We start from the raw sequence: 144179 nt of genomic DNA, 5'->3' as shown, positions 1-144179 counted from the left end.
AGACACACAGTCACAAATAGACACAAACACACAGTCACACAGACACACAGTCACAGAGACAAACACACAGTCACACAGACACACAGTCACAGAGACAAACACACAGTCACACAGACACACAGTCACAAATAGACACACACACACAGTCACAGAGACAAACACACAGTCACACAGACACAGAGACAAACACACAGTCACACAGACACACAGTCACAAATAGATACACAGAGACACAAACACACAAACACACAGACACAGAGACACACAAACACACACACACAGACACACACACACACACACACACACACACACACACACACAGAGACACAGACACACACAGACAGAGACACAGACACACACACACAGACACACACACACACACACACACACACACACACACACACACACAGAGACACAGACACACACAGACAGAGACACAGACACACACACAGAGACACAAACACAGAGACACAAACACACAGACACAGAGACACACAGACACACACACACACACAGAGACACAAACACAGAGACACAAACACACAGACACAGAGACACACAGTCACACACACACACACACACACACACAGTCACACACACACACACACAGCACACCACACACACACACACACACACACACACACACACACACACACACACACACACACACAGTCAGTCAGTGCTCAATCTCAAAGGCTATGAAATAAGATTTGAGAAGTTCATCAATGTATCCAAAATACAACATGGGTCTTCGCCATAGCGACTGTGCTGTTTCAGAAACTTGACTTTTCAAAAGAACACCATGCTCCATGCTCAAATAGTTGTTTCCTTCTGTCTTTGGGTTAACCGTACGTCATGTTCTTGCTGTTTATTGCTTGTACTTACCTTTGTTGCATTAGGGAACAAAACAGGGACCAGTCTGAAGTTCAGGCAGCCTTGTTGGATGAACTCATTCTGGATCTGTGCCAACAGGAACAAATGCTTATAGTTCTCCATACACTTATACAAGTGATACTTTGACATGTTTACTGTAGGTTGAATTGGAGCGAGCAATACACTGCAGGCTGGATTTCATTTGAAATGTTCCATGTAGTCTGAAAAGGAAATGAATACTGGAGAGATTTCTCAACTCAAATGTGGGTGAACTCATTTGTTGCATTACTTTACAATAGTGAAAGAGATACCCTTACTTTAAGTCGCAGGAGGATGCTAACAAGCGACTGAATGAGACATATTGTCGAACGTTAGCCAAGCGGAGGATGATATCCTAATTTGTTTTATTTGATTCAATAGTTTATTTATCAGGGACAATGCACAGTGATGAACACTTAAAACATTACAATGTGTCAAGCGTAACAGTGCCAGATTTAGCGTTGAGCTCATTTCCATCCGCAGTCCCTCACATAAAACATTTAAGAAAATTGCATTTTACAAACATAGCAAAAACTAAATACATGATATGCAAAAGGTGCAAAAGAGCAAGAGCAGCATACACAAGTATTTATTTATTATGCAAGTTGAATTTAATAGTATTTGATACTTTCTTAATATGTTTCTTGAAAGTCAAGTTCGAGTCCAGTATGACTCCAAGATACTTGAAGTGGGAGACTAGTTCTATTTTTGCTCCGTTTAAAAACACGTTGGATCCTTCGATTTTGACTGGTCGTTTACTGAACATCGTGCATACTGGTTTCTTTACGTTTAACTGTTAGCAAATGTTGTTCAGCCAGTGTTGAACCTTGTCCAAAGCTTTTGAGAGACAGGATGAGATCATTTCAGTGTTTTCCCCGTGTACACAGATGACCGCATCATCGGCACATTCAACTCAGGACATACATTAGGCAAGTCATTTATGTACAGTGAATACAGCAGTGCTCGAATTGGAATAAAGAAGGTGCCAGTACTCTAAATCAGCAACTGTTTCAAATCAATTTTATTGAGAGAGGGAATCAATGGAGCTGCCAGGGAGGACACAGGGGAATCATACAACAAATAGGCGTACCTAGATGCGTCATGATGTGCCGGTACGCAGATGGGTAAAAATCAGAAGTCCCGGTACTGCGTACAATTCAAGCACTGGAAAACAGTAATGGTCCAAGAATGGAACCTTGTGGAACCCCAACAGGGTTGACAAGGTAGGGGGATTTGGCACCGTTGACCAAAACACACTGTTTTCTGTTCAATAAGTAAGACTTAAACCAATGTATTGAATCTGCCGAAAAGGCTTTTTACTTCTTGCTGTTGCTTTTACACTTCACAAATCATTATGTGGTGTTTATATGTGGAGATTAACAGTCAACGTGTCACTGTGTGGTTGACAGCTGTCTTTATAGGAGTCCTCACCTGGTTGTGGATGTACTTGGTGTGCAGGCCGTGCTCGTCGTCCCCATCTCCCTCCACGTCCTCCTTATACTTGGGACTGATGACCACGATGATGAGTACTGATTTCTGTAATGATACATCTCACTGTCAGCTTTTGCTGAAGACAGCATTACAATTTGGATTCATACTCTGCTCAATGGAAAGACTTACGTCATTCAAAAATCTGTCCATCCATTTGGTGATGTCCATTCTTCGGATTGGATTGTCAAATATATCAATCTGTAGACAACAGGTAGAATTTGAATGTTTGAATACAAAATCAGTGGGAATCAAAGGTGTGGGAGACATGGTATAACTTACTGCTGGTTTGAACCCTTGATCTGTCAGAAATGTGGTGAAAGGTATGATTTCTCTGGCGGTGTCCACTGAATATGTGATGAAAACATTCCCTGTCAACAAGAAGTCAGCGAAACATTCTTATCTTTGGGTATTAGTCCACCGCTGGCAAGTAACTTGCAAATGTTGGGCAATTTGTACAACTAGCAATTGTCGCATTAATTAGCAGTAATTATCCTAAGAAGACAATAGCTTAAAAATGGCTTGGCCGATTCAGAAAGGACCATGTACATATGTGACTTACTGCACTCCTCAGGCAGGCTGATGGTCCTCCTCATCTCCTGGGTGGCTGGCCCTGGATCAGGCTGGAGGGAGCGATGCACACTGACCTCACGCATCACATCCCAGGCAGGGGCTGCCCGCTGAGCCACAGATCCATGGGGGGTGTTTGGATCATCTTTAAGTTGTAGTCTATTATGGGGGGAATTCCTGTAGAGGAGTTCATTGCATGTATTACGTCTGTGAAGAATCATATGAATCGATGTTAAGAATATCAGATCATTATGACAAACAGGCCATACCTTGACTGTTGGGGGTGTTGATGCTCCCCGCATGGATCTGCTGGGTAATCATACTTATAAAGATGATTATTGTGAGTGTGATGGTGCAGTTGTGCTGGAGGGCAGCATGCACGCTGTCTGCCATGACGCCACAGACATTGATTTTGGCCTGCAGAGAGATATAAAGGAGCTGACATTAAACAGGTTCCCAAATCAGCAGTGAGGTCATGCAGAAACACAATGAGGAGCCAAATGATTCCTCACAGGGTTACAGCAGACAAAAACTAAATCCATCCCAGATGTAGTGATTACTGCATATAAACAAATGATCTCATTTTAGCTTGTAAAAGTATTTTTCTCAACATTTTAAACACTGATTTAAATGGCATATTTAGGTTTGTACTGTAGGCTGTAGTCTAATAATATTCAAAAATATTCAATTACTGTGATATATATCTTATATATATATCTCCTAAAATCCCAACATGACTGCACTGAAGAAACTGAAACGTTGACTTTAATGAAATGTATTATGTCATCAGATTTCACATAACTGTATTAGGTTAGTTGAAAGCAAAAGCTTTATAAACAACTTCATATTATTGCTTTCAACTAACTAACCTAGTACAGTTATGTCATTTTGTTGACATAATACATTGAAATAAAGTAAATGTTTCAGTTTTCCAGGTATAATGACCAATATTTCTAATGACTAAGTACCATGGGACTCAACATCTCCATTTATAAGGATTGTTTCTCTTTGTATTTATTGAGATACACCATACTTTTATTAATATTATTATGTTCATCATTATAGTTATTATGTTCCTACTTGTTTATTTGTGATTCTCACTTTAAAACTCACATTATTTTCTTTTTTAACATATCGTTACATAAAATATTCATCAACTCGTCATACCAAGCCAAGACAATCTGCCTCGTACTCCGGAGTTGGGAAGAGAGCGCTCATGAGTTCACTCTTTCTTTAACCTGATTCAGGCTGTGCAGATCCTGTTGTTACTGCACCCATACTAACACAGTACAATTGAATTCAACCCAATTTGTGATGTTCACAATAACATTTAAGAAAATAATAATCCATAGACCTTGAACACTACTTTTTATCATCAAACATGTCGTCCACAGAAACGTCCTGTAAATCTCAGGACCACTGACAGTAACAGAATGTAAAATGTTCCATGTGTCACTGACCAGGCATACAGGCAGGGTGTGGTGGAGGGACGTAGTCGGTGAAGTTATCTCCAGACCTGAGTGTGAGGGGGGGGTCCAAGCGTTCATCCTCCTCCACAGAGTAATGCTGGGGCCAGTCTGAATTACCCACAAAGCCTCTGGCGTGGTTAACCAGCAAGTCCCGCCCATACAGTGGAGACTGCTCTCTGAGGCCATGCAGCCTAACATCTGCATGGTGGGGAGGCATTAGATGAAGGGGGGGCTCTGCTCTGGGTTGAAGCCGCAGCTGTTTCTCAGGGAGTCTCCATGGGCCCTCAGTGTGTGCCGCCCCCCCCCGCCTGCTCATGGCTGGCTTGTATCTGAGACCTTGTGATCACTGTATGTCCACTGCACTGTCTGCAGGGGGGGGGGCAGGCCAACTCCAGACTGGAGGGTGTCATGCTCTCGTCCATCTCTACAGGAACACTCTGGTGAGGGCAGCCCCCTGACAACAAGAGCCAACAGAAAAACCTGTTCACACTTCCCAGCAGACAGTGAATACTGCTGACTCATCACGTTTGGTTTCCTACCTTTCAAAGAGTCCATTTAGCCTAACAGTGTGACGCCTCTGCTGAAGTGAACACTAAGATAACAGTACAGGACATGAATAGAGCAGGACAGGTTAAAGACACAGACTGCACAGCTCCTTACATTCACACAGCTGGCACGTAAACAAATGAAGTCTCAACTGAGGGATTCAAAGTCCGTTTTACAGTCACGATCAAGTAAAAACCGAAAATAGAAGTGTTATGTATGTGCAGGGTGAATAGACAAATATAAACATGAGTACATAACATATACAAAACCGCATTCTCACATTCTTGGTTCCTCCTCACTGAATAGGTGTGACACATTACACGTAACTTTAGAGGAGCGGCAGAGTTTAGCACATTCACTGCAAACTAGTACAAAGGTCAAAATCACAGAACTAAAGGTATGCTAGGTATGGCTTCTTAGATCACAAATCGAAACAATTTGTAAAGTTTTAGTATGTTTTCCCTTATAAATGTACATCCAGAGAATAAAGTGTACTCCTACGCCTACCTTTTCTTAGACCTGCTTCTCTGCCACCCACAGCACAGACCTGTTCTGAAGCAAACAGGAAGTATTCCCACTATGCAAAGCAGGGAAGTGTCGTGACCCATTTATGCAAATAATGCGGGGCATTAAGACTGCAACCGCCTGATGGGTTCTTCAGCAAGGTGAGCCTCCTGTGGCTATTCAGCTTTCACTCGTTCTATTTGATCCCACCCTTAGTAAAGAGCACGTATAAGTCTTGAAGTAGTACATTACAATGTGTCAACAAATAAGCAGTTGACTTGACAGGTAGATGAATAGCACTGCAGCAATATTAATATTTCATGAGATGTGACTGTTTGTGATGAGCGAACATTTTGAGGTTTCAAAGCAGATGTCCTTTTACAACTACCTATGACCTGGACCACTCAGAATCTACAATCACCTGCAGAATAACCCTATGGCAACTTATTCACATACATTGTTACAATAGTTCATCCACATTCATCATTAGTTTATTTCATATGTTTGACAAGACAAATCTACCGTGAGGTGGTAGTTAGTGTTTCATGCTAATGTTATAATGCTAACATACTCAAAATGTCAATACAAACATCCCGATGTTTAGCAGGTCAAATGTTTACCAATGTTGCTAGCATTTATTAACACGCAATACAAAGTACAGCTGAGGCTGATGGGACGATCAATAGTTGAAAAGGTATTTAATCACATACCATCACTTTTCAGTATTAGTATCATCACAGCTTTTGTGGGGATAGCTTAACATCGAAAGGTCATATACATTTAGTTGGAATCCCTGAACAATTTTGGTAAGTGGGCTTTTGTGAGATTTTTTTTGTCAAATTTCTATTTAAAAAGTCATGAAGGAACATTAATGTTTAAAGGATTACATTTTTGAAAGTCTTATTCTTGTCCAATCTTCCAGATGGGTTCTACTCCGTCAGTTTGAGATTGGTCAGCACCACAGTCACAGGGTCAGCGGATGGCAAGGCCTTATGATTGGCCACAGAGAAGACCCTCATGGTGGTGTGGGTGAGAACAGAGCCCAGATCACGGGCCTTAGCCTTACAGCTGGCCACTTGGAGCAGCTCCCGGCGGAAGCAGCGGCTCACCATGCAGTAGAGCAGGAAGTTGGTGGTGGAGTTAAGGTTCTGCAGCATGTTGGCCAGGTCTCCGGCCACATTGATGGGGATGTTGTAGTCGTTCCTGTTGAAGTTCTCATTGTTGTACTTGGTCCTCAGGATGCAGTATGTGACAAAGCGGGGCAGGCTGAGGACGACAAAGGTGACGGAGACGGTGCCCAGGAGCAGGATGGTCCTCCTCAACATGCCCCTGGTGCTCCGCCCATGCATCACACGACGCTCCTCCTTGGTGAAGAGGTTGCTGGCGCGGCACAGATGGTAGCCGATGAGGTAGTTAAAGATGATGACCAACACGATGGGGATTCCCCCTGAGAGGAAGGTAGTTATCCACACTATATACGTAGAGTAGGCCTGGTCGCGGTAGCGACACCGGGGCAGTGTCACATTGTGTCCGTCCACAGTAATGTTGACAGGTGAGACGATGTTGATCCAGCCCAGCGGCACAGACACAACATGGGACACCAGGACGATCGCCACACATGTGAGTTTAGTGACCTGGGCCTGGGAGAAGTGCTGCTTGGCCGCTGTGCTGCGGAGAACAAGGTAGCGCTCGATGGTGAACACCACCACGATCCAGGAGGAGCTGTAGAGGGATCCATATTGCAGCACTCCCAGGATGGAACACCAGGGATTGGAGTTCCAGAAGGGCTGCAGCAGCCAGAAGGTGAGGGTCAGGTCTACAAGGATCACCCACACCAGGTAGAAGGTGTCCATGATGGCCAGGCAGCTCAGATAAATGATGGCCGTGTCTGACATCCCGCACTTACGGAAGCAGATCATGTAGAATGTGAAGAGGTTTGCTGGGAGACACAAAGATTATTATATTTTCCTGGCTGGTCCAACTTTTAAGTTACAACCAATGTATGCTTAATAATTCAGTAATAATCAATGTTGGTACATATTGGGGCTTGTCAGAACTTTTATCCTGGTTCAGCGAACATTTTTCTAAAAACTCAGAAGCTGTCAAATATGTGTGTAGCATGCTGGTCACCCATACACCCAAGTCGCCAATATGTTGTGACCATTGTTTGCAAGCCTATCACTAGTCTTTCAAAAAAGCCATAAGGTCATATTTTGAGCTTATATTTCTAAGTTTGACATGTTGTATACATATTATAAAATGTGTAACTTTTGTAAACTGCATGTTTATTTTGTAACCCTTTCCCCCTTATTCCAGTCTTTGAGCTAAGCTAGGCTACACATTCCCTAGGCCTACCTGTATTTGAACACACAGAAGTGAACCTTATCTGACTGTGGTGTTGAATGCCAATGTGTATCCCAAATCACAGGACTATTCTTTAACAGACTGTAGATTTTGCAGTTATGTTAGTAACCAGAGGTGGGAGGTGTACTTATATAAAGTACCAGAGTGTAGGAATACTCTGTCACAGTAAAAGTCCTGCATTCAAAATGTTCCTCAAGTAAAAGTAGGAAAGTATTCTCATCAAAATATAGTGAAAGTAGCGACAGTGAAAAGTAGTCGTTGTGCAGATTGGACCATTTCAGAATAATATATATGATATGTTTTATAATGATTGATCATGAAAGTGTTCTCAAAGCTGGTAAAGGTGCAGCTAGTTTGAATGACTTTGTATACTGCAGGGTAGCTTGTGGATTTACTCCAGGTGGAACTACAGTCTGATTTAACACTTGGTTATATTTCACATCATTCATCCAGATTTGTAAAGTACATGTACATAAAGTACACGATGTAACTCTGAATTGTAGTAGAGTAGAAGTGCGAAGTAGCAAAACATATAAATACTCAAGGAAAGTACAAAAACTCCAAATGGAGTAAATACTTAGTTACTTGTCATCACTGTTAGTCACTTATAGAATAAGATGTGGATGCTGTGAGGGCAGTGGGTCAATGTGCCTGGTTACTGCCTGCAGGACACAGTGAGCTAAAGTGATTGATTCACTTGTGCCTGGAACAAGAAGAAGATAGAGACCTGGGATGCCCACGACGCAGAGCAGAGGGTAGTAGACCCTCTGGAAGGTGACGAGCACAGTGGAGCCGGCCCCCTCCATGCTGCATTCAGCGCCGCTCAATAGCTCACATACTAATACCTGCAATAAAGCCATTAGAGAGGTGAGGACAAACACTGTTGAAGCAGAGTACAGCTGTTACCTCTTTAGAACATTGGAGCCATTAAGCCTTTATAAGGTTATTATGAACTACTTGGAGACACTTTGGTGAAAGTATCACCAAAATGACTACATTTAAAAAGTCAAGACAGTATACAAAAACATTACAGATGAAAATGATTTTTTAATGTTCACTGAAAAAAGTGAAATGTACTGTATATGTGAAATCTGTTAACATGATACATTTAATTAAAGTCAACATTATTTCAGTGTGGATATTTATTTTGTATTTTATTTACTAATGGTTGTAAATCAGAGGTCATCGAACCAACCGTTTAGCCGCTTGGTTCGTACAACTAATGTGTCATCACTTTCAGAGCGTTTTTGTTCAACTATGTTTAAGCTCGAACTTTATTTAGCTCCAAAGTGAAAGTGAGACATTCAGCTGACGGCTGACCTGAAGAGATGGAGATATGTCCTGTGAAACACAATAACACTAAACTGATAGATCACACAGAAGTCCTACAGCTCTCTGGACAATGGATGTTTTATTGAAGCCTTCACCCTTCCACAGTGCATTATAAATCATCTGGATTATTAATGCCGATGAATAATGTTCATCTGGATAGTCAATACTACAATAGTTGAAATAAAACCTACCTGCTCTCTATAGATCCTCCGAGCTGTTCTCTATAGGTGACACACAGGAGTGACTTCCTCAAAGTGATAGAGCTGGTGATGTCTGGAGACCACGAGACCATCCATAATGTGAGGAGGGAAGGCTTCAGGAGGAGGGAGCTAACTCACTGGGAAATAACTGATGGCACACAATAAAACGCACAAGTATTAATATGTATCCTATTGTGTTTTTATGAATACAAATTAAACTTGTGATTTGTTTCCAAATCATCCGTTTGAATAGCAAGCTTGATCAATCATTTCTCAAGGACACAGAATGCATATCTTTTTCCACTGCAACAAAAACAAAGTTATAGGATAAATAAATATTTCTAGAAAGATACAAATGTTTGTGTTATGGAAGAAAAAGATAGTCCAGAGTGCCTGTAATGATGTAAATACTACAATCTTCTGACAGCAAGTGCCTCTGACCCCGCTGGCTCATGTCACTGGGTTACGGTATTTTCTTTTTTAAATTGCCAAGACATTTGTGCAACTACAGTAGACCTGAAGGATCAACTAAGGTGGGCCTGTCTGATGGGATACCAGGGGCTAATCGTGTGCCCTGGTATCACCATATCCAACAGGAACATCGGCACAATAAAGTAGACACATTGTCACCTGCTTCTGGAGGGGGGGACCATACATATCTAAAAACAAATGTCAAGGCTAGATGTGAAATAGTTGCTTTTTCTTGACATTCACAGTCACTGATGTCCTCTGGGAAATATTCTGTATCAAATGGATCTGCCAACCAAAAAAGGAACATCACCTTTGATATACTAAATCAAATCAAGTTTTATTTATATGGCACATTTATAAACGATTTTTGGTCGAGCCAAAGTGCTGTACATAAAATAAACATAGCTTACAGTAGAGACACTTTACAGCAAATACAACAGCACAGATTGTTCAGAATATCAGTATGAGAAAAACGACACCCTCTATCCTTAGACCCTCACATCGTACAAGGAAACACTTCCAGAGAAAACCCACAGTTTAAGGCCCTGTCACACTGTCCCGATGGACACACGCATATGGAATTGTGAATTTCGCACGAAGATGGCCCCGAACCACACACAAAGGCAACATTTACATTACATTTAAGACATACAACTGCAATGAAAGTACCAAAAACAATTATGTTACAGTACTATGATACTGTACTGATATCTTCAGACTTTGTTCTTTACTTTATCTGTTGTTATATGTAGAAAATATTACGTTTTCTCCGTAATGTTGTTTCCATAACAACAACAACTTCCTGTCAACTGTCCTTCAAAATAATATATTATATCCTTTTTAGTTTCACAGAACACAAATTGGGTTATTTACATAATATATTTACATGATTTTGTTGTGCAATAAAACAACCCGATGGACACACGATAAAGGAAATGTTCAAATTCGGCTGTGATCGTAACAACATCGGGCCATTCGTGAGGGCATCTTAAGCCTTCGTATGACCGCTGGTGGAGTTTCTCAGGCTCCGGCAGCAACTTCGAGCGGTGGCAAAATCTTTGGCATGCCAAAAAATTGCCGAAGGACCTTGCGAAGGTTTCATTTTCGTGTTGAATTCGTGTGTCAATTTTGCCCCTTCGTAAGGCCATCGTGAGGGCATCTTGTTATCATCGGTGCCATCGGGCATTCGCCCCGATCAGAGTGAGGGTGAATGCACCGATGATAACACGAAGATGACACGATTTGACAAGATGCCCTCACGAGTGCCTTACGAAGTTGCCGCTCACGAAGTTGCTGCCGGAGCCTGAGAAACTCCACCGGCGGTCATACGATGGCTTAGATGCCCTCACGAATGGCCCGATGTTGCTACGATCACAGCCGAATTTGAACATTTCCTTTATCGTGTGTCCATCGGGTGTCAATTTCGGGACAGTGTGACAGGGCCTTTAAGGGGAACATGGGAGAAACCTCAGGGAGAGCAACAGAGGAGGGATCCCTGTCCCAGGACGGACAGACGTGCAATAGATGCCGTGTGTAAATCCAAGAGATAATACATTTTACAGCATATAGACCGAATGTTAGGAAATGCATGTGTCTGTAATAAGAAGATTTATCCACGAGGATGTCAGCTACAATCCTGTGGAAGCCATCACGGAAGCAGCATGGCGAGACCCAAGGCAGGACCGCAGAGACAGGTTCAGCCACGACCCGAAGTCCAAGACTTAATCCAGAACTCAGGATAGAGGATCCAAGACACAGGACTACAGCAAGAGGATCAGCCTCGACTCCGGATCCCGGCGTAGATATAGATACAAAACAAGAACAAAGATTTGGCTGGGTTAATCGGAACAAGAGAATACACAGACAGACAGAGAGGGAAAAGGTCATTGGATAAAAGTTATTCTTGATAACCCTCTAGAAAGATCTCATGAACTTCCCCACTCAATCTATCAAGACCTGAGCAGTTCTATTAGAAGTCCAAGGTAAAGGCACAGGCCGGCGCATATCGCTCATGGAATCCCTCACCATATGAACTCTGACCCCTCAAGTGTACAAGTGAAGAGACACCATGTGTCAGCTCCTTTTAGAATATAATTTCTTCTCTTCTCAGAGAAACAAGGGTATGAAAAGAACAGCCAGAAACAGAGGAAGAGAGGCACAACGTGACTACGTAAATGCACTCTCCTAAATATTAAACGAGTAAGAGTTGAAGAAACACAAAGCCAGAAATTGAAATGAAAAGGCACCATCATGCTTCCCCTTAGAATAGGGTGGAAATTATGAAGACCCAAATTATAAAGAGGGGACATGGGATTCTAGTGAAGAGGGACAACAGTGAAAAAGCCCAACGTATCCAACGTACTAGCACTCTCCAAAGAGACAGAAAGTCAAAGTATACGCAGAGAGGCACAACGTGACTACGTAAATGCACTCTCCCGTATAAATTAGTTCAAGGGAAAGAGGGTGAAAAACTAAACTAGTCCAAAGTTACTAGTTTCAGCACTCAGATTTGTTTTGAAATTTAAAATACTAATGATGTCAAAATGCATTGACAGAAAGGAGCCTGACCCCCAAAACACACCAGGAGCGTCTGCGTCGCGTTACGGCGGCGCCCGTAAGGATCGCGGCCACTCTAGTCAATGGGTGCTATTACACCACACGCGCCGCGTTACGGCTCAGACGTGTCCCAGAAGCGGCTCGGCGCAGCGCTTCTCTAAAATTAGGATGAATCCTATTTTTGCCGCGGCGCAGCCGTAAGGTAAACTCCTCCCCCCATCCCCCCGTAGTCTTTCAAGTAGGAGAATACATGCCAGCGTTCTCCTCCGGTTTACAGGCACTGTAAATTATATATATTGTGGTGACACGTTATTGGACATAATTCACCTTGCTTATTGTGTTGCCACACGGACCCTTTAGTGGGGAACACCTGTAGCTTTAGCTGCCATTCCTGCTAGCTCATCAGGCAGAGCAGTGCATGTGTTAACCTCTCTGAAAGTAATGGATAATAAAGATTGGAACTCCATTCTTAATACACCGCCTCCGACTCTCTTTTCACGGCACTACAGTGGTGACCCTGACTTTTCCGAGAAAGTTTCCGGAAAATTAACGAACATGGCTGAGCGCGATGTTTTCATAAAGCTGCCGGAATTCTGGGAGCACACCGCGGAGGCATGGTTCGCACACGTGGAGGCACATTTCGCCTGCCGACAGGTCCATGACGGGGACCTAAAATACTACCATGTGGTAGCAGCGCTGGGGAGCTCCACGTCGTCCAGGTTGGTGGGATTCATCGCAGCCCCCCCACATCATGGCAAATATGAGGCGATTAAGGCCCTTCTCCTTAAGACATTTAGCTTATCTGCTAAGGAGAGGGCCCGCCAGATACTTGACATTCAAGGCCTAGGAGACAGCAAGCCATCCCAGCTAATGGAGAAAATGCTAAATCTGCTAGGGGGGGAAGATCCCCGTATTTTATTCACGGAGATTTTCCTGCGTCACTTGCCTCCCCGGGTACAGACGGCGCTGGCCAACACGCCTGTCACGGAGCCCCGTGCTTTGGCTGAGGAAGCGGATCGTTTTTTCCTGGCTACGCAACAGCCCGGGGCAGAGACGTTAGCCGCGACGCTCAGCGGCCCACCGGCAGTCAAGAAAGCGTGGCGGAGGCCGGACACGGCTGTGGCTAGCCGGCGTGGAGACGCCGGAGAGTGCGTTTACCACGCACGTTTCGGGACAAGGGCGAAGAGATGCATCGCTCCGTGCAGCTACAAACCCCCGGGAAACGGAGGGGCCGGCGCTCAGTAGTGGCTCTGAGCGTCGGCGGCACGTGCAGGCTCCTCTTCGTCAGCGACAGCGTTTCGGGGAGCCTGTTTCTGTGTGACACGGGCGCTCAACGGAGCGTAGTTCCAGCGTCGAGTGAAGACGTCGCCCGTGGGGGGCACGGACCGCGATTGACGACGGCTAACGGCAGTCCCATTCGCACGTACGGCGTGAGGCCTATGTGTTTGTGCATCGGAGGACAGCGTTTCAGCTGGGATTTTGTGACAGCGGACATTACTTTTCCCCTCCTCGGAGCGGATTTTTTGTGTGCTCATGGACTCTTAGTGGACGTTAAGAATAGGCGTTTGGTTGATGCCTTAACGTTTTCTTCCCTCGTGTGCACACTTGGCAGCGCAGCGTACGACGGGCTGTCAGGCTCGCTGTCAGGTGCAGACACGTTTCTCAGACTGTTGGCCGAGTTTCCAGACCTGTCGCTACCCACCTTCTCTGCGCTTACCACTAAGCATGGCGTGGAACACCACGTCACTACCGGAGGGCCTCCTGTCTACGCCAGGGCCCGGCGGTTGAACCCTTCTAAGCTGGCTGTAGCGAGGGCGGAGTTTGCAACCATGGAGCGCCTGGGCATTGTCCGCCGCTCCGACAGTCCTTGGGCTTCCCCCCTGCACGTCATTCCCAAATCGAACAGGCGGGTTCCGCCCGTGCGGGGATTACCGCCGACTCAACGACGCCACTACGCCTGACCGCTATCCGGTGCCGCACATTCAGGACTTTTCGGCGCATCTGGCCGGTACGGGGGTGTTTTCCAAGGTGGACCTGGTGCGTGGATACCACCAGGTGCCCATGCACCCCCTGGACATTCCCAAGACAGCAGTGATAACGCCTTTTGGACTTTTTGAGTTCCTGCGGATGCCTTTTGGACTCAAGAATGCCGCTCAGACGTTCCAGCGCCTGATGGATTCGGTGCTGCGGGACCTGCCGTTTGTGTTTGTTTACCTCGACGACATACTCGTCGCCAGCGCTTCAGTGCAGGAGCACCTGTCCCACCTCCGAGCCCTTTTCACACGGCTCAACGAACACGGATTAATCATCAATCCTGCAAAGTGCCAGTTCGGGGTGTCGGACATCGATTTCCTGGGGCACCGCGTCACCAAGGGCGGTGCGACACCTCTGCCAGCGAAGGTGGAGGCTGTTGCGGCGTTTCCTCGCCCGCTCACAGCCCGGTCGCTCCGTGAGTTTCTGGGGATGGTGACTTTCTACCACCGTTTCATCGCCCGGGCCGCACACATCATGCGGCCCGCTGTATGAAGCGTTGAAAGGCAAGACCCCCGTCCAGGAGATCGACTGGACAGCAGAGGCGGACGGCGCTTTTGCTGAGGTCAAGACCCGCGTTGGCTCAGGCGGCTTTGCTGGCACACCCATCATCTACGGCTCCCATCTCCATCACCACGGACGCGTCAGACTACGCGGTCGGCGCAGTGCACGAGCAGTGGGTGGAGGGCGCTTGGCAGCCGCTCGCCTTTTTCAGCCGCCAGCTGACGCCTAGAGAACGCAAATACAGCGCCTTTGACCGGGAGCTCCTCGGACTTTATTTGGCCGTGCGGCACTTCCGTTTCATGCTGGAAGGCCGTGAATTTACGGCGTTTGTCGACCACAAGCCGCTCACCTTTGCCATGTCAAAAGTGGCGGAGCCTTGGTCGGCACGTCAGCAGCGGCAGCTGTCCTACATATCGGAGTTCACTACGGACATTAAGCACGTGGCTGGCAAGTCGAACCTGGTTGCTAATTGCCTCTCCAGGGTCGTCATCGGTGCCGTCCAGTTGGGCCTGGACTATACTCGCATGGCGGCAGACCAGGTCACAGATCCCGGCGTCCAGGCCCTGAAGGTGGAGAGCGCGGGGCTGCGCTTGGAGGACGTGGTGTTCGGCGACGCGGGCATTACTCTCCTGTGTGACGTCTCTACGGGCCTGGCGCGGCCTGTCGTCCCTGCCAGCTGGAGGCGTCCTGTGTTCGAGGCTGTGCACGGCCTGTCACACCCCGGCGTTAAACCTTCGGTCCGTTTGGTAGCGGCGAAGTTCGTTTGGCAAGGACTGAAAAGGGACGTGAGGACTTGGGCCAGGGAGTGCGTGGCTTGTCAACGCGCTAAGGTGCACCGCCACACGAAGGCCCCGTTGGAGCGTTTCCTGGTGCCTGAGAGGAGGTTTGATCACGTCAACATTGACCTGGTTGGTCCGTTGCCTTCCTCTCAGGGGTTTTCCTACCTCCTCACCATGGTGGACAGGACGACCCGTTGGCCGGAGGCGGTTCCGCTCGTTTCGACATCAGCCGCAGACGTTGCCCGGGCCTTCATTGCAACGTGGGTGTGTCGTTTTGGCACCCCGTCAGACATTTCCTCAGACAGGGGCTCTCAGTTCACGTCCGAGCTCTGGAACGCTGTGGCAGGCGGTTTGGGGGTTAAGCTGCACAGGACTACCGCTTACCACCCTCAGGCTAACGGTCTCTGCGAGCGCTTTCATCGCTCCATGAAGGCGGCCCTCAAGGCCGGCCTTACGGACGGTAACTGGGTCGACAAGCTGCCCTGGGTGATGCTGGGCCTGAGGACCGCACCTAAGGAAGATCTGCAGTGTTCTACAGCGGAGATGGTCTACGGTCAGCCGCTGAGAGTTCCGGGGGATTTCCTCCCAAATGCATCGGCTCCCTGGTCGGCGTCGGCCCAGCGGGCTTTCCTGCGTGACGCCGCTGAGGCCTTTGTTCCGATCCCTACTACTCAGCACGGTACTCAGGTGTCCCAGGTTCCCGCAGAGCTCCGCTTGGCGGAGCACGTGTTCATCCGGCACGATGCGCACAGAGGCCCCCTGCAGCCCCCTTATGATGGGCCTTTCCGGGTCTTGGAGCACGGGGACAAGCACCTGGTGGTCGACCTGGGTGGCAAGGCCGAGCACGTCTCGGTGGACCGGGTGAAGGCTGCTCACCTGGACTTGGACCAGCCTGTGGTGCTGGCTCGACCTCCGCGACGGGGCCGCCCCCCGGCCTCGTCCCCTGTCACGGATTTAAGACCTGTTGTTCCGGTCCCTCCCCTTCCGGGGGCCGCACAGGCGGGAATCACTTTTCCGACTCCCGTGCTCAGGAGTCGTGGGGGTCGGCGTGTCGTTCCTCCCCGCCATGCTGATTTTGTTTATGTGTGAATTCTGGGGGGGCTTGTGTGGTGACACGTTATTGGACATAATTCACCTTGCTTATTGTGTTGCCACACGGACCCTTTAGTGGGGAACACCTGTAGCTTTAGCTGCCATTCCTGCTAGCTCATCAGGCAGAGCAGTGCATGTGTTAACCTCTCTGAAAGTAATGGATAATAAAGATTGGAACTCCATTCTTAATACACCGCCTCCGACTCTCTTTTCACGGCACTACAATATATAGAATAATTATGATGATGAATGCATATTTTTTTACCACTAAAATATAGCAACACATCTTTGATTCATGTCGTTTATAACTGGAGTATTACAATTATTATTAACTGTGTCTGTAGTCTACAACACAACAAAATAGGAAATAACAACAATAAACACGATTTAAACAGACACAAACATAAACCATTTAACTACGTATAGCCTACTTACTTGTAGAAGTACAAATGTCCAGGAAATATTCCAAAATCAACAACAACTGCGAGGCTGCACACACGACGCTCCGCTTCCGCAACGTTTTGAAACACGTCTGGTGTGTGTTGTCGCAGGAGGAGGTCGCAGCGTGGCGCAGCCGCAACGTAACGCGGCGCAGACGCTCCTGGTGTGTTTTGGGGGTTAACCAGGGTATAATGGCGCGTTTCCACTGCAGGCCTCGCTCGGTTTGGTTAGGCCTTATTAGGCCCGGCTCACTTTAATGCTGCGTTTCCATTACAGTTTAGGAACTGGGGCAGTTACTATAGTAACACAGTGTAGGCGGAGCCGTGACGTCATCTTCAATGAGAGCCCCAGAAAAACAACACAGCCGTTAGCTCTTAGCACTCAGAGCTCACAGCTCCTCATATCTGTTCAGAAACTAGACACAAGTTAAACAAGTACAAACCACAGACTGTCTGTGTCATGGCGAATACAGTCGCTGGTTTATTTACGTCTGTATAGGCCGTTGTTGTGAGTGTGGACGGTCGGAGCATATATAACGTTAGCTTAGCCAAGCTACATTTAGAAAACACGCATTTTAAAAGGGTTTTTCGCCTGCCGTCTGTCTGCAGACTTGTCAAAGCATTAATTCATGGTTTTTACTAACCGGTATCAGCATGTTGTTACTTCGGCATCATTTTGAAACGTGTATTACAATTAAATCACGGTCAAATATGTTCACCTTGTTGTAGTTGTAGCCCCCTTGCCAGCGATTCTCTTTCTAGTTTAACATACTCAGCCTGGTTGTTCCTGGCCCTAGAACCACGATTTAGTCGGGCCAGAAAAAAGGTGAAAAAGTAGCCCCGGGCCAAAACTAGGCCAAGTGGAAACGCAACCAAAAACGGGCCCCGCACGGCTCTGCACGCTTAATACGAGCTACCCGCTGCAGTGGAAACGCGCCATAAGATTGTGAAGGACCAGGGTAGGCAAAAACTAGGCGTGCAGGTAAAGGTGGACATTTATTTGATTTACCCAAAATATATATATACAGTTTTTAGGATGGGTAACAAAATCAATTAGAATGAAAACAAAAAAGGTGAATTCTTTATTATCTAAACAGACACAATCTAGAATCCAAGCATTAATTAATAAACAAAAGTTGAACATGACATTCTGAGTGCTCTTCTTCCCAAGAGCCAGCCTGCAGGAATGACCCAATGCGGGCCAGTCCATTGTTGAGTGCAGGGGAGAGAAGACTCTAAACATGGGTGGCTGAAATAAAGTTAAACACAGTTATGAAAAAGTTTGAGAAACACTGCTTTAGATGAAAATAAGGAGCCCCTCCCCACGCTCGCCACACTCCCCAGAGAGATTTGGTTAAAAATAACTCAATGGTGCTCTAGGAGGAGTGTGGCGGCTCAATCCCCAGTTACGTTTGAGTCGCCGAGAGGCTAAACTTGGCTATAAACCAGTGACGTGCAGTGAGGTTCATGGCTGGTGAGGCACTGACTCTTTCAGAGTCAGATTTACAAATATTATATTTTGACCGTAATCGAAATATTCGGTTATTTTCAAAAGCTTTTTTAGTCTGATGCTTCGATTCATTTTAAACACACCGTTCAACAAAAGGATACCCAAAATCTAAATATTGGATTGTTCTTTCTTAGTAAGATCCCATGTTCATTACAATTGGGGTCTTACCTTGACTTGAAGATGAAGTCCATGCTATCCTTCTGGACAACAATCTCTATTACTTTTTTGTAAAAGTCCTCCTTATCTTCCTCTAGTTTCAAAAGTCTAGTTTGTTGTTTGCGTGAATTGCGTCTACCGTCTCTGCGTAGAATAACAGTAGCAACAAGAACCTGTGGGCTCACTTGCGCCCCCTTCAGTGCGGCAGAGGTTATGGCTGCCTCCCCTGGTGCTTTTTTCATTGCCGTTGTATTCTTTCACACACACATACGGGTATTGGGCCGAGGGCGACACCGTACTTCCGGTATCTGCCATTTCACACGAGGTGCAAGCAGAATATCATAGTCTATTGCCTTAATCAATATCTAGTCAACTCTAAAATACCACATATATGCAATGGCATGATAATATCATTGTGACAAGTGGGGTATTCACCTGGTGTTTCCAGAAATTAGACGTAGATGCAGCCAAAATCGACCGAAGGCCACTTTCGAGGGTCGTTTTTCCATACATCTGCAGGCAGTCTGTAAGGGCAATCCGACAACCCACACAGCTCTAGTTTACGCTGGTAACGACCTAGAGCACACCCCTCAAGTCCAGAGATGTAATCCGAAGACATGCAGCGATTTCTTCGGTCGTTAATTCAGAAAAAAAACCTAGTGCGCTCTGCCTGGCTACGTTAGCTAGCTGTTTATATTAGCACCTCCAGGATATTAGCACCTCCAGGAAAATGGCGTATTTATATATATATATGGCGCGCGTTGCATTGTGGGTAGCTCGTGACGTCACTGTGTGTGAAAGAATGATGAGACCAGCGAGCCTAAATATCATATATACGTGAAATAAGTTATTTAGAGACTATGGATGGTGAGGATAAATGTAATAAAGGGATCTACAAACATTACATTGGTGACATACAGTGAGATGGTGCAGGCATGCGCTTAGGGCCCGCTTTCCAGCCAGTTTCTGTGGGGTGACGCATTTTGAGGTGAGGCAGAGCTCATCTGTGCCTCACCTCACCCCAGAGTAACTGGCTTGAGCGCGCTCACAAAATAAGTGCCCGCGCTAAATCAATGCCCGCGCTCCAGCAAGTTACTGTGGGCTTACGAGAGGCAGAGCTCGTCCCTGCCTCACTTCTCATCGCTTCCCGTAGTTGTAGCGGAGCTCGGCAAATTAGCTGATTTTGACTATAAAAAGCGATTGGAATCAAACAGAAATAATAATAATAATACATTGCATTTCAAAGCGCTTTTCCAGGTGCTCAAAGACGCTTTACAGTGGTGATAAAACATGATAAAATAGAATTTAAAAGTTATTAAAACAAGATAAAATAACACTTAAAAGTTATTAAAACAGCAATACAGCATAATTCACAGATTAAAAGCCAGTCTGAAGAGGTGTGTTTTGGTCAGTGTTTTGAAAGTGGGGGGGTCAGTGCAGTCTCTGATGTGTTGTGGGAGGGAGTTCCAGAGGGTAGGGGCAGCGATGGAGAAGGCTCTATCCCCCCAGGTTCGGAGCTTGGTTTTCTTGGGGATAGAGAGGAGGTTCGCTTCTGATGAGCGAAGGCTGCGGGAAGGGGTGTAGTGGTGGATCAGGTCGGAGAGGTAGGGGGGAGCCTGGTTATTGAGAAATCACACTTACAACACAGATCAGTGGAGACATTTTATTATTATTATTATTTAGTTTTTCTTTAGTTGTTTTTCCGTTACATTGGAGTATGACAGGTGAGGCTCTGCCTCCCCTGACTGCACGTCGCTGCTATAAACTGTGACGCGTTTTCGAAGAGAAAGTCCATAGTGAAGCAAGATAGTTTTAAGGATATTTAATAAACAAAATCATAACATAGTAACCAGTGGCGGCCGGCCCATAGGGGCGCCGCCCCACCTCTTCCCACATACAAATAAAAAATATATTTAAAAATTATTTTATTTTTATTTTGAATAAACAAGGTAAATATTATATAATTGGTATCAGTAAAATGTATAATCTAGAATAAAATCTCGTTTAAAATTGTGTTACGACGATGTCTAAAGTTACTGATAAGCCACATGTTTCCTGCCTGGCCTTGCCCATGTGTCATTACCTTTATATATACAGTCTATGGTCATTACCCTCTCTCGTCTGGGCGCTAAGAAAGGAGCCCTCAACCAGTGCAGCAGCAGCCACTAGCAGCTGACTGTTGCTATCTGTAAACTATGATGCCGAAACAAAATTTCAGCCAATCAGCGTCGTCAAATCTGATGATCACCGGGTGCCAATGTCAGCGCCCGGTCCAGTCTGTGAGTAGTTTGGACACTCGTGACTCGTATCCGGTGGGGTGACGCAGTACGGCAGTAGTTGATGAGGATGGCTTCATGTGCAGGTGGAGTCCCCGCCCAATTCCGTTCAAGAGCTATCTCCAATCCTTTCGAAAGGAGAAGTTTGGGAGATAAACTGTTGCTTAAAGACCTTGGACCGGACCAACCAGATTTGTATATGTCGCAGCAAGCTCGTGAAAAAGACAAAACGTATCAACGAGGCTTCTCGCGTAGCTGGTACACCAGAAAGGCATGGCTAGCTGGATGCAAACAGGTAAATGCTGTCTTTTGTTTCCCATGCTTGCTCTTCAAACAGCCGGGGACAGATACGATCTGTTCAGAAACTAGACAAAAGTTAAACAAGTACAAACCACAGACTGTGTCATGGAGAATACAGTCGCTGGTTTATTTATGTCTGTATAGGCCGTTGTTGTGAGTGTGGATGGTCGGAGCATATATAACGTTAGCTTAGCCAAGCTCCATTTAGAAAACACGCATTTTAAAAGGGTTTTTCGCCTGCCGTCTGTCTCCAGACTTGTCAAAGCGTTAATTCATGGTTTTTACTAACCGGTATCAGTATGTTGTTACTTCGGCATCATTTTGAAACGTGTATTACAATTAAATCACGGTCAAATATGTTCATCTTGTTGTAGTTGTAGCCCCCTTGCCAGCGATTCTCTTTCTAGTTTAGCATACTCAGCCCGACTCAGCCTGGTTGTTCCTGGCCCTAGAACCATGATTTTATGGGGTCAGAAAAACTGTGAATTAGGACCCGCTAGCCGGTACTAGGCCAAGTGGAAACGCAACCAAAAACGGGCCCCGCACGGCTCGGCACGCTTAAAGCGAGCTCCGCGCTGCACTGGAAACGCGCCATCACATCACCAGAAGTCCTAATTTAAGGGGTCATTTCTCCCAAAAAAAAATGTTTTACTCACAACAGCCCCACCAAAAATATTTTCCACCAGCCGCCACTGATGGTAACTATGGACGAAACGATCAACAGAAAAAATGACAGCACAAGCTCACCCTCTGTCATCCGCCCTCGACATGAAACAGGTGACTTAAATAGACAAACCACACCCATGTGACAATTACCGGAAGTGCTCAACAAACAAATAAAAGTGACGTAAACAAATAATAATAATACAAATAATGAACTTGGGCTAAGTAGCATTATGGCACCTACAAGGAGATTCAGGTGATAAGGTGGTGGGGGGGGGGGTGGGGTAATGGTTACACAAGCCAAAACATCGTTATGACATCATCAAGTGGCCAAAATCTGTGCAGCACATGTGCAGCCTCGAAATTTCCCACAACGAAGGACGCCGGGCTCGGTAGAATTCCAAGTATCCTGGACATTGGAACAGTCCTTCGGCGCCACTCGATGACGTAGCATCCTTGAAATAGTGGCTCTAGAGCATCCTTACTCGACATTGAGAAACAGTGAACACCCAAAGTGGATTTTGCATAATAGGTGACCTTTAAGGGAATGGCAGAGTCCAATTAGCAGAGTCCAATTAGCCATGCTACATAAACAGTTGCTGTTCATCAGCTCAGCTTTTGCCAGTATCAAGGCGGGCTGCAAGACACTGACAATAGGATTAACAACACACAACTGACAATCACTCATTTGACTAGATTATATTATATATTAATAATTATTATATATAATTATAGATTATATATAAAGCTGAAGTTCTGACCTTTTGGCTCATCTTCATCTTCTGATGTCAAACCTAATGGTTTTCAGTGTACAGCAAACATAAAGCAATTGGCCTCGCTGTTCCAGTAGCTTTGGAGGGGACTGTATAAACACACACCTCACTATCAGCTCTGAATAAGAGTGTTCTGATTAGTTCTGAGTAACATGAATTGTTGCTCTTTTTTAAATAAATCCATAAGTGCATGTTCATTTTGGATGTATCATTTGTCTTGTGTCACATTTGTTTTTGAACTCCTCCAGTGCAGCTGTCTTTCAGAGACAGGGATCATGTTAGTGTGAACAGATCAGAGACTGCACGGACCCCCCCCCCACCTTCAACACACAGACCAAAACTCCCTTTCTGAGCTCATTCCTGTATTCAAACATTAGATGTGATGCTTTTTTGTATTAGAAAGTATTGTTCATGTTATGAATCATTAGGGGAGGTCTGTGGTCACTGCTGTCCTCCATCTGCAGGAGGGTGCACGTGCAGTTGAATATGCTGAAGAAACAGTCAGCATATCAGACAATTCAAGTCTGTATGTATCTGGCTAATCTCCTGACTTTATGGAAGTGCAATATGAAAGCAGCAGTTCCTCATTATCCTGGGTTTCTCCTCAGCATGTCACGGTTTAAAGAAGTGTGTTGGAAACAGTGTAAAAGGTTTATTGTTCTTTTCTGAAATTCAAATGCCAAATCACTGAATGAACAAAACAAGTTATGTTAAAAATGGAAATGAAAAAGTATAAAGAAAGGAAAGTAAGCGACACTTAAAACCATTTAGCTGTAAAACTGAACAAATAAGGGGTTTCCATGGCAACAAAACCATGTGCATTGAGACCTGATCAGCTCATCTTCATTCAGTGGCTTCAGATCCTGACTTCTGTTCTGAAGTGTTGAAGCCTCCTCTGAACATACAGTACAAGTGACTTTCATATGAAAGGGTTATAAAGTCCAATAGTCCAAATGAAAGAAGGAATCAGTGAGGAGGAGGAGGAGGAGGAGGAGGAGGAGGAGGAGGAGGAGGAGGAGGAGGAGGAGGAGGAGGAGGAGGAGGAGGAGGAGGAGGAGGAGGAGGAGGAGGAGGAGGAGAGCGGTCCAGGTCCAGCTGCAGCACTCTACACCACCTGACAAACATTCTCTGCTCTCAAGATAACCCAAGCTATCAGAAACAACACTTGTAGTAGAACCAAGAAATATCTTTCATCCAACTGTTTTCAAAGTGATGACGGAGGTCTGCTCGTCTGAGAAGCCTCTGCAGTTGAGAAGAAGTTAAGATTAAAGAAATAATCTGGGGCTGAATTATTTACACAATTTGAAAATTAGAAAAAAATATATGTTGGCATCCAATGGAACCTCTGGAGAAGGCTACAGTCTGATCCAGGGTCAGGTCACACGCCTCCTTCATCGCTGTGTGCAGGAGAAAATACAATCTTAAAGCAAACACACAAAGTAAAACCAGCTTTCTTATTTACATGGAATACATTGCATTATCAGTTAACTCCGTCCATCATCCACCCCCCCAACTTCCCTGCTTATAGCATTTGCAGAGTTCAGACACGGGGGGGGGGAGTTTGTGGGTGGAACTGAGGAAGCTGGCTGGGAAGGCTCCAGAGTTTCTACCAGTTTCCGACCCGGATCTGGAGGTTGTTCCCCGGGTCTGGAGGTTGTCCCCGGGTCTGGAGGTTGTCCCCGGGTCTGGAGGTTGTCCCCGGGTCTGGAGGTTGTCCCCGGGTCTAGAGGTTGTCCCCGGGCTGGTACTGAGGCTCCGTGGCTGTGAAGTAGTCCTCCAGGAAGGCCTGCAGGTACTCGAAGGTGGGCCGCTCCTCGGCATCCTTCTTCCAGCACTGCAGCATGAGCTCGTGCAGGGAGACGGGGCAGTCCTGGGGGATCGGCATCCTGTAGCCCCGCTCCACCTGCTCCAGAACCTCCCGGTTATTCATGCCTGAGGAGAAAACACACAGGTGAGAGAGTGCACTCAAATACATCAGTATATCCCACCTCTACATATGAAACACACCCTCTGAACCAATTATGAGTTACATTTACGCCTTGACACACAGAAAAAACGGAAACGTTGACTTTAATGAAATGTATAGGTCTACAGATTTCACATAACTGTATTACGTTAGTTGACAGCAATTATATCAAGCTTAGATAACAAATATTAGGTCCAACTGTCAATTTGTTGACATAATACATTTAATTTAAATTATTGAGAAAAATGAATTATTTAAACTATGATTTGCATTAGTCCGTGTATTTTAAATTCAACTGTATTTTCTTTCTTCAACCAGTAAATAAAACATTTAAAATGTATGCTGTTTCTGGATGTGGTGGAAAGGGTTCAAAGGGGCTTTCCTGTTGTCTCAGTCTTTATTGATGAGACCTTGTGTGGAGAGAGGGGACAAGGAGGAATGAGACCTTCCTCTGCAGCGTGATCTACGTCTGCTCTGCCAGTCGCTTAAACAGAGTGTCTGTGGACATGTGTTCTGTGTTAATACCAGCTAAAGTCACACGTATCACCAGAGCAGCCTTTACCTGTTTAACAAATACCCTGCCTCTGTATTTCTGCTGTGTCCTGCTTAGCGTCACACGGCCAGAAGGAAATCAGCCGACTAGCCCTTTATTTCAGATGCTCTCATTGTTCTCATGTTAGCTCACATTCTGTCAGCAGCAGGGGTTTCTGTTTTCATAGCTGTGTGTGTTTTCTTTTTATAAGGCCACTTTATGTAGATGTCCAAAGTGTGAAGCCCCCCCCCTCACCTGGGTAAGGCACCCGACCCTTGGTGGCCAGCTCCGTCAGCAGGATGCCGAAGGACCACACGTCAGACTTGATGGTGAACTTCCCGTAGAGCGCTGCCTCGGGGGCCGTCCACTTGATGGGGAACTTGGCCCCTGAAGGAGAGCACACATCAGATGAGCTTCAGTGACCTCTTGACCTCTCAGATACACAGCAGTACTCTGTCACATCCAGAGTATTTACATGTATGTCTACACGGATGCACTCTGGCAGTCCTTCCTAACAGGGGCGGACTGGCCATCTGTAGAATCTGGAGAACCACAGAACGGCCGGTCGTCAAGGGCCGTTGACGGCCGGCCGGCCCTTTAAAAAAAATAGTTTAACGTCATCATTTAAGTTGCGCTGACGGCCGACAGAGGGCAACAGCGGCCGCTAATGCAGTTGTGTGGTTCTTATCTGTCAAATAATAACACACGAAGAAGAAAAAAGACCGGCCACACGAAGAGAAGGGATTAGACGCCACGGCAGACAGGGAGAATGAAAACACATGGATACAAATCAAAGAAAACGAAAAGAAGAAGGTGGGGCCGAGAAGGCAAGAGAAAAAAAGGTGACGTCACTCGCAGGTGAAGCATATCAATGTCGCAAATTGACAGACCTTGTTGGCAGCAGCGCTGCTACAAGCACTATCAGCAGCAGCTTAGAACAAGTGCAAGATGATGAAGAGAATGATGAGGGCGCGAGTTCAGATATACAGCCAGCCTCCTGCGTTCATGATGAGGGACAGAGTTGAGCTGGTGGAAGAACCAGCTCAACTGGCACATACAAGTGCAGGGCAAGAGGTGGGTGAGAATTATCCCTTGAACTCAGTGGCGTTTTCTCCTGGAGGCCAAGGGAAGCCAGGCTTCCCCTGAATTTAGGATTGTAGTTATCATTTTAATAAATAAATAAAAACACTTAGTTTAGTTTCGGTAATTATTCTGCCGGCCCGTATCTCCCCCATTCTCATTGAGTATTTTACAAAGAGTGAAACAGCGCCCCTCTAGATGTCATGGTGAAACAGTAGATTGCACTCTCTGTTGCGAGAGGAGGCTAGCCGAAATGTTCTTCCCTTGGTGAAAAAAAATGGAGGGATTGACCAATCAGATGAGGCTCACGTCATGCCTCACAATCCAATCAAATCGCATCAACTTCAGTTCGTACTGTATCACCGCCCTTAAAAAGTAGCAAGCAACTGAAGCAAGTGCAATTATGGAGGGTAGAGATTTGGAGTATTTCATCAAAAATAATTGTACTAAACTTCCGCTACAGCAGCAACTAAAAATGAAATCTGATGACAGGCCAATGCCCAAACTGGAGCTGTGTACAGCGAGGAACAAAGGAGCAAATCAGACGTAAAACTTTAAATAATAAACAGCGGATTTCTAACATTTGACATTTCATGTGGCCGGACTGGGTCAGTTTCCAGGGCTGAATTTTAGTCCCAGTCCGCCCCTGCTTCCTAATATAGTCACACCACCAACAGTCCTGTGTCCTGTACACTATTATTCTAGTCCGCAAACACACAGGAGCGTTCTTCATCAGTCATTCATAGCTCATAGTTAGAGTGATGTGTGCATCGTTGTGGACGGTAGCTGCTATTTGTCAGAGCGTGTTTTCATTATGGTGCTCCCTGGGTCTGTGAATGTGTGTGTGAGCATGAACACTGTGTGTGTGTGAGACGAGCCCCACCTTGCCGGGCGGTGTATTCGTTGTCCTCGATGAGTCGGGCCAGGCCAAAGTCAGCGATCTTGCACACCAGGTTGTCTCCCACCAGGATGTTGGCGGAGCGCAGGTCTCTGTGGATGTAGTTCATCCTCTCGATGTAGGCCATGCCGGCGGCCACCTGTGGAGCACACTCTACTTTATTCTTTTACTCCACTACATGTATTCTACGTTTTTAGCTACTAGCTACTTTAGATTTAGATTATTAATACAGAATATAACTCAACTAATACATTATCATATATTATGAAAGGTTAAGCCACACAGTAGATAGTAAAGTCAAGTGAACCCCACTTTTACCAAGTGCAACATTGAAGTACTGAACACATTAATGCATCAATAATTATAATACAATAATGTCAAATATAAGCTGTTTAAATAAGGAGTACTTAACTTTGATGCTAGTACTTTTACTTGAGTACAATTTACACCGTCGTTTTGCTACCATTACTTAAAGTGGACCTATCATGCTATATTTGAAATATATATTGTAGGGCCATACCTATATAAAACATGTCTGTGACGTTCTTTTTTCAAAATACCAAACAGATCATGCATTTTAGCCATGCCTCATTTCGCTCTATTTGCTCTTTTCCAGCCCTGTCTTTGCAGGGGCTGATTCTGTGACTACAGCGCCACTTACAGGCCTGGCATATGAACTACAGCGTCTCCAGTGCTTTCGAGCGGTCTCTCATTCCCCTGATAGGTGGAGAGTTGGCCATATAGGCGGAGCTCCTCGTCACTGACGTCAGACTATTTTCAAATCTGGATCAGTCTGTATCAGATCCGTTTTTAGAGATTTGGGTACGGAGGAAAAGAGAGGGTTGTGTTTGCTGACACTTGGTGAGTTCCCTGACACACCGGGGACACATATTCATGTATACAAGACGTACAAAGGTGCATTTTGCATGATAGGTCCCCTTTAAATAAACAACCTGATCCTTTCTTCCACTTCTTGCTTTTTCTGAATATGGAATACTTTGTTTATAACTTCCAGAAGGTTCAAGAATGGATATATATATATATATAAACTGGCAGGGAAGCAGGTCAATTCAACATCTGTGTGAAGGTGAGTGTGCAGAGCAGGTGTGTTAGGGATAAGCCTCCTCTACCCAGTGTTTCATGGTAGCTCATTGGGACATTTGAGGGAAACAGAACATCTGGGAGAGGGACATTTAAGTCAAAAGTAGATTGACTACCTACTCAAAATCTAGGTCTATCATTAAGGGAGGGATTAATGCAGATATAAAAGATTAAGGATATGTCACGTTTAGTTTTAGAAAGTATTGGAATCATTATCAATAATTGTCACCATGTAAAAAACATATAATACACCTGATCATTCTGTTTCTGATAGGAAATGATAGCACTACTCCAGCTCCACGCAGCAGAGCGGTGTGACGGAGCTGTACCTGAGCGGCCATGTCCACCAGGTTGGGCAGCTTCAGCCCCCGGCCTTCTCCGTCCTTCAGGAACTCCAGCAGGCTTCCTACAGCACACAGAGACACAACACACACACACACACACACACACACACACACACACACACACACACACACACACACACACACACACACACACACACACACACACACACACACACACACACACACACACACACACACACACTGTGTGTCAGAGAGCCATCCACCAATCAGTGCAGCCCAATGGACCCCGCCCTCCACAGGAATGACCAACCACATGCAATTATCTCCAGCTGAATGTGGGACAGGAGCTTTGTAATTTGCCTGTTCACTTCATCACCAGTAATTAGTCAGAGTTAGCGGCTGAACGCAGGATGGCGGATATGAGAAACACTTGGACATTCATCAGATTTCACAGGGGCTCTGCTGTTTGAAACACATCCTCGTCTCCAGTCAATGAGCGGACCCAGACGTGCCTCAAGGTCCCTGTGTGTGTTCTCCCATGTTTCATGCGTGTCTGCAGCTCTTCGTTGTGTGCTTTCTAAATGCCACTGTTTTGGAGGATTGTTGAGAAGGCCTTAATGGTTTTCAGTCTCTTTGAAACAAAGGCTTTGGAATTACTATATTCAGTCAGAAAAAAGGTTCGTTGAAATTGAAGTGAAATGTAGCAAAGCACAATCGGTCCCTGATCAGATCCTCTACCAGTCCCACAAACTGCTGGCTCTAGAGATGGATTTACGCCTTTTTGTTGCATAGAGCTGCAGGTGTCTCTCCGTCTGTGTCCATGAGCTGCGAGTAGATACCCAACTGGCAAATATGGAATGAGACCGAGTGTAGCTAAAGTGTTGTATTGGCCTGGAACCTTCATGTCAACAGAGCAAGACAAAGAGCTAGGGTGTCAACCAGTTTTGGTCCCGAGCTGAGCAGTACGAGTTGGGATCAAAGAGTTGTGTCTTGAAGGTGCTGATGCAGCTGGAGACGTCTGCTGCTACTTAGAAATAATTTATTATTTATCTAACATATCATATTCCAATAACTGCCATTCAGACTCTTATTGCACTATTTCACTTTTTCACTATTTTAAACCATTTTTCTTTTTGTATTTAATATTTACCTGCACTATATTTGTCTGTCTATCAGTTGTATTGTGTTGCTCTGTTGGAGGAGCCTGTGACCTAAGATTTCCATCGTCATAACTACACTGTAGCTATGTTCGTATGACAAATAAAAACCTTGAACAAACTTTAATACGACTTTCACAAGTTCTGTTGGATCAAATGTAGGATTTTACATTTAACTTCATTCATGAATCATTTATCATTTATGAGCAAATAACTGTAGTCATGGCTGTGTGTGTGTGTGTGTGTGTGTGTGTGTGTGTGTGTGTACCTTGGCCCATGTACTCTGTGACGATGTAGATGGGTTCCTCGGACACCACGGCGTAGAGCTGCACCAGCTTGTCGTGGCGCAGCTTCTTCATGATCTGAGCCTCCTCCAGGAAGGACTCGGGGGACATGGTGCCGGGCTTCAGGGTCTTCACCGCCACTTTAGTGGTGCCGTTCCACGTTCCTGCACACCACACATGCTGCCATCAGTACAGGGGGACACATTCAACTCACACCAAGTCAGTCAGACAGAACCTTCTATTGAGAGGTGACTGTAGGCTCATACAGGGAAAGGACGCGAGGTGAACGTGCTGTGCAGAATGAGATCAGGAGACGGCACGAGAAGCAGCTCCTCGCTCATCCAGTGATGTAAAGTAACTGAGGACAGCTACTTTAGAACCGTACTTAAGTAACATTTGGATGGACTTGTACTTTACTCAAGTATTTACATGTTTTGCTACTTTGTACTTCTTCTCCTCTACAGGTCAGAGGTACATGGTGTACTTTTCCTCCACTACATGTATTTAATCCCTTTAGTTACTTCACAGATGTGGATGAATGATGTGAAATATAATCAAGTGTTAAATCAGACTGTAGTTCCACCTGGAGTAAATCCACCAGCTACCCTGCAGTATACAAAGTCATTCAAACTAGCTGCACCTTTACCAGCTTTGAGAACACTTTCATGATCAATCATTATAAAACATATCATATATATTATTCTGAAATGGACCAATCTGCACAATGACTACTTTCACTGTCGCTACTTTCACTATATTTTGATGATAATACTTTTCTACTTTCACTTGAGGAACATTTTTAATGCAGGACTTTTACTGTAACAGAATATTCCTACACTCTGGTACTTCTACTTTTACTCAAGTACAAGATCTGAGTACTTACTTTTACTCAAGTACAAGATCTGAGTACTTCTACTTTTACTAAGTACAAGATCTGAGTACTTCTACTTTTACTAAGTACAAGATCTGAGTACTTCTACTTTTACTGAAGTACAAGTCCTGAGTACTTCTACTTTTACTCAAGTACAAGATCTGAGTACTTCTACTTTTACTAAGTACACGATCTGAGTACTTCTACTTTTACTAAGTACAAGATCTGAGTACTTCTACTTTTACTCAAGAACAAGATCTGAGTACTTCTAATTTTACTAAGTACACGATCTGAGTACTTCTACTTTTACTAAGTACAAGATCTGAGTACTTCTACTTTTACTAAGTACACGATCTGAGTACTTCTGCTTTTACTAAGTACACGATCTGAGTACTTCTGCCACAGAGTTTGTTTCTGAAGGATAATCAAATGGATACGAGACTAGGAGTGGACATTGATTTGTGATTTTGGAAACTTGCACAATGTAAATGTATTCTAGTAGACCTAAACAATGGATTTATGATCCGTAGAAATGGCCATGACATGGGAGCTTTAAGGTGGCTTTTAAAGCCAGGAGAGGGTACAGATAACCCTTCGTAGGACGATTGACAGAGGCCAGCCTGTCAGCCTCTCAGGCCGGTGGCTGGCCTCTGCTGTGTCAGGGCATGCAGTCACTCAGTGATCCCTCCATTCCTCTCATTCTGCAAGACGACAGCATGTTAGAGTGACCCCAAGGGAAGACATTCACTCTACGGAAAGTGTGCATGCTTTGATGTACAATGAAGTCCATAAATCATATATGGGGGGGGTATCACCTTCTGTGAGGAGCCCTACACTGCTGAGCCGGAGTATGATAAGAATGCACAGCCTTGTGTTCTGACAATGGCCAATACTAGACTTCCTTACCTAAGCACGAGTAAATGATTTACATTTGAGGTAAATAAGTAAATAAATAGTGAGATTATTTGGTGCATTTTAAAAACCTTTGCATTCAAAAACAATGACTGTGAATTAGTAGTTTATTACTGAACAGTTTCAAACTGCACACTGCTCCTGTCCCTTCAGATACAGAGAGCCAGCTGACGGCTAGTTTAGAGTTTGACTCACGATCAATGTAAGGAGCTCATTCCTGCAGGTGGCCCGATCATTTATTTAGCTACTCCCAAAGTCTTTTTATATTCCTTTCTTTCCTTGATGTTATTATTTTTTTAATCTATAATAATTGTAAACCTTTATTTAAACTTGGCCATTTTGGAGTGTGGTACTGCACGTAAGGCTGTACTCGATTCATTACTAGTGTATCTCCAAAGTCTTAGTTTTACAAGAGACACTGAAACCTTGCAGGGTGCTGGAGAGGAATGAGATCACTGTCCCTTTCACTCCCAGGAGCAAACTCAATTGCAATTCTTGGCATATTACAGAGTGCAGGTAAAAGGATAAAAGAAAATCTTCAAATGTATTCCCAGGGTGGCCCGGGGGGTACTTTCTTACCGTAAAACACATCAGCAAAACATCCCGTGCCCAGCTTTATTTCCATCACAAGAGTGTCTCTGCTGATCTCCCAGGCATCATGACTCAAGCCCACAGTGTCAGGGATGTGGTTCACACACACGGCCGTTAAATTAAAGCACAAACCATCCGCACTCTCTACATGGGGAGGGAAGGGAAGGCACACAGGGTTAACTACTGGGGAGGGGGGCATGCAGAGAGGGACATGGAAGGGAGCCATCTTCAGACTGTGAAGCAGAGCCTCCTGACACACTGGATGTTGTTCATTTTGGAAGGGAGGGGTCAGAAACAGAAGAATGTTCCTGGAAAAAGCCCCAAACAGAGAATGGTCTAAATGTCCTGCCTCCCTTAGCGGCCAGATTGTTGGCTTGTGTCTGGTGTCTCTGCTGGCTCAGTGTGGCCCCCTCCATGTGGCCTCTTCTTCCAGAGGCGATCCGTACCCATCCAGACCTCCCCAAACTGCCCGTTCCCAAGACGCTTGATGAGCTGCAGCGACTCGCGCGGGATCTCCCACACGTCCTTAGTTTTAACGGACAGGTCTGCGAGGCGGGGCATCCCCTTGTGGCAGGGGACCACCAAGCGGCAGCAGAGCCCGGCGGCCCGGTCTGCACGGAGCACAGCGAGGCAACAGGAGGACAGAAAGACACGTACAGAGTTAGCAGAGAGGGGGGGGGGGCTCAAACCAACACACTAGGGTCAGGGCTCCAGCAGGCATCAGTCTGACGTTTCAACACCTCAAAACTACACTAACAGGAGCTTATCACCAGGCGTCAGGGGGCTGTGTGTGTGCCCAGATGATGTTTTCATGACCTTGTGGACTTTGGGCTTGGACATGGACAAATGTCTGATGGGAAGCCTGCGGTACAAACTGGGAGCATGGACATCTGAAGTGAGCTAAGCATCCTTGAGTTGCATTTACAGGAACTAGGATCAGGCACTTTTGGATCGTTTGGATAATTTACTTTTGGACACTTATCTTACTTATAATATAGTCTTCTATTAGACTAATGTATGAAGGAGATCAATCTGTATCCTTGTGTTTATCCTTCTCTCTTTGTGTCTGTGGATATGTACATATCTGCTTCACATATTTACACACGGCATCTATTGCACGTCTGTCCGTCCTGGGAGAGGGATCCCTCCTCTGTTGCTCTCCCTGAGGTTTCTCCCATTTTTCCCTTTAAACTCTGGGTTTTCTTCGGAAGTTTTTCCTTGTATGATGTGAGGGTCTAAGGACAGAGGGTCTAAGGACAGAGGGTCTAAGGACAGAGGGTCTAAGGACAGAGGGTGTCGTATTGTCATACTGATATTCTGTACACATTGTGAAGACCACTGAGACAAATGTAACATTTGTGATATTGGGCTATATAAATAAACATTGGTTGATTGAATGAATGAATGTATATCATGGTATGCCTCACTTTGGTTCTTGTTCTGTCTAGCATCTGTAATGCCAGACAGAACAGGGTTAGGGGATATGTGTGGCCACTTCAATAAACCAATAAAGCCAGATGGAGCTTTGCTATTGTGTTTTATTGATAACTGGAAGTAAACAAATGTAACTGTTCTCCCTTGAACTTGGTCTTGAAGTAGTCTGAATGAATATACAGTAAACTGCAGATGAAGCTGGAGGACTGAGCAGCAGTCTGGGTGTTGGTCACATGCCATGTACGCCTCGCGTACACACTTTACGATAATGGCAGTCATTTCTATAAAGGGAGAGTTTGAAATGTGCATGTAGAGTTGTGGTTAAACAAAAGGTGGAGCACGTGGGAGGCATTACGCAGCGGCTTGTTGGCAGAGTGCTGCTCCAGATGCTCCATGTTGATCCTCGGCTGTGTGCTCCTCACTTTATCTGATCTGAAACAGCTTTTACTGTGGAGGAAGCGCTCATGTTTGCTTGTGATTGATTAAGCCAGTGGATTAGGGGAGAGTTTCCGTTTGTGCCTTCATGCTGATATCTAGTGAGACCACCCTCCCCTTTAATACTGCAGGGACAAAGTGACCCCCCCCCTCCAGTGATAAGCCCCCGGGTTGTTTGCACGAGGCAGTAAAGACCAGATAAAGGCTGTGGGGGGGGTTCAACCTGCAGCTCCACCATCAGAGCCCATCTGGCTGCTCACTGAGCTGACTGTTCATTCTGTTGTCACTATGTGGACCCTCTCCTCACACCACAAATCAAAACAGCAGCTTTTTCATAGAAAGGCGTGGCAGCTTCAAATAAGAATTCTGTGCCCTCAGTTTTGACCTCATCCATTATTGGATTTGAAAGCTCTTTGTGAGGGAGCGATTCATTAACTTGCTAAACAAGATGTTGTCTTGTATTCATTTAGTAGCCACGAGCAGCAGCAACACGTCTCCTAAGTGTGCTCCACAGGAAGCCACGGTGCCTTTCACAATAGAACACTCATGGTAAGCCAAATCATTACTTTATACAAAAATGAGATATGCTATCTTGATTCTGAAAACATCTTCATTTCACATTTTATAATGGGGTTTTTAACGTTGCTATCTCAAAATAAGAACAAACTGGGGGGGACTGTTTTTCTCTTCTCAAATGTTACGTACTCTCCCTTTAAATGTGATGTGCATCCAGATGGGCAGTGATCAGCTGATGTCTTTACACACATGAGGACAGAGGAAAGCACAAAGCAACACAAGCACAAGCCCTGAAAAGAGTCACGGTTAGTTGACGACATGTCGTCAGCTCCATATGTCGTCTATAAAGGCGATTCATGCACCGTAGTGTAGAAGGTTAGGGATAATGTGACATGTGACAAACACACAGAGAATCCATGGTGTTGACTTTAGGGTGTAAATATCAATATGTCAACGTGCCAATTAGAGCATGACAGGAAACATATCCTTTCTCAGTGAGAAGACACAGAGGAAGAGGAAGAGGGGGTACACAGAGGAAGAGGGGGAACACAGAGGGAGAGGAAGAGGGGGTACACAGAGGAAGAGGAAGAGGGGGTACACAGAGGAAGAGGGGGAACACAGAGGAAGAGGGGGTACACAGAGGAAGAGGAAGAGGGGGTACACAGAGGAAGAGGGGGAACACAGAGGGAGAGGAAGAGGGGGTACACAGAGGAAGAGGAAGAGGGGGTACACAGAGGAAGAGGGGGAACACAGAGGGAGAGGAAGAGGGGGTACACAGAGGAAGAGGAAGAGGTGGTACACAGAGGAAGAGGGGGAACACAGAGGGAGAGGAAGAAGGGGTACACAGAGGAAGAGGAAGAGGGGGTACACAGAGGAAGAGGAAGAGGGGGTACACAGAGGAAGAGGGGGAACACAGAGGGAGAGGAAGAGGGGTACACAGAGGAAGAGGAAGAGGGGTACACAGAGGAAGAGGAAGAGGGGGTACACAGAGGAAGAGGGGGATACACAGAGGAAGAGGAAGAGGGGGTACACAGAGGAAGAGGGGGTACACAGAGGAAGAGGAAGAGGGGGTACACAGAGGAAGAGGGGGAACACAGAGGGAGAGGAAGAGGGGTACACAGAGGAAGAGGAAGAGGGGGTACACAGAGGAAGAGGGGGATACACAGAGGGGGAACACTGAGGGAGAGGGGGAACACTGATAACATGAGGACAACTGAAGACCCTAACCCTAAGTCTCACCCTGTAAACACACATATGGCGTCAGGAGTCCCAGTTTGCACCGAGAGGAGCAGATGCAAACTGGGACGCCTTTGCTTCAGAAGAGTTGCCTTTCCGGTGGAACAAAGCAGTCGTTATGTTTCTTCTTCACTGCTCTAAGAACTGAGGCAACACATGACTTTGGTTCATAATGAATAAAGAAGCGTGCACGGTAGAAGGTGGACATAATGTGACATATCTTAGGTTTGCATTTTTTTCTGGTGCCTCATGGTAACAGCCATCTGTCATGGCTGCATGTGATCATGTGATCAGATGCAGCGGCACGGTGTCTGCTTAATGCTCTGGATCAATTCAAGGAGAAGGACAGCGGACTTTGACGTTGCTGTATGGACTGATACAAACGGGGCTGCTGTGCCAATGCTCCATCATAACTTAGGTCTCCATGGCAACATCTGTCTGTTTCCTCTCTTAAATGGAGTGTGCTTTAGGTTAGAAGCTCCACAAGGCAATAACAAATATAGGCTTTGTGCTCAAAGGTAGGTTCTTGAAGTAAGTCAAATACATGAACCGGAATGTGTCCTTGCAATAACCAGAATAAATACATTTATCAGAAAATATCCTTAAATAAAAAGGTAACGCACTGAAATGAATCTTGATTACATGAATACTGGTACTGTATTATGTGGTGTTGCTTAGTGAGAAGTGGTCAGATCAACACGGGGTTAGTGGCAGTGTGGATGTCTGACAGTGATGTACCTGAGTAGTGCTGCACCAGCTGCTGCAGAGTGTCAAACTGAGCCCTGGTGGTGATGTAGTAACCGCCACTGTCCAGCTTTCGGATCTTATAATGCTTGACATGGTCCCCTTTCACATCGTCCCAGTCCCGTATGGACAGAGAGAAGGCACCTGGGGGACACACAGTTCATAGACTCAACATCAGGAACCTGACTCTGATTGCAATCAGGGAATGTCTGAGTGACGCAGGTTGATAGTGTCAGTGGGCTCACCCTTTGTGGTTTCACTCTCCCGGATCAGATAGGTTCCTCGAGGATTGCCAGTGGACAGCAGCTGCCTCTCTGCATCTTTACGGCCCAATTTACCAAAGTACCAGCTGCAATGAGAGGAGAAACCATGGTAACCCAACAGCAGATTGGTAAGAAGTAGAATTGACTGCAGGAACGTCCTCTTGCTCCAGTCTTAGTTTTGTTTATTTCTCACATAAGGCAAGTTTAAGACTTTCATTGGGTCATTGTGAGATCCAGATAATCGTAGGAGATGTTTCCTGAGAACTCATTAACAAACCCTGAATAAGGCCCCCACTGATCCAGGCACAATGTCAAACATCACAGCCCCCTTTAGTCATGTCAAGTTACATTGTCTCTTTCATTCAAAGAGCTCTGACAAGTTTTGGATTTTGAGTGCAATACAAAGTGATCCTGAACACGGGAAATGTTATTGTGAATCACCCCAAGCAGAGTGTCTTCTCCTTTGTAATCTTTCAAGCCAATATTTAGCATTTTGGCTGATACAAATGCTGATTACAATAGATCAGTGAAAGTGAATTGTCATTGATATGCTTGTATTTCACCACTACATCTCAGCTGTAAATATTGCACTTTTCACTACACACACACACACACACACACACACACACACACACACACACACACACACACACACACACACACACACACACACACACACACACACACACACACACACACACACACACACACACACACACACGTGTATATAATATATATGCACTACATATGTCTGACTTACTTTAGATTTGTTTTACCTTCAGCTTTAATGATAGAATACAAAGAGGGAACATTCTACTGCAGCTTATGTTCGCTGATAATACTGTTACATAAGAAATGTTTTGAATTGTGGATTTTGACTTGTAGTAGAGTATTTATTATTACTGAACTATGGGAAGTTAATAATACAACATAAAGTATGTGCTCTTTTTGTTTCAGTTGCTACAGCTGTTACATGCTGCTCTCATTTTCTCATTTTGCTTATGTCTGTTCTGGTACAGAAGAACGACTGCCTTCCAAAATGTCTTTCAGAGGATTCCTCTGACATAATCAGGATGTGTGATGTCACTATATTAACATATTCTAGTCTTTCACTTTTCTTTCGCTTAATTTGAAGTTTTGCCACACTCAATGTTATGCTCATTGTTACAGAACTTGTATTGTGTAAGTTTTATTTTGGGTTAAGTTGACAAAGGCAATAATGGCTACATATAATGCTGACTGTGCTCTTTGTCCTGTATTTATTTCAATTGTACTTTGAGAGATTTCACTTGTAAAAATACATTTAAAAATGTGAAAGAGACTACTAGAAAATGAGGAGTCCTAATGGCAGTGATGTTTAACATTTGGAAATGTAAGTTAAGATGTGCATATCTTTGTCATTAGGCCCATGGAGAAACCCTTGTGTGATGCAGAAGGAATGCAGACTGTTGATTGGACAGGAAGGCCCTCTGCCTCATGTGGCTGTGGTGTGGGACACCATCGTCCTACATGACCTCCAAGATGTGAGCAATGGGGGCAATCTACAGCCTCAATCTCGAATACCCCAGCAATATGACGTACTCTTTAAAATCTTCAGAGAGTCAGCATCAAACCGGACCAGTGCTGAGCAAGAATCCATAGGCTCAGAAACACACAGCTGAGATATCAGCTGTTTGCAGCAGTGTAGTTGGTACAGGGCAGGTCTTATCTGAATGCAGCTACTGACATCCTCAACACAAATGAATGCACATTTCAAGCCCTTACTGAGAGGAAGCTGTTTGTTTGGAGTCTCCTGCTCTTAATTATTTATATGTCTTATTGTCAGTTACAGTTTTGGAAGTATTGAAGTATTAAAATAACATGTTTAATGTTTAACAGTTTAATACAGCATATTTCTGGTATATTCATTTTTAATGTCACCTGATATATAAGAAGTGTGTTGAATTGTGTTGTCACTAATATATGTGTGTTTTTATATATTCATATGTGTTAAACTTGAATGGACGAGTACATTTTTTGGACGAGAGGTTTTTTATAATAATATTCCTATAATGATGTCCCATCTTTAGTAGAAGTAGATTAGCGCAAATGGTCTTTTCTTCCACTTTTGTGTTATAATCAAAAGGTGTTTTTTTGGCTATTTGTGAGTAGGTGAGGTACAGTACAACCTGTGATTTCTGCCTTGAGTAAAATGATTACCCGTGGATGAGTATTTTTCAGAAAGTCATTAGAAGAGGCCCATGAGTCTCTTTGCTAATTATCAATGGTCTTTGCAAATTAACAGCAGATGTACCCATGTTAATTTAATTGGTAAGAGGTCAGAGGAACTCCAAGAGAGGGGCTTCCTCAGACCTAATACAATTAAAGTCTTGTTTGTTAGTGGTTCATATCCAGCATGCATTAGCTAAGAAACGATAAAAATGTTGGTGCGTAAGTTGCATAGGGGAAAATGTATGTTACATTACATTACATTGCATTTAGCTGACGCTTTTATCCAAAGCGACTTACAATAAGTACATTCGACCAGGAAGACACAACCTTGAAGAAAACAGAATCATAAAGTACATCAGGTTTCATAGAGCCAAACATTTCAAGTGCTACTCAACTGGCTTTAGATAAGCCAGTCCTTTATTAGTATAAAAGTGCTTCGTTAATAGTTCTAACGCTCGAAGTGGAGTCGAAAGAGATGAGTTTTCAGTTTGCGCCGGAAGATGTGCAAGCTATCTGCCGTCCTGATGTCAATGGGGAGCTCATTCCACCATCTTGGAGCCAGGACAGCAAACCCACGTGTTTTCGCCGATGGGAACTTGGGTCCCCCTCGCAGCGAGGGCGCAACGAGTCGTTTGGCTGATGCAGAGCGTAGTGCACGCGCTGGGGTGTACGGTTTAACCATGTCCTGGATGTACGAAGGGCCAGATCCATTCGCAGCATGGTAAGCAAGTACCAGTGTCTTGAAGTGGATTCTAGCAGTTACCGGAAGCCAGTGAAGGGAGCGGAGGAGCGGAGTGGTGTGGGAACATTTAGGAAGGTTGAAGACCAGACGAGCCGCTGCATTCTGGATGAGCTGCAGAGGTCGGATGGCACATGCAGGTAGACCAGCCAGGAGGGAGTTGCAGTAGTCTAGGCGTGAGATGACGAGAGCCTGGACCAGAACCTGAGTCGCTTTCTGAGTCAGCTGGGGACGTATCTTCCTGATGTTGTAAAGCGTGTATCTGCAGCAGCGGGTTGTAGCAGCGATGTTTGCAGTGAAGGACAGGCTGTTATCTAGGGTCACACCCAGATTCCTTGCAGTCTGAGTCGGGGAAACAACTGAGGTGCCGATGTTGATTGTTAGGTCAAGAGTGGGACAATCTTTTCCCGGGAGGAAGAGCAGCTCAGTCTTGTCAAGGTTGAGCTTGAGGTGGTGAGCAGACATCCACTGAGAGATGTCAGCTAGACAAGCAGAGATGCGTGCGACGACCTGGGTCTCTGAGCGGGGAAAGGACAGAATTAATTGGGTGTCATCAGCGTAGCAGTGGTAAGAAAAACCATGCGGGCTAATGACTGATCCGAGCGAGTTTGTGTACACGGAGAAGAGGAGGGGACCAAGAACAGAGCCCTGTGTGTGTATGTGCGCTCGTGGGCAGACGTTAGTTAATTGGATAATTCATATCCTGCAAGACTCCTAGAGAGGCCATGGGATAATGGTCGTTCTGAATTTATCAATAGATGTATTCCTGTTAAGTGAGCTGACTTCGAGGTTAGAGGAAGTTCAGAGGAGGCTTTAGGATATAAGAACAGTTAACCTTTGTTAAGTTAACTAATCCTAAAGATGTCATGAGACGCAGAGAGAAAAACATGTGACATTTGTGTGGTAGGCTGCATAGGGAAAATGTGGGTGTTCATTGCAGTGGCTATACCAAGCCCCCAGGAAGTGCGCCGGAGTCTGATGAGAATATTCGTTGTGGCCAAACGGCGGTACTACACTTCCTTTTGGTTGCCAGGCCCGGAAACACTTTTTCCCATTGACTTACATGGGGAAAGAGTGGTCTGTAACTAGTTGGATATTTTTTTTTAAACTAAATAAACTACCCAGTATGAACGTTTGTATAGCCCTTATTAAAAACATTTGTTCCTCAAGTTGTAAAAATGTGCTAATAACGTTATTCTGAGAGTTATTTCCATCTGCATTATGAACGCGCATCTAACCCACAGGACCGTGCCGCCTGGCACGTTCATGTTAAGTACTACATGAGTTTCTCTTTACCCATGGATGCACAATAACAACGGACCATATTGCCTTACTGCCAGCCCACGGAGCTGTAATAATATATATATATATATATATATTAGGGCTGTCAGTCGATTAAAATATTTAATCGCGATTAATCGCAAATTAATCGCACATTTTTTATCTGTTCTAAATGTACCTTAGAGGAATATTTTTCAAGTTTTTAATACTCTTATCAACATATGAGTGGACAAATATGCTTTATGCTAATGTTTATTATCATTTGAACATTACAAATATTCGCCTCAATTCAACCTGGAACCTCTCTCATACAATAATACAATACAAATGGTGTGTGTGTGTGTGTGAGAGAGAGAGAGAGAGAGAGAGAGAGAGAGAGAGAGAGTGTGTGTGTGTGTGTGTGTGTGTGTGTGTGTGTGTGTGTGTGTGTGTGTGTGTGTGTGTGTGTGTGTGTGTGTGTGTGTGTGTGTGTGTGTGTGTGTGATGGATCGTTGGAGCTATGTGCAACTCAAGGCATATGCTCGAACGGGAGCTGCTTGGACGCTGCAATCATGTTGCGCACTATCCGTGATGAGTGTGCTGACTTCTCGTACAATGTCCCACTGTCTGGCTTCCTGCATAAAGTCAAGTGCTCGGCGCAGTTGTGGCGAAATGTCGCTCCTCTGTTTTCATTTAAACAGCTCCTTATATCCATTAGCGCAGCTAGCTAGCACCAGATGCTAACAACAACAATACACGTAAGGTCTCTCTCTCGCTCGCTCGGGCCACACATACACACACCCTCCCGGTCCTCCCGATGGCCAGTCGGTGCCTGCCGGTGAGCGTGGAAGTGTGGTCTGCCGCAAGCGGGCAGCAGGAGCGGGGCTGTCAGTATCAGCTTGTAGATGGTATTTTAAACTCGATGCGCTCTGAAACTACGGGGCAGCCGAGGACAAAAAATACACATGCGTTAATCGCGTTAAAATAATTAGTGGCGTTAATTTTTGTTTGCGTTAGCGCGTTATTAACGCGTTAACTTGACAGCCCTAATATATATATATATATATATATATATATGGAAATAGGCTATTGTTATTTTAACTCCACCACAGTAATCCATCATCAGCTTTACTTTTTAGATAAAGTTTTAACTCACAATTGATCATAACAGGCTTCAACATATACATGTTTGATCTATTACCAAGTGGTTTCATGTACAACCCACACAAGTATCATGCTAAATGAAGCTCTGTTGCTTGGATATCACTAGATCCTGATGTCAGCGTAATATAAAAGTACATAACGATTGATGTGTAACTTAGCATCATTTACTAGCTAGCCGCTAACTGCCGCCTCGTTAATATAAATCCAGTACCATGCTGTCATGAACGTGTGGTGCTGTAACGTGTACGCAAATTGACGTGCTTAATGTGAACGAGCCTTTTGGGCGGCGTGGTTAAAGTTGCGCATGCTCTATGAGTGCACATACGGGTACTTCTCAGGCATGCCGGGTAATCTGTGACGTTTCGCTCTCTCAAAAGTTGGGCCATTTTTCATCATGCGCCAATGAGCAACTCTCATAGGAATGAATGAGGCCCCGCCTCCCACGCTGTATCCAGTTCTTATCCATGGGCTATACATGCTGTGTGATTATTGAGCAACTGTACCTGTGTTTGTGTTTTATTTGATTCCTCTGTTTTATTCTTTCATGTCGTGCGTGCTAAATTGCCACAACATTTTGGAGTAGTTGGGTTAAATATATGTGTGTGCTTAATTACTCTGTATGAAGTAGGAGCAGTTTGCATGGCAGGAAACATCCTTATTTAGACACACACACACTGTAAGGAGAGGGAGCGAATCAGACGGAGTCAACAACTGCCGACTCATTGCCTAAGGTCCTGCCCAGAAGTGAAACCGGCCAATGGAGAACTACCAGCTCACGGTCTAGGGCTCGCCCAGAAGTGAAATCGCCAATAACAAATAGCTAGGGAGGAGCAACCAACACAACCCCTCCCCACTTGTGTGTATAAATATTATGATATTCTCATGCTCGGGGCTCTTTGTCTGACTGGCTGTCGTGGTACGTATATCACACGGTGGTAGGAATTGAGCCCGGAGTACTCTGTATTTTGTACTATTGCAGAGTGCTCTGTATTGTGTATTGTTGCTTTTACTAGACCCTCCAGAAAAACGCGATTCTGCGATCGCAGAATTTACCGCATAATCAGCAAAATGGCGCAGATTTTTAAAAGGCCGCATATTTATCAAAAGGCCGCATAATCCCCGCATTTTTCCACACAAAGTAGAGAAAAAAAAAAGTTAACTCGTCTTGACGTGAAGTAGTGATGATGATGACGCGACGTCATCAGTTCACGCATCACAGAAGGTAAACAACACCGTAGAGTGAACGTGTGGAACTCACACGAGAGAGAAAACACCAAGATGAAAAAATCTAATCCATCTCATTTACCGACGAACATTTCTGCTAAAGACCGGGCAAAGCAGTACCCCGATGTCTTGCACGAAAGTGGGGGGAAACTATTCTGCACCCCGTGCAACTGTGTGTTGGAGCCATAGGTTGGAGCATAAGAGAAAATCCACGGTGACGACCCACTTTGATTCATTCAAACATTCGAAAATGCTTTCTGCTGCTGCGGACAAGAAATCCAAACAACTCACGTTCACCGAGGCATCAACCTCCAAAACCCTTTCGAGGGCTACAAGAAACGAAGTGAGAAGCCAACAAGATTGAAGCTGGTCAGATAACGAACGAGTAAATGAAAACAGAATGAGGCGGAGAAGTGTGTGTGTGTGTGTGTGTGTGTGTGTGTGTGTGTGTGTGTGTGTGTGTGTGATTATAATAGCCCAATTGCTTTTACAATAAATAAACATTGAATGTGTTTAATTGAATAGGAAAGGGGTTTAACGTTAGTGGCAGGTTGTGTGTGAGAGAGAATAAATAAGACAGCCCAAAATTTAAAAAAAAATCTATTCTTTTTCGCAACTTCCCGCAATTTCACCGCATAAAATCACATAAAAACCCTGCATGTTTAATTGCATAATCAAGGGTTTTTGCCCGCGTTTTTCTGGAGGGTCTATTTTACCATTAAAACAGATTATTGTTTAACCTTTATTCTGGTGCCTTGAGTTCCTTCTTTTATAAATTTGACCAGCTCATCAGTCATCAAGGGATGCGCGGAGCAGAGGTGAACCTTCCACCACCGCCATTGGGTGGTGCTCCAACAGTATGTGGTAACTAGGGATGCTCCGATCAATCGGTCACCGATCGAGATCGGCCGATACTCACTCTCTACCGATCGATCGGTGCTCTCTAAACATGCCGATCGCGAGAGCCGATCGCATGACGTAAAATACATGACACTTTTCTCTGTGTTCGGCAAAACAAGCTCGCCAACATGGCTTCACCGGTCTGGCATTATTTTAAGGTGTCCGAAAAAGACAGTAAAATAGCGGTATGCAACGTGTGTGTGAAGCAGAAATCCTGCAGCTCCGCCCGCCGGACCGGTGAGCGGAACGAAACACACAAGAGTTAGACCTAACACACTTAGCTATTTTATCTACCTCTGGAACAAGCTAAACTAGTTATACATATATTTATTCTTCACTGTCGGGTCACTCATCATTACTGGATCAGTGAGCTGCATGAGATACTGACAGGCTGTCAGGAGAGAGAGAGAGGGGGAGAGAGGGGGGAGAGAGAGAGGGAGAGAGGAAAAGAGAGCGCTTCCGCTCATTTCTCCCGTGTTATTATCCAAAGTGAATGTAAACTTGAATAATGTACATCATTTGAATGTAATAATTAAGTTGATTGTTGTTTGTGGAAGCTCCAGTGACTGAGTTTTAAACATCACTTTAAATGGAAGATTTAAAGTGATGTTTAAATCTTCCATTTAGGCCCCGCCCACTCGATCGGATCGGCGATCGGCCGATACTGATTCCGGCGATCGGCCCCAAAATTGGCGATCGGAGCATCCCTAGTGGTAACCATGTTACAATCTTCCCTTTTCTTCCTATTCAGTAAATAGATTTGTATGAAACTTTTAGAAAACTGGAACCAATGTGTGAACACTCAAATGTATTAATTTGAAGGCATTTGTAAGAATGTGCAACATTGCTATTGTTGATCTTATGATATTATCTGTGTTGTGAAGACATGATTCATGTATAACATTGTTTGTATTAAATAAATGTTATATTTCTCAACATATGGCTGCAAGAATGTATTATAAATTACAAGTCAATATAACTAATACATCTGACTAGAAACACATTTAAAGTTAAAATCCTCTTCAATTGAACTGGCAAGTTTTTTCATGCAGAACTTGAAAATGTAAGTTATAATAATAACAAAACGTGAGTAATAATGATAACAACATGTAAGTTATAATAATAACAAAATGTGAGTTTGTTTGACTAGGAAAATAAGGTTTACTTGCACTGATAACGTTAGATTAGTCTTTGTTTTAACTTTAGAGTTCAATCAACTTAGACAACTTAAAAAACAATGTTGACACAACTAGAACTTTGAAGTATATCAACTTGATGAACTTGAATCAATGAGTTAAAACAAAGAACAAGCTAATTAAATCAAATTGAAGACAATCTTTGTTTTAACTTCAAGTTGACAGTTGGCAGCAGGTCTGAGTGTGGTGCACTGTGACTAGTTCATGTCCTGCTGCCTTGTCCCTGCAGATCTGTGCTCACGTAATTGTTTATTCATAGTTTCATGAGGAGTAAAAATCTTCAACTACCATTATTATAGCAGACATGTTTCTCAAGAAGCTGCGACTGAAAATACTGATAAGAGAGAGAGAGATCATAAAGAAGTGAACCTTAACCTTCAAAGTTTCCCTCATGCGCTGAGACTACATTGAGAGAAGAAAAGAACACAGGAAACGTGAGCAGTGTGACACCAAGGTGTATTTCACAGAGGAAGCTCTGTGTCGATAAGCTGCACCCACACCTTCACACTGCCTCAGTCAACTGAAGGAATCCTCATTCAAGACATTATAAAAAAAACATCATCATATGTGAGAGTGAAACTTAATGAAGGAGCATACGCATCTTAAAAAGTGACCCCAATAAAAACATCCCACACCAAATTGGATGTAGGGACATCCCAGCCAAAGTCTGTCTAAAAACTCCAGAAATGCCTTTTCATCAGGCCAGGATGAGCGCCCCCTGCAGGCAGAGGGGAACCTCCTGGATGACTGTCCCTCCTGAACCTGTTTCTGCACGGGAGCTGAGATGGCCGTCTGCAGCACATTCTACATGAAGTCCTGGATCAGGGTACTGTGGCTCTCTGAGGAGCGTTCCAACACACACACACACACACACACACACACACACACACACACACACACACACACACACACACACACACACACACACACACACACACACACACACACACACACACACACACACACACACACACACACACACACACACACACACACAACACACACACAACACACACCACACACACACGGTGTCACACACACAGTCACACACACACACACACACACACACACACACACCACACACACACACACACACGGTGTCCACACACAGTCCCACACACACACACACCACACACAACACACACACACACACACAGACACACGTCACACACACACAGACACACACACACACACACACACACACACACACACACACACCACAGACACACGTCACACACACACACACACACACACACACAGGACAGACACACGTCACACACACACACACACACACACAGACAGACACACGTCACACACACACACACACACACACACACACACACACACACACACACACAACTCACTCCTCAGCCTGGATGGAGTCCACTGGAGCCACGTAGTTACTGGGAATGTAGCCACTGCCCCCGCTGGTGAGCGAGCGAGCATCCCACCAGTCCCCTTCACTGAGAGAGAGAGAGAGAGGAAGAGAGAGAGAGAGAGAGAGAGAGAGATCGGAGAGAGAGAGAGAGAGAGAGAGAGAGAGAGAGGAAAGAGAGAATTAACAGAAGAACAATAATACACTTCATTTTATCAGCAGACAAGATCAATGCTATTCAACCAATCAAATTCAAGTCTTCAATTGACTTTCTCCCTGCTGCTGTGTAAAACAGAAAGAAAGAGCAGCTACCATCATGAACTGTAACTCCACATCTGAGCCGGCTCCATTTCCTTTATTTTAAAAGCTGGACAGATGGTAGTAGAAGTTCTATGCTGTGACTGTTTCTAAACAGCTGGTCACAGAATTCTGCTTTAACAAGAGATATCTTACTTGCGTTTAAATCAACCAGGAACGTGAGAAGTAATCAGGTGTTGTATCACTTTGGAGCGAGCCATGCTTCCAGTCTTTATGCTAAGCTAAAGCTGTCCTGACTGCAGCTCTGTGCTACATCAGCTCTCACACAAAGCACAGAAATATTTTCCAGTAAATGGTCAGATCTATAAATACTATGGGAGTTGAACGTTTTAGCGAACAGATGAATGGACAATACGAACTTAACACGTGCTATTTAAGTTCAGTGGACTATTTCTATCTTTTTTGAATATTTAATTTGGCCAAAGGCTCGCTGTCCACATGCTAGGCTCGGTTAACCACATCCTGAATCCTAACAAAATGTGTTCTCCTATCACTATTGTTACAAAATACAGCTTAAGTGAAACACACAATGTTTAATATTGTTGATAATGTTGTTTTAGCCTCTGCACTGCAGTGCTAATGTGTAAGGGTTGTGATGCATGCACTGAAGTTGAGCTGCTTTTAAAAATGGGTGACAGCTTAATGTCTCAAAGGTGAAACAGGGTAGACCTCACAGCCGTGAGTGTCTCTCTGATGTCCCCGGTGTGTCTCTTCCTCACTAACCAGCAGCTCTCTGTGGAACCATCCAGACCTCACATTGCCTGACTCTCTCAAATACTCATCTTCCATCCATCCCACATTTCTCACTGTTCCTCCTTTTCATCCTTTCATATTTTCAAACTGCATTCCAAAAGACCTTCACACCTCATTTTAAAAGCAAACATTCAGTCTGTCAGCCTCACACACACATCAGATATATATGGAAGTACATCCATTATCTGCCACAATATGGATGATTGAGTTATTTAAAACAGGAAAAGGGTGTTCCATGTGTCATCCATGTGTTATCACAGTGCTACAAACATGTCTTTATTTGCCCCCTCTCTTCTTCACATGCCTCAGTATCCAGCTGCCCCGAGGGACAGCTAGCAGTCTTGGTTACAACACTTTACCAATGTTTACACATTAACGCACAATTACATCCCTGCTCTGACGTTTCTCTGTGACTCATTGTACCACCCTATGCTGGTTTCTATCACATCCCTGAGGCTCCAGGAGGGGGGGGGGTCTTTGGGTGTGTGACAGGGATGCTAAAAACAGAGGAGGATCCCTCAGGAGGGACCCATACCAACTGGCTTTCTTGACGAGAGAAAAGTATGCAGGAGTGAGAGAATGTGTTTGTTGAGTGAGATGTGTTGGTGGAGCCGAGACATAAACACAGGGGCGGGGCGGCCTCCGTCTGTCCCGCTGCCTCTTTGGTCTCCTCCTAAAAACAACTCTGCTCTGCCACAAAAACACAGAGAGAAACAACCAGGGTAAACAGAGAGCCTGTCTCCTCTCCCCCCACTGAATGCTGGGTAGAGAATAATTAAACACAGGACTGGGATGACTGACAGGAGGCACACTGTGTTTATTCACAGCCTGCAATCCCAACAATGACAATTTCATTTACAAACAGCACAGACTAAAACTCAGGAGCTGTTTCCTGATTATGTCGGACAAAGCTTCACAATACATGCGTGCAGCAGCTTATCATAGCCTGAGCTGAATTCAGGGCATTTCAAACATTAGGGATGGAGACCTGTTTCCTGGAGGGACCGCAGGCTCGTGGCTCTCTAGTGGCCCTGCATCACTCACTTCCTGCCAGCTCTGATGGGCTCTACCACCTGTGTCCAGCAGGGGGCAGTGTGGCCGGCTGGAAGAGGCAGTGAGGCCTGGGCAGGAGGTGGAAGTGAGAGAGGCTGCGTTTCACTTCGGTTAAATGTGTCACTGACAGATGTCACTAGCCTCATCCCAATACCCCTCCTCGACTCCTCCTTTCCCTCACTCGCCTCCCTTCCTTGCGTCTTAGCTCCGCCTCCGTAAGATGCGAGCTAGAGACACAAGGAGGAAACGCGAGGACAGAGGAGTCCTCAGGTATTAATTGGGACGTCCTCGTTCACTCAAACGTCACTCTTAAACGACGTCTGTTAATGATGACATGTGCACAGCTGTATCTCCTCTCATCGGGCTGAACTGAATAACCCTTTAGAACCGGCCCATTTGTTGTTAAATATTTATTTAAATGAATGAATCTTTCTCTTGTTAGTCAAGGAATTCAATGTATGATGGTTGGTCCTGCTTTTGTGTTCCGTTTTGGTGTAAAATGTAGCCTACATTTAAATAAAAATAGAATTATAGTAATGTGAAAGCCTTACTCTGAAAATGTGTGTCCTGTAGATCCCCACATTCACCACAAACCCACATTCAGGACTGCATTTTAAATAATTTAACTCCTGAATATCTTAACACAAAACAATACAAATAATTGTTATTTATCTAGATCTAGTCATTTATGAAATAGCTTTCTTAATAGCTATGTTTTAGTGACGTTCAAGATCATTAAACATGACTTAAATTGTTAGTATAACCTTAAGAAATGAATTGCACATAATAATTCCCACGGAGCTGTGAGCACTTATACATTTATGTGACGCTTTTCCACTCATCTTCCAGTTGTCGGTTTTCCTGTTGAAATGGACCAGCTGTGAAGGTGGGGGCGGGGCTTTTATACGCGAGTAGTGAAAACACTTCCGCATAGTCTGCTCGCATGTATCCTCCCTTTCGTCTCCTCCCGCCCCCCTCCTCCCTCACCGCTCCTCCCTCACCCCTCCTCGACTCCTCCATGTGCATTTCAGCTATTGGGACGTCCTTCAAAATGGCGTGTCTTGATCGATTTCCGGGTCAAGTCCCGGAGGAGGAGAAGAGAGGAGTCGAGGAGGGGTATTGGGATGAGGCTGTCACTACCCGATCTGCCACCCTTCCCGATCTGTATGCATGTGCGAGATGGTCCACCATATTTGACAACTACATACGGCAACTCTAATAGGACACTTGACACAGTGGCGTTTGGCAAAGCAGAAAAAGAACACTCAAAAAACCCGACAATATTAATCTGAACGAGAGAGATGAGTTATTGTTATTACAACGTGACTTCACCATTATTTAACAACTCCTTTTATTGGGTCATTTTATTGGGTTAAGTCAGTGGTTTTCAAACTGTGGGGCGCGACCCCTGGTGGGTCGCGGAGATACTGCAGGGGGGTCGCAGGAAGATTTTTTAATTTTATTATTTTCTCCTTTTAGCTTTGTGAAGCACCTTGAGATGACGTTGTTTTTAAAGTGCACCTATATAAATCAAATGTATTGTTATTATTATTCAATTATAAACAAACACTGCTCGAAAATATCTCATTGGTCAGAGAGCTGTGGGCATAATGCTGCCTTTTGCAACATCCTACTTGTGTGAGATAGGCTTTTTCTGCTGTTGCTGCCATCAAAACCAAATACAGATCAAAGCTGAACATTGAGAATGAACTGAGAGGCAGTCTCAAAACAACAGCCCCGCTTTGAGAAGATCTGCGAGGGAAAGCAAGCACACACAAGTCATTGATAGGCTATGTGTGGAATAGGAATGGTAACGTGATGTGATCGTTTGCAACCTGCAGTAGAAATAGTAGTTCATTCATATATTTTCGTTAAAGAAATTTGAATTTAAAAATCTACTACTCAGGGAAGAAGGCCAACCAGTTTTAATTAGGCCAAATTAATTCACAGTATCTATTACAAGCACTTTTGTTCATGTGTAATCCATAATAAAATATAAAATGATAGTTGGATCTTTGTATCTTCTTATTATTAGCAGAGAAAATGTAATGTTTTTACAACAATATACAATTAATCCTACCAATATAGATGGGAACCGGGTTGGGGGGGGTCCCGACAATATTTCCAATTACCCAAGGGGGTCCCGACTGAAAAAGTTTGGGAACCACTGGGTTAAGTACATTGTCAGAATAAGTGAGAAATGGATTTAACTTCTGTTAGATAGCTATCATACACACTGAATAAATATTGACTGTGAATGTATGCAATATGTATGGCATTCATAATTTATATCTAATTACATTAACTGTGAATGTCCTTCATTTTATTTCAAATAAAATAAAATAACAAAAGATTTTTGTATAGATATTTGAAACGTTTATGACTCGCGCATGCACATCGGAGCCGTCTAGACGTCAAATGTGCCGTATGGAGTTGTCCAATATGGCGGACCATGTCGCACATGCGCAGTGCAGATCGGGCAGGGGTGCAGATCGGGTAGTGATCGGGTAGTGACTGTCACTACCCGATCTGCCGAAATGACAATAAATGAAAATGTAAAACGAAAAAAGCGATCATGAAAATGTTTCCAATAAATGAATAAAATGATTTTTGACCCCTTTGTTGGGGGTTGGCAGGGAAACGGGGTTCAGGGGGAGTGGCTGTACGGCTGTACCCTTAGGATAGAAAAGGAGGAAGTGACGTCTGACTCAGAGGTCGCGCGGCTGTGGCGAAGAACGTGTTGCCCACATTCTGTTACTGAGTTTAGGCTAGTTAGCTAGCAGGTTTATTGTTTTGGGTGCAGTCACTTTTGCCTCCACTTGCTGTTCAAATAAATGTTGAAAGAAAAAGTAAATCTGTTTACAGTTCTGTTTCATATGGGTGTTGAGAGATGTATCCATAGATTTAGCCCCTAATTTTGCTCTTGAAGTGCACCAGATTTATGCATTTAACTTCAACATTTAAAAAAAAATCTCACCCACATTGAGGATGCTTCCTACGCCCATGTTTTATTCCATGCGTCAAGTCAGGCAAATCGGGTCCAAATGTTATTCCATCAATGATCTGTTAACATTAAAATCACTAAATATATGCTGTAACTATTTTGCTCTAGGCAACTCAAGGGCTCAGGTAATGTGATTACTATATGAATAATGGTCCAAAATAACATCAAATGCTTAGGGTTTATTGTTAAGTGACATACTTTCGTCGCCGGCCGGCCGATACATGCCGCGCATTAAGTGGGCCTGTTTGTAACTAAATGATACATGAATTGAAACAAAACACGGTATAAACTGAGGAGTGACTCCCGTGAGGTTCATGGGTTTTCTTCACTCCGCTGGGAAACTGCTCTCATGTCAAGAAGCATCAGATCAGTGCATGCGCTGCATCGTCCAATCAGTGAGCGATACACAGTAAGGGGGCGGGGCGAGTGTCTGAGGATTTCATCGGAGGATGGTCTGGTGGTTTCTCCATTATCGCTCCTCGGTCCTCGGTCCTCGCTCCTCGCTTCTCGCTCCTCCGGCAGAAATAAGCGCCATGGGACGGTACGCAAGATGGCGCAGACAAATCAACTTCCGGTGATACCGAGACCGAGGAAATGAAAAATAAGAGAAGTGAAACGCAGCCAGAGAGAGGAGGGGAGAAGATGCAGCTATTTCTGAGCTGGAGGAGGAGGAGGAGGAGGAGGAGGAGGAGGAGGAGGAGGAGGAGGAGGAGGAGGAGGAGGAGGAGGAGGAGGAGGAGGAGGAGGAGGAGGAGGAGGAGGAGGAGGAGGAGGAGGAGGAGGAGGAGGAGGAGGAAGTCTCTCTGCTGTAATGACAGTGTGTTCCTAATGTGGCTGAGGCCCAGCGGTGGCTGAGGTGTGTGGAGGAATGTGCCGCTGGCTGGGACAGGAAGTAGACGGGTGTGGTGAGGAGGAAGACAGCCTGGCTGTGCCAAAGGTGATCGTGCAGTAGGGGTGTCGGGGTCATTTGAATTAAGCATGAACCTTTTTTATCTGAGACTCTGTACATTTGTGTGAAAGCACAGTTTGTTTCATCCATAGATGAACTAGAATCGACCCCAGCACCTTTCGTGCAGCATTCATTGCATTATTTGGACTAATATTAGAGCTGCATGCATCAATACAGCCAGCGGAGTATGTGCCCTTCATGTCTTTAGTCCTCTGGATTCCTCCTCTCAGGCTGCATGGCTAACCTCATGTTTAGAAATACCTGACTCAATATTCCAAATAAATAAAAATAGAATAAAGACAGAAAATGAAAGAAAGTTGTGTTTTCTGTCTAATTTCTGATGAAGGTTTCCTGGATATAACGCATGCAAGAATTTCCTAGAATAAATATTGGCATTAGCTACAATTTATTGCGAGCAAACCATCAACTTACTTTCAGATGTTTTCATATGATTTAAAATCACATTTTTGTTCTGAATTATTTGTGAAAATCAAAATATATATTTTGACATTTCATGTATGCAGTTTACTTTTCAGTGCTATTTACTTTAAATATTATTTCCTAAAAATGCTGTTTTGTAACCTGATAGCCTTCTCCACAAACATAGCGTCCTACTTTTTTTTTTGCATACTTATTTTTTTGTTTACATAATAAATCTGAAAATACTGAAATCAATACACCACTTTGAAATTGTAGGACGTAATTCCAGGTTGCTAAAAAGTTTGGCCTCTATCATTCTCCCGATAATGAAACTGAAACACTTCATTTCCTCTGCTGGAAAGCGATTAGCTCTCTCTCCTCCCCCCCCCCCCCAGCAGCACCTCCCGTGCAGCAGAGAGATGAGCAGCTGCAGAGACTTACGTGCTGTTGATGATCTGGAAGCGTTCTCCTTTCCTGAAGCTGAGGTCGTCTTCTGACCGCGCCTCGTAGTCATAAAGTGCCACAAAGAGGGTGACTCCTGCAGGGGGGAGGAACACAGGGTCAGCACTCTGCACTTTAGCAGGAGGAGGAAAAGCTCACAAAACGTGGACCTGAGTGTGCATGGCTGCAGTCTGAGGACATGTGGAGCAGTCTGAGGACATGTGCTGCAGTCTGAGGACATGTGGAGCAGTCTGAGGACATGTGGAGCAGTCTGAGGACATGTGCTGCAGTCTGAGGACATTTGGAGCAGTCTGAGGACATGTGGAGCAGTCTGAGGACATGTGGACATATCTGAGGACATGTGGAGCAATCTGAGGACATGTGGAACAATCTGAGGACATGTGGAGCAGTCTGAGGACATGTGGACATGTGGACATGTGGAACAATCTGAGGACATGTGGAGCAGTCTGAGGACATGTGGAGCAGTCTGAGGACATGTGGAACAATCTGAGGACATGTGGAGCAGTCTGAGGACATGTGGAGCAGTCTGAGGATATGTGGAGCAGTCTGAGGACATGTGGAGCAGTCTGAGGACATGTGGAGCAGTCTGAGGATATGTGGAGCAGTCTGAGGATATGTGGAGCAGTCTGAGGACATGTGGAGCAGTCTGAGGATATGTGGAGCAGTCTGAGGATATGTGGAGCAGTCTGAGGATATGTGGAGCAGTCTGAGGACATGTGGAGCAGTCTGAGGACATGTGGAGCAGTCTGAGGATATGTGGAGCAGTCTGAGGATATGTGGAGCAGTCTGAGGATATGTGGAGCAGTCTGAGGATATGTGGAGCAGTCTGAGGATATGTGGAGCAGTCTGAGGACATGTGGAGCAGTCTGAGGACATGTGGAACAATCTGAGGACATGTGGAACAATCTGAGGACATGTGGAGCAGTCTGAGGACATGTGGAGCAGTCTGAGGACATGTGGAACAATCTGAGGACATGTGGAGCAGTCTGAGGACATGTGGAACAATCTGAGGATATGTGGAGCAGTCTGAGGACATGTGGAGCAGTCTGAGGACATGTGGAACAATCTGAGGATATGTGGAGCAGTCTGAGGACATGTGGAGCAGTCTGAGGACATGTGGAACAGTCTGAGGACATGTGGAGCAGTCTGAGGACATGTGGAGCAGTCTGAGGACATGTGGAACAGTCTGAGGACATGTGGAGCAGTCTGAGGACATGTGGAGCAGTCTGAGGACATGTGGAGCAGTCTGAGGACATGTGGAGCAGTCTGAGGATATGTGGAGCAGTCTGAGGACATGTGGAGCAGTCTGAGGATATGTGGAGCAGTCTGAGGACATGTGGACTTCAGAGGGAACTCATCAGATTTGACAAGTGATAATAAACCAATGGAATGGAAGCTGGCCACATAGAAAGGGTTTCATAACGATTCAACTCTAGTGCGTTCAACTACTCTTGTTTCTGCATGAAACAATGGCCAAGCTAGCAGCAGGGCTTTATGGAGAGCAATGTGGGTCAATCCATCACTGTATCTCAACTCTATAGTGTAGTCTCCTGCTCATAGAGTCCTTTAGTGAATCCAGAAATGTTGAGTTCCCCAAAGTGTTATGTTAGAAATGTATAGTAGTAGTACTTGTGTTATTGTCAGACAATACATTTTACAAACAAGTTACATTAAATCCCACTAAAGTCCTCAGTCTTGTAGCGCTCTAAACCTTTGCCACTGCAGCGGTCCTGTGCCTTTCCTCAGCCTTACACTCCTCAGGCTCACTGTACATCTTTACAGGCGACAGCAGGAGGTTCACAATACAAATACAATGCTGAGTTGAATACAAAGTGTTCAACTATCCTCTCTGATGAGGTGCGTAAAACATAGACAACAGAGGAAACACTTGAGGAACATATTATAAGCAAACTCATAGGATCCTCAGGGCCAAACTCAAAGGATCCTCAGGGCCAAACTCAAAGGATCCTCAGGGCCAAACTCAAAGGATCCTCAGGGCCAAACTCAAAGGATCCTCAGGGCCAAACTCAAAGGATCCTCAGGGCCAAACTCATAGGATCCTCAGGGCCAAACTCAAAGGATCCTCAGGGCCAAACTCATAGGATCCTCAGGGCCAAACTCATAGGATCCTCAGGGCCAAACTCAAAGGATCCTCAGGGCCAAACTCATAGGATCCTCAGGGCCAAACTCATAGGATCCTCAGGGCCAAACTCATAGGATCCTCAGGGCCAAACTCAAAGGATCCTCAGGGCCAAACTCAAAGGATCCTCAGGGCCAAACTCATAGGATCCTCAGGGCCAAACTCAAAGGATCCTCAGGGCCAAACTCAAAGGATCCTCAGGGCCAAACTCAAAGGATCCTCAGGGCCAAACTCAAAGGATCCTCAGGGCCAAACTCATAGGATCCTCAGGGCCAAACTCAAAGGATCCTCAGGGCCAAACTCAAAGGATCCTCAGGGCCAAACTCAAAGGATCCTCAGGGCCAAACTCATAGGATCCTCAGGGCCAAACTCAAAGGATCCTCAGGGCCAAACTCATAGGATCCTCAGGGCCAAACTCAAAGGATCCTCAGGGCCAAACTCATAGGATCCTCAGGGCCAAACTCAAAGGATCCTCAGGGCCAAACTCATAGGATCCTCAGGGCCAAACTCAAAGGATCCTCAGGGCCAAACTCATAGGATCCTCAGGGCCAAACTCAAAGGATCCTCAGGGCCAAACTCAAAGGATCCTCAGGGCCAAACTCAAAGGATCCTCAGGGCCAAACTCATAGGATCCTCAGGGCCAAACTCAAAGGATCCTCAGGGCCAAACTCAAAGGATCCTCAGGGCCAAACTCAAAGGATCCTCAGGGCCAAACTCAAAGGATCCTCAGGGCCAAACTCATAGGATCCTCAGGGCCAAACTCAAAGGATCCTCAGGGCCAAACTCAAAGGATCCTCAGGGCCAAACTCAAAGGATCCTCAGGGCCAAACTCATAGGATCCTCAGGGCCAAACTCATAGGATCCTCAGGGCCAAACTCATAGGATCCTCAGGGCCAAACTCATAGGATCCTCAGGGCCAAACTCAAAGGATCCTCAGGGCCAAACTCAAAGGATCCTCAGGGCCAAACTCATAGGATCCTCAGGGCCAAACTCATAGGATCCTCAGGGCCAAACTCATAGGATCCTCAGGGCCAAACTCATAGGATCCTCAGGGCCAAACTCAAAGGATCCTCAGGGCCAAACTCATAGGATCCTCAGGGCCAAACTCATAGGATCCTCAGGGCCAAACTCAAAGGATCCTCAGGGCCAAACTCATAGGATCCTCAGGGCCAAACTCATAGGATCCTCAGGGCCAAACTCAGGGCCAAACTCAAAGGATCCTCAGGGCCAAACTCATAGGATCCTCAGGGCCAAACACATAGGATCCTCAGGGCCAAACTCATAGGATCCTCAGGGCCAAACTCATAGGATCCTCAGGGCCAAACTCAAAGGATCCTCAGGGCCAAACTCATAGGATCCTCAGGGCCAAACTCATAGGATCCTCAGGGCCAAACTCATAGGATCCTCAGGGCCAAACTGAAAGGATCCTCAGGGCCAAACTCAAAGGATCCTCAGGGCCAAACTCATAGGATCCTCAGGGCCAAACTCAGGGCCAAACTCAAAGGATCCTCAGGGCCAAACTCAAAGGATCCTCAGGGCCAAACTCATAGGATCCTCAGGGCCAAACTCATAGGATCCTCAGGGCCAAACTCATAGGATCCTCAGGGCCAAACTCATAGGATCCTCAGGGCCAAACTCATAGGATCCTCAGGGCCAAACTGATAAAAAGATTAATCATTTCAATCAATCAATCAAAGTTTATTTATATAGCCCAATATCACAATTATTGCCTCAGTGGATTTACAGTTTGTAAAGAATATGAATACGACACCCTCTATCCTTGGACACTCACATCGGACAAGGAAACACTCCCAAATAAACTTCCCAGTTATTGAGAGAAACCCCCCAGTTAATGAGAGAAACCCCTCAGTTAATGAGAGAAACCCCCCAGTTAATGAGAGAAACCCCTCAGTTAATGAGAGAAACCCCCCAGTTAATGAGAGAAACCCCTCAGTTAATGAGAGAGACCCCTCAGTTAATGAGAGAGACACCTCAGTTAATGAGAGAAACCCCCAGTTAATGAGAGAGACCCCCCAGTTAATGAGAGAGACACCTCAGTTAATGAGAGAGACACCTCAGTTAATGAGAGAAACCCCCAGTTAATGAGAGAAACCCCCAGTTAATGAGAGAGACCCCCCAGTTAATGAGAGAGACACCCCAGTTAATGAGAGAGACCCCTCAGTTAATGAGAGAAACCCCCAGTTAATGAGAGAAAACCCCCCAGTTAATGAGAGAGACCCCCCAGTTAATGAGAGAAACCCCCAGTTAATGAGAGAAACCCCCAGTTAATGAGAGAGACACCTCTGTTAATGAGAGAAACCCCTCAGTTAATGAGAGAGACCCCTCAGTTAATGAGAGAAACCCCCAGTTAATGAGAGAAACCCCTCAGTTAATGAGAGAGACCCCCCAGTTAATGAGAGAAACCCCTCAGTTAATGAGAGAGACCCCTCAGTTAATGAGAGAGACCCCTCAGTTAATGAGAGAAACCCCTCAGTTAATGAGAGAAACCCCTCAGTTAATGAGAGAGACCCCCCAGTTAATGAGAGAAACCCCTCAGTTAATGAGAGAGACCCCCCAGTTAATGAGAAACCCCTCAGTTGACGAGAGAAACCTCTCAGTTAATGAGAGAAACCCCTCAGTTAATGAGAGAGACCCCTCAGTTAATGAGAGAGACACCTCAGTTAATGAGAGAAACCCCCAGTTAATGAGAGAGACCCCCCAGTTAATGAGAGAGACACCTCAGTTAATGAGAGAAACCCCCAGTTAATGAGAGAAACCCCTCAGTTAATGAGAGAGACCCCTCAGTTAATGAGAGAGACACCTCAGTTAATGAGAGAAACCCCCAGTTAATGAGAGAAACCCCTCAGTTAATGAGAGAGACCCCCCAGTTAATGAGAGAAACCCCTCAGTTAATGAGAGAGACCCCCCAGTTAATGAGAGAGACCCCCAGTTAATGAGAGAAACCCCCAGTTAATGAGAGAAACCCCCAGTTAATGAGAGAGACCCCCCAGTTAATGAGAGAAACCCCCAGTTAATGAGAGAGACCCCCAGTTAATGAGAGAAACCCCCCAGTTAATGAGAGAAACCCCCCAGTTAATGAGAGAAACCCCCAGTTAATGAGAGAAACCCCACAGTTAATGAGAGAGACCCCCCAGTTAATGAGAGAAACCCCCCAGTTAATGAGAGAAACCCCCCAGTTAATGAGAGAAACCCCCAGTTAATGAGAGAGACACCTCAGTTAATGAGAGACACCTCAGTTAATGAGAGAGACCCCTCAGTTAATGAGAGAGACACCTCAGTTAATGAGAGAGACACCTCAGTTAATGAGAGAAACCCCTCAGTTAATGAGAGAGACACCTCAGTTAATGAGAGAGACACCTCAGTTAATGAGAGAGACCCCTCAGTTAATGAGAGAGACCCCTCAGTTAATGAGAGAAACCCCTCAGTTAATGAGAGAAACCCCTCAGTTAATGAGAGAAACCCCTCAGTTAATGAGAGAAACCCCTCAGTTAATGAGAGAGACCCCTCAGTTAATGAGAGAGACACCTCAGTTAATGAGAGAAACCCCCAGTTAATGAGAGAGACCCCCCAGTTAATGAGAGAGACACCTCAGTTAATGAGAGAAACCCCCAGTTAATGAGAGAAACCCCCAGTTAATGAGAGAGACCCCTCAGTTAATGAGAGAAACCCCCAGTTAATGAGAGAAACCCCTCAGTTAATGAGAGAGACCCCCCAGTTAATGAGAGAAACCCCTCAGTTAATGAGAGAGACCCCTCAGTTAATGAGAGAGACCCCTCAGTTAATGAGAGAAACCCCTCAGTTAATGAGAGAAACCCCCAGTTAATGAGAGAAACCCCTCAGTTAATGAGAGAGACCCCCCAGTTAATGAGAGAAACCCCTCAGTTAATGAGAGAGACCCCTCAGTTAATGAGAGAGACACCTCAGTTAATGAGAGAAACCCCCAGTTAATGAGAGAGACACCTCAGTTAATGAGAGAGACACCTCAGTTAATGAGAGAGACCCCTCAGTTAATGAGAGAGACACCTCAGTTAATGAGAGAAACCCCTCAGTTAATGAGAGAGACACCTCAGTTAATGAGAGAGACACCTCAGTTAATGAGAGAGACCCCTCAGTTAATGAGAGAGACACCTCAGTTAATGAGAGAGACCCCTCAGTTAATGAGAGAGACCCCTCAGTTAATGAGAGAGACACCTCAGTTAATGAGAGAAACCCCCAGTTAATGAGAGGAAACCCCTCAGTTAATGAGAGAGACCCCCCAGTTAATGAGAGAAACCCCTCAGTTAATGAGAGAGACCCCCCAGTTAATGAGAGAAACCCCTCAGTTAATGAGAGAGACCCCTCAGTTAATGAGAGAGACACCTCAGTTAATGAGAGAAACCCCAAGTTAATGAGAGAACTCCCCCAGTTAATGAGAGAACTCCCCCAGTTAATGAGAGAAACCCCCCAGTTAATGAGAAACCCCTCAGTTGACGAGAGAAACCTCTCAGTTAATGAGAGAAACCCCCCAGTTAATGAGAGAAACCCCTCAGTTAATGAGAGAGACCCCTCAGTTAATGAGAGAGACACCTCAGTTAATGAGAGAAACCCCCAGTTAATGAGAGAAACCCCTCAGTTAATGAGAGAGACCCCCCAGTTAATGAGAGAAACCCCTCAGTTAATGAGAGAGACCCCTCAGTTAATGAGAGAGACACCTCAGTTAATGAGAGAAACCCCCAGTTAATGAGAGAAACCCCCCAGTTAATGAGAAACCCCCCAGTTGACGAGAGAAACCCCCCAGTTAATGAGAGAAATCCCCCAGTTAATGAGAGAACTCCCCCAGTTAATGAGAGAAATCCCCCAGTTAATGAGAGAAACCGCTCAGTTAATGAGAGAAACCCCCCAGTTAATGAGAGAACTCCCCCAGTTAATGAGAGAAACCGCTCAGTTAATGAGAGAAACCCCCCAGTTAATGAGAAACCCCCCAGTTAATGAGAGAAACCCCCCAGTTAATGAGAGAAATCCCCCAGTTAATGAGAGAAACCCCTCAGTTAATGAGAGAACTCCCCCAGTTAATGAGAGAAACCGCTCAGTTAATGAGAGAAACCCCCCAGTTAATGAGAGAACTCCCCCAGTTAATGAGAGAAACCGCTCAGTTAATGAGAGAAACCCCCCAGTTGATGAGAGAAACCCCCCAGTTAATGAGAAACCCCCCAGTTAATGAGAGAAAACCCCTCAGGCGATGAGAGAAACCCCCCAGTTGATGAGAGAAGGGGTACAGTGCTATTTTTTATAAGTGGGGGGTGGACCGAACATCCTTTAGGGGGGTCGTCGCCTCCTCTCGGGGGGTCCGGGGGCATGCTCCCCCGGGAAGATTTTTTTTTAAATATTGAAGTTGAAAGCATCAATCTGGTGCACTTTGGGAGCAACATTAACCCTACCTTAATAACACCTTAAAGCGGACAAAAGGCACTGGAGAACACTCATTAACACCCTTTAATGAAGCAAACTAATGCCTTAACTCACTCAAATAGTCGTTTACTTATTAAGGTGAAATGAATGTGCGTAGAGTTTTAAAGGATGCGGATAGTAGTATTAATTTCGTCAGCTATTTTTTTATTTAGTTTTAGTCTTAGTCCTTTGTTAAATTTCCTTTTTAGTTTTAGTCATATTTAGTCACCTTCATCCTGTTTTTATTTAGTCAAGTTTTAGTCGACTAAAAGTCTGAGCATTTTAGTCTGATTTTAGTCGACTAAAACAGTAACTATTTTAGTCAAGATTTAGTCGACTAAAAGTCTGAGCATTTTAGTCTTATTTTAGTCAAAGAAAACTAATTATTATAATTATAGTCTACTTTTTGTCAATGAAAACTGTTGATTCTTTTTTAGTCATCAGATTATATAGAAAATGTCAGTCAAACTAGTCTAGCCAAAACCAATAATTTGTCATTTTAGCATATATAAATAAATATTGATTATATCTTGTCCTTATTTGATGAAAAACACAGGTTGAATGATTAAGAATGCAGCTTTGCAGAGAGGATCTGCTCAGGTTTGTGGTGTTTTTACCTGTGTTATGGCCACATTGCTTCCCTTCTGATAAAACAATGCATTCGCTTTTTTTCTCCGCCTCATTGTAGCAAAAATGGGCCCAAATATCACATTGTTTCTTTCTCCCAAGCTGTGGTGGCTTTAGACTTTTTCGTTGTCAGACATTTTGACGGACAGGACATAATCCATTATTACCCGTCAAGTACACAATTTATCAATCACTCGCGCTGACGGGTGGGATTCGGTTAACGCGAGTGCGACCACTGCTCCCAAGCCCTATTGTTGGCATTTTATTTTATGTTGAATAAGGTTAGTTAGACCATGAGTTAGACCCGAGTCTTCCTGACAGTTCACAGTGTGCCGCTGCCCGGTGTAATTCAAATGTACCGCCACGCGCAGCACAGACACACAGCTGCTGCCCAGCCGCAGCACCGGAAATGGAACTGCTGGGAGAAAAACTGACTGATCAGAAATGTAACGTTATCTTTGATAATATTTCGTCTCCTCATTTTTCGTCAACGAAAGTAAAGAGAGATTTTGGCATAGTTTTTATTTAGTAAACTACATTTTCGTCTTGTCACTTTTCGTCAACGATATTGCATGATGATTTCGTTGCAGTTATTGTTTACTGCCGTCGGTACCGTCTCGTCATCGTCTCGTTTTCGTCATGGAAAAAAAGGTCGTTGACGAACATATTTCGTCATTGTTTTAGTCAACGAAATGAACACTAGCAGATAGTCTCACCTTGATTCTGGCGCATTGCTTATCGTTTTATAGATCTATTCTCATCCACCATCTTTGTTTGTGACGTAAAGAGTGTAAGAGTCACGTTTCTGAATCAGACACTCTGAGTGGATGCAGTCACAGCCAATCGGAGTCTGATTCAGAGGGTTGCCTGTCATTTCTGTTGTTATGTGTACTGAAACGAGAGCTGGTATAATTCCATGCGCGAAAACAAAATACAAATTGGAATACGTTATTTTAGTGTCTTAAAAGTAGACTGAGGTATGAAGGGTTAACGTTACATCTTAGGATAATTTTTAGTCATGTTCTGTATACATATTACATACTAACTAATGCTGTCAAAATTATCGCGTTAACGGCGGTAATTAATTAACCGTTAACGTTAATTTTTTTAATTAATTGCGTTAAAATATTTAACGCATTTAACGCATGTGCAGAATGGCCCGCCCCATACGTCCCACCAGTGGCAGCGCCAGGGTATGGCTGGGGTAGGCTACACCCATACCAAGAAATGGCTTAGCCCCACCATGAAAAATGATGTTAAAGTAAGCAAAATAAAGTCAGCCAACTCGCGCGGAGTAAATTGCACAGACAGCAGTTAGTAAGATTGATTTCAGTAGCCACTTGTCTGGAAATACCAAAGACCAGAAACGGTTTTGAAAACTTTTGTCACGTAGTGATCGTCTTCTCAATAGAACATCTTTGATAATGTCTTCTGGCCAATCAGAATCAAGATAACGGCGTGGTGTTGTTGCAGGAAGTCCCGACGGAGAATACTTTTGCAAAACCTAGACCTAGATCTAGAGCTGTTTGTTGAGAGCTTTGATTTGCATTATCAATATTTTCTGGTGGTCTTGGTTGTTGGTGTAGAAGCCTTTGAAGTGGTGTCTTGGGAATGGCTCCGAACTCAGCAAAGGAAATTGGAGACGGCTCTGCATCCATTGACATATGTGTTTTTAATCTGTAGTCCTTTAAATAATCATTCATGCCATCATATTTGCCTTGTGTTGGATTTTGTGAACCAGTCTCAAAGTGCTCCAGGACTTTCATTTTTGCATCAGATTCAGCTAGGCTGGCTTCCATTTCTATCCGTTCGGATCTAGCTTGCTGTTGAGCTTGCAGTTGAGCCTTTTCCATTTCAAGTGCATGCTTTTCTTTTAATCCTGCATGCTGCCCGGGCAAGGAGGGCAGCTCTTTCTGTGGCCATTTTGAGGTGGATTGAGGAAGCAGAAGAAGTTGTTGATCCTGCTTTTGAGCTCCTCCTGGCTGATGCATTGGAAACACTGTCATGGGGTTCAATCAGTATCTGAGGATCCATTTGAGAGCTTTTTCACATTTCCACATCCTTAAGGAAATTCGTGAATGCAGACATTTTTGGTTCATACCAATCTATTCTCTCAGTTTCCCTTATTTCCTCAGATAAAAGCATTTGAACAATTCCATGACATTCCATAAATTCATTGAGTAACATCTTGAACGTTGCAACAGCTTCATCCACCTTTTCCATATTTCCACCTCGCACCAGTAATGGGTTAATTTCATTCATTCTGCGGGTGCATGCTCCAAGTTTTCCTCTTCGCGATTGGCTGAGAGTTTTAAATCTCTCCTCTGCCGCGGCAACATCAGCTGGATCAGGATCCATTGTTTATTTTATTTTTTCTTCACTTAATCCACATGAAATAAAGTCATTAATATTTCCAAGAACAGCTCTTCGCGAATCCTGTTTTTGTGCCAAATATTCCTTTAACGTCCGCTTCCTTAACTGCGTGATAGTTCGTTAATGCATTTCATTGTTTAAGCATTCCAACAGCAATTGCGGATTATCTTCAGTAAGCATCAGGATATCACTGGATGGATTTCCCGTTTCGTTTTGTCAAACATCCGTAACTATGCACACATCAGTCCTTGCATTGTTTGACGAAGCGATCCCGTTGTAAACAGCGTCTCTTTCATAAGTTCCGGGCCGGCATGGTTTACTCACGGCCTCCTCCTCGGCACTTTAGAACGTCCGTTCGCTGTTTCCAAAGCAGAGCTGAAATCCACACGAATCCTGTGCTTGTCATTCAAAGTCTTTATCCACAGCTTACGGAGTCTTTTGACTAATGTGGTGGCGTCTTGATCCTTGTCTACCATTTAATAGCCACCTCTATCGGGGTTGTGGGTTTTGACGCGCCTCTCTTTGTTTCCAAACATTTCAGCGGAGATCGTAGTTGAATCAGATGAGCTTTATTCATTGATCCACACGGTACATACAGGAGGACACATTTCTTCGCTTCATAGTAACTCAAAAGTGTATCATTTTCCAAAGTAACAAAAAGAACACGGTCAAAAGACTTTTCCGTTTCCCCGTCTATCACCCCCAGCTGTGTCCTGTCAATCTACCATATATAGGCGTAGCCGTGCACGTGATACTGACGCACATATCACAAATAATAAGTGAGCCTTAAATTAATGCATTTTAAACCATAATGTGACTCACAAAAATAGCCGATAATTTACAGTATAATCTAATTTATATTATTATTAAGCCTAACATTCAGACAATAATAACAAAAGGTAAAATGGCTCCAACAACCATAGAGAGCATCCTGACCTTCTACAGGTGCACCACAGAGAGCATCCTGACCTTCTACAGGTGCTCCATAGAGAGGACCCTGACCTTCTACAGGTGCTCCATAGAGAGTATCCTGACCTGCAGGTGCTCCATAGAGAGTATCCTGACCTGCAGGTGCTCCATAGAGAGTATCCTGACCTACAGGTGCTCCATAGAGAGTATCCTGACCTACAGGTGCTCCATAGAGAGCATCCTGACCTTCTACAGGTGCTCCATAGAGAGGATCCTGACCTTCTACAGGTGCTCCATAGAGAGGATCCTGACCTTCTACAGGTGCTCCATAGAGAGGATCCTGACCTACAGGTGCTCCATAGAGAGCATCCTGACCTACAGGTGCACCATAGAGAGGATCCTGACCTACAGGTGCACCATAGAGAGGATCCTGATCTTCTACAGGTGCTCCATAGAGAGGATCCTGACCTACAGGTGCACCATAGAGAGGATCCTGACCTACAGGTGCACCATAGAGAGGATCCTGACCTACAGGTGCACCATAGAGAGGATCCTGACCTACAGGTGCTCCATAGAGAGGATCCTGACCTACAGGTGCACCATAGAGAGGATCCTGACCTACAGGTGCACCATAGAGAGGATCCTGACCTACAGGTGCGCCATAGAGAGGATCCTGACCTTCAGGTGCACCATAGAGAGCATCCTGACCTACAGGTGCACCATAGAGAGGATCCTGACCTACAGGTGCACCATAGAGAGGATCCTGACCTTCAGGTGCACCATAGAGAGGATCCTGACCTACAGGTGCACCATAGAGAGGATCCTGACCTACAGGTGCACCATAGAGAGGATCCTGACCTTCAGGTGCACCATAGAGAGGATCCTGACCTTCAGGGGCAACATAGAGAGGATCCTGACCTTCTACAGAGGGTGGTGAAACTGCACAGAACATCACCAGGACGGAGCTGCCCTCCATGGAGGACCTCTACTCCCAGCGGCTCAGGAAGAAAGCCCTCAGGATTATCAAAGACCCCCATCACCCCAGCCACAAACTGTTCTGTCTGCTGCCGTCTGGCAGGCAGTACCGCAGCATCCGGACTAAAACCACCAGACTCAGGGACAGTTTCATCCCACAGGCCATAAGACTGTTAAACACCTGAACTAAGAACATCCATAACATTCACCTGTTTGTAACTTACAAATGATGTATCACTTGTATATAGACTCTTATGGCGCTACTTCTATTCTATTTTATTGTATTTACTTGCATTATTGTTTCTGTTTTATTGTGTTGCTCTGTTGGAGGAGCCTGGGACCTCAGATTTTCATCGACATAACTACACTGTAGCTATGTACGTATGACAATAAAAGCCTTGATTCTTTGGAGAAAAAACCCCACTGTCCAGGCCCTCGGTCTGTTTCTATCCACAGGAGCATCAGCAAACAAAGCTTCAGTGACTCTGGGAAGCAGCAGCATCTTCCCTCAGGCTGTACTCTAGAGCAGTGGTTCCCAAACTTGTTGTGCCCAAGGCACACCAAAGGACAAGTAAAAATCTCAAGGCACACCTATTGTGCAAAATAGCCCTTATAACACGTGTTATCACTCATATCATGTAAAATATCTGTAAATGTGCATAATTATTTACTAATGCCAAATAAAATGTGACAAAGACAACTATATTACTCGTGAAATATTTATTAACAAAATATTTCAGAAATTAATTTGAAACTTAAATTAGGCTTCATCAAAGCAGCAACACACTCATTTAAACCAGACAGGTCACAAAATAAAAAATGAGGCAAAGGAAACTCAGCAGAAATTCAGCACAGAGAACTGTCAATGCAAGGAAGCTGCATTGTCCATGGTCCTGAACTACAAATTATAAATGTAACATTTAAGCAATCAGCATTGAAACATGTGCTATTGGAAATATGTTTGCCGACTTACAAATTAGTGAGATACATGTGCCTGTTGGGGCGCGCAGAATTTTGTAATCCTTGGTGGCACTGAGGAGAGGGCCACTCGCAAGTCCTGTTCAACAGAGAGCCGTGACCTCCTGTTGTTCTTCATGTAAATCAGAGTAGAGAACGCCAACTCCAGAGATGGGTTCGTTACTAAAAAAAAGTAATATATTACACTATTTTGTTACTATCTATATAAAGTAACTCGTTACTTTACTCGCGGAGCACGTACGAACTGCGCATGCGTGAGTGGCAATAACTTTCCTTACCAGCAGGCGGCGGTAGTGTGTATTTGTCATTCAAAACAGGCAACAACCGGAAGACAGAGAAGAAGAACAGACTGCGTGATATAAACAAAAAACAAATAGCATGTGCGGTAGCTTCACCTTAGCATGTGTTCTTTGCAGGTGTTTGTTGAGGTTTGACCACGTGGTGTTTCCAGCAGTGGATAACAGCTTCTGGCCTGGACACAGTTTGCACCTCATCGTCACATTCCTGTCTATTCTTCGGACAAACTCAAAGTAATGGGCATACCTCCACCATAGCCGCGGGAAGTCATTTTGCTCAGGGGGTGCTGCCAAAAGTGGGGAGGTAGCCGCTTAAAAAAAAAAAAAAAGGCGGTGCCGGGCCGGGCCCAGCTATCAGCGATACAAGCCGCATACATTGTTTGTTAAAGGCGAGACACGGCAGGCAAAAACATCGTTTTTCATGCACTGGTCAATTTTGAGATGTTGTGCTATTTTGATTCCATAACATGTTTTCTTTCAGGCTTTTGGAAGGAAAACGTACAAAATACACATTTAAATGTTCATTTTACTATAGTTTGTCTATTTGCGTCTGTATATTTCTCCTAAATTCACCAAAAGTTAGCATTCTAATGTAACATAAAGTACCGCGACCGCTGTTTGCACAATGTCATCGTTGGAAAGCTCCGTCTCTCCTGCACAATCTCATCGGATCCAAATATGGTCATTTCCTTTGTATCAGCAACCAATCGTGAAAGTACAAAAGGGTCTTAAACCAAGAAACGAAATCTCATTGGCTGGTGTCAACTTCTGACAACGTGATTCGTTCAGATGCATCACGTGGTGTGCTAAAACACTTCCTGGTTAGCTTTCCGCTAGAAATTTAGATCTCAAAATGGCAAAAAAACGGCGGCAAAAAAACGGCGAAATAAACGTTCACAGAGAAGACAACAACAATTGTCACTTGCACGAAGCAAGGTTATACAAAACACAAATGACCCCGAACATGAAATACCTTCACGGAGTGCGTCGATGCGCAAGCTGTCATCCAAAGAACAGGAGGGTTTAGCTAGCGCCTCACTGCAATCTTTAAAGGTCGTTTTCTCAAAATGAGTTTTTTCTCCTACTCTGAGTTCGAAATGTCCACTTCAGTTGCACTTACATACACCAAACCTTCCAGTTATATTCCTATCAATATTACGAAGGCTTTTACAGAAGGGTTTGTTCAAATTCATAGCCTGAATTATATAAGATGTTATACCTAGAAACATGGCGAACATTGATATTTTAGGGCTGTTGACAGTATTTTCTGATTTATGGAGTGATAAAAAGAGATATCCAAAATCCCTTCTGTAAAAGCCTTAGATGCTAATATGACTACAAAATGAAACGAGAATTTTGAACCTGGCTTTATCCAAAGTTCAGATTTCGGTTCCTGAAATGTGTTAAAAATATGCGCAAATTTAATGAGATAATGGATCATTTGCATATTCAGAAAACTTATAATATAATAAACTATTGCCTTATTGTAGGTAATTAACTGGAGAAATTACCCTATTCACCTGGGGTGTCTCGCCTTAACTTTAATAAACCATTATAGACCTTAGCAACAGCTGCACATGCCCACATGCTAACTATGGGTCTTACAAACCTACATAACATAACAAATAGTCAGAAAATATTATTTACAATATTAATAAAACTATGAATTCAATTTTAACTGATTGACAAGGCAAAACACTGCCCAGAGGCAGCAGCATTAAAGGAAACATATCGTCTTACCTTGTGTTGGGGCTTCACAAAACTCCAAATGTAGCTTGGGGTGGCACTAATGAAGACCCTCATTAGAGCAGATACATCCACATTGTCCAAAATGTTACTATGGACATGCATTAAAGTCAGATGTGTCAGTCTCTTCTGTGTCATATTACTTTAGTTGTAGAGGTGGTGGGCTGAGGAGTAGCTGGTGGTCCACTCTTTTTATTGCGTTGTTTGTTGGAGAACAAAATCCAAAATCCTTTTTTGCGCCATTCTAGAAAGTTGTCACTCTGCAGTGTGTGTGTCGCGTCAATTACGTCACTCTCCCACGACCTACGACCTAGATGAATCGGATTTTATTTATTTGGAAAATAAATTCAAGCCACCTGATATATACAAATATATACTATGACTATTATATGCTACTGTATACAGCTAATTTTATTTTAAGTAAAATCATAACTATTTTATGTAGCTTAATTATTTTTATTTAGGTGGTCACTCAGTTTTTCAAATGTACACCACTCGCCAACAGGGGTGCTGCAGCACCCCCAGCACCCCTACTTCCCGCGGCTATGACCTCCACCCCTCGAAAGTTATCGCTGACTCAGCCATGTTTATGCAGCACTGCACGTGGAGATGTGGACGCGGCAAGTCGCGCAGATTACGTACATATAAACCTACAAAGTACTGATATAGTAAATAAAAAAATAATTATTTTTGTGTAGTTGTGTATTGCAATAATAACGTATGGTTGTCACAAAATCCCACGGCACACCCGGACTTGCCTCACGGCACACCAGTGTGCCGCGGCACACCGTTTGGGAACCACTGCTCTAGAGGAAGGAGAAGGCTTTGGACAGTTCTACTCTGCACTAAACAGAGTTGTGGTGGGAAGTAACTAAGTACATGTACTCATAATGTGCTTAAGTACAGTCATAAGATGCTTGTACTTTAATTGAGTATTTTCATGTTATGCTAATTTGCACTTCTACTACACTACAATTAAGAGATAAATTATGAACTTTTACTCCACTACATCTATTCAATACCTTTAGTTACTTTGTAGATTTTGATTAATGATTTGAAATATAATCATAACATTTTGATGGTCGATTTATTTGTAAAAGATTGTCCACAGTAGAGATAATAATGTATCAGATGGTTGCAACACTGCTCATGGTAGTACAAATAAGTACTTTACATTTTGATCATAAAACGTTGGTGTACTCAACATATCCGGGTTCACTATGCTGGTCTGCACATACACAATGAGGTTAAAGCTATGGGTAAAGATAGTAGACCTTGAGTCAGCATTGTTCTATCCAACATATTGTTCTATCAAACTACTTCCTGACGGTGAGGAGGAGCAATTCAAACTGAGTGCCGTGCACAATGATACTCTCACTGCCCCAGGGAATATTTAGTTAAAATGTATCTTTAATATTTCATTATATTAATATTTAATATTAACTTACATCAGTTTGCACTTCTAGTTTGACTAATCTGTAGCTGCGACCCTGGTTTATTGCACCATTAAAATGTCCGATAGCGAAGTTTTAGATCTCAACAACTGATTCAGTGAGTTCAGTTCTGCTCTTACCAATCGACTGTACTTAAAGGTGGGGTAGGTCATTTTGGAGGAACCAGCTCGAGTGCGCTAGGATTTCAAAGTACGCACCCTTCCTTCAGACTTCCTCACAGAATCCCTCCTCCAACACACACGAACGCGCACATGACCAATGAGGGCACGAGATAACTTTGTGCACAGATGGAAGGCTGACAGGCAGGTAGGCCATCCAGTTACTTTAGCCGGGCCGGCTCAGATGATTGGTCGTGCTTTTTACAGTGCTACGGCTTCCACAGATGATGTTTGTTTATGGATTTTTTGTCAAAGCATTTAAGATATTCATTGCTATCGGGATGTTAAGAGCATTCCATGGAATATAACAAAAAGTGTATCTCGAGCCGCTTTCTCAAACTTACAAACCCCACCTTTAAGCAGTGCTGGAATTGGGCCGGTACTCACCGGTACGCAGTACCGGCACTTCTGGTTCTGACCCATGGAGTACCGGCACTTCTTGCTCAGTACCGGCATGCTGGCGGTACTCCGGTACTCATGCACCGTGCCAGTACTCAACACTCTCCCGCCGTTCTTATTATACATCCATATATATATATACAGCCGCCCGGTACTCAGTAGATGCGTCATGAGGTGCCGAACGGACATTCTCATCGCTCTAACCGCTGGAGTTTCACAGCGGCTGTCAGCTGTTTACTCCTGTCATTCAAACAGAACGTGCTGGAGAGGGGGCGGGGCTTATATTCTCCATGTAAATACTGTGGTGGAAACGACTATGTCAAAATTAACCTATTTGACCGTGATTTAATAGTAATACACGTTTAAAATAATAATAATAATAATAATAATAATGCCGAAGTAACAACATACTGAAAACTGTTAGTAAAACCATGTTTTAATGCTTTACAATTTACATACCTAGATGCACGTGTGTTGTGTTTATGCAGTGCAACTCCCACCCAGTGGGTGGCTATGTAGAGTGATAGAACAGAGCAGGCACGCCCCCGAGAGAAGGAAAGCAAGTCACGTCACAAATTAGCATTTCTAAAATGTTAGGTGGATTAATAAAAGTGCAAAAAGACAGCGGTTGTCGCCGGAAGAAACTTCAAATACAGAGAATGCTGTGCCTGTGTTGGAAATTGTGTCTGATGGGGAGCTTTCTTTGGTTGATCCTCCTGCTCCAAGTTCTAGTGCATTAGCATTAGCACTAGCTCCGCCGCCTCCTCCAGAGCCTCTAACGTTAGCTGCTGCTGGCTCAACTGCCACCACCAACACCGGGCAAAGCGATGCACCTGACTGCTGGACAACGGACCAGGTGCAATATTTTTGCAAGACCAATGCATGGCTCCTTCTTAAAGATAAGAAGCTAGGATGTCGGATATGCAGAGATGTCAAATCTTTGGGAATACACACTGGACAAGGACTGAAACTGTCAACTGAATGGGGTGAGTGTGCAGTGTCTCATTTCGGTGTTGACAAGGGCAAACAACAAGCTAGCCTGAGAAAAAAAATCAAAGAACATAAAGAATCACAAGCCCATGTAAAAGCTGCTGACATCCTTACATCTGCTTCACGTGAAACTATTCAACATCAAGTGCAGTCTATGCATAAATCTGAATTAGACACCACTATCAGAGTTTTTCGAACGGCATATAAAATTGGCAAACATAGCCGGCCATTCACAGACATGCCAATTGATTTGAATGTACAGAAACTGAATGGGCTGAACGTGGGCAGGGTTTTGCACTCCAATAAAACCTGTGGCGAAATCATCGACCACATAGCTCATGAGCTGAAGAAAAAAATGGCAAAAGACATTACAGAAAACCAAAGAAAACTCTGTGTTTTGGTCGATGAATCTACCACTATTAGTGGTAAAACGGTGCTTGTTGTGTGTCTACGCTCAGCATTAGCTGATGCTGAGCCCGAAACGTTTTTTTGGGAGCTGATCGAGTTGGATGGAACAACGGCTGATGACATCACAAAGGCGTTAATGGAGTGTCTTGGAAGAGATTTTAACGAGGACTTTTTAGGTCAGTGTTTCGTTTCTTTTGCATGTGATGGGGCTTCAGTCATGCTAGGGAAGAGAACAGGCGTTGCTACCCAGTTGTGTAGTAAATTCCCAAGCCTGTTTGTGTGGCACTGCTCCAATCATCATCTAGAGCTGGCAGTTGGGGATGTGGTCAAGGAGGTCTCAGGGCTCAATCATTTCCAGATCTTTTTTGACAAACTCTATTCCTTGTTCCATGCCTCCCCCAAAAATCAGAGGCAGTTAGCGCAGTGTGCGCAAGCAGTCGGACAGCGTCTCCTGGTGATAGGGCGTGTTTTGTCCATCCGCTGGGTGGCTTCAAGTGAAAGGAGCGTCAGAGCAGTCTGGGAAAACTACCGAGTGCTTCATGATCACTTCACAAATGCTGCAAACGACACGAGCAGGGATTCCAGAGACAGAGCAAAGTACAAGGGCCTGGATGATGTGCTCACATCTGCAACGTTTGTCAGCAATCTGGGACTGATGTACGATGCGCTCACAGAGCTCAGCGACCTCTCTCGGCAACTCCAAAAAAGAGAGATGACACTGCCTACAGCAGATAGGCTCTTAACTCGAGAAATACGAGTTTTTGAATCCATGGTCACCATGCCTGGCCCACACATGACTACACTTCATACAGCTCTAGCTGAGAAGTCCTTCAAGGGTGTTGCCCTTCGTGAGAATGGCAGGCTTGTACAGATTCATGCAGGTCAGTTTTTCCGCAGTATGGTAGAGAATCTGAGACACAGAATGACTTCCACAACCTCCTCTCATGTCCTCTCACAAGATAAATCCCATTACATGGCCGGGAGGCCCGGGACAATCAGCTAATCCAGGACATGAAAGTTATCCATCCTGGAAGTTGGCCTGAAGAGGAGTTAGACGTACAGTATGGGGACGTAGAGGTGCTACGTTTGTGCGAAGTGCTGAAAGTGGACAGAAAAGAGACTGTTCAGGGCTTTCGCGAATACAAGGAAACCAGGGCATCCCGTACACCTGCTGCCATGGAGCCTCTACTGAAAGCAGTCCGAACCATCGCTGTCTCCACTAGTGAGTGTGAGCGGGCATTCAGCTGCATGAACGATATCCTTACTGCAAAAAGGAATGCTCTCTCTGTCAGCCGACTGTCCAGCCTGGTTTTCATTAAATGTAATGGACCATCACTAGGACAGTTCAATCCGGAACAGTATGTGAGGTCCTGGCTGGCAAAGGGAAGGAGAAGTGCTGATGAAAGAGCCTGTCCAGCTCCAGCCCCTGATACTGATGTCCCCAAGGCCTTCTGGAGCCTTTTCTAACAATGTGAAGTATATTGCAAAGCAGCTCACCCAGTGAGAAGACTTTTGGCATAATGTGCCGATTTGTACAGATCCTGGAGATAGAAGGACTTCAGACCAACCAGGGAGTTATCTGATCAGCTTGGTGTTCAATGTAACTCTTTACCATGGCTCAGACTTTGTTACTTGCAGTTACAGTTTCTCATTTTAGATTGTGCAAATTTTGCATTTGTTTTTACATGTTCTTTGTTCATGCTCTTTATCATTTTTCTGAGTTGGAAAGTTAGATTGCATCATAGTTTACTTTATACATATTTGTATTCTTCAGTGGTGAAGTATATTGCAAAGCAGCTCAGCCATGTGAGAAGACTTTTGGCACTTTTTCGTTTTTTCGTTTTCTGAGTTGGAAAGTTAGATTGCATTCAAAATGTACAGAAATACTTAATTTTGTTAAAGCTTTTTTTATAAAAAATGCTTCTGACCAGAGCTTTGTTTCCTTGTCATTAATGTTGAACACCACCAGAGGGGCTCTCACCTGAAAGGTCTCTGCTTCATGTGTCTTCAGCAGAAGATCTAGACTTTGATTGCTATATTTTCAGTTAATATTGACCTTACTGAGCTTTAGCCATATCCGCTGCCTATCATAAAAAATGTTAAGTACAGTGAACCTTTCTAAAATATACAGTAATAAAGAGACAAACCCACCAGCATTATAGTAGCCAAATTCTTGTTTGTGGGCTGTATATATAAAATTGACTTGAAAAAGTTGCTGATTTTAGAGTACTGGCACCTTTTTCATTCCAATTCAAGCACTGCCTTTAAGTTGTGGAAAATGTAATAAACTGGAATGATCCTTGAGGAGGTTTGGATGTGCCAGGGTCGCTGTGTTCGTTTGATTTGTCTCCTGGGTATGGAGATGATAATAAAGGCTCAGTTTACTCAGGTCTGAGGTGACTGCGTTTCTGGAACTTCTTCAAAGCACTTCAACTCTCTTGATCACATTTATCAGACGCTCTCAGCAGACTGAGGCATTCCTGGAAACCGTGCTGATGTAAGGAGGGTTTGTGAGGCTTGTGCTGATCTGACTGCAGATAGAGGACCTGCTGTTCATGTGACAATTAAACTTCACAACAAGACAACAAGACCCTGAATGCATCACAGCTGTGTTTCAAAGCTCCATCAGGTATATATATATATATATATATATATATATATATATATGGGTGTCAGGTATAAACTGATGATTGATTCATCTTGTGCACTACAAAAACTTGATATCTTGCCAAGTATATTCCTCTTTAAACTTGATATAACATCTAATAACCTAAGAAGTAGCAAGCAGTGAGGGTCTTGGTTTTAGAAAATGCATCTCAAGTATCTTATTAAGTCAAAGACTCTTGAAAGCATCTTATTTTGAGTTGGATCTCAGATGAAACAAGTTTTTTCACATTGTTATTGGAGAATCAACAACTAACATCAGAAAACAGAGAACGTATGAACATGTCTGGTTCATTCTGTAACACAACATTTCCTGATTCTGCTAAATATAGCTCAAAATAAGTTTCCAGACTATTTACAAGATCTGATTTCTCCAAATATCCCCATCTCATTTCAAGAAATGTTCACTTGTTCGGTTGACAGATTTGTTAACTTACTACAAGCGGAATCACCTGGTTTTTATTATTTTGACTTGTTTTTGGAGCAGCATTATGTTCAGTGTCTGCAGAGATCCTTTCAGTTACTTACATAAAGTCATAACACTGGCTGTGCCTTTCCATTTGGGGAAAGGACATCAGCAAATGATCCAATAATGATCAACAAGATGCATGCTGCACTGTCTGTATGGGGGGGGGGGGGGGTAGTTAGTAATATCAGCTGTCTTATAGCAGAGGTTGAGAGAGAAGGGTGCTTTTTTTCCCCACCAGGAGAACATTAAAAAGCCAAAGCTCGTTCTGCTCCTCTGCCACAGAGTGGATTTGGATTATGGAGCAGAGAAAAGAATCCACACAATCTCAGCCACAGATAAAGGATATCCTGAGTAGCAATATTCCCTACATCAACAATGATCAGTGCTCACAAAGGCCCCGCTGATGCCAGCCGGACGTTCCTCACAGGGCAGAGGAGCGGTGTGTGTGTGTGTGTGTGTGTGTGTGTGTGTGTGTGTGTGTGTGTGTGTGTGTGTGTGTGTGTGTGTGTGTGTGTGTGTGTGTGTGTGTGTGTGTGTGTGTGTGTGTGTGTGTGTGTGCAAGGGTGTAACTTTGGTTTGAGAAGTGGGGGGGACACAAAACAGGGGGTCCTCCGCAATGAAACATTTTCTCAATTTAATTCCATTTCCTGCCTTTCTACAAATATATATAGGGACTATGCTGTTAAAAAATCCAAGAAAAATGTGTAGTGTATATAATGAGTGCGGAAACTTATCTAGTATCCTCTCCATTTGAGCCTGTTTTATCTGTGATGACCTCACATCCTCTAGGGCAGAGGTTCGGGGCATGCACCCCTGGGAAGATTTGTTTCTTTAAATTGAAGTTAAAGGCATCAATCTGGTGCACAAATGAAGAGATGTATGGATACATACATTTTACTGGACATTGGAATTATTTCTTAACTTATTTTGAACAACTATATTAAATAGATGGAAATATTTGTTTACAAAGAGGACCAAACCGTTTGAGACCCACTGAGATAACTTAGAGAGCTCTCCCTCTCCTTATTGTTGAAACAGCTTCTAATCTCCGTTAGCTCCGAGCTAGGACCAGATGCTAACTACAACCCCCGTCTCTCTCTCTCTCTCTCTCTCTCTCTCTCTCTCTCTCTCTCTCTCTCTCTCTCTCTCTCTCTCTCTCTCTCTCTCTCTCTCTCTCTCTCTCTCTCTCTCTCTCCTGAGTGCACACAGTAACATACCTTGGAAAAATAAATAAATGCGTGCGCACTGCGCAGTGTTTTATAAATCAGAATATTTTTGTGAGTAAGCACTTTCTTTGTCCTACGTACGCCATCTTTAAACGTGAATCCTACGCAAAGTTTTATAAATGAGGCCCCTGGACTTGTGCCTTGTTAGGCTTGGACTTGCTGGTCTCAGGTGTGAAGCTTAACGCGTATGAGAAGGTATTATGGACCACTTTTACATTTCTATTTATCATTTCTGTGTAGTATTTTGCAAATGAGGTGTAATCCAAGTTTAGAGGAGAGCAGTCACCTACACCCAGTCCTCTCCTAAACCTAATCAAGTTGTTTATCAGTCAAAAATGCATCCAACATTAATAATAATAATAATAATAATTATACATGTTATTTATATAGCGCTTTTCCTGGTGCTCAAAGCAAAGTGTTGTCCTATCAGACACAGTACATCACACACAATGTTCCCACATGTCCGCTGTGGTCCGTCTCTTTAAAATCCCTGCTAACATGCTGTGTGCCCATGAGCAGCTTTGTCTCTCCTTCCCTAGGGGGGACATCATGAATAACAGACAGCTGACACATAGAGCAGCCTTCTTATGATAATAACAAACTATAAAATATACATTAAAAACATTTCATTATCTTTGTGTGTAAAAAGAATGACCAAACTATTTCAGATGGACATTAAAACATATCTTCCAACTGTCCTAACTTTGAACATCACACATCTCTTACCGCTCCCTCCACGAGTCCTCAGGGTTCCAGTGTGAGAGGAAGTGCTGACCCCCCCGAATACAGTCATCCCCTGTCCGACGGGGGTGTGGAAGTTGTTGTAGTTGGGGATGGCGGCGCCCCCGAAGCTGGGGTAGTGCTGCGGCGTGGGGTCAGCCCCATAGCGGTAGCTCCCCCCCTGGGAGAGGCTGGTTTCTCTCTCGTCTGTCAATTTGGTTGCTTCCTTATCCTTGCATTGCACACAGCCCATTCTCTATAATCTGTAGAAAGAAAAACCATAGTGTTTGGAAGAGCTCAAACGCATATATAGCATTAGACTGCTGAGTTCTACAGGCAGCTGGTTGACACTTATTTAAACATTTGTATATTTGCTGGGGCTCCCAGTGCCATTATTCAAGTGACAGCCATGAAAGGTAGAGGGGACGGCACATGGTGCCGGGCCGGACACAGCCCCAGGACATGGCCGTCAGGTCTACCAACTGAACTACACGACGGCCTAGGGCAGTGACCATCAACTGGCGGCCCGTGGGCCAAATCTGGCATGCCAGACATTCGCATCCGTCAGCTCTAATCTCAGATGCACCCTGAGTCATTTAGTTTAAGTACAGTGAGCCTTTCTAAAATATATATATTATACAGTAAAGAGACAAACCCACCAGCATTATATGATATACTATGACTTTGAGCCAAATACTTGTTTTTGGGCTGTATAAATAAATTGACTTGAAACAGTTGCTGATTTAGAGTAGGCCTACTGGCACCTTTTTTATTCCAATTCAAGCACTGGGCGTACCCTGGGTCTTGGAACAAAATAGCAAATGAGCACAAAACATGGGAAACACCTCCAAAGTCCCTTTGTAGACAACGTGCACGGAGAGTTTGACACAAAAATATAAAGGCAACACTTTTCTTTCATGAACTATCAAAGATCTAAGACCTTTTCTATGTACACAAGAGGCCCATTTCTCTCAAATATTGTTCACAAATTTGTCTAAGTCTGTGTTAGTGAGCCCTTCTCCTTTGCCGAGATAATCCATCCACCTCAGAGGTGTGGCATATCAACATGCTGATTAGACAGCATGCTTATTTCACAGGCTGGCCACAAAAAAAAGGCCACTCTAAAATGTTCAGTTTTATCACACAGCACAATGCCACAGATGTTGCAGGTTGTGAGGCAGCGTGCAATTGGCATGCTGACAGCAGGAATGTCCACCAGAGCTGTTGCCCGTGAATTGAATGTTCATTTATTTACCATAAGCCATCTCCAAAGGTGTTTCAGAGAATTTGGCAGTACATCCAACCGGCCTCACAACCGCAGACCACGTGTAACCACACCAGCCCAGGACCTCCACATCCAGCATGTTCACCTGCGAGATCGTCTGAGACCAGCCACTCGGACAGCTGAGGCAAATATCGGTTTGCATACCCAAATAATTTCTGCACAAACTGTCAAAAAGCGTTTCAGGGGGAGCCCATCTGCAAGCTCGTTGTCCTCACCGGGGTCTTGACCTGACTGCAGTTCGTCGTGGTAACCAACTTGTGGGCAAATGCTCACCTTCGATGGGGTCTGGCACTTTGGAGAAGTATCCTTTGCACGGTTGAATCCCGGTTTTCTCTGTACAGGGCAGATCGGCTTGTATGGCGTCATGTGAGGAGTTTTCTGATGTCAACGTTGTGAATCATGTGTTCCATGATGGCGGTGGGGTTATGGTATGGGCAGGCGTAGGTTAAGGACAACGAAAACAGGAGCATTTTATTGATGGCATTTTTAATGCACAGAGATACCGTGAGGAGATCCTGAGGCCCATTGTTGTGCCGTTCCTTCACCACCATCACCTCATGTTGCAGCTACTCTGTTCCTACAGTAGTAAATGTATTTTTCAAGATAATAGTGAACATTTTAGAGTGGCCTTTTATTGTGACAAGCCTGTGCAATAAGCATGCTGTCTAATCAGCATGTTGATATGCCACACTTGTGAGGTGGATGGATTATCTCGGCAAAGGAGAAGGGCTCACTAACACAGACTTAGACACATTTGTGAACAATATTTGAGATAAATAGGCCTCTTCTTGTGTACATAGAAAAAGTCTTAGATCTTTGATTTCAGCTTATGAAAAATGTGAGTGTTGTCTTTACATTTTACAACTTTACAGTTCAGTGTGCTTGTCCTCACAAGAAAAAGAGGGAACATGCTGAGATAGAGAAAGACAAAATCCTACATTGAAGAGCAGCTTCAAACATCAGTTCCTTCAAAGAGTTAACACTAAAAAACCCTTTCTATTTATAAAATCCACATCTGAGACTGCTCCCATGCTGAATCAGGATAACAGGAGGAAATGAAGCATTGTTAGAATTCATTGTTGTAATTTCCAATGATCTCCAATATTTAACATTGATCTTCAACAAACACTGAATTCTAATCACATGTTATTAGTAAAGACATTGATGAGCATGTCAAAGCTAATGCTTTCATTGATACTGCTAGAGATATATGTTGGGTACAAAGGCCTCAGGTTTATCGTTACAAGGCTAAGGAAATACCCTATGATACAAACTAGAGGTCTTGAGTGACAAAGAACAGACGCTTTACCAACTGTGGATTTCAGATTGTGGGTTCTGCAAATGTGCAGATGTGAACAAGGTGCAACATGCAGATGAGCCCCCCCAGCAGTGAGCCCACAGCTATCTCTGCATCATCATGATATGACTTACAGGATGTGGTTCAAAGGCTCAGACACGTGTACGTTTGGTGTAAGGGTGTTTATTTCCATTCAACAGTAGGATGGCACAGCCCCGGATGCTCTGATAACCACTCAGTTCTTCTATCCAGAGGTGAGCAGTTTTGCTGATGCAGCGCCTTACTGTATGCCAAGTCGACCAGTCATTCTATAAATAGGCCGAGGAGGCCTGTGTCCTGTGTTCCATCTTCACAGATTAACTTTTAGAGTCAAACGAGGCTGCAGCACTTATATTCGTTAGCATACCTAGCTAACCAGATGCTAATAACAACAAAGTTATTGACTGTATGATCAGTATGACAGATGAACAGATGCCACTGGGCTTTCAACTAAAGACACAGCCACGCAAAAACTGCGGCATGTGTACGGCTCCTTATGGGTACTGCAATTTCTGAAGTGCCGGACCGGCGTTCTGGTGCTCTCCGGCAGAACTGCACCCCTGTCAGGCGAGACATATACCACGTGATGACACGTTAGGCTCGTGTTGTGTTCAAGGAACCTGTCCTTGATCAGCCTTAATTATTATCATTATAACAACTAGTTAGAAGCACATACTAAATAAACGAACGAATTGACTCCCAATATTAATTGAAAATGATTTTATTGACTTAAAAATGTGTGTTTTTCTTCAAAAATCAATATACCCAGTCCTTGTTGTAAAGCAGTGTATCTCAAAGTGTGGGTCGCAGAGATGTGATAGGTTGGTCGCGAATGGACGCGATGAACGGGAGATTTAAAAAATATATATACTCGCGGGCGGTAGTGGACTGTTACAACCGGAGACTCGCAATGGCTGTGGACTTTCACAGCGGTGTTTGCGGCGGCAGTTGCGGTACCGGCGCAGCGGCGCTGTGAAAGTCCACGGCCCACCTATGCCAGAGCTAGCAGCCCACCGAAGGCAACAGCCCACCAACGGCAGTGGCCCACCGGGAAAAGTCCCGAATCTCCCGATGGCCAATCCGAGCCTGCTCACACACACACACAACTGAAACTAAAATAATTTACAGACATATGTAAAAATCTTTCATACACACATGTGAAACACACACACACACACACACAACAGCGTTGCAGTCGGGAAGAAAATCAATGTGGAGCGGCACCTCACCACTTCATAAGGAGTTTAGGAGCTTGAAAAGGCCCACCTGTTCAAAGTGTGGAATGACAGAAAAAGTTTGAGAACCACTGCCATAACTCATGCCATACAGTAACAGTGATAAGTGTGTAGGTCACACGTTTTGCATATATTGCAAGTGTTATTTATTCAAATAGTGTCATACAAATTGGGATTCCTTTCCCTTCTTTTTTTTTTTTATTTCAGACCGTGGTAAAGAAAAATATATGTTTCACTCCTCTATTCAGCCCACATGAAACAAAAGGAATAGAACAACCAGACAGCAGCCCTAGAATGTTTCAGGACAAAGCTTTCACCGATCACTCGGCTCAGAGCCATTCAGACATTTAAAGCTATAGAGAGGCGAAGTCCCGCCCATCTACTTCCGGTCCATGGGACCTTATTTTATGTATTGAAGTCAATGGAGAGAGAAAACGTATCTTTCGATCCCGTTTGAATTGTGCCACGAATTACACATATGATGTTTGTCAATCTTAAAAAATCATTTCCATGTCAAAAAAGTCACAGTTTGTCATAAAACTGTTGAAATATAAGACTATGAAAAATACGCAACTAGAAAGACTACAAATCCCTGAGTCGCATAAGTGATGTCATAATTGTTTTCCTCCATAGCTAAGATAAGATAACTTTTACAAGATGCCTGTGTGCTTAGTACCAGGTTGTTATCATACCAGAAATGGGTCTTGCTCGTTCTTTCGCTTCCCGTCTGATGAAAGGACCAGGAGTGGCTGGATCAAGTTAGCTACATAGCTAGTAGCTAGCACGTTAGTTAGCATTACAGCCGTGTCATTTTTATTAGCCTTAACATGAAGTATCATCAAGTAACCCAAAATGTTAAACAGTAAGAGTAGTAGTCATATTTCGTGAACCCTTTGAAGAGTACTGTCACCGGTGTGATCATTCTATAATACACCGTTTAAGCCCGGATGCCCCCGGTGGAGAAATGCTAACGCTACATTAACGCTACATTAACATCGGCGATCTTTTCTACTTCATACTATCTGCACAAATAGTTGACATTGAACATAAAAAAGATCAGGCAATTCAGAGAGAATCAAAGGAAGGCAAGCAGGCAGCTTTGCATGACATTCTTCTGGACGTGTTTCATTGTGGTGATAGTGAGGGTAGGCAATCCTTTTGTTGACAAGACAGTAGTGACGGCCATTTTGGTGACGTGTGTTGTTGTACGAGACCAGAGAAGTAGTTCTTTGAGCGTTTCACACAAACAAATGTGTTACTTCAGTTTTACGACACATTTTAATTTTTTTTATTTGCAAAATTATCTTTTAAATTGACAAACATCATATGTGTAATTTGTGGCACAATTCAAACGGGATCGAAAGATAATCTTTCTCTCGCCATTGACTTCAATACATAATTTTTCCGAAATAAGGTCTCATGGAGCTCCCCCGGAAGGAGAGGGACTTTGCCTCTCTATTGTCTTCAATCTTTAATGCTATAATGCTTTAATATTTCAATTTTACTGCTTATACAACATCAGGTTTTCAGTACTACTTGTGAAACTAATTCATCTTATACCTTACTTTAAAATATTATCATGTTTTTCTACAAAACCCTGTTTAAACTCAACAAAAGAAGTCAACGGTCACAGCTAAGCAGCTGTACAAGAACTAGCCAAATTCAGATTCTAACATCCGCTAAGAAGTAGTTTTAAGGAGAAACATGACCATAGTCAGGCACACAAAGTAGACATGAGAAAGTGAAAGGGTGAATAGTAAAAACGGTGACTTGGCTGTAGACATCCACAGCACATTCAACAGCTCTCTGTTCTGCCATGGATTTAACAAACTCTTAATTTCAAGACTTTACTCACATTTACGCACACATGTAACATCACACCATGACTCAGTTCTGAATGTATAGAAACGTTTGAAACATGAAGAAAACACAGGAAGCAGGATGTGGCACAGAGGCTCTCACGCAGAGCATCTAAAGCACAAACAGCAGAAGAGAACAGAACGGCACTGCAATCTAATCTGTCACTTCATACCAGTACTTACTGTTTGAAATGACTGATTTCAGACGGATTTTGTGAGTACTCTCATTATGCCAGAATGCCATTACTGCTGCATCAGCATCATTTTTCTTGGTATATCTCGATGGAGCCCATCTGCTGTGTTGTGCTGTAACCTCAACCCAAACCAAGGAGATGCAACAGGGAGATATTACATCAGGCGTGTCACCTGAAATCTGTCTTTTTCATGATCAAGTCTGAGAGGCAGGAGGCTTTACAGCAGTGGTTCTCAAACTTTTTCTGTCATTCCCCACTTTGAACAGGTGGCCCTTTTCAAGCCCCACCTGTTCCTCATTGCTCCAATAAAATGGTAGGCCAAGCTTAAAATTGTCAAATGTATCGTTCTAGAAAATTTAAACTCTTTAAGCTCTATCATGGCTGCCACTTAGCAGAGGTGGGACCAAGTCATTGTTTTGCAAGTCTGACTCAAGTCTCAAGTCTTTGCGCTCAAGTCCGAGCCAAGTCTCAAGTCTTTGCGCTCAAGTCCAAGTCAAGTCTCAAGTCAGGATGGGCAAGTTCAAGTCAAGTCCAAGTCCTAAACTTTGACAAAACGAGTCATAAACAAGTCATTGTGTGCTTTTCACCAAATGTAATGACATCGATCAACAGAATAATACTTAATTATCAAACTGCTCTTTATTAGTCACATTAATAATTTAATAACCCATTTTTCTCTCTGCTGGTAAAGTAGTTGTTTTCTATTTTAAGAGGGATCAGTAAGGTAATACTACCATGACGGTTTGATTCAGAAGGAGTTTAATGGATAAGATCCCTGATGTTAAGGTGACCAGAATATTTATTTCCACTGTGTACAACATGTTATAAGGGACCCACAATGGTTATCAAAAAAAAACCCTGCTCTGAAGGTTATTTTCATTTGACAAATCCTGCACTCAGCTTTGCTTTCTCCAATATCATTGAAATGCAGCCAGATGCTGCTTATTTTTTCGGTTTTCGCTAATTTCTTGACTTTTTCTGACGCGCTTGCATTTAAATCCGTCTCCCCGTCGCTCTGTGTAGCTGGCCTGTACCACGAGCGTCTGCCCCACACCCTTCTTTTACATAATGGTATGATCCTAGTGTGTCCTCGCATATGATTGGCCGCATGGTGGCTCAGCAAAATAAAGTCCCGCCCCTGCCTGCATGGAGCAAGAGTTGGAGCGGCTGAAGATTCTGCTCTCCCTGACGGGAGTCTGCTCTTCTAGCGGCATCTCGCGATCAGCGTGTTGGAGACCCCTGAATTAAATTATCAAGTCACCTCAAGTCAGATGTCAAGTCCTGAGTCATTGGTGTTCAAGTCCAAGTCGAGTCGCATATGTTTTGTGATTGTGTCAAGTCGAGTCCAAAGTCATCAAATTGGTGACTCGAGTCTGACTAGAGTCCAAGTCATGTGACTTCAGTCGACACCTCTGCCACTTAGTGACTTCAGGGTAATTTCACTCTGTTAGGAACCTTCCTGAGGGAAAAAGGACTATTCAACTGAAACCTACATGTCTGACACAGGAAGAGGTAGAAGCGGCTGCTCCTCCTCTACCTCCAGTCTCTGTAAATCAACCCCCCCCCCATAGCAGTCACAACACTAAGGTTAAAGCAGCACTAATTCCTGCGGGCGGCTCATTAAGCTGCTGGTTTAATCCCTGGGGTCCCGAGGTTGGCCTACAGCTCTCTATCCTGCCCCATCCTCTCTCCACCATTATAATCAAAACCACGTCACATCTTAACCTCAAACATGTGGAGCGCTGATGGAAACGGTTATTGACCAGCCACACCGCCTCAGGCAGAGGAAGCTGTTGCAACATCAAAAGTGCTCTCTTCTGAGCAATGGTGCCGGCACCATTTAACAGCTCTGAACCGCTTGACAACCTTCAGGCAGTAAATTGTTAAACAAGATATAATGACAAAGCCCAGCAGGAAGTTAGAGTGTTTGGGAAGTGAAGTACCCCAGCGATGGGAGAAGTACTCAGATTTGTTACTAGCAGCAGGCCCGGACTGGCCATCGGGAGGACCGGGAGGTTTCCCGATGGCCTGGCCTGTTAAGTGGCCTGAGGATTTGTTTTATACGTATGTATTGTGAACGCAACGCTGCGCAAATGTGGGTCTGACTCTGCCTCACAGAGGGTGACTGGCTGTCTACATGATGTGGCCTGCCGATATGGCCACTTTCATACAGGTCATACACTAATGCCCTCGATTGGTCTCTGTGTCATTCAAGCTTGGGAGGGTGTGTGTTAGTGTGGCGCGAGCAAGCGAGAGAGAGAAAGCGCGCGCACCGGTTACGTGTATTGTTGTTGTTAGCATCTGGTGCTAGCTAGCTGCGCTAACGGATATAAGGAGCTGTTTCAACAACAAGGTGGAGGAGAGTCCTCTGCTGTCAGACTGAGAGATAAATAACTACAGCTCAGGTGAGGTAAAGGACTCTCTGAGTGTTTAGATAGTTAACTTAGTCTAAGTTTTCTGTGGGTCTCAAACGGTTTGGTCACCATTTATGCATACCTGCCAACCCTACCGATTTGGGCGGTAGTCTACCGCTTTTGACATGTTTCTACCGCCTACCGACTTAGCTGGCTTTCCCTACCGATTTTCAATCTTCCCAAACTACAACAAATAAAAATGACACTACAAAGACACTGGACTGGACTTTTGGCGCACACCGTTTGCAGCGTGTCTGTGATCGCATCATACAAACAGTCCTCTGTGTTTCTGAAAGAGAAACAACGTGCAGACCGGGGGTAACGCTGCCTTTCCTCTGCACCCCCGGGGCTGATGGGTAATCACTCCCAAATGAGTTTAAGGGAACAGAGACGAGGCATTTGAATCCTGCAGGATTTCCCCGTTAGTATCAGTGTCTCGAAAACACATGTTGGCGACTGAAAGACATCCAGTGTTTGGTCTTTTCCTGAAGCATCCTTCACCTACAGTGTCTCAACTGAAAGAGGACCACAAACACACACAAAATATAATACAATTTTGAGATTTGGGGATATTTATCTCCCATTCGTTCACTTTTTCTGACATTTTCAACACCAAACATGTCGTTAATGTCTCTGTTTAGTGAACTACAGCAATCTGAAAGCCTGTACATTATTTATATCACACTATCAGTAGAAAAATGCAGGAAATTGCTTTTTTAATGCAGTATTTTCTGATTTATGGCGCAACACAAAGATATTTCGCTCTGTGCAAACCTTTGACTCTAATATGTCAACAACATGAAACAAGAATATGAACCTGGCTTTATCCAATGTTCACACAAGAGTTCTACATCCTGACACATCCTTCATCTGTCTCAACTGAAAGAGGACCAGAAACACATTACAAATATAATACAATGTGGAGACTTTGGGATATTTATCTCCCATTCTTTTACTTTTCGGGCATTTTACAGACCAGACATGTCGTTGATGTCACTGTTTGCCAAACTACCACTTTTTCTGAAAAATGCATAAAATGATGCAATATATGTTAAATACATGGTTTATACACGTAATTACTGGGGTTCCATTTCTTCTGATTGCTTCATTTGGGCATGCACATTTGCCACGCGCAAACCTACCTCTTTTGGATTTGGAAAGGTTGGCATGTATGTTTATGTTTATGTAACACATATTTCCATTTGAGGGGGGAGTGATTAGTCAAATATGCATGAATAATACAAATAAAATGTTAACTAGGTGAAAAAGGTAAGATAAACTTTTAAAACTTGTTGAGAGCTAAAACTAGTCTTTGCTGCTGCCTCAAAGAGGAGAAGGGGGAGAGGAGGGAGAGGAGGGAGACAGGAGAGGCTGGTTCAGGAGCACAGACACACTCACAACTAATGAACCAAAAACAAATAAATAAACAAGTTTCAATGTTTTTTCATATTGGATATGGTATGTTATTGGTTATGGCCATGTTCTTATGATTTTATGATTAAAATGGATACAGTTCTGTTTCATATGGGTGTAGTCTCTTTATTTCCCCCTCAAAGTGCACCAGATTGATGCATTTAAGTCCAACATTTAAAAAAAATCTTACCGGGGGGGCATGGCCCCCTATAGGATTTGAGGTCCACCCCCACTTAAAATATGTTCACATGGACAGGTTCCTAAATAGATTTGCACATTTTTTAAAATAGTAACCCATGTCCATATGTTTATTCTGGGGTAGTATATTTAAAGTTTAGGGCTATCATCACTACGGGCAGCAACGCTGTAAATATTGACAAATAAATCCAGCAAAATGGCACAAAAAACTGGTATAGGCCTGGCTGGGTGTATAATTCCCGGCCTGATTTATTATCCCAGTCCGGCCCTGACTAGCAGTACTACTACAAGTACAACTTGTTATACATAATGTTCTATTTCATAATGGTATATATTAGGGCTGTACCCGAATATTCGACTATTCGGATTTCAATTTCATTATTCGGATATTCGTTTTTTTTCCAAATTATTATAATTTGTTCCTAAATATATGCATATATATATATATATATATATATATATATATATATATATCAATAAAGGCGAATTGCCATATTCATATACTATATTTATACTTTTGAATTGCACTGTTAAAATGCGGAAATATATACAATCTCAGCCTGGGCTCCTGACATCACGTTCCCTCAGTCACGAACGCGAACGTCTCGCTTCACCTCGTTTCACACACCTGAACACAAAATGCCGAAGACTTCAGCTGTGTGGGACCATTTTAAACTGGACGACGGTAAGAAGAAGGCAGTGTGCCAAATATGCGACAAGAAACTGGCCGGTGGCACAACAACTCTGAAAAGTCACCGGATGCTGTAAGTACTAGCCTAGCTTAGCTTAGCTGTTGTCAAGTTGCCATGATGAAGCTGCTTTATCCGCCGTTTAAACAGTAACGTTACACATGATCAAATCGTGCTCTTGCTTTGCTTGGAAAATAGTTGCAAGCAAGCAACCGAATTGTTTTTTTATATTAGTTTTTCAATTTTATCCGAATAGTGAAAATAATAGGAGCAATGTGGGAACATCTGGGGCTAAGGCAATTATTGGCATACAGTTCGTTCATTTATTTTTCGTTCTTCATTTATTTAAATACTGTTTACTGTATCGGTAACAAGTGTTACCCTGTTAGGCCTATTGTTAAGTATTGTTGTTATAACAGAAATATGTGTTTTGTATCTTCAGGTTGTAAAACGTTATAGACGGAATTTGGAACCAGATTTGGTCCCCGGGCGCTGCACTGGGTTACATGCAGAGGACACATTTAGTTTGAATGTATGCGAGTACTGAGACAATAAATAAATATACATCGTAATAGTATGCTCTTTCTGCGCTTCTGCTTAACAGTGTGTTGTCAGGTGTCTCGGATTCGGAGCGTGTTATGAAACCTTTTGGAAAAAAATGTTTTATAAAAAAATAAAATAATCTCTCCGCACCGCATAGCCTATTCGAATATTCGCTGCTGATTACTTCCGAATATCCGGAGCCCGAAAAATGATATTCGGGACAGCCCTAGTATATATATATATATATATATATATATATATATATATATATATATATATTGAGTTACTGGGTTAGTATTATGATTATTCATGTGGTTTTATCACAACTGATAAATGTAGCTAATTTGAATAACTTGATATACTGCTGGTGGATATCTTAAACTATAAATATATGTCAACGTTTATTTAATAATTGATTTAGATTGTGTATTAGCTAATAATCTAATCCTAAAAAGTAAATAGTAATCAAAGCTGTGACATAAAAGTAGTTGAGTAAAAAGAAAAATATTGGCTTCTAAAATGTAGTGGAGTAGAAGTATATAGTTACATAACCTGAGAAGACAGATAAAGTACCTCAAAATTGTTCATAAGTACAATACTTGAGCAAATGTCCTTTGTTTACTATTCACCACTGCAGTCCTCAGGATGACTTGAAGGAGCTGAGCCTCTGTGCAGCAGGGCTGATGGTGTTTCTGCCCCACAGGGTTTCTGTGCAGGTCAAGATTAGAAATGTTTCTGTGCCCCGGCCAAGTGAAGCACGCCATTGTTAGCCATTGTTTCATCTCACAGCCCCGGTGACAATATACCTGTCACAGCCCTGGTGACAATATACCTGTCACAGCCCCGGTGACAATATACCTGTCACAGCCCCGGTGACAATATACCTGTCACAGCCCCGGTGACAATATACCTGTCACAGCTCCCAGGGCAGTAAGTCTAAAGTCATTGAAGAGCTACAGCTGCTGTTGTTGCAGCCTTTGGATTCCCAACCCCTGCCTGATCAAGCAAGCCAATAAAAGTCTGTGTTCGTTTTCCTCTCCCAGCCACATGGTGGCCTCTAAACTTCATGTGCATGCATATAGTCGCCAGGCTCACTTAGACATTTCTACTATGTTAGTAACACACAGTAGAGACTAACAGGAAAGACAAGGCAACAGGCAACAGATGAGGGGGTGAAGTGAGAAATCTTATTTTAAGTTTCCTACGCAGATCCTGGCCTCTTATTTGATGTTAGATGGGAGGGTGGTGTACGGTAGAGAAGAGGAAACATCATGAGATCATTGGTGGATTAAAACCAATCAGAACAGGTGGTCATTTTCCTATCCAACCCTCTTGATGTTAATTCTTGAGAGGGGTGAGGAGGGCATTCATGGCACACAAACTCTAACCTCAATAACTCTTACTGTACAAGCCTGTCCTGTCTACTTAAATACTAATGGAAAACAAACCTGCATGTTGTGCCCTTGTGCAGCTTGGGTGCATATTTATATTGTGGGAAATGACTCACACTGCTGTACATTCTTGCATGATGATGCTCTGATATAGAAAAAGCAACTTTACCAAGTTTCCACTGACAGTCAAATCAATAGACCAGAATGTAAGGCAGCCACCACACACTTTGAGCAAGGCGTGTGACCTGTTTGCAGGTTTATTGCACAAGAGTGCACAGTCTGTAGTGTACTACAGATAGATGATACATTAAAAGAAAGTTCTTATAAGTAAAACATAAAAAACAGATATGGGCTGTTCAGAATATCCTTTGTTGTGCTTTGAAGTAGGGCTGTGCAATTAATCGTATTTTAATCGCGATTACGATTATGGCTTGCGACGATTAGGAAAACAGCATAATTGACAAAATACGATTATTTTGCTGGGTGCGCTTTCGCCCCTCCCTAAAAGCCCACTCGGCCACGTGGGAGTGACATGTGTTGTGAGTGTTCAGCGCAAGCGAAGATGTCAGAACAAGAGCAGCAACTCGTTAAAAAGAAGGGTCGCGGGGAGATTCCCAATCGATCGTGATATGTGTCTAAAAATAGAACAACAATATTCTGTTTTATCGTTAATGTCCTGTAACATAATGTTCCCGTGCCAGAATAATGCACTTGAACGCATCAAAGCTTTGTGATTGGCCGGCCTCACCCCATGTGTCCGGGCGTGGCTGGTGAGCAGTGCACTAGTTCGCTGACGTTGTCCGTGTCAACAGCATGGATGGTCAACAGGAGTGACAGTCCGCACACACACAAGACCGCAATTATGGCAGAAGCAAAAAAGCCCAAAATATATAATTTTCACTCCGAGTGGGAGGATGATTATTTTTGTATCTATTCCAATTGAAAGTCCATCTGTCTCATCTGCAATGCGAGCGTGGCTTTATCGAAGAAGGGTAATTTAGGAGCGGCATTTCAAAACAGTGCACAAACGCTACGAGACGGAATTCCCTCCTAATTCTGCCCTACGCTCCAAAAGGGGAGGGGCCTGAAAGTCAGTGTTCTTGCGAAACACATGAAGTCTTTCGAAGACGGCGAAGTTGTGAAAGAAGCTTTCCTGGAGGCTGCGACGCGCTTTTGGGGGACAGTAAAAATAACAGCAGCATTTCAACAGGTTTTTGATATAATAAAAACTCAATTTAGATACCGTTATTAATCTGCTGTAAGTTTTAGTTTGTTTGAATTTATTCATGATAATTATTGTACAAAATGGTATAAGAATGCAAACATTAAGATCTGTTCTGTTTAAATTGATTATAGTCTATCAGTTCAGAAACTAGTGTTGCTTGCATCCTATTTTAAAGGCATTTATTTGTATACTCTAATAAAATGCAACAAAAAATGGGTTTGATTCTATTAATGTTGTCTTTTTTATTGCACTGTTGCTGCAGCAGATTACTGTGTAGCTTCAGATCTGAGTTGTCTTATTAATAAGCCTAATTTATACTTTTGTAGCAACATTATTTTTATATAATGGCAAAGAAAGGGTTCTTCAGAGTCTTTTCTTTTTTCCCTGTGTCATATGTGGCAGCACTGCCACAAGTTCCTCTTCAGAGAGGGTCTTCAGTACAGGTGGCAATATCGTCACCTGCCTGCGCTCATCTCTGAAACCAGACCATGTAAACAGGCTGGTATTTCTTGCAAAAAATCTTTAAGAGATGACATGAGCAGCCCTACCAGCATTTGCCATGGTGGCCTACATTTTTTTTATTTGGTCTTAAATTGTAGTTCAACATTTATTTCCTGTTACTTCTGGACCATGACGGTTGGCCAGCCTTCAACGTTTAACTGAGTGGAATATGTTGAATATGTTTTACCAAAATGTTGAGTTTTCAGTAGGTTGTGACAGTGCACTGCATCATATTTGATTTCATTTATTTTGGTCTAATTTATTTTTATTTATCATATTAATAATATATGTTTAGTATGGTTTTGGAAGTGCGCTCCAACACATTTATTGATCTTGTTTATTGGTAAAATATTATTTGTTTTAAAGTTCAATAAATGGTCAATGAATAATCGTCAAAATAATCGTGATATCAATTATTGACCAAATAATCGTGATTATGATTTTTGCCATAATCGCACAGCCCTACTTTGAAGGTTCAGTGGGTATCATTTGAAGGTGTTCCAGGCTTTGACCTGGGAGCACCTGTTCAGTGCAGGTCTCATAAAGTGTGCATGAAATTAAGAGTGAATAACAAGCACAGAGATCCAACACACAGCACATCCTGTGGGAGCTCTTTAGTTTACATCCTACACGGATCACTTTATTAGGCGGACAGAATAGCTCGGGAAGAAAAATGCCACCAGATGTGTCAATATAATGAAGTGAAGCTTAGCTAGGTTCATTAGCAGCAGCACTGTCTGCGTCTCCTTAGCATCAGGCAAACTAAGAACCACAGTGGAGCAGCACTCACATTTCAGTTGCACTGGCCCAGTCATTATGGTGGAGGCAGCCAGCTGGGAGAAGGAGAGCAAGTATGTGTGTGTCTCATGGCTGCAGACGAATTTAGGAATGAATATCAATGTCTATGATAATATGAGGATAATTACAGCTGTGCTGTTTACATCTCTTCCTAAAACTCTCAGAGAGACAGAGAGATTTTGAATCATGAAAACATGATTGGAATGAATGACTCATTTTCTGTTTCTCACTGGCCTCCCACCCAGCAGAGAGCATAAGCGGTATACTGTGGCATTTCTTCCACGTCATGGACACCTCACAAGCTGAAGAATAGGCTCAATCACACGCACTCTTTACAGTGAGGCCTCTCTGCCGGCTCTATCTGTGGCGACACATGCAGGAGCACCATGGGAAACTGGAGCACACATAATAAAGGAGCGATGACTGAGCCTGCATAATGAACACATTTGCTATGAATATGGGATGCTCAGCTGACTTGTTTCCTGGGAGAATCCCTTGTACAGCTTGTCTCCACTCACCCATTGATGAATTCCATCAAGAACTCCTGCTCTCCATTGATAGCTGTTTGTCAGTGGCTTGTCTTTAGGTTTCAACAATGAGCCTCCTGTGTCAGCAGGCTGGGTGTTATTGATGGAGGCTCTGAGCTCAGAAAGCTACTGAGTGCCTCTGCCAGACATGGACACCCCCTTCGCTTCAAAATAAGGTGCATCAAACACTGGGTTTATGATTCAGCTGCACTTCCCAACTCAATTATGACGGGCTCGCTGCTAGCTGTTTACGTACAGATGGCTGACACACCATTGTCCATGCCATCAGGAGCACATTCAGGTATGTGCTCAAGAATGCATCGACATGTTGACTGCAGTGGGCTGGGATCAAACCCCCGACTGGCTTTACGACCATAGAGGAGGAGCAGAGGGGTGACATCACTCACTCTTCAGGACCCTACTAGTATAACACATGTCTGAGTGTACTTTTACTGCTGTATTTCCACATGTACCTCCTGCCTGTAGAGTGATGCAGTGATGATGTATTTGTGTAGGCCGACCCGGAAGTGAGCATAGCAGCGGCATGTTTTGTTCAGGGGGATATTCTTCACATATTAACACCTCTATGATTTTTGAAGCGTAATTCCAATCTACATGAGTAAAAAGCGATTGTAAGGCTACAAAGGAACTACATTGCATGGCTGCACCGCTAAGCTAAAGGCTGCTAATGTTTGGCGTGATGACTTCAAGTACTCTCATTTAGTTAGCAGCCACATTTTTTGAGAAAGATAAAAGCTTTGGAAATTCACCAGTCGGTTGGTGCAGTGCATAATGCATCTCCTGATGCGAACTTGTGCTCATCCAAGAAAAGACTAACTGTTCTTTGACTCAGGTACACTGTGAAAAGACCAGCTGTGAGTTATGTGATATCAGTGCCATCCCGCTAACACTGCATTAGAAATCACATTTCATCTGCTGCAATATGTATGGAATAAGAGAAAGACAATAGTGATGGTGGGGCATGAGAAATCACATAGTGGCATAGCTTCACAGTGAACTGGCTGACCTCACATTAACCCCTGCAGGGATCTTAAGGCGGCTCATTCTTCGTCCTTTTTGCTGCTGAAAGTACTGTTACCATGACAGCACGAATGCACACACATTCAAATCCCATTTGAAAAAAGTGAGATGTGTGGCAGGTGAAATGTATCAATTATCAGTCCTGTGAATTTCTTGTGATATCCTTGATCCTGATGTGATTTTAAACCGCTTTTAATCTATATTGGTGGGCGACTAGTGTGACTAGTATTTTTTAATTAATATTGTTAAATAAAACAAAACCATGAGTCTTATCCTGAATGCATGAGCGTTGGCAGCTCTGATTTACATGCACCTGTGCACTTAGAATCACGTGGAACACTTACATAAGTGATTTCAAACCCTGCAAGAGTTTCATTTTATGAGGGAATACATATGCAGCCCCTGTAGAAAGCACGGCCCATGCTAATGCACCAGGTTTGTGTGAGAACAGCAGGCCGGCCTCTGGCATCGACCTCAAGTGGTGGAGGCCAGCTGGTGGGTGGAGTGGTTTAGTGTATGTGTATGTGCTCCTCTATCCTAGTGATGCCCATGCACTTCCAGACAAGGGAAATCCTTCAGCATGAGCATGTTATCCATCTGCTGTCAGTGTTTACATGAGGTTGTTGTAACAGCCCAGCTAGCAGGGAACGTTCTCACAACTTTGGCTAACGTTACCTACAGGTTCTAATAATGTTTTAAAGAAAACGTTCCTCTGATGTTCAAAGAACCTTTTGAGGATGTTTATCATTTCAAATAATGTTCCTATAAGGTTTAAGGTTAACTAAGAGATAACGTTTTAACTGCAACATTCAGAGGATGTTTTGAGGATGTTATTAAGGCCTGAGATGACAGAATGTTTTCTATAAAACACGGCCAGATAGCTTATCTAACAGTTAGAACCTACATACGAAACACAACCTTTATAGTCAGAGAAAAGTGTGATTATTTTCTGATATTTTACACAAATGATATTATGAATACTGTGGGCCTACATACCTTAGTGTGATTATAAGTGCATGTGAGTGAATATTGGCATGCAAATTTGTTTGTATACGTCCTATTCATTGTCTCAATGCGCTCATACATCGTAAGAAGGTTATCACCGAATATTTTAAGAATGTTTTTAGAGAACGTTATCCTACCTTTCAGAAGAACGTTCTGGGAACCAAAAGAAAACTTCCCGCTGAAAACATTCCTAGAACAGTGAATGGTAACATTCTCAGAATGCTTTTAGAACCAAACATTTCTAGCTGGGGGAGCATGCAAGAATAATCTGTCTATGAGTGCTTGTGTGAGGGAGAGCCGTACCTCTGGTTTTCAGCGTATCAGGATTTGTATTTCCTCCACATTGCTTTGTGTGCCGCCAAAACAGAGGCCTGCAGGGACACAGAGATGCTTAATTATTCATCTTCCCATTCAATCAAACTTCAAGATCACGTGCATGTGCCAGTCGTCATTCACACTTCCTTGCGAAAATAGGTCTTAGAAATGTAATAAATATAATTATTTGTGAGAACAAAATGGGAAAAACGTCTTGTACGCCCATAACATGGTGAAAACATGGAGACTGACAAACACACGTTTTACTGTTGGAAAGAATGACCCCAATACACTTCTCATCTCTTCTGACTGACACAGACACATGTCTTTGTGTCTCTAATATTTCAAAAAGTAAATCAGGTTGCCACCAGCTTGAATCAAAGCCTGCGTGATGGGCCCTTTTACTCCACTGCAGGTTTTTTGGGGCATCACAAGTAGTAGTACGTTTCTTTATTGTCAATGTACAACAGTCCATCTTTCCAGCGTAATTATAGGTAGACTTTCATACAGTATATCCACTGAGAAAAAAGTCTTGAAAAAAAGGTTTTTCTGCAGAATGAGTGCGGGTAAACCCTGCTGCTGCCAGCAGCTCTGTGACTGACAGCAGAATGTCACAATTGAGTCATTGTGTGGCGGGGGGGGTGGCCGGGGTTAACTGCATGGCGCGCCTCCGAACTGCCCTTTATTTACAAAGGACACGCTGTCACCGCTGCCAAATATGTTGGAACCCATTAGCTGCCGATTTGACTTTAAAGCTCAGTCCCACTAATCTAATTGAATCTGTCTGTGCAGCTTCACTGACTGCTGGAGCTCAGAGTGCGTCTCACTGTGATGCAATGGTGTGTTGTGCAGCAGCAGCAGCAGCAGCAGCAGCAGCAGCAGCAGCAGCAGCAGCAGCAGCAGCAGCAGCAGCAGCAGCAGCAGCAGCAGCAGCAGCAGCAGCAGCAGCAGCAGCAGCAGCAGCAGCAGCGCATGGTTTGTGTACGTGCAGTAACATCCTCATTTCCAGTTATTGGTTTGAATGAGGCCAACAGACACAATATGGTTTCGTTGATCAAATTGAACTGATTTTAAAATCACAAGATCAACACATCAACAACCTAATATACATTATTGTGTATTCTTGTATTTGAGTATTCTTAAAGTCAATGGTTATTAACTGTAACAGCAAATGTCGTCTAGAAAAACGCAGACACACAATCACGGAGGCCAATGCAGACACAAAGTGCTTACTATTTTGGCTTTTCTGTATCTATAAAACATATTGGAATAAACAAGACAAAAAAGAAGAAGAGGCAGAGGACACGAGAAAGGAAATGAAGCAAGGTAACGAGGACAACAGCATAAGGAGAGATCGGCTCTCACACTCGTACTTTCCAGAAGTCTGAGCTGTCACATTTCTGAATCTTACTCCTGTGTACACACACACAAGTATTCAGCACTTTGGAAAGTTAAAACAACCTTTACTTCAGTGTGATGATATCCAGTATTATTTAAACCAGGAACAGCACTGCTTTTTACTGGCAGGTTACAGCCTGTGTATTTTGGGATCTGTGCAGAACAGTGAGGCTGCCTTCAAATACTGGAGCTGACCTCAGTGTGAGTGAAACCTGTGATTTAATTCTTCTTTAGCAGCAGAAGATTGCCATTTGGCTGCTGCACATCCACTCTGTGGCCTGCTCCCTCTACTCGCTCTGTCGCCCCATGCAGCCATGGCGACGGGCTTCCAGCAGGCATTGCTGTGAGGTTGAGGAGCCCCTGGCCCTGGAGGGACAGCTGACTCTCTGTTTCCAACAGCAGCCCCCTCTAATAAAACATAGTGGCACTGAGGCTGCGGAGGAAGTGGTGACAGGGGGCTCCACAGGCTGCTTTCAATTTCTATTACCCCTTCAGTGAGTCACTACCACTCAAAGTCAATGCAGCAAACATATTGTCTTTTTTAATCCAGCCATTCTTCTTCCTGTCAAAGACCCAAATGACCCATTACTTTACTTTACAGTTAATTGAGTGATTATAGCAGCAGAGATGAGCAGCGGGCTGCAGAGGTCTGTCAGATCTCTTCTTTCTGACGCCTAACATTCACACAGTTCAGTTAAGGCTGATATAACTTGAGGAGATGTATCTGACTTCGCACTGCTTCCTATGGAGACACTAAAGGCTTTAAACTATTTGTTTCCAATAATTTGAGGATTTTAGATCATTATTTTACAACACAGAGTCGACAACAAAATGAAGCTGTAGATAAGTCCACTATTCTACACTAGAAAACACATGTCAACACAAAACGGGAGAAACTGCATAGCGTGGTGAATTTTGCAAGGAGAAATACTATTCTTGAGTAAATGATTAAACTATACATTTACAAAGAAAAAAGAGAACCTGATAAAACGTATGAACTTGGAATAAAAAATATGAAAGGGTTAAGGGACCTCCTGATAGAAAATGAGTCCGACATATCCGCAGAATTGTGTCGGCGATGCACAATCCCTCACTGCATTCCCACCTTTTAACAATGCCATAGCATTTGTTGCGTTCACACCAAAAAGAGCCGGAACTAAAATGAGTTCATGAGAACCTTTTCACCCCTTTCACCTGCTAGAGAGCAGGGACTTTCATGGGAGAAAAAGGTTCCTATGTCTGATTGGCTGGGCGGATTGCAAACCACGCCCCGTAAAACTCCCAAAAAGTTTTGTGAAGCCGCCATTTTATTATCCTCGCATTAGCATTATTAGCATTCGCATTAGCCCAGCGCAGAAACACAGAGAGACTAACTTATGGCAACACAAAATAAAACATGGGAGCGGTGGAGATGAGGAGGTGTCGGCGTTCTGGCGATTTACTCGGAAGGCTTCAGTAGAAGCTGCTGGGACTCCCAGCAGCTTCTACTGAAGCCAGTCCCCAACTCCGGGTACTTCCGGCCGGGGACTTTGGGCGGCAGTATACGCCGTGAAGTGGTTTGCGGCCTGCCAATAAACCCAAAGCAGAAGAAGAAGAAGTGACGTCAGCGGCTTCATTTGCCTAATCCTCCCCCAGGGACTTATTCCGGTGTGAACGCGATCTGTACTTAGTTCATGAGAACTAAAGAGTTCACATGAACTAAGTTCTCATGAACCTTTGTGGGAAAAGTACTGCGGTGTGAATGCGCCTAATGGGGGCCTCGGCAGCGCCAGGGGGGCCCCTGCTGGGATATGAACCCAAGGCTTAGGCAAGGGGCGCTCAGACACACCACGCCTTGTTCAGTTTAACACAATATTGCCCTTCGCCCGCAATTCTGGTTCATTTAAGGCCCCTCTCTGGGGTAAGTAGGGCACTTTGCCTTTTCAATATTTAGCATTTGCTGTATTTGCAAAGCTCACAGCTCCAGGCCGGAGCCGTTACATGTATTCAGTCCAACCCTGCAGACAGCGGGGGGGGGGGGGGGGGTTCAGCAGGGGTAACACTATTCAGATGCCTGAAACATTGTCATTCTCATGGTTCATGGTTAAGATATGACATGCTAAAACACTAATTTAACCACAATATTACAGCCCCAGGAGCCCTGGCTGGTTAGAGAGGTGAGGATAAAAATGTCCCCCCCCCCACCCTCTGCTGCTCCATGCATCGGATCATCTAAGGCAGTGGTTCCCAACCTTTTTTGTCTTGTGTACCCCCTGAGCCTTTTGTCATACCATGAGTACTCCCTCACTCATACGTGCTGATGATCCTTCACAAGTAGAACGTAACTGATTATTGAATGAAAATAACTTTATTTCATCTCCTTAATTTGAACATCTAATTCTCAGGCATTTTCTTAATTTTAACTTAAATCACTCAATAAAAATAAATAAAAATGAAATGTTGCCTTGAAAATAAATAATATAATCAAATAAATACATATGAAATCTAAATAATCAACTTATCTTTGCTATATGTAACATTTAGGCTTAAACCATGGAGCCCCTTTGAATAAGTCCCCTTTAAACAGGCATTTCAACTTTAATTCAGGAACAAAACACTTAGCAAAATAATATCCAGAATCAGTATAGGCCTAGCAGTTTCTTTTCACCAGTCATGTGAGCTTTAATGAGACACTTGAGCTTGCTTGTCTTTCATAAGCTTTGATAGTTCTGGAGGCAGTGTGGAAACAGCTGTGACCAGGCTGGTCTCCACATCCAGTCTGTTCCTCTGCTTGGTTTTGATGTGTGTTAAAGCTGAGAAGGTCACCTCACACAAATAAATAGAACCAAACGGCAAAAGTTCAATCAGTGCATGTTTTCCCAGTTCAGGATATTCCTTCTCCATCACACCACAACTCAGTCAATGACTTCTCAGCATATGCCATCTTCAGACCACCGTGGTCAGATGATAATTCCATCAGAGGCTCCTGCAGCATTGCTGGAAGGCTGTTGCTGCTCTCACTCACAATGAATGGGTTCCTCACCCAATCCAGTCTTTCTGACTTATTTTCAATGTCCTGAAAATAATGGCTGAAATCAGTGCAGAGCTTGGACAGGTGTGCTTGCACCAGTTTGACCACTGGACCCCTGGCAACAGCAGTGGTGGCAAGATGGGCATTGAGTAGTGGGAAACAGCTCACGTCTCCCTCATCACATTTACTCTCCCATAGTTTGAGCTTTTTTGTGAATCCTTGAACTTTGTCATACAATATCAGGATATGTGACTCCTTGCCCTGAAGTGATAGGTTGAGCTTGTTGAGTTTGGTAAACACATCAGCAAGATATGCCAGGCGCGCCACCCACTTGTCATCCTCAAGCTGCACAGCAAGAGGATGCAGATGCTCCGTCAGGAACACAAAAACTTCATTGCGAAGTTCATAAAGTCTCAGTAGTGTTTTCCCACGAGACAGCCAGCGCACGTCTGTGTGAAGCAATAGCTGATCGTGCTCTGTGCCGTTCTCATGACAAAGAGTTTCAAACAGCCTGTGATTCAATGGCCGAGATTGGATGAAATGTATCATCTTCACAGCATCATCCATAACAGCACTTAAATCAGGGCTCATCCTCTTGCTAGCTAGTGCTTCACGATGAATAATACAATGCATCCATTTAATGTCTGGATTTACCTTTCTTACGTGCCCAAAAAGTCCCTTTACGCGCCCCGTCATCGCAGCTGCTCCATCAGTACAGATGTGGCTGCAGGTTTTCCACTGCAGATCATGTTCTCTGAAGAAGCTGTCGATAACCTGGAACAATTGTTCCCCAGAACGTCTTTCCTGGCAGCGTTTTGCAAAATAAAATATGCTCGTTTATGTCCGACGCATCTTTGTAACGCACGAAGGACAGGAGGTGCGCTTCTCCACTCACAACTGTCATTTCATCCAGCTGCAAAGCGAACTGACCGGCTAGTTTTATTTTGTTCACCACTTGTCCAATTATATTAACAGACATATCATTGATCCGACGGGATACGGTGTTATTCGACAGGGGAACTTTCTTGAGTGCTTCGGCTGTTTCTTGTCTATCATAATTTCGGCCAACAGGGAGAATGCTGCAGGGAGAATGAGCTCCTCAACAATAGAGTGAGGTTTTTTTTATTTAGCCACAAGCAGGGACACGGCGTAAGATGCCTCGAGTGCTTTCATTGACACATTCGTGGCTTTCATCATTACTGTCTGGCTCGACTTAAATTCCGACAGCTTTCGTCTGTAAAATTCTTCACTTTTATCGACACTTCCCGAGTGTTTGGTGCTCTGGTGTCTCTGTAAATGCGCTGGCTTCATCGCACTATTAGCCAGGACTTCACTGCAAAAGAAGCACTGAGGCTGCGGTGGGTCCGCAGAAGTAGAAATGAATCCAAATAATATATATGTTTCACTGTACTGCCTTGGTTTCAGTTTGGCCTCTTTCTTACGTTTCCCGGCGGGCTCCTCTGAACCCTGGCCTGAATCCAGAGCAAGCGGACGTTTCAGCCATTTATCCATAGCGCAGACCATACCAGTATTTTTCTGGCTGCAGGTAAGCAGCTGTTTTCATTGTGGGATTTTGGCGCGGTTGTGCGTGCCACAGACTATTGTCTCCCTAGGGAAACAAATCGCGCACTATCATTTTTGACTGGATTATTATTTGTTTTACTTGTCACCTTGGAATTCCACGTACCCCCTACAGTTCCCTCGCGTACCACTAGGGGTACGCGTACCCCCGGTTGGGAAACACTGATCTAAGGGACACCCTGAAGGAGAGGCTGATTCAATCTGCTATTACTGTTGATGGCTCTTTCCACTGCATTATTTGTATTTATCATCATGTAAAAACGTGTCATTGACACTGGGGGGACCACTTTTTGAATCAGAATGTTTTACCTACCCTACCTTTAAATTACACTTTTCTTTTATTCAGCCCAATGTCACATATTACCAGTGGCGGCCGGCCCATAGGGGCGCTAGGGGCGCCGCCCCCCCTCTTCCCACGTCCCTCTTCCCACGTTTGATTGTCATTAAAAATTCTAAATAAATAAAAAAATATATTAAGAGCCAGAAACATTGAGCAGCAGCCAACAAGCTCACTGTTGCTATCTGTAAACTATGCCGCCAAAACATAATTTCAGCCAATCAGCGTCGTCAGATCTGATGCTCAAAGGGCGCCCTGTCAGCGCCCTGGACTGTGTGTCTGTGAGTTGTTTGGACTCGTATCCAAGGTGACGCTACAGTAGTTGTCGAGGATGGCTGCGTCTGCAGGTGGAGACTCCGGTGCTAGTGGATCGCCGGAGCTGTAGTCTAACATTTACATGCTTCTTGTAGTTGTAAGGGCAATGCCTGTAGCACCATGGAGAATATGTGTGGGCTGGACCTGTATGTTACAGAGGGGTGGAGTTGTCGATTCTTGTTCAGTTTTCATCTTCCTCACCCTCTCAAACTTTGAGTTGCGCGTGCTGCTAAAGAGACGTGCTACCATGAAAACCAAACAATGGTGTAGCTGTATTAAAGTCAGAAATCGGGAGAAATGCGGGAGAAATATGACCCCAGGAGGAAACCGGGAGAGGGCAATGACATCGGGAGTCTCCTGCGAAAATCGGGAGGGTTGGCAAGTATGACAGACACACACACACAGTTCGTATTTAGTCTCCTGATTTTAAATGGGAATTAAATCATTTGAGTGTAAAGCACCAGTGTTCTGCAGTTTGTGTGGGCCTACTGTACTTTTGCACAGTTTTGGAAGATTCATAGCTAACCACACTGAAGATTATGGATTATCTCATATTTGTAAGCCTCAATTTGTCCCCCCCCCCCCCCCTCTAACATCACCAGAAGTCATAACTTAAGGGGTCATTTCTCAAAAATGTCTTCCGGGGGAGGATCCCCCCAGACCACCCTAGTATGGTTTGGTCCCTATTTCCATAGCCCCACCAAAAATATTTTCCACCAGCCGCCACTGCATATTACACATTAGTCAGTGTGTACCAGTGTTGTAGTCAAGTCACCAATTCACGAGTCCAAGTCACTCTCGAGTCACCACTCTTCGAGTCCGAGTCACCAAGGGAGAGTCGTAATCGAGTCCAAGTCCGAGTCACCCAAGGAGTGTCCGAGTCGAGTCCGAGTCATCATTACCTGTGTTCGAGTCCGAGTCCAAGTCCAAGTCACCCAAGGAGTGTCCGAGTCGAGTCCGAGTCATCATGACCTGTGTTCGAGTCCGAGTCCAAGTCCAAGTGAAGTCACCCAAGGAGTGTCCGAGTCGAGTCCGAGTCATCATTACCTGTGTCCGAGTCCAAGTCCGAGTCACCCAAGGAGTGCTCGAGTCCGAGTCCAAGTCTGAGTCACCTAAGAAGAGTCCAAGTCAAGTCTGAGTCACAAGTCTTCATGTATTCATCTTCGTGGATATATGTGTTGAAATGTAGCTGCTCCTCTACATTACTTTTATCCTGTCATGTTATACTAATGTGTCTATTGAACTGCTGTGAAGCCAGTTTGGCTACAATTCTTGAAATAGGTGCTATACAAATATAAAGCTTATTATTAATATTAATATTATTATTATTTTAAATTACCTTTAATATGTCTAACTATATTTAAAATGAGTTACCTTTTAGAGAAGTGATTATATATGCCAATATTTTCCTATGGTAAAGTTTTAGTTTTGCACTTTCATTTTGATAGTAATAAGATCGGGACTCTTATTTGAAGGAACTTTTACCAGTTAAATCGGTTTACCGATAAAGATTAAGCCCCAGAAAGCACATGGCTACTTAGCATGCAAAATGATGTCATTCTGCATGTTAAGTAGCCATACTGTGCTTTCGTGTTACCAGCTGAATCTTCATTTATTGATTAGATCACGTTACTCTGATGATAGTGTTCAACACAGCCTATATGCAGGGGTGTCCATAACTGGTACGCAGGTACGCATGCGCGGCAACAATCCGAAATGCGTACCGTCTCTTGTGTCACAAAGCTCATTTGTGTACCGACGTACTTGTGAAGCTTTTCCAGAAGGCGGTTAGATCACCGGACGACAGAGTCGGTCTCCATATGCACAGACAGGGCTGCTGTTAACGTCGGTCTTTACCAGGGGCGTCGCCTGGACCTGGAAACATTCGGGGCTTAGCCCACAGTGGCGGCGCTACAGTCGAATTTTCTACTGCAAGACTCCCCACACGCAGATACACAAACGTGTGCCTGCATTAGCTTTGTTACGGCAATGGATTTTGGGATATTCTCATAGCACGTGAGGATCTGTTGAGGGTAAGGTGCCTGTATTATGTCGGTGGACAAAATGTATGTTTTTATTTTATTAGGACAATAACGTACTGTTGTGTTTGTTTAGTTTAATGTTAATTGTTTAATGCTCACAGTCACAGCAACATGTTTTTTGTGTGATTGGCTATTTGTTTTATTTGATTTATCAACGTGATCATCAATAGCTAATCTGAGCTAATAAGTTAATGTGAGCAGCATGGTGCTATTTCTCCAACAGAACCCAGCTCACGTGTCCTTTTATGCTGTCCATTGAAATGCAGGTATGTGAGTTTTGTACACCAGTTTATTTATGTTTAATGTTTCACATTGCTCCACATGATGCCTTGACTACAAAGTCTTCCATGTTTCTACGCTTCTTCCTCTGTGTCACAGTTTCGGGAATATCAAGATCATTGCACAGGGCCTTGGTCTTGTCATAGACCTCATGTGCTTTCTCGTTACTTCGGTAACTTTTCAGTGTGTTCTCAACTGCTGTTTTTTAATCTACTGCCTGAACCAAGTCAATTGTTTCTTTCTGCAGGTATTTAAGCAGGCCCTGAGTGGTTGAGAGCAGTGTCTGGAACATGACAAGCATGTAGATCAGGGGTGCCCAACCAGTCGATCGACCGGTCGATCGCGGGGAGATTCCCAGTCGATCGCGAGATGTGTCTAAAAATAGAACAACAATATTCAGTTTTATCGTTAATTTGCTATAACACAATCTTCCTGTGCCAGAATAATGCACTTGAACGCATCAAAGCTTTGTGATTGGCCGGCGTGACCCCATGTGTCGGGGCGTGGCTTGTGGGAAGTGAGCACTAGTTCGCTGACTTGTCCGTGTCAACAGGAGTGACAGTCCGCACACACACAAGACCGCAATGGCAGAAGCAAAAAAGCCCAAAATATATCATTTTCACTCCGAGTGGGAGGATGATTATTTTTGTATCTATTCCAATTCAAAGTCCATCTGTCTCTCATCTGCAATGCGAGCGTGGCTTTATCGAAGAAGGGTAATTTAGGAGCGGCATTTCAAAACAGTGCACAAACGCTACGAGACGGAATTCCCTCCTAATTCTGCCCTACGCTCCCAAAAGGGGAGGGGCCTGAAAGGACAGCTAAATGCACAGCAGTCCATTTTCACCCGGCCCAACAACAAGAGCAAGGCTGCTACCAGAGCATCTTATCGTGTCAGTCACGTTCTTGCGAAACACATGAAGTCTTTCAAAGACGGCGAAGTTGTGAAAGAAGCATTCCTGGAGGCTGCCAACGCGCTTTTGGGGGACAGTAAAAATAACAGAAGCATTTCAACAGGTTTTTGATATAATAAAAACTCAAGTTAGATACCGTTATTAATCAGCTGTAAGTTTGAGTTTGTTTGAACTTATTAATTATAATTATTGTGCAAAATGGTATAAGAATGCAAACATTAAGATCTGTTCTGCTTAAATTGATTATAGTCTATTATCAATTCAGGTTAAGAAACTAGTGTTGCTTGCATCCTATTTTAAAGGCATTTATTGTTATACTCTACTAAAATGCAACAAAAAAAGGGTTTGATTCTATTAATTGTGTCTTTTTTATTGCACTTTGGCAGCAGATTACTGTGTAGCTTCAGATCTGAGTTGTCTTATTAGTAAGCCTAATTTATACTTTTGTAGCAACACTATTTTTATATAATGGCAAAGAAAGGGTTCAGAGTCTTTTCTTTTTTCCTGTGTCATATGTGGCAGCACTGTTCAATGTTTCTTGAAAACATTACCCACTGTAGTGACGTGTGAATAAACTCCAACTCTGTATCAACAACACTGTTGTGTAACTTCAGTTAAATACTTGTATGTGTGTAGATTAGAAAGAGGTAAGATAAAGGATCTGCAGTATTTTATGAAGTATTCATTGTACAAAGGTCAGTTTTATACAAGTAGAAGTGTGTATTTACCTGGTAGTATGCTGTCAGTAATGGCTACGCCTCTCTATTTGGACTGGTAGATCTCGGCAGACTGGCAACTTTAAAAGTAGCTCTCGATTCAAAAAAGGTTGGGCACCCCTGATGTAGATGGTACTGAATTTTCAAAGCTTGCTTTCCAGTCCCTTTGCTAGAGGGGCTGAAAGGCTCCCTAAAGTCTTGATCAAAGCAGGGAGGTTGTTGACATGCCCAGCGAACAAGTTGTTTGTCCCCTACCTCTAGCTGTTTCTGAAATGTTTGCAATCTCTGATGGTGGAAAGAGATGTGGAGAAGAAAGAGTAGAGACACTCCAGGAGATCAACGCAGGTATGTGAGTTTTGTACACCAGTTTGTATAAGTTTAATGTTTCACATTGCTTGTAAAAAATATACTACCACTATACGATCACTGATGTTTTGTTGTTGACTGGACACTTATTTTGTAAAAGAGATAGCATGAGAAGATCTCTTAAGCAATGCAGCTTACGTGTCCTTTTTATATGCTGTCCATTGAAATGCAGGAAAGTAATCACCAGCTCTGAGTGATCTGTTGCCGAGGGGACACTACACCGGAGTTACATAAGCAGAGATAAAGTGCTATTTCTCCTCTGGGGTCCACCAGGAAGATTTTTTTAAAATATTGAAGTTAAAAGCATCAATCTTGTGCACTTTGAGAGCAACATCAAGAGATATGGATACATCTCTCAATACCCATATGTAAAAAAAAAATCAAAGAATCAGAATCAGAAACGGGTTTATTATTTAAAAACACTTCATTTTCCAATTAAATCATAAACTATGTCAAATTATTAGAAGTTGTTAGCAATCAGATTAAACAGAAAAAAGGGATGGAAGGAGGACATAATAATCCCTCATCTCTTGCTGCTTCCCTCATCACTTGCTGTTTGCGGTTGAAATGATCTCTTTTGCTGGCCAAACATGCTGGATGGAAAGCAGTGATGTCTCACTTGCCTTGGCCCTGTATCTGCAGTCCCTAAATCAGTCATGTTACCCATTGACTCTTGTCTGTTCTGGTGTTCCTGTTCATTGTTGTCTCCATTGTTGTTCTTGTCTGTTGTATCTCCTTCTTATGTGTCCCTTTCTCCTGTTCTCCTTTCTTCATCCTCTACTTTTTCTTTTTGTCGCTGCTTTTAATTGAACTATTCATATCTTAGACTGCACTGTAACTTTTATCCATGTACTTTTTTCTTTTAATGTTTAATTGACAGCACTGTAACTTTTATCCATGTATTTTTTCTTTTAATGTTTATTTTATTAGCTTTTCTTTTTAATGACTGATTTTAAATGCCATTTTCTTAATCTCTTTCATTTTTTGTAAAGCACTTTAAATTGCCTTGTGTTGAAAAGTGCTATATAAATAAACTTGCCTTGCCTTGCCTTGCCTTGCCTTGCCTTGCCTTGCCTTGCCTTGCCTTGCCTTGCCTTGCCTTGCCTTGCCTTGCCTTGCCTTGCCTTGCCTTGCCTTGCCTTGCCTTGCCTTGCCTTGCCTTGCCTTGCCTTGCCTTGCCTTGCCTTGCCTTGCCTTGCCTTGCCTTGCCTTGCCTTGCCTTGCCTTGCCTTGCCTTGCCTTGCCTTGCCTTGCCTTGCCTTGCCTTGCCTTGCCTTGCCTTGCCTTGCCTTGCCTTGCCTTGCCTTGCCTTGCCTTGCCTTGCCTTGCCTTGCCTTGCCTTGCCTTGCCTTGCCTTGCCTTGCCTTACTCACTCTGTTTGGCTCATCTGTGATGACTGTGTAGGTAAACACAAACAAGTATGTAAGTCAATCAGTTTCCAGCTCTGTCAAATAAATGAATTTCAAGATACACAAATGTGTCTTCATTAAAATGAGTGTCACCACACTCTCACAAAATGTAATACTAACCAATTGAAAATAGTTAAATTTACATTGGAAACCTCTTGTAGATATCACTGTTAAGAGTATTTATCTGCCAATAGGACAGAATCATTCTTATACAAATGCAGTTTGAGTAATTCACTTAATTTATTCACTTAACACTTTAATATAGTCATTTTCACTTAATACTCTAATATAGTCATCTTTCTGCATTCAACACTAAGGAAAGCTGTACAATTTGACATGATAATGAGGAAAAAAGGCCTCCGACAATGCAGATCATTTTTTGATCATATCAATTTTAAGATGGGGGTCAAGGCTTAATATTTGGGAGCATAGTGTCCCTTGCCCCCTTTCAGGAGCCCCACTGGATTAGCTTTGATCTGAAATATTTGTATAAAAAGCTTGTTAGCTGGCTGTCCATCTCATAATGATCACATAGAAACTAGCTGTCAATAGGAAATATCAATCAGAAGAATTATAATTTCATGCAAAAATCTGTTACAAAAAGAGGTTGCACATTTAAATTCAGGTGTTGTTATGGCAACGTCAGTGGTCAAACAGCCACATGTACTGCTGCAAATACGTTCAAACATGCTGTCGACACGTACAACATTGGCAACTATGCCACCATTTCAGCTGACTTTTTCTCAGAAATACTGTCACATAACATCCATATATTTCAGTGCTAGGTTGATGCTTAGCTAAGCTAACTATGAAACACTTTAACTGACAGGACTCAGGATCAACTGTGTACTGTAAGGTAGCTTCTAGCTTCATGTCGAACACTGACAGTAAGTCAACATTTCCCAGAGAGCTTTCTTTGAAAACACCAGGTAATGCTAAAAAACACAACATTTAGATTGTATGACAAAGTCTTTATTTAATATATCTGGCTAGCTATAGCTGCTTGCTAACGGTTTAGCTTACCCACGCGATTCAAAGTAACGTCAACGTAGCTATAATTTATGCTTTGCTTACATGTTCGTATAACTTGTAAGTTTACTGACATTTACATACCTTGTTCACCTGGCTCAGGTGGTGGCTCTGGGGTTATTGTGTGAGCCACCACTTGAGAATTGCCGTCTTTTTTATAAAAAAAATGTCTATTGTCCATCTTCAGAAACTCTGCGTCCGCGGCTGACAGTTTAAAGTGTAAACACCGTCACAGAGGAGAGGTACGTACCTGTCAGCCAATAAAACAAGTTTATTTCCATGCAACTCTCTGATTGGTCTGGTGGTGTCTTGCCTCTGTTGCATTCACTGAACATGGGAAATTACAATTCTGCCGTTCTCTAGGTAAAGTACGGTTAATGTATTATATTATTGAGGGACTTGTACGGGGCTAAAGAAAAAACATCCGGGGCTTTAGCCAGGCAACGCCCATGGTCTGTACAACGGAATTGTGCCAAAACTACGCCAACCGGCTGCGGAGGGAGACTCCCCCCCTTCACTGGAGAACTGCTGATCACAACGGTCACGCGCTGTGGTCACGGAGTACTCCACTAGCCCCCCCCCCCCCCCCCCCCCCCATTGACGTTCACGATACAGAGGGCTTCATCAAATAACTTTGAGTGGAGCCAGAAGTTGGAGTACCAAACACTGACTCCAGGTACTCATCTGAGTACCTCACTGAGAAAGTTATGTGCACCCCTGCCTATATGTCTGAACTCGATCCTTAGAGTAATGTGTTGCGGAGACTTCTCTTCAATATCGTTTCCACATAACGAGCATTTTGTGCTGCTCTTTTCCAATGTGGAAGCAGAATGTGTGAAAGCATACAGCACAATACGGGGGGTGTCTCTAGACATCTTTAGACTGTACCAGCGGGGCCCAGTACTTGAACTCGCCTTGCAGGTGCACACGCCAGGATAGAGGACATCAGACTCCAGAGAAAACTTGCTCAAGTCCGAGTCCAAGTCGGAGCGTCAATGTACAAGTCAAGTCCGAGTCATCGTGGGGGGAAACATTCACGAGTCTGAGTCCAAGTCATCGTGCTCGAGAATTCACGAGTCCAAGTCTGAGTCGCGTCAATCAGTGCGCGAGTCCGAGTCGAGTCACGAGTCCCGAAAATCGGCACTCGAGTCCGACTCCGGTACTCCATCTCTGGTGTGTAAAGCATATGACCCCCTCTGCAGTGGCGGCTGGTGGAAAATATTTTAGGTGGGGCTGTGAAAATGGTGACCAAACAATACTAGGGGGGTCCGGGGGGATGCTCCCCTGGTAAAAAACAATTGAGAAAAGACCCTCTGGTGATGTTAGAGGGGGGGGGGGGGGGGGGGGGACAAATTGAGGCTTAAAAATATGAAAAGACTGATCAATACCTCCATAATCTTCAGTGTGGTTAGCTATGAATCTTCCAAAACTTCCAAACACCTTGTCCTGGACATAGTTTCTACAGTATAAACTGTGCAAAAGTACAGTAGGCCCACACAGACTGCAGAACACCGGGGCTTTGGGAACACTAAAATTACTTAAAATGATTTAATTCTCATTTAATCTGTTAAGGGGCTTTTTTCCCCCGTTTTTTTTCTCACAAAACTGTTTCTCAAGGCTTCTTAAAATGTAATAAACTATTAAAGTGTCCTACTCATTTAACGGGAAGAAACTCAACTAACTGACGATATGAACCATGTTTACCGAAACAAAACACAAGTCTCACAAGAAGCGTCTAAATGAGCCCTGAGCGAAAAAATGCTAATGCACTCTAGGTATAAATCAATCGATATACTTATCGGATATGCACAAACAATCTTAGCTAACAAGCTGAGATTCCACAGATTCTAGAAATATAAGTATCATCACTGAGCGATCAGAACTCGCGACAGGGGAAGCAAATACAGACATCACACGACGTAGCTTTAGGTAGCAAAACACGGAGATATGCTCACCTTTTGCTGTTATTCTGATCAAAAACGAGAAAAACGCGGCTGAAGGTTAATCCATAGGTTAATTCAATGTGTCTGTCACTTTGAAAAAATGTATGATAATCCATAATTCCATTTTTATGTCAAAAACTGAGTTTTCATATTAACTGCTAATGATAGCTTCCAGAGTGTATGACAGCTTCCTGTTTTGTCTCCTTGGATACGAGTCCAAACAACTCACAGACTGCACCGGGCGCTGATGCAGATTTGACGACGCTGATTGGCTGAAATTATGTTTTGGCGGCATAGTTTAAAGATAGCAACAGTTGGCTTCTGCTGCACTTGCTGCACTCTCGTCTAGGCGCTGTGCATAGCGTCCAGACGAGAGAGGGTAATGATACACGGGCAAGGCCAGGCAGGAAATACGTGACTTATCAGTAACTTTAGACATCGTAACACAATTTTAAACGAGATTTTATTGTAGATTATACATTTGACTGATACCAATTATATAATATTTACCTTGTTTATTAAAAATAAAAAACATATTTTTTAAATATATATATATTTTTTTTAATGTGGGAAGAGGGGGGGCGGCGCCTCTAGCACCCCTATGGGCTGGCCGCCACTGCCCCTCTGTCCTTAGCGCACAACGGAACCTCCCCAAAGGAGGAGGGATCCCCCTTCCAGGCAGACGGACGTGCGATAGATGTTGTGTATAGACTGAAATAAATCACTATCACTTTAAAATAACGAAAGTAAAAATAATGGGAATGTATATGGGAAGGAAAGATCCAGCAGGATGTCATAAAGCTTCCATGTGTGACACCAAACATGAAAACATAAATGTTTCATGCACCTTAATAGGCTTTATTATTTATTAATGATATGTTTACTATGGTGGCAGGCTGACTGTGTTTGTATTTAGATTATTACAGGGCTTTCTGTGCGTTTGTTAAAGGCCTGGAGAGATTTCGTATATTTAACTTCCAGCTGTGTCTAATGTCATGTTTGAGGGACAAAGGCTATATTCTACCCCAACAAAGTCTCCTTGTGCTGCGCCTGCATGATGCCGGTAAAAAATCTGCAATTGAAAGTAGCTATTGTTTCATGATTTCTATGAATTTCTAAGTGGCACTTTGCCGTGATATGCATATGACAGTGGAGAGTGAAGGACGAGTTGAGGAGAGGTCTCCTCTGCAGTGTGCTTTCTGAACTCTCTCAGCTGCGTCATGCCTCGGCACTGCTGATGCAGCTGCACAATGCTGAGGAGAGGATCTCTCATTCTGGCATCATGCTGGGCCTCACCGTCACAGGGCTCGCCTTTACCAGGATCTTTCACATGTTATAGCCCCAAAGCCGGAGTCGCTATTCCTATTTAGGGATGGGTATCGTTTGAAATGTATCGATTCCAATTTCGATTCCGGTTCTACTTATCGATTCCGGTTCTTATCGATTCCCCGTTTCGATTCCAAAATTGTAAAATAAAGAGGTCAAACGTTTAGATAACAAAAATATATTTATTCTTAAAAGCTTTAACTGAAATTGTTACTAAAAAATATACATGCAATACAAATGTATTGCACAATAGCTGTGCTTTATTTTAACTGAGCTATGCCTGTGGCAAGCTATTAACAGGCATTACACTTTGCCTTTTCTTTTTCTTTTTTAGTGTAGTGGAGCCTCACTTCAGAGTGTTTACCGCGACCTATCTTTGGTGTTATGAAGTGACTGAGCTCGTGAAATGTCTACGGGAGGGCGGTGGAGCATCGCTGCGGGGCAACTGTGGACCTCTGTCGCCTGTCAGCGCAATTTATATGATGCCGTTTAAAAAAATGAAGGGCGGTGCCGGCCGTCAGCGTACCGAGCCGGCCGTCAACGGCCCGCTGACGACCGGCCGTTCTGTGATTCTCCAGGTCCGCCCTGTATTTCACCGGGTCACCGCAGCACCGCGGTGCAGACGGACCCGCTGGAATACAGGGTCTACCGCGTTTAGGAACCGTTAAGCAGAACCAAAATGGTGTATTTTGTATGGGTACCCGGTACCCGGCATTTTCTTATCGGTTCTCATCTGGAACCGAGTTTCGGTTCCCAACCCTATTCCTATTGCAGCCATTTTGATTATAGTATACCAGGGGTCGGCAACAAGGCGGACCGCGGTCCGGATCCGGACCCAGACGCCGACCTCTACGGACCCGGACCTATAATCAATACATTAATAGGGGATATTTCGGCGCCTCCCGCTTTTTTAACGCTGATTTGGGTGACTTGTGTAATTCTTGGAGAACCGAAGAGTTTTCGTTTTGGGGGGAAGGGGTGGGGGTGGGGGTGGGGGTGGGGGTGGAGGGAGTCCGTCCGTCCGTCCGTCAGTCCGACTGAGAGGCTCAAATAACCTCAGCTCAGTGAGGTTAAGGCACACCTTGATATGATCATTATAGTTATTGAGACTAAATGAAAAACAGGTATAAAATGCTATATGACAGTAACAAAAAAGTTGTTAAAAATAACAAGAATAGAGTTTAAAAGGGGAGTGATTTGTAAAATATCCAAAAAGAAAAATCTGCTGACAGTTCTGTTTCATATGGGTGTTTAGATGTATCCATAGATCACTTCATTTTGCTCTCAAAGTGCACCAGATTGATGCTTTTAACTTCAATATTAAAAAAAAATAAAAATTCCCGGGGGAGCATGCCCCCGGACCCCTCTAGAGGAGGTTAGGTTCCCCCCCCCACTTAAATCATGTTCACATGGATAGGATACTAAATACATTTGCACACATCTTGTGTCCATATATCTTTCTGTTGTGGTGGTCATGCCACACCGTGTACATGCATGCATGCGTGAGTCATGGTGAGATATCTGGATTAAGAGGTTGATTTGTCTTTGCACAGCATGAAAGAAAGGCCAAATGAATGGGCTGTGATTTTAGTATTTTTAAGCAGAGGTTGAGTTCAATCATTTGTGCGGCCCTCTCTGAGGATGTTGTAAAAATTGAAAGGAAAAAGGTATCCAGTTAAGATATCATTATAGCACAGGCCTATGTCAGATGGTATATTACGCAGTTTTTTTTCTGCTTCGAATAGTTCTCTCTTTTTTCACCATACCTGTGTTTATATCACTGTAACCAATGAGCACCTGCATGTGTGTGAGAATGGCCCTGACACCATTTCAGCCCAGATTTACAAACTCCTGGCAGGACAAGCTCCAGCTCAATTCTCGCACTGAATTAAACAAAATGAGTGAGGGACTGCAATATAAGAGGGAAAGAAAGAGAAACTTTAACACTGTTCAATTGCTATGATGTGTAAAGACTGATATTGTTCTATAATCGTCTGAAACTGTTAAGTCATGATGTGAAACGGTTAATAAAGAAAAAGGGACACTCAAGCTGCTGCTACACTTTATTTTATTTATCTAAAATGAAGCACTTTTAAGATGCACATATTTTCAAAAGCTATTTTATTTATTTTCTCTATTTTATTTGTAAATGCAGCCCGAGAGGAACATTACACATAGCCACAGTATTTACTGTATATCGGTTTAGTTCAATGTTAATTGACAATAAATATTGTTGTTTTTGAATTGTACTTTCTTTATTTGATTGGCAGTCAGTTGTTGATTACATGCAGACGTTGATAAAGCTACAGGTCACTTCAATATATATCACAGTAATTCATAAAGCAAGTTAGACATTTTGATGTTCCGGACCTTTGCATGGGGAGATTTTCTCTAACTGGACCTCGTTGAATTTTAGTTGAATACCCCTGTAGTATACTGTATCCGCTGGTAACGCTCAGGAGAGAAAGAGGGTCCGAATGATGCAGCTCAAGGCGACTAATGTCTGGTGTGATGACGTTTAGTCTGTACGACTACTAGGGATGCTCCGATCGATCGGCCGCCGATCGATATCGGCCGATACTCACTCTCTACCGATCGATCGGTGCTCTCTAAAAATGATGATCGCGAGAGCCGATCGCATGACGTAAAATACATGACACTTTTCTCTCTGCGCGGCAAAACAAGCTCGCCAAAATGGCTTCACCAGTCTGGCAGTATTTTAAGGTGTCCGAAAAGGACAGTAAAATAGCGGTATGCAACGTGTGTAGCAGAAATCCTGCAGCTCCACCCGCTGTGATGGACCGGTGAGCGGAGCGAAACACACACTAAGAGTTAGACCTTACACACTTAGCTATTTGATCTACCTCTGGAACTAGCTAAATTAGTTATAAATATATTTATTCTTCACTGTCGGGTAGGGTTGGGTACCGAGAACCGGTTCCGGTTCGGAACCGGTTCCAACATTTCGATTCCAACGGCATCATTTAGACATGTGAATTTCGGTTCCGCTTTTCGATGCCTGAGGAAATGTTTCTCGCCGCTCTCCGTAGCCTACTGTATGACTGCGAGGGGCGGGAAGTGTAGTGTTGTACCCAAAGTGTAGCGTTGTACCCATAGTACAACGACAACAACGCACCAAGCCCCCAGGAAGTGCGCCGGAGTCTGATGAGAATATTCGTGCTGGTCAAGCGGCGGTACTACACTTCCTTTAGGTAGCTGGGCCCGGAAACACTTTTTCCCATTGACTTACATGGGGAAAGAGTGATCTGTAACTCGTTGGATAATTTTTTTTAAACTAAATAAACTACCCAGTATGAACGTTTGTATAGCCCTTATTAAAAACATTCGTTCCTCAAGTTGTAAAAATGTGCTAATAACGTTATTCTGAGAGTTATTTCCCTCTGCATTATGAACGCGCATCTAACCCACGGGACCGCGCCGCCCGGCACGTTCATGTTACGTGTTCAGTACTACATGAGTTTCTCTTTACCCATGGATGCACAATAACAACGGACCATATCGCCTTACTGCCATCCCACGGAGCTGTAATAATGGATATATTGCACATGTTTGCTGTAATTCATCATTTGTAAAATATTATACTACATGGGCTGTATGATGTAAATCTTGTACCGTAAATGTTGTATTAAATAAAGTTAATATTACCGACGTAGATTAACGTTCCTGTAGCTTCTTATTGCACTTGCAATTGTTTTAGTTACTTGTGGGCTACTTAACATGAATAATCACAGTTACTATCCTTTTACTCCATCACATTTCAAAAAGAAATAGGCTATTGTTATTTTAACTCCACCACAGTAATCCATCATCAGCTTTACTTTTTAGATAAAGTTTTAACTCACAATTGATCATAACAGGCTTCAACATATACATTTTTATATATTACCAAGTGGTTTCATGTACAACCCACACAAGTATCATGCTAAATGAAGCTCTGTTGCTTGGATATCACTAGATCCTGATGTCAGCGTTATATAAAAGTACATAACGATTGATGTGTAACTTAGCATAATTTACTAGCTAGCCGCTAGCTGCTAACTGCCGCCTCGTTAATATAAATCCAGTACCATGCTGTCATGAACGTGCGGTGCTGTTACGTGTACGCAAATTGACGTGCTTAATGTGAACGAGCCTTTTGGGCGGCGTGGTTAAAGTTGCGCATGCTCTATGAGTGCACATACGGGTACTTCTCAGGCATGCCGGGTAATCTGTGACGTTTCGCTCTCTCAAAAGTTGGGCCATTTTGTCATCATAAGCTAATGAGCAACTCTCATAGGAATGAATGAGGCCCCGCCTCCCACGCTGTATCCAGTTCTTATTATACATCCATGCAACCCACACATTGCGGTTGTACCTACACTTCCTACAGCGTAACCTGGGACCAGGGCGTTATAGATGTTCGCCTAGGGCGCCAGATCTGTGGAGGCGCTGCGCTGGCAGCTCTGGGAGAAAAAAAAAAGTTTTGACCGTTGGTGCTCATCCTAATGTTCGGCCTTGATGTAACAACATTCATAATTAAGTAAATGTAACACCCTTTTCCCCCCGGTTACACGTTTCATTTGCCCTGTACGATGGGCGCTGTAAGTGATGAAAATGGGGGATGTTTGCTTATCTGGCAACCGCAGCTCACAGCGAGTGAGCGAGTGAGCGTGGGAGCGAGGGAGGGTGCACCGGTACGCGCTGTTATTATTAGCATCTGGTGCTAGCTGCTCTAACAGAAGAAGAAGATGTTTCTACAATGATGTGGAGGGAGAGTCCTCTCCAGTCAGACTGAGAGGCTGATAACTACAGCTCAGTGAGGTAAAGGACTCTGAGTGTTTAGATAGTTCACTTTAGTCTAACTTGTCTCAGTGGGTCTCAAACGGTTTGATCACAATTTATGTAAACACATATTTCCAAGGCACTCCTTTATAATTATTGGGATAAAACAGGTTTGAAATCATTCCAATGTATACTATAGGACAGTAAACCAGACATATCGTTTTAAACTGGAGAGATACAAAAATATGCATAAATAAAATAGTAAGATATGAATGAACAACACAAATAAAATACGTTACATGTATTTGTTATTGGCTATGGTAGGTTATTGGTTATGTTCACATACTTATTTAATTATTAAAATGTAAACCAATCTTTTTCATATGGATGTTTAGAGTTGTACCCCCTAGATCTAGTCTCTAGTCATTCTGCTTAAAGTGCACCAGATTGAAGCATTTTACTTTAAAATGTTCAAACACTTCTTCCCGGTATGCCTGAGAAGGTAGATATGCTTGTTTTTCTCAACAAGAACTGTTTTTAAATGGAGGGGGGGTTTCCTTTAAAAGTTGGACTGTTGTAGCTTCAGTGGTTCTCAGGTTACAGTTACATAGCAGTGAATATAAACAGACTGATTAATGTGAATATTACTGTAAACTAACCTGTGTAAAAGTTTCTCAAATGTAATTTTTTTGGTGGAAGAAGCATGTATCATTTTTTTACCCTGCCCCTCAAAGAATCGGAATCGAGAACCGTTAAGAACCGGAATCGAAAAGTAGAATCGGAATCGGAATCAGAATCGTGGAAATTCAAACGATACCCAACCCTACTGTCGGGTCACTCACTGGATCAGTGAGCTGCATGAGATACTGACAGGCTGTCAGGAGAGAAGAAAAGAGAGCGCTTCCGCTCATTTCTCCCGTGTTATTATCCAAAGTTAGTCAAGTTGAATAATGTACTTAATTTGAATGTAATACTGTAATTATGTTGGTTGTTGTTTATGGAAGCGCCAGTGAATGAGCCCCATTAACTGAGTTTTAAACATCAATTTAAATGGAAGATCCCCATAGGCCCCGCCCACTCGATCGGTATCGGCCGATACCGATCGGAGCATCCCTATGTACGACCCGTAGAAGCTTTGGCATTTGCAACAATCTTTCTGTTAGCAGGTAATTACCAGACTTTGACAGGAGAAATCTGTAGAAGTACAGTACATTTAAATCTCTCTTGTGAAATAAAAATAATTTGCCATTAGCTTAAAATATAAAAGTCTGAATAGAGCCCTTATCATGAAGCCGTAGAGAGGCCATCACTGTGAGGACACGGCTCACAGTGCATCGGAACTATGCTTTGGGAAATGTTTCTCTCAGCAGAATAATATTTGCAGTTTGCATTAGTAACCAGGCTGCCTTTTAGCATGCTCACATCTACTGGAACAGTGGATTTGACGAGCCATAGGTGCGCTTCGGCACAAATAACACTACAGTTCTGTTGGTATGCAGGCTTGAATTAAATATCGATAAATATAAATATACATGCCTTGATGATGTAATTCTTTATAAAGCCTTCTTTTTCAATTGTTTACCAGCGTAGTATTAAACAAAGATAATATCTACGTATGGGAAATATATATATTTTTTCCTCCAGGATTTCATTCCTGCTGCTCTCTATTGAGACACACAGCAGACATATACAAGACACACCTGATGCTTTGAGTCTCTTTTTATTTGAAAAGGTCATGGAAAATGTCTTATGCAAGAGAGATACAAATATTGGTTTAACCATGTCTACTTGTGATCCTGGCCATGTCAACAGGTTGCATCTGCTGAGTGCTTTATTCGTTTTTTGTTATCAAAAACGAGAACTATCCAATATGTCCAGAGGCCTGTACTACGAAGCCAGATTTTCGCTTAGCGAGGTAACTTCAGGGTAAACTCTGGGTTTCCGGTCCTACGAAGCTGGTTCTCTTTTTAGCAGGCTAGATCTCCATGGTAACTTTTGCTGAGCAGCTAACCTGCCCTGGTTGCAGGCTAAGAGATCAACTCAGTGAAAGCACCGCCTGCTGACCAATCAGAGCTCAGTGTGCGGAGTTTAAAGCGATCAAGTCATATTACAGGAGAAAGGAAATACAGAAAAGCTGCCGTCGCAGGAAAGACGGCCGGCAAAAGTAAACTGAATGTGTGAACGTGAACATTAATAGAATATCACCTCCATCTTCAGAGCAATCTGACTATTATAACATCAGCTTTAAGAAAGCTTACTTAAATATCTGCCACAACATAAGTAACCGGATCAGAGTAACATTAAGTACAGTCCGCGGCATATCATATCATAATGTATCATATATCTCCTTATCTGAGTCAGCTGAGCCGTATCTGGCCGTGCTACACTCACAGTGTCACATACTGTATGCAGAAGGATTATTTTAAGCAACACATTAAGTTGAGGAAACACTCGAGTCAAATGTAATTAAAGTCAGATCGTGTTTTGGACGGGGCAGTGATATCATAAACCTGTTAATGTACGCATTCAAACACTTGTTCTGTTCCCAGCTGTATTCACCTTGCAGGTGCAGCTCTGTGGCTTTGATCCTGGATAAAGTGTTTAAGGCGAGACACCCCAGGTGAATAGGGTACTTTTTTTAACTTAAAGTTATCAGCTAGAAATGTCTCCAGTTAATTACTTACAATAAGGCAATTGTTTTTTGTTTTACAAGTTTTCTGAAATAGCATGTTTAAATATGCAAATTATCCATTATCTCATTAAATATACACATATTTTAACACATTTCAGGAATCGAAATCTGAACTTTGGATAAAGCCAGGTTCAAAACTCTTGTTTCATTTTGTAGTCATATTAGTATCTAAGGCTTTTACAGAAGGGATATTGGATATCTCTTTTTATCACTCCATAAATCAGAAAATACTGTCAACAGCCCTAAAATATCAATTTTCGCCATGTTTTTAGGTATACAATGTTGTACAATTCAGGCTATGAATGATATGAACAAACCCTTCTGTAAAAGCCTTCATAATATTGATAGGAATATAACTGGAAGGTTTGGTGTATGTACGTGCTACTGAAGTTGAAATTTCGAACTCAGAGTAGGAGAAAAAACTCATTTTGAGAAAACGACCTTTAAAGATTGCAGTGAGGCGCTAGCTAAACCCTACAGTTCTTTGGATGACAGCTTGCGCATCGACGCACTCCGTGAAGGTATTTCATGTTCGGGGTCATTTGTTTTTTGTATAACCTTGCTTCGTGCAAGTGACAATTGTTGTTGTCTTCTCTGTGAATGTTTTTTTCGCCGTTCTTTTGCCATTTTGAGATTTCAATTTCTAGCGGAAAGCTAACCAGGAAGTGTTTTAGCACACCACGTGACGCATCTGAACGAATCACGTTGTCAGTAATTGACACCAGCCAATGAGATTTCGTTTCTTGGTTTAAGACCCCTTTGTGCTTTCACGATTGGTTGCTGATACAAAGGAAATGACCATATTTGGATCCGATGAGATTGTGCAGGAGAGACGGAGCTTTCCAGCGATACCTCTGTTGACATGGTGCACACAGCGGTCGCGGTACTTTATGTTACGTTAGAATGCTAACTTTTGGTGAATTTAGGAGAAATCTACAGACGCAAATAGACAAACTATAGTAAGATAAACACTTAAATGTGTATTTTGTACGTTTTCCTTCCAAAAGCCTGAAAGAAAACATGTTATGGAATCAAAATAGCACAACATCTCAAAATTGACCAGTACTTGAAAAACTATGTTTTGGCCTGCCGTGTCTCGCCTTAAGTCATGGATGTTTAAAGTTTAACTAATATTTGTCTATTATTATATAATATTATAGTTTTATTTTCATTCAGGAAGTATGACGCTGCGCTGTCAGTACGCTTGTCCATGTTTGTGATTGGTCAAATGTTGCTAACCCCGCCTGTAGGAGCCATGAAACATATTTAGTAATCCTTTATGTTTTAATATAAGATATTTGTTTGATCACTATTGATTGGTTGGCTTGGGTCACATGGATATGGGCGGCACTCATTATAATCCTGTTCACCTGCGTGAGGTGTGTGTGTGGAAGAGAAGGTGACACAGGGCCGTTGTACTTTTTTGTTGACCGCAAGTTGAAATGATTGCTTTGATATAACAATGTACATGTCCAAGGAGAATAAGTTGATTATCCCAGTTTTCATTAAACCACATTATTTTGCAACAGAGTTTTTGACTCTCAGAAAGTTCTTTTTTGTAGCGTGTCACAATATCAAACAGGCCCGGCCTCAGCCTCAGCCTCTCAGCAACTTTGTTTGTTTCCTGCTGTCGCTATACCGCCCCTTTCCGCGCACTCAGCCGGACAGAGAAACCCTGGCTTGAGTTACCGAGTTGATAACCTGCGTCGTAGGACCGCTTAGCGAGATCGCGTTTGTTTTGGGTTAGTTAAGCCAGATAACTCAAACATATCCAGGCTATGTGGAACTGGATTCGTAGTACAGGCCTCTGGTTAAGAAGCAAAGTGTACTAAAAGAAAGTTTTGTAATTAACCTGTTAAGCCCCAAAGTAGGGGTGCAAGAACTAATCGACTTAATTGATTAAAATCGACGACCAAATTAGTTGCCAACTAATTCAGTCGTCGATTCGTTGGTGACATCATCACGTGTGTTTTACACGCCGTTAAACTCCAACGTTATCGGTCTTTTTATCGGTACTGGAGACATTTGAAAAATATATCTCATGTATTATTGCTACAAAAACATTATATCGCAGTCTTAGTGTCGCCAACTCATTTCTAATATGAAAAAAGACAAAAATATACGTCTATGGTGTATTTTCGATCTTTCCAATCCAGACGAGATCTCTCTCTCCCCCGTCTGTGTGCGAGGGGGCGGGGCAGTTTACACACACGCAGCTGCTACATGCAGCAACACACGGAGGAGATGGCGGAGAGAAGCGCTCCAAGGTGTGGTTAAATGTTACCCGTCTCGATGTGGAGAATGCTCGTTGCCAATAGTGCAATAAGAGTTTAGCATGTAAGGGCGGTAACACGAGCAATTTGTCTAAACATTTATCAAAAGTGCTCCACATTCAGACGGAGAAATGCACCGGGTTCGACTGTCTTTCTAGTAGCTCTGTAGCCCCATCCACGAGTAACGTTTCCACGTCAGGTGTTATGTATGCTAGCAGCAACACACGCAGTTAACTACATTATACAAACATGGGTTAATGATCAGCTCACCGAGGTCTACCAACCAAAAATAAAGGAGGTAACAGAGTTACTCTTTACTCTCTTGTTTCAGCTATTCTGTTTACAGTTCTGTCATCAGATTATTTAATACGATTTGTTAAAACATTGTTGTTTCTTTTGATGTGAAATATTATTTATTTAATAAAAAGCTATATTAATTCTGTTCACAATTTATTTAGTTAATTCAATAATACAATCTAAAAGTTGATGGCTAAATAAGAGCGTTTGAGAAATTGTGCAAGGCATAATAGTCCGAATAGTCGATTAATCGTTTCATTAACCGATAGATTATCAAATTAGTCGTTTGTTGCAGCCCTACCCGAAAGCCCCCCTTGGCGGGGGCTCTTTTTTTTCACGACACTGTCTCAGGGCATCTTAATATTTAAGAACCTATTAATGTGTTATACCAGATTAACGGAAATAATCTCAGCTAACTGACGATACAAACCATTTTTACCAAAACACAAGTCTCATAAGAAGCATCTAAATGACCCCTGAGCGAAAAATGCTAACGCACTTTGGCACAGAACTCAAGATAAAGATACCCTTATTACTTATCGTAGCTGCACATACAAGATATCTGATTAAAGCTGAGGTTCCACAGATTATTTAAGTATATAGTATCATCACTGAGTGATCTGAACTCGGACAGGGGAAGCAAACACAGACATCACAACACGTACCTTTACGGAGCTTCTAGGGAGATCGTCTCACCGTAGCTGTCAATCTGATCAAAAGACGTGTTCAATGGCATTAAAACGAGAAAAAACGCGGCTGAATCGTTTAATCCGTAGGTTAATAATGTTTCTGTGGATTTGAAAAAATTATTTATAATCCATAATTCCATTTTTATGTAAAAATCGGAGTAAAAGTTAGCTGCTAATGGTAGCCACCAGAGTTATTGCAGCTTCCGGTTTTGGCTATGCGTCAGTCTCACACACACACATTACCAAATAAGGAGTATGTGGGAGTTCCCCTCGATTCCATTGGCTCTGACGGTTAGAAAGAGATGTCAATCAGCAAAATCGAGCAAGGGGGGCCAGAGATAGGTCAAATCCACCCAAATGACCCCAGAAATGTTTTTTTGGTAAATCTCTCTAAAAAGGTCAAATATCACTTGTTTTGCATCAATCTTGATACAGGGTACTTATTATATGTTGTACTTTGGATTCCTAAAGCTTTTAGTCTACCTTACCATCATTCAAGGGTGGTTTTCACTATAAGTACTTTTTTATTTTTGGACGGACACAATCATTTACATTTTTTTACTGTGTTCAATCTGAATTTGCTTTAAAATAAAAACATCTATATTGATTCTGACACTTCTACATCCAACTCACAGGTGTAACCTTGCTTTGAGAAAAAAGATTATTAATTTACCCCTTTTAGAAGGGAAGATATGGTCATTTGTTCTGGGAATCGGTAGAAAACGTTTTTTCCCAGAGTCTAACCGATCAAATGAATCCTCCGACCAGTGACTGTGGTCTGTTAATGTAGGGTTATTAATCACATGGCATACCATTCACACGTCTATCAGCCATTTCCCAGAGCACGGGCTGTGTTATCCACATGTTCCAGGCAACAACTGTCTTGTTAATTGATCACCACCTAAACTTGGCAGACACTGGACCTCATAAGGTTTCATCTTCATTCTCTCAGATTAAGCATTTGGCAAGAAAATCTGGTCCATCGACAACAATTTCAAACATTCAGATTTCACTCCTCTGATCTTAAGTGAAACATTTATATAATTTGGACTTTTGTCAGAAAAAACAATGGGAAGACTTCATTGTAGACTGGGTTTATTTGAATTATTTCTGGTATTTCATAAGCTAAACAATAATGAAAAGGTACACAAATAATGTGTAGTTCAGGGGTGTCCAAACTACGGCCAAGGGGGGCCAACTGCGGCCTTGGGTTTATTTTTAATTGGCCCAGCCCTTCTTATATTTTTCTGTTAGTGGCCCTCAGTGAAAAAAAGTTTGGACACCCCTGGACTAGGTGATCCTCTGTACATGATGTGTACAAACCATATTTAAATACAGCAGCATGCTCTGGAAGAGTGTTAGCAGTCCACACAGTGTGTGCTGACAGAGGAACGTCTGGCATGGTGCGTGTAGGTTCAGTTCTAACACCACATGCTGCCTTTTCCTCCTCACACCGGCACATGGAGGGAACCTGTTACAGGACCTTGTCATCGCTGCTCCTCTGCTTCAGCAGCAGAGTCCTCTGAAGGGTTGGGCGTGGCTGGCAGTTTCTCAGTTTATTCAGCGGTAAGGTTTTAAATACAGGCCGCCGCGCTCGAGTGCACTATTGAACTTCTGAATAAAGGCTAAATGGACCTAAGATCTAAATGGAATTCGAGAGATTAAGCAAAAAGCGAGGAAGATTAAAAATGAAAATAGAGAGCAGGATAAAAGAGAAAGCCAGGCTGGAGCTCTCACGCCTGGTCTGCACTCCAGATGTAAATGAGAGACTGTGATTCTCTTCAGGGGAAATGAAGCCACACTTGACGACCAGCAACTGCCCTAGCACGTTACCAGCTAACGCGCCTGTAAGCAACCACAGAGGAGCCGTGGCAGGCTGATAAGGCTTTGTGCATGATGCTATCAGCTGAGAGGATCTGTGTTACTCCTGCTCATTGAAGCAAACAAACAGCTCCTGCTCATAGAATTCCTTTGAAGAAACACCCCTAAGATGGACATCTCCATGGGCCCTGTGTGTCGCTTTCACACCTCATTTCCTCCCTTGACATCGCAGCAACAATGACCCAAAGGCATATGCTTGGCTCGCAAACATTCCTATTTGTTTTTTAATGAAAGCTGATGGATTGTGAAAAAAAGCCAAAAGGTTTATAATGAGGGTGTTAAAAGAGAAGCAGTTGTGATGTGGATATGCTTGTGATCATGTGATCAACAGGGAATGGAAGTGTGACGTCATCAATGGCAATGCGTCCTGTACCCACCCGTTTGTAAACCTGACATGGGTCCCCGAATATTTAATATTTGTATATTGCCGACAGGTGTAGACACCAACTCCCAACACTAGAGAGGACCGACATCAGTGACAGTGATCGGTAAGACAGATTCATCAATTAACTCTTTTTTTATAACGCTCCTCCATTTGTACCTATTGCTTCTCTTTGTATTGACGCTATCGTTCACATATGGCCACGACGCCCCAGAATGCACTGCGGTTCCCACTCCATATAGCTCCGCTCTCACGTGTCAGTGTTCGTCTGTCTGTCATGGCCTGCATCCATCTGGGCTTTAACATTGACTCATCTGTAACAATAAGTGCGTTTCTCAGGAGAGAGACATGTCCTCCCTCTCCTCTGGAAGCGTGACACAAAGGCACACACTGTTGAGACGTGTCTCTGCGCTGCGAGGTGGAGGCGTGATGCTGAGCGGAGGAGCAGCTGACTGTGAGCCGACCAGCTGACCCCCCGCCAGCCCCTCACGATGTCATCCACTGCTGCACTCTCCAACTTCAACTGATGAGACATTGTGGGGGCTACATTTAATCAATTATGTGAAAACACCGTTTCAACATGTTTTGGTTTACACACAATCCTGTACGTACAGTTTTCCCTAGTACATAAATGCTATTGTTGTTCATTTTTTACCATGAAAGTAAAAAAAGGACATTGGGCATCATGATAGTACGATTGTGTTTGGTAGTGTATTTATATATTTGTTGTGTATGTCAGTTATACTGAGAGCTACTGATACACACATCTTGTGCTCACTGAAATACTTTGGAACTACATCGTACCACTATTCTGTTTGTCATGGATTTATCTATTTTCTAACTATCTCAATTCAAAAATGTATTAAAGGTCACTTTCATTTGCACATTATTGTAAAATCCCTATTATGATTTCCTAGCACCAAAGTGGACATACTCCTGTGGGTTTTTGTCTGAGCCACAGTGTTAAAGCAGGGTATCTGCAGGAACCCTGAAGTCAAATGTAATACCTTTTTAAGACCCTTTCCATACATTTTAAGACCTCATCGCCACAGTTCTAACCGGTTACAATGGCGACACACTTTACCTCACATTGATTACAGTATTGATTGTCCTTCCTCCTTATCTTCCAACCATTTGGACGCAGACTTGCATTTCCCCATAACGATGTTGTTTAACAACCGGCGTAAACGGGCCTTCGCGCTATCGAGCAGTGAGCGTGCGATGTCCTGTTCAGATGACATCAAACCCAACGGGATGCCATCAATAAACTACACAGAATCACACGACACACCTACGCCATGATTACATTCAGGCAGACTGTAGAACACAACCTCTTTGGACAATTTATATACTTATTGAAAACAAGCTACAAAATGTAATACCTGGGGAAATGCCCTTTAATACTTTTTAATAGCCTTCATTTTCACTAAATTGATTTATCAACTTTTAATACTTTTAAGACCCCGCGGACCCCCTGTAAAGCCAAAGATATACAACAGTTTCAATACAAACTTATTGTCATCTTAGTGTCAAGTTATTGTCTCGAGCTATTGATTTGTCACAAAACAGTTGACAAAAATGTAACCATTGGCTAAAGAATACTGCTGTTTCCAAAGGTTAGGAATGAATTAAGAAACAACAAATAACAATGCATTTATCGTTCAAGTAATTTGTCAAGCGAACTCCTGCTGCTCCATTTCTCCTGTACATTCCCTGTAAATGTCATAAGACAAGCAATGTACTGTAAATTAGGGCTGCACGTGTCGTGACGATAACCGCGATATGCGCATGCATGTGATATTCACATTGCAGGATGTGACAATTAAAAAAAAGATATCTTAATCTTTTTTTTTTTTAGGACTTGTGATGTTAAGTAGGCAAATTAACTCAAACACGTCATGTTACAATTATTTTGCTGCTTGCTACCAAAGGAAAACTTGCGCGGCTCTCATGTCAGGGGTACTTGAGTGAGTGACTTGCAGGCTCTGTCAGCAAACCACCAATCACAATCAAATCTCCAAAGCAAACGGACCCGGTGATTAAAGGTAGAAACACTGAATAAAGTAGTTTCATGTGTTTCTCCAGGGCAGTTCGGCGCTGCTAACCGAGCTAGCTCAGCTTGTTGCTCTGATAACTTAAGATCCAGACGTCCGTGACTAAAATCCTTCATCCGGTTAAATATAGTTACAAAAATACCAATTGTATAGCATTACAGTTCAAGAAAGGATGGTTTGTGGTAAAAAAAACGGTCTTTTCTTCAATTCCTATGTTTTCATATCGCAATATATATCGCAGTCGCAATGTCAGTTTTTTCCAATATCGTGCAACCCTACTATAAATGATTATTTTCAGGTATAGCCCATAAGGCTATCCAAAAAAAAAGATTGCTCGAATCTCAGCTCTTCGTGCCGATACAAATGCTTCAAAAATAAAATCATATGGGATGTCAGGACCTGAAATCTGGGGTCACAAGTCGAAATCGTCTCATTCGAGAGTTCACAGTGGTTGGGTCAGTACAGTGTACTCAGAGACTGACACAATACCTTAGCATCAAGCAGAAAACATCAAGCCCAGATAGCACCAAGTAGAGCAGGGGTGGGGAACCTCCGGCCTCCGGGCCGTATACGGTCCGCGAGACCATTTGATACAGCCCTCGAGGTCATTTATAAAACACACCCGAAAATCTAGACCGCAAAATAATTAAACAAGCGAGTGCCGGTTTTTCCTGTCCAAGCTCAGTGTCCTTGAACACAACACAAGCCTAACGTGTCATCACGTGGTATAAGTTACTTCTTACAGGGATGCAGTTCTGATGGAGAGCACCAGAACGCCGCTCCAAAAATGTCAGTACCCATAAGGAGCCGTACACATGCCGCAGTTTTTGCGTGGCTGTGTCTTCAGTTGAAAGCCCAGTGGCGATCTGTTCATCCGTCATACTGATCATACAGTCAATACCTTTGTTATTAGCATCTGGTTAGCTAGCTATGCTAACGAATATAAGAATCTTGTTCTCCAACCAGTGAGGTAAAGGCACATCTTTATATGATCATTATAGTTATTAAAAAATAAGAGAATAAAGTAAAGGGGTATAAAATACTATATGACAGTAAAGTAAGTTGTTATTAATAAACAAGAATACAGTTTGAAAGGGAAGTGATTTGTAAAATATCCATAAAGAAAAAGAAAATCTGCTTCCATTTCTGTTTCATATGGGTGTTGAGAGATGTTTCCATAGATCTCTTCATGTTGCTCTCAAAGTGCACCAGATTGATGTTTTTAACTTCAATATTTAAAAATCTTCCCGGGGGAGCATGCCCCCCGGACCCCCCTAGAGAGGGTTAGGTTCCCCCCCACTTAAATCATGTTCACATGGATAGGAAACTAAATACATTTGCACACATCTTGTGTCCATATCCTTCTGTTTTGGTGGTCATGCCACACCGTGCACGTGCATGCATGCTCGAGTCATGGCAAGATATCTGGATTAAGAGGTTGCTTTTTCTTTGCACAGCATGAAAGAAAGGCCAAATGAATGGGCTGTGATTTTAGTTTTTTTAAGCAGAGGTCAATCATTTGTACGGCCCTCGGAGGATGTTGAAAAAATTGAAATGGCCCTTGAGAGGAAAAAGGTTCCCCACCCCTGAAGTAGAGGGACCAACGTGCACTAAAGTGAAACCGTAACAGTACAGAGTGGGCCTGTCTTTGTAAACATGTTATTACTCTGTATTAGTGTTGCACGGTGTACCGATACTTGAAAGGTACCGCGATACCCTGCCGTTAAAAACGTTACGATTCCTCCGTTTCATTAGTATCGGTACTTTAAGAATGACGGGGAAAAGTACTCCGGTGAGAAAGCGCCGTTTCAATAAGAGCCGTGTGTGTTCAGCGCTCTGCTGCCACTCCCTGCACTGCAGCCGTGCCTGCAGTCCCTCCCCTCTCAAGCACGCCCTAAGTGCCTCCCCTCTCAAGCACGCTCTAAGTCCCTCCCCTCTCAAGCACGCCCTAAGTCCCTCCCCTCTCAAGCACGCTCTAAGTCCCTCCCCTCTCAAGCACGCCCTAAGTCCCTCCCCTCTCAAGCACGCTCTAAGTCCCTCCCCTCTCAAGCACGCCCTAAGTGCCTCCCCTCTCAAGCACGCTCTAAGTCCCTCCCCTCTCTCGTGCACGCGCTAGCTGCCAGAGCATGTGAGAAAACGAGAAGCATGGCTGCAAGTGGGAGTGTAACTGCCGCTGTGCCTCGGCTTGTTGACAAAAAAGACGCCAGAAGCGATTAATTTAGCTATATCTCTGACAGTGAGGGCAAGCCTACGGACACCACGAGGCCTGTCTGTAAGAAATGTATTCATTTTATTTAAGACGAATTCTTGTCATTTATTTTATTTATTGTTCTCATTGTTTAAAAGTTTGTGTTCTGGTTCTGGTGTGAAATAAAGCACAATAATTACATTTAAGACTGTTTCCCTTTTTTTAAGAAAAGTATCGAAAAAGAATCGGAATTGCAATTCTTGACTTGGTATCGGTATCGAAACCAAAATGTTGGTATTGTGACAACACTACTCTGTATGTGTACATGAACACTGCCATGTCCTGCACTGTGATCACTTCTGCAGTGTGTGAATTTAGAACGTATAAAGTTGTCTCATACTGTATACACGGTTGCTGGGTTCTCAAAGGAAGTTACTTTGTCCACTGCTAGCTAGCAACGATCGTTATGAGTACTAAACCATGACAGCCTTCTGATCCAACCCTTTAAAATGAACTGTGGCTCTTTTTTCCACCATTTAGGAAAAGTCCAGCAGCAAATACTACTGTAGACTTGTGTCATTAAAAATGCGTTTGTGAATATGTACCATTTAACAAAAATATCAAGGCTTGTGTGCTTACACGTTGTCAAGTCCTGTAATTGTTTGTGTTTGTCAGATTACCACATAGCAAACATGAGGCGTTTTGTATTATGAGGCAAGGTAGTGCACATTGGAGAGTTTAAATACTACTACCTTTCAAAAGAGATCATCTCTGCAACCTGAGGACAGATCCAGCCTAAAGCTTTACACCATTCTATGTTTCCATGCACCTGCAGGCAGTATCCTTGCGAGGTTATAAAGCAGGCCGCTTTGTGTTCTAACACTAAGTGGAACATGCATTCTGCCAGCTGCTTCCACTGCTCAAAACATAGCAAGCTTGCTTCTGAAAATAGGAATAATATATCAGTGTAAATTACAAATCTGCATTGCGATATGATTAATTACACTATTCTTGCCGACACAATGTGTGCAACGGATAGCTGGTTCGGACTCTATCAGGTTTTATGGGATGAAGGCATGATACCCATTATTGTTTTAAAAAGGTGATAGAGGTCCAAGAGCAATTGACTCCGAATACCAAAGGAAAAGAGGAAAAAACAAGTCCTGAGGAGGCTGTCATTATAGGAAGCTAGAGTGGTTCAGGACTTAGTCTTAAAGCCCGGGAATGAATTAGCACGTTACCTTTTGCAGTTCCCTCGTCTCAAGGTTAACGTTTTTTGAATGTGTTTTTGGTTATATGCTGAAATAAATTCTGAAGGGATTTTCAAGGATTGTTCTACGACATAAAATATGTCAGGAAATACCGCAACAGCGGTTGCTAGCAAGTAACATTATATCCTAACGGTAGCTTTTTACTTCTGGAGATTGAATTCAAAAATCATAAAGTGGTGTTAATACGTGGAGATTATCAGAGTGAACAAAATGCGTAAGTAACATAAATGTTGTTTAAACCACAGAGATTATTTTCTGCAATAATCCAAAATCCTATAACTTTTTGTTCAAAGAGCCGTTGCGATGCTAACTCCCGGGTCGGCCTACACAAATACGTCATCACTGCACCGCTCTACTCAGAACAGGTATCTAACCTGAAGAATACACAGAGGGGATATATCATATACGTCTATGTCATCGTCCAGAAAATACATCCAAACAACACCTCTGGTAGCAAGGTAGGCCAACACACTTCCCCTGTTCTGTGTGGAGGAATGCAACCTGGCGCTCAGAGGGAACTGAGCTCAGTGGTTCCCCTACTGGAAGTATACGAGCCTGAATGCACCCCAGAGAGAGCCACTGTCCATCATAAGAGCTGATGTCCTTGGTGTGACAGTCAGCAGCTTACAGATGCTGATGGTGACAACAGGAAGTGAAAGCTAAGCGTCAGGAGGATAACAGCTCACACACACCGCTACCTGTCTGACAGTGTGTGTGTGTGTGTGTGTGTGTGTGTGTGTGTGTGTGTGTGTGTGTGTGTGTGTGTGTGTGTGTGTGTGTGTGTGTGTGTGTGTGTGTGTGTGTGTGTTTGTGTGTGTGTGTGTGTGCGCGTGTGTTTATATTTCATATTTCACTGAGAACACGTCGCATTAAAACAGCCAACCAGAAAGCCTTTCATATAGGGGAAAGTAAGCTAGCTAACAGGCTAATCACCTTTACATACAAGATGTCGATAATAATAATAATACATATAATAGAAATAGCTGAAAAAAATCAAAGTAAGTCATTCCGTTTCATAAATAGAAGCGATCAGAATGATGGGTACAATGGAAACAGTGTGTCTTACCAGTTTACACGCGTCTAGTGACCCGCAGCTCTATATTCCATTCCGTTATGTAGAAACGCTCTGACAGGACGCCGTGCTCTGCTGTGATGGCGTTAGCTCTGCAGGGCCAAAATGAACTGCTGCTGCCTTCACGGGCTGCCGGAAGTATCACACTCAGCCTTCCGAAAGCACAGGTTGTAGGTTAAATATAATATCTGTGGAAATAAGACAAAGAACGTTCGTATTGTTCTTATGAGACAAGCTGCCGACTGTGATGTTAAAGGGACATGGGATGCTCAAGTCATGATAATAATTGATGCTGTATTTGCGGATTTATTTATCAGTCCATTCCCTATGACAGGAAACGCTCAATGTTAATGTCTCTTTTGGTACATGTCTTAACAAATCAAATACCTGCCGCTTTATTACTTTTGTTTGGTAATGTGTTGCTTTAATAAGCCCATTTTGATTTGTCCTGACCATTCAAAATCCCGAGCTTTTCAGAAGCAAATGAACAGCGCATAACGGAGCCGGTCGATTGATTAACAGGACGCCCGTCCAATCAGAGAACAGTTGAGATAGACGGTGGGTGGGACAGGAGTTGGACAGGGGTGGAAGTGGTAAGCGTGTAAACAGTTTTTTTTTTCCAATGTTTATTTGATGCAAAATTCTATAACTATAATATCCTAGACTTTGAAGAACTTATAGAGGCTTTATAAAAGAGAGGATAAAACAAACAAAACATCAAGTTGCCATACAGGTCTCTAATATAAATATAGTAAGACATAAACTACCTAGACCTAGTTCATTTGTGTTGCAAGGTTTAAAAGTTACATTCCTGAAAAGTTATGATATATATTTTGGACTAGATTCCACTTCTCCTCTTATGTAGTGACCAACAGCTGGATGAGCTGCATTGCATATTAAGTTGTACTTAACATTGGAGTGCCTTCTTCTGTTTACTTCAAGGAACTGAAAACTGTATAGCTTACTTGTCCGTTTTCTTTCAGTGGTTGTTATTTGTTCATAGAATCATCCAGGCTGGGGGAGTAACGGATTACATGTAACATGATTAGGATTACTGTTACATTTCTAAAAAAAAGTGTTGTTATAATATCTGAGCAGAGGACACTTTCATGATACTAAATATCTTGATTTCAACTTTTCTAAGGTCACAGTATCCTCCAGGACCTTGAAAAAGTCCTGGAGGATAAGCAGCCATAAGAAAATCATAAAATCACCATCACCAATTAATAATACAGTTTGTATTCATATATCATACTTGATGTCTGCAAACCTTTTTTACACATATTGGTGCACATTGTAGCATAAACCAAAAATATCAACAAAAGAGGCAAAGTCAAAAAAAGGTTAATTTGAATTATTTATTTAGGTGCAAAACGCTCTAAGGGCTACGGTGGCCGGCAGGTGCAAACGCTGAACAACGGACAAAAACGCAAACATATAATTAAATGAAAAACAAACAAACCCTGAAAACAAATACAACAGAAAAACGTTGCAAATACACATACAAACCCAAAAACAAATACAAAAAAACAACATACCGAAAGTGAGTACCGCGGAAAAAGGACATTCGAAGAGAGAGAGAGAGAGAGACATTCTTAGCAGTTTGTTTCAGGGTTCTTACACATTTTCCAAAGTCAAATTCAAGCACTTTTCAAGCATTTTCAAGGTGCATTTTCAAGCTTTTCAAGCATCTTACAGCTGTTGTAAATTACATATTTATACACATACTTATACTCAAATGAATATTTCCCTACCTCACATTAAATCAGATGTTCTTTATGAACAACCAAATGTGTGTTTCATAATAGCATTCTACAGAGGATGAAAAAGCCAAATAACTTTTCAATACATTATTGATTACTATTTTTGAGGTACTTTTAGGTTGGCAGCAGTGTTGGGCAAGTTACTTTTAAAAAGTAACTAGTAATACTTATAGTTACTGCTCTCAAAAAAGTAACTAGTTACTTTTTTAATTACTAAATTATAAAAGTAACTAGTAACAAGTTACTTTACTTTAAAAATAATAACAATACAAATACAAGTTTTTGTGTTGTTCTAACTAATGTAGCTACATGTGGGGAGTTGTCTTTTCTCTTACGGTGCGTAAGAGAAAAGACAACTCCCCACATGTAGCTACATTAGTTAGGTGCTTTACGAGATTGGCATTGCTGTTATTCGATGTGGACAATTATTTCTGTCCTGCACACAGTTTACATTTGACCGTAATATTTTTTGCGTCCTTTATCTCCACAAATTGAAAATAGTGGTTATATCTGCAAGTTGTAAATGCGCTGCTGCTCTCGCTGATACTTGCATCTGCCATAGTGTGTGTGCTGGTGGTGGGCGTTGCCGTGTATGTGTGTGTGTTAGTAAGTGTTTGTGCCCTTCTCACTTCTCTTATTTTTCATTTCCTCGCTCCTCTGTCTCTGTCTCACCGGAAGTTGATTTGTCTGCGCCATCTTGAGTAGCCAAGGTTGATGTCGCCAGGGAAAAGAAAGTTTGGGGCTCTCTGCTGGAACTGCTACCCCCGCGACCCGACCACGGATAAGCGGGAGAAGATGGATGGATGGATGGATCTTGAGTAGAGTCCCAATAGAGAGGCGAAGTCCCTCCCCTTCCGGGAGCCTCCAAGGGACCCCGGAAGCGGAAAATTATACATTGAAGTCAATGGAGAGAGAAAGGTTATCTTTTGATTCCGTTTGAATTGTGCCACGAATGACACATATGATGTTTGTCAATTTAAAAGAACATTTTACAAGTCAAAAAAATAAAAACGTGTCGTAAAACTGTGAAGTTACAATTTTTTTTGTGTGAAACCGCTCAGTGAACTACAGGTCTCTGGTCTTGCACAAAACGCGTCACCATCACAAAGACGGCCGTCACGTTAGCACATTTCACCTGTTTCTTTCAGAATGAGGCGAAAAGTATAAAACGAGGTGAACATCACTACAAGTCTGGGCATGTTGAGAGCTGTACATACACGAAAGGGGAGTTAGTCAGTTCTGTAAGAGCAGCGGGACCGGCTTTACAAGGTTTCAGTGAGTAATATGAGTGCAATGTGTAACGTTAATGTCAGCTAGCTAACATTAGCTAACAAGGTACACTAACGTGTTTTGTTTTAGTAACTAGTTTTCTCCTTAAGAACTTTGTGGTCTCTGTGTATGCTGTGGATAACATTAGTGTTCACAAGAACAAGGTACACTCCTGTGTTTTGTTTTAGTTGCTCTTCAGATTGAAGCGGCCAGTTTTATATCGACTATACTGTATGTGTGATCTCCTTTTTCTCGTTGTGTCATTTGACCTTATTTGCTGTGTGTAGATTCAAGGATTTTGGTTATCTAGGCACAGCTGTGTGTGACTCCCTCTGGGACACTGGTATGTGTTTTCCTAATGTAGAGAGCATTGATTAATTAATAAACTACACACTGAGTCTAGATCCTGACCAAATCCTTTTTTGTTGTTGATCAAATGTTTTTCAAAAATGTATTCATACACATTTTTGAAAAATACAATGTACAATCACAACCAATACAGCACAAATTACAAAAAATACAGAAAAAACAAACAATAACAACAATCAGACAAGAGGACAAAACTATGGAAAAATAAACCCTCCCACCCCCAGATCCGGACCATCCTTGTATTATTGCTCATTCAATCTATTATAGCATGCTAACAAATGGTACTTACTTTATTTTTACAGATCTGCATGGGAGACGATGGCGCGATGCAGAGCGCTGTCTGTGATTGTGCACAGGGGATGTACAAATGCAGCCACGCTGCAGCATTGGTAATATTTGCCATGTGGCAGATCAGCTCCACAGATGTTGAGTGCCAGTGGAGGAAGCCTGGCACTTACAAAGTAGTCCAGCCGGTGTCTCAACTTTACCAACAGCGAGAGGAGACATACAACCCACTGGCCAGAGACATCGCCAACTGTCAACTGGGGGGTTGTAAACGAGGCCGAAGGGGTGAAGGCTTTTGTGGAGGCCTATCAAGTGACAGTGTTCGAATCGAGTCTGGTCTCTTTGTGAGTGAGTCGGGTGTTTTGGGAGCATCACCCGATGGACTTGTGCAGCCATCTGCCCTGCTGGAGGTGAAGTGTCCACACAGCCAGAGGAACATGACCATCGCGGAGGCAGTCCAGTTACCATCCTTCTGTCTTCGTGAGGAGGGTGGGTCATATATTCTCAAGGAGAATCACCCATAGTGGCACCAGGTCCAAGGGCAGCTGCACATCACAGACCGGAGTCTCTGCTACTTTGTTGTGTGGACCACGAAGGAGGCGATCATCATCCCCATCCCCAAAGACCCTGCATGGCATGGAAATCTCCTCCTCCTGGAGAACTTCTACACCCAGCATATGCTCCCTGTGTTGGCCAGTAGAGAGGAGGACATTTAAATAAACATACTCTTAACACCCTCGGACTCTGCGTTGTGTTTCGTATGTGTGATGGGGTGTTATGCAGGGGGGAGGAAAACAGGACACAGCAGATTGGGATTGTGGTGGAGATGCTGAGCAGTTATTTAATTGTTGCATGTAATTATTATTATACTGCGTGCTTCTTAGTTATTCCATATTTTGCTGTAACATGGATCTGTATGTAACTCTATATTTACTTGTTATCTACCACACTTCCTTCTACATCATACACCATCATTATACATGATGGTGTATATAAGATATATATATTTGTATACATATCTGTAAATTGTATAATTTTATTTATTGATCTCTCTGTCTATAAACACAAACTGAGTAAGATTGACAATAAAGTTGACTTTGAAAAATATATATATTCTTTATGAAAATAGTTGACTGTTGTCAAATGAATCCAAATGAAACGTTGGACTGAACTACAACTACGCCTTAAAATCTCTACGGACTGTTTTTCAGTGGGATGGCAAGTTCCTATCTTTAAACATTTATTAGTTTTTTCTCAGAACAGATTTGATTTTCTGAAGTTAATTTAACTTTGCCGACCATGTAAGGTCATTATTAAAAGGTACAATCAATTTGTTTAGGGTTGACTAAAATAATGAAAAACATTCATTTGGATAATTTACTGACAGAATAAGAAACTCAATGATGCTCTACTCACCTGTTCCTTTTTTATAAAGTGAAACAGTTGAAACGATAGATTTTAGTAAACTTAAAAACAACCTTCTCCAAAAGCTATCAAGGAATATACCGAATACTTGTTTTAGAACTTTATTACATATTTGTATATAAATAGTTTGAATGATCCATAATTGACAGAAGCTTGTGTTTACACTGACCTGTTACTCATATATTAATGTCTTTGTAACTTCAGTAAACCACTACCTCACTCATTTATTTCATTCATCACGGTTCAGTAAACTAAGTGATACATGAACCAGTTTAATCATTATAATAACGTAGGATTGCAACTCTTTGAAACTGTAGGTGGCTCTTAAAAGAGCCGTTGTGTTTGGGTGTGCTGGTCTCAGGTCAGTCTAAGCCCTCTCTCCGCGGATGCGGCGGGCCAGCTGGATGTCCTTGGGCATGATGGTGACCCTCTTTGCTTGGTTCATCTTACTGGGGGGCAGCTACATGCAGTCCACAATCATTGTGCAGTTGAAGGCAGAATTAATTTATTATTGACTCCGAATGAAGCACAACTTCATGTCATACAATACAATGACTTTATTTGTAATTGTGTAAAAAAATATGAGCATTGATTAGCAAGCAGGACCTGCAGGAACAGAGAATGGTGATGGATGGAGCTGGGAAGAGAGAAGAATAAAGAAAACAGATCAACTTTATTATCGGATATTAAAAATTCAATTTCAAAACAAGTTGCCGCTCCTATAGTTTTCTAGTATGTAAAGATGATTTCACATGACCTATGCAAAATATCACACTCAATACATGTGTGTCTCTGGGGGGTGCATTGTGCCTTTGATGTATATAAATAATATACCATAACCAAATACTATTACGTACAGTGGAAATCAGGTTGCCAGAGCAGGTCAGTGTGCATGTTCCTCAACGTCTCAGCAGTTACAGGTGAGGTAAAGAAAATAAAAGAGAAAAAGGTCAGTATCAACACTTTAAAGTAACAACACTTTGAATAATTATCTCTTCTAACAATTTTCTCTCAATAAGCACACAACGACTGTCTTTCCAACAAACAGATTGACTCACCCTCACTGTCATCACAATGAAACACGTCCAGAAGAATGTCATGCAAAGCTCCCTGCCTGCCTTCGACTCTCCCTGAACTGCTTCCTTAGCACCCGGTGGAGGGCGCAGTAGGCTACTCTTCAAAAGTTTCACGAAATACTTACCATCATGTTTGGTTACTGTTTAACATTTTGGTTTACTTCATGTAATAAAATAATAACTTCATGGTAAGGCTACTAAAAATGACAAGGCTAAGTAATGTAATGCTAACTAACGTGCTCGCTACTCGTCGCTACTAGCTAGGTAGCTAACTTGACTATGTTCCATGCACAACATGTATATTACCTATGATATTACCTGATATGTCTGATCCAGCGACTTCTGGTCCTTTCATCAGACGGGAAGCGATAGAACGAGCAAGTGGTATGATCACTTTTGTGATTACAACCTGGTACAAAGCACACAGGCATCTTGTAAAAGTGAACCAACCACTTGGAGCATTATCGCTTGTGACATCACTGACGCGACCCAGAATGGGATTTGGGATTTGTAGTCTTTGTAGTCGCGTATTTTTCATAGTCTTATATTTCAACAGTTTTACGACAAAATGTGACTTTTTTGACATGATTGTTTAAGATTGACAAACATCATATGTGTAGTTCGTGGCGCAATTCAAACGGGATCAAAAGATACGTTTTCTCTCTCCATTGAATTCAATGTATAATTTTTCGCTTCCGGGGTCCCATGGACCGGAAGTAGATGGGCGTGACTTCGCCTCTCTATAGAGAACCACAGTGACGCGTCGTAAAACCCGGAAGTAAGTTAGCATTTTTAGCACTCCTGGTTCCTTCGTCAAAAAGCAATGCATTTTCTCCATAGGGTTTTGGAAAATATCTCGAAATAAGGTCTGTGGTTGACACACATTTAAGAGATAAATCACGTTTTGTTCTACGACATTAAATACATCAGCAGTGACCCCACTGGTGATTTTTGAAGAGTTTACGTGTCTGAAAAATGATGGTTGTTACCGAGTGGCTGAATAGGACTACAGAAATTGTCGAGGCCGTTGTACGTCATTACGCCTAACACGTAAACACTCCCGCTACATTTGTTTTCCCCTGTGTTCTGCTTGAAAGCAAGTACCTGCCTATCTTTAGTATCTGTATATCTATATCTGACCATTAGAATCTGTATTTTTGAAATTGTCGTTTTTAACACCGTAGTTTTACAAATTATAGAATAATTAATTACCAGTGTTTTCCAATTTTACTCGGCAGTTTGTTTCGTTAGCTAACGTTAGCTAAAGCTAGCGCTACTAGTTAGTTACGCAATGGTTTGTTGCTTTGCTTCGGGTTGCAGCCACAGGTCTTCGTATGAAACGTGCTCGTTCTATCGTTTCCCGGCCAATGTTTTCCAAAGGAGAGTCTGGATTCGTGCCATGAGGTAAGCTGACGTTACATTTTTGTCCATGTCACGGTGAAATGTAAATGATGGGTAGTGACGGTATCATCGTTTTAGAGATGGCGCTGCTGAAAAGACCGCAACATAAGTAAAGATAATGAATACATCCTATTAAAACCTGTGTGGCTTATATGTAATAACTTATATTTTGTTTTTCTTGTTATGCTGCTGCAACACAAACATTTCCCAAATTGGGATCAATACAGTAATATCTTAATTAATTAAGAAATATAACTATTATAATTAGTGTAGCAGCTGACACCTATTTTCAATATGGATTAATCTACCATTTATTTATTTAGTTCAATTTTCATCTATAAAAATGTCAAAATAGTGAAAATGTTCACGAGACAAAGTGCAAGGTTATATCTTTAGATGTTTTGTTTTAGCCTATGTACTGTATGTCTTAATGCTCTTATATGTGACGGTGTGACTTCCATGAAACTAATATTTGATATCTTCCCAACAGACGAGCTGACAGGAAACCTAACATTCTAACAACCACACCATTGCAAAGGCGAGTAAATGTAAATTAAAAACGATTCTCAATTTTTTAATTTCTTCTTCTTTCTTGCAGTGAGGTGAAGCTGACCTTGCACTTGGTGCCAGTAAGGATGCTCCTCACGCAGGCTGAATGTTTCTCCCTCCTTACTGACACAGAAGCCCTTGATTTGCAATGCTTCACTAATTGTCATTTCCCTGGCTCCGTAGGGACACTTTACCTCCACAGCGGAAGACCCTACCAGACCATCTGGAGATGCCCCCAACACTCCTGATTGGGAGAGCCACAAACCTGACTCATGGACCTGCATCTGGGTTGCAGTGGTGAATGCCCTGACGCCCTCACATTCATTCATAGTCCCCCACTGTACAGACAAAACACCATCAAAGGCCTGTTGTTGCCCAAGCACCCTGGCACTAAGGGAAGCAGTCACACGCTTTGACCTCAGGACAGCTCCAAAGTTGCTGGCAGTCAACCTTCCTTTCCTGAACAAATGCCAGTTTGGGTTGGTTCACTGACCAGTGGTAGCCACCTGAATTGCCCTCTGTTGCTCCTCAGACAATGCCATGCTTGCCACAATTGCCTCAGGTCCCTGATGCCCAACAGATTTGAGAATTTCAGGAACAGTAAGTGTTTCCAAGCTGTAGTGTTCCTCTTCTGGCTCGGGGGAGAGAAGCCAAGAAATTCCTGAGAACCTGCCCCCGAGTCTGTCCCTCAGCCAGTCACGATCTTCGGAGGTGGGCTCTCTTGTCAGCGGGTTGAATGAGTTATTGGTTGGAGGAAATAGCTCCTCCACTGAATGCATACGTTTAGCTGCCTTTGGCTTCTTACACTGACAGGGGGTGTCAGTGCAGCTGAAATTGTGGATGGCAAAGATGGCTAATGCAGCCGCATGACTGCATTTCCATTCTCCACGTGGGCATTCACATTTTGTGGAGAGAACTCCCTCTTCTCCTGTAGATACCTGTGGTGGTGGGATTGTTTTATTATTTAAAATATATTTACATTTGTAATGCCTTCCCAATTATCCCTTTAATTGTTTATAGCCTACTGTATGTTTATTTCATGGATATTTCTGTGTTTTCTGGTGTGTAATATTTGTAATCTTGGGGCCTCTTCTCTTTAACCACTGGCTCAGATAATGAAAAACAACAAAATAAGTTACCATAGCTATGCAGATGACACACACATTTACGTATCAATTTCACCAGGAGACGATGCTCCAATTCAAACACTGAGTAAGTGCATTGAACAAATCAATGACTGGATGTGTCAGAACTTTCTCCAATTAAACAAAGATAAAACTGAGGTAATGGTTTTTGGAACCAAGGCAGAACGTATAAAAGTTAGCGCTGAGCTTCAGTCTGCAATGTTCAAAACAACAGATAAAGCCAGAAATCTAGGTGGTCATGGACTCTGACCTGAGTTTCAACAGTCACATTAAAACAGTTACTAAATCAGCCTACTATCACCTAAAGAATATATCTAGGATCAAAAGACTAATGTCACAGCAGGATTTGGAAAAACTTGTCCATGCTTTTATCTTCAGTAGACTCGACTACTGCAATGGTGTCTTCACAGGTCTCACTAAAAAATCTATTAGGAAGCTGCAGCTGATTCAGAACGCTGCTGCTCGAGTCCTCACTAACACTAAGAAAGTGGATAACATCACTCCTGTTCTGAAGTCTTTACACTGGCTTCCTGTGTGTCAAATAATAGATTTCAAAATACTGCTGCTGGTTTATAAAGCACTGAATGGTTTAGGCCCAAAATACATTTCTGACCTCCTGCTAAATGATGAACCATCCAGATCTCTCAGGTCTTCAGGGACTGGTCAGCTTTCTGTCCCCAGAGTCAGAACTAAACATGGAGAAGCAGCGTTCAGTTATTATGCTCCAAATATCTGGAACAAACTCCCAGAAACCTGCAGGTCCGCTACAACTCTGACTACTTTTAAATCCAGGCTGAAGACTTTTCTTTTTGTCGCTGCTTTTAATTGAACTATTCACATCTTAGACTGCACTGTAACTTTTATCCATGTATTTTTTCTTTTAATGTTTATTTTATTAGCTTTTCTTTTTAATGACTGATTTTAAATGTCATTTTCTTAATGTCTTTCATTTTTTGTAAAGTACTTTGAATTGCCTTGTGTTGAAAAGTGCTATATAAATAAACTTGCCTTGCCTAATAAAGATGTCATGTGACACATCAAATGGATTTGTTGATGGGAATTAATGTGAATAAATTAACTCTAGGTTAACGGTACTCTTGCTATCACTACTCACCGACACTCTATAAACCTTGTCCCTCATGCTAGCCCTGACAACACCGGTAAGCACACCTTCATCTAGGCTACACTGTTTTACGTGTCCTGACTTGTAGTTGTTCTCTCCTCTATCTACACTCTTCTTGTCATCTTTGTAAAACGATATCAGACTGGTAATTGACACAGCCATGACTTCTAGTTAAATTCAGTGTGGCTAAAATGAAAAGCTTTGTTAAAATATGCAAGCACGCGAAAGTCAAAGTCAGCTTTATTGTCAAAAATGCTACATGTGTTATACATCCAGAAATATCGAAATATCGTTTCCCACATTGTGACATGTATACATAAAACAAAACAAAAAGGGCCTAGATAACCGGGGTATACAGTTTAAAATGTTAATATATTTAAAGTGTTCAAAGTGCAGTTTCAGTGCAAGTCAGTTGAAACGATCTTAAGTTGGCGTGCCGCGTGACGTTGAAGTCGTGCGACCCTGCTGCTGTACTGGCTTGTAGTTCGTTTATAGCATAACGTTAGCATTTCGCTTTTGGCGACTAGATTTATGATTCAAAAATTATAAAAGTAGGATAGACATGTGGAGATTATCCGGCTGAACAAAACGTGATCCCTCTCTTAAATGTGTGTCAACCACAGACCTTATTTCGAGCTATTTTCCAAAATCCTATGGAGAATTTTCATTGGTTTTTCACGAAGGAACCGGAAGAAGTTTACTTCCGGGTTTTACGACGCGTCACTGCGGTTCTCTATGGCCTTATTTTTGCTGGAGGACCGAGCAGCGAGGAGCGAAGAGCGATAATGGAGGAGCTATAACCGAGGAACCACCAGACCATCCTTCGATGAAATCCTCAGACACTCGCCCCGCCCCCTTACTGTGTATCGCTCACTGATTGGACGATGCAGCGCATGCACTGATCTGATGCTTCTTGACATGAGAGCAGTTTCCCAGCGGAGTGAAGAAAACACATGAACCTCACGGGAGTCACTCCTCAGTTTATACCGTGTTTTGTTTCAATTCATGTCTCATTTAGTTACAGACATGTGATATATCTGAACAACAAAGTGGTCACAAATCATTTTCTTCATTTTTTGGAAACATTTTCATGATCGCTTTTTTCGTTTAGCCTATACATTTTAAGAATGGCGTTTATCTTTTTTGAGAATGAGTTCTTATTTGATTTAATTTATTTGGGTCTACAACAGATGATACAAATGTTTGTGTCAGTAAATGTGTACTAACAGAGGCGGGGGTGTGTGTGGAAATAACGGGGACAGAGCTGCTGTCAGACGATCAGCTGTGCAG

The 144179-nt window shown here is 43.2% G+C and overlaps 2 protein-coding genes across 7 annotated transcripts; both read right to left on the bottom strand.

The window, feature by feature from the left end:
- Positions 1-885: 885 nt before the first annotated feature.
- Positions 886-5574, bottom strand: traf3ip2a (TRAF3 interacting protein 2a; the record flags this gene model as incomplete). Its single annotated transcript, XM_034232839.1, is given in 9 exon segments — positions 886-960; positions 2344-2448; positions 2533-2601; positions 2683-2771; positions 2963-3147; positions 3240-3387; positions 4431-4893; positions 4979-5031; positions 5493-5574. Coding segments are annotated over 7 exon segments (996 nt in total), but the record flags the coding sequence as incomplete, so codon positions are not given.
- Positions 5575-23573: 17999 nt separating this feature from the next.
- LOC117557151 (tyrosine-protein kinase Fyn) lies at positions 23574-132609 on the bottom strand. 6 transcript variants are annotated; one of them, XM_034232840.1, is made up of 14 exons: positions 132479-132600; positions 96227-96294; positions 78276-78532; positions 54269-54365; positions 47320-47418; positions 37244-37347; positions 36993-37142; positions 33080-33244; positions 32622-32777; positions 30244-30423; positions 28843-28919; positions 27398-27551; positions 25690-25821; positions 23574-24868 (listed from the first exon to the last, which is right to left on the bottom strand). In XM_034232840.1, the coding sequence occupies exons 3-14, from the start codon at positions 78520-78522 to the stop codon at positions 24660-24662; spliced, it is 1770 nt and encodes a 589-aa protein (XP_034088731.1). In that variant the 5' UTR covers positions 78523-78532; positions 96227-96294; positions 132479-132600; the 3' UTR covers positions 23574-24659. The 6 variants fall into 6 exon arrangements, with proteins under 6 accessions (XP_034088731.1, XP_034088732.1, XP_034088735.1 ...); XM_034232841.1 differs by lacking the exon at positions 96227-96294 and having other exon boundaries at positions 132479-132609; XM_034232844.1 differs by lacking the exon at positions 32622-32777.
- Between the last annotated feature and the right edge of the window lie 11570 nt (positions 132610-144179).

This window comes from Gymnodraco acuticeps, unplaced genomic scaffold (genome assembly GCF_902827175.1).
Source record: "Gymnodraco acuticeps unplaced genomic scaffold, fGymAcu1.1, whole genome shotgun sequence".
In the NCBI taxonomy this organism is placed as follows: Eukaryota; Metazoa; Chordata; class Actinopteri; order Perciformes; family Bathydraconidae; genus Gymnodraco; species Gymnodraco acuticeps.
The sequence above is the reverse complement of the archived record's forward strand: the minus strand, read 5'-3'. Positions and strand labels throughout refer to the sequence as shown.

Excerpts from the sequence above, each read along its gene's own strand:
- LOC117557151 (XM_034232841.1), bottom strand. The coding sequence starts at position 78,522 with ATGGGCTGTGTGCAATGCAAGGATAAGGAAGCAACCAAATTGACAGAC. Across the intron at positions 32,778-33,079 it reads GTTTGGGGAGGTCTGGATGG|AGAGTGCGGATGGTTTGTGC; the intron begins GTACGGATCGCC and ends CTCCCCATGTAG. Across the intron at positions 25,822-27,397 it reads CGAATACACCGCCCGGCAAG|GGGCCAAGTTCCCCATCAAG; the intron begins GTGGGGCTCGTC and ends GCTCTCCTTCAG.